A 134177-nucleotide genomic window follows, 5' to 3' on the forward strand; every position below is an offset into this window, starting at 1 on the left:
GTAATACGTCAATTCAACTTCTTTACTCTGGAAGCCTTACGGCTTATGGAATTCAGCAATGTACATTGAATTTTGTAATGTTCGAGTGATATCTATTCATTCTTTACACTTTAGCCTATGCGCAATCTTACACTCAGACACACACTCCGATACCTTAGCAAACTCAACCAATCATACTCAGTATTTCAGTGGCATCATTATCATGTGAATGTCCTGAACGTAAACAATTTATTTTCGTAATCAATTACTAAAATTATATTAAAATAGGTTAGTAGAATACGTTGTTGTTTACCAATTAAGTATATATATTTGTTTGACCTACTTGCGATACTGACCGAGAAAATAAATAACGAATCATTTTAAACAAACAAACAAAGGACTGTCATTATCTACTACAAGATTAGGATGTTACTTGTGTTCTTATTTCATATCAAATCTATTAAACGAATTAACGTATACTAAGCTAAACGATCCTCTAACGAAAAAACAAGATTCACTGCATTTCTGAAATAAGATGTCAATTTTATACAAAAGTGTTTTTCACTCTAATTCATGACGTAATTTCCGCTCTATATCAATTGCCTGAACTATGGAGTCATACCATAGCTCGCACGTGGATGAGGTCATTTAATAGTCAAGTGAGCCACTGAATAGAATGACAACCACTTGCATGTGAGAATCACCAACAGTAACACTAAGTATTATCAGAACTATCACAACAGTCGTGACGTTTAACATAAGAAAGGCTGTGATTAGACAAGAAAATCTCAAAATCAGCTTCTTCTCTAGGAATGAATTGCGTATTGTCACGGTATGAGTCGAGAACTCTGGTAGAGATTTAGCTGATATTTCAATTATTTCACAACGAACAAAGCAAAGACTTAAACGATTGAAAATATACAAAGGGAAAGGTGTTCCGGGAGGGTAAGCCGGCATCTTCTGCATATATATCAAACTATGAAAGATCATGTTTTCAATTGAGAGTGAAGTTTATAATGACATATCTAATTTGATATCGCACAAGGACACAGAATACATTTGTACTATCAATGAAAATCATGATCGTGACTATAAACGAGCATCATAATCGTCACCAACCTACATCCGTCGGTAAAAAGCACCAAATGTCGCCTACCTTCATTGTACAGACTTGCCTTACATGGAGAATTTATACATGTACCTGTTTCAAATACACTGCACGTTCTTTCCTAAGTTTGATATGTCTCAAACTCCTTTTCCGTGTTTTCTCTGTACTCCTGACCTCCATCCTGACATCCACATATTCTGCTAATGATAGAATCTTCACATATGAAGGAATTAGGAAGTCATATTTGCACTAATCCTTAGTACAGCGTTAGAAAATATGCTGAATTCGGCAGATATTAAGAATAAGTTTAACTACACACACTAACAATTGTTTAAATAGTTTCTTAAAGAAATCTTAATGCGACCTTCGAAGACAGCCACAAATGAAGACTGTCCGATCACTTGCTGCAATAACTTAACGGCTAATCTATATAACACAGGAGTAGCGGCACCCAAAATTGTTCACTTCTTTGTGCACACATCTTCAATAGGAACACCTGCTAAGGTCGGTTAGTTTAAGTGGTCCACAGTGCCGATCTAGTGAAGAGAATTATGTAAGTGCTTTTAAATAATTGGTTGTGATAAATTAATTGGTCTAACTATTGGGATGTTCAGACGAACCATTACAAAAGAACTCGAGCCTGTTGCAACCTCACTGGCAAAATAGCTGAGCATATTCTCGCTGCTAGTAAGAATCTTGCAGTCCGTAAAGAAAACACATCGTCAGAGTATCATGAAACGGCATGAGACAGGGACGCTAGCTAAATGTCCGTAACTATGGCACCAAACGGAGAGTTCTGATAAAGTATTCTGATGACGTAAATAACACTGGCAACATCATGAACTGATCAATCGATGACGCTGATGTGCTGCTGGTCCTGCTTGTGGATAAAATTCTAAAATTGCTAAAAAAAATCTTGTTCTTGCAAATTAATGATTGTCACTGAAAAATTGCATAGTCGCATTTGTTAGCTTATGTCATGTGAGATACCCTGTGCACATTTCCGATGAAACAAATTCGTCTGATTGCTTCTTTTGTCACTTAAAGTATAAACAGTATTAACTAAAGTACAGATCATCATAAAGACACTTAATGATTAGATTACCACTAAATCTACCACTATAGCTCTGTCTGCTGTAGACTTTTGATGCCATCTAATTGATCTTCAAAAGCAATCACCAGCATCATTATACTAAATACGACCCAGTGCCAAAACCGACTGTTATAATGCTAAACTATGATTTGTTTTTGTGTGTTCAAAGAAACGAGCATATCACGCCTGAATACAAATCAACGACAGTCATTTCAGTAAACGGGGAATCAGCCGTCAACGGATAAGTGGTAAGTTAAAGCGTTTAAAAAAACTCGTTTAGTATTCGCCCTAAATCATATATAAAATGCGTATAAATTGATATAAGTGGTGTTAGATTTCCTATAAAACAATATTAGAATATACATATTAATTTACTGTCGGGGAACCACACAACGTCCCGTGGAGATGAAATGACCTTATATTAGGCCACCGCTGTGTTGTATCTAGTGGTACGTTATCTAATGTCAACATTTACCAATCCCAGCAGGATAGAAGCTGATTTCGATTACATAATATCAATTATTCTTTGACTAAAACGAGCAAAAATGCCCTTTGATGAACTAAGAAAACGTTTATATGAAAACGTCTGCATCCAAATATCACAGCATAACCTTCATCAATTGATTAAAAATTAGACCTTATCCAGATCGAGACTTACTATCACGCTGCCAAAACCCTCTATTTTAGATCCTCCTGTGTATTAAAAAATCGTCAACTTAATACAGTCTGGTGATTATTAATGCATATGTAGGCAATCTGTGTCAAAACGCGAAAGATTTTTTCAATTATAGGAATCCCCGGATTTGGAAAAAATGGAATACTTCGGTCTATTAAGTTTGAAAAAGCAGGACATTATGGAGAATTAGCAAGAACTCCTTGAAGGATTATTTACATAAAACATGTTTTGTTTAGTCGGTTCTACTGGCTTTAGAGACAACCAGACACATTTCCGCCAAATAGGTAGCTTTCAAAATTTCATAGTTAAATATATCAATACATCAGTGTTTGATTGCTGGGTTTATCGCCCGTCAACAACCAGGTTTAATTTAAAGCAGGCCTCCTAGTGAGAGCTGATGCCTACCTCACTGAATAGCATACAGAAAGCCCGTCGCATACCATCCAGAGCCATAGGGCTAGGGGTACTTGTCCAAGGAATGATACAACCACGTCAGCAAAGACCGGTCCGTTTATCAGCTTCATGAGAAACACCAACCGCCATGGGTAGAGAGTGTCGAACCACACACCTCGGATCTTCATCCGAGGTTAGGAATGTCAACGCGCTATCAACTGGACTATCGCGAGTATCATAGTATATAAGTTTTATTCATGATATCAATTAAGTATACACATTGGGATCTAGACTTGAGGGAGAGAAAATGTTTAAATGGTATCCATATCGTGTAAAAGCCCTAAAAGCATTTTATTACTGTTATTTATATATATATCATGTATAGGATCTGGCTATTGCATTGAGATACTGAGCGAGAAAATAAATAAAAATTATACAAACAGCAGAATATCGTTATTGAATGCTGTAAGATAAGGGCGTTATGTGAGTTTTAATTTCATATCAGATTCATCAAAATATTTTTTTTAAGATGAACGATTTGCGAACAAAAAAAATTAAAAATGATATGTTGTGTTTCTTAAATATATACCACATAACCTATCCCGAACGAATTTGTTGTTTTACTGTCGTTCTATACGTAATCTTCGGTCAATATCAATTGTCAGAACTAAGATGTCGTAACTTAATTCGTAATTTGACGAAGGCATTTGATATTTGATTAAACACTTAAAGCTGAGTAATAGGTACGAGAATCAAACATATTGATATCATTGCAGTTATTTAGACATTAATACAGAAGACATGACAGTAGTAATGACGTCATATATAACAAGGGCGATAATCAGACAAAAATAAAAGAATTCAAAACTAAAGTCGATGACTGAAGGACAAAATATGAAGAAAGCAAAGATTTACACAGAGGCACTTACAGATATAGAAAAAGGAATAAGACCATGTGTTCCGGAAGGGAAGGCGTTTCTGCATTAGTGCAATTCATGTACGGTCATGTTTTCAAATGAGAACTAAGCTTATAATCATAGTAACGGTCATCGAACACATATAATATCATAGCCCATTAGGCAATAGAATATATTAAGGACATAAATAGATTGATAAAACAAAATGAATGTGTCGCTTAGCAACATCTCGTTAAATGCTAAATAAAATAGTTGTATCGAATTAGCGAGATATTCCTCTAACCTCAGTTATAGGCAGCGCTACAGGCTTGGTCGATAAAGAAGATAGCGGATATGCCAAAACAGTCCAAATCTTCCCCACTAGAAATTATATCAATAGTTTGTAAGAAAATAATAGCTGATTGTGGACAGGGCCGCTTATGGTGTCGATTATCATTTCAACTACCATGTTATGAATTATGTGGAATAGTGTTAATTCATATCAGATAACTGACACCGGATTTAGGTTACATGTATCGTTAATTGTGTGGCTTTTCAGACTTCAGTAAATTACAGGTGGTAGACACCATTGGTGGACTTTTAGTCCCGTTGTTGGTTAACCTGCATGCAACGTTTAAATTCATTCGGATAGTGGTAGCGTTCAGTATACACATATATCTATACTTCATGTTCGTGTAAAATTATCAGACATACGAAAATTATGAAACTTACTTAATTATAATGTAACTCCCCATCAAGATTTTGACATTCCTTTTGAATGCGTTAGATTTCCTCAGTCACCACTTAGGCTTCAAACTTTATTGACGTCATTGACGAGTCCTTTTATGACATAGTTTTGTTTTAAAAGTACTATTCACTTGTGTGTCATTTGTTCTAAATAAACGGAATAAGATCCTATTTATGAATGCGGTAGTTTTGCAGAATTCCACGACAGAATAATACCATTTGTATACTGATAAGTAGTGGCGAAAGCAACATGTAGGTGCCTCAATGTATAACGCACGTACGCTTTCTACAGGACAGGGTTCAACGGTATAATAGATCAAGAAACCCACAGTAGGCGCTGCTGGATCTAGCAAGGAGAGGAAATATCTTCTGACCAGGTGGTCAGATTATGACTGTAATCATCGGTCGTAATTATGTGATCAATCCGAATTTTTGAATATGGCGACAAACCGAGATTTTGGAAACAAGAAAATGATATCTGTAGCAAACTCTCCATAAAAGGTGTTCCTCAGAAGACAAACTGTATTACGAGTTTGTTAATCAGTTGACGACCTCTAGTAGCAATGTAATCATTGATCTATAAATACAGGTCAGCATTTATCTACCTCAATGTAATCATTGATCTATAAATACAGGTCAGCATTTATCTATCTCAGTGTTAGCATTGATCTATCAATACAGGTCAGCATTTATCTACCTCAATGTTAGCATTTATCTACCTCAATGTTAGCATTGATCAATAAATACAGGTCAGCATTTATCTACCTCAATGTTAGCATTGATCTATATATACAGGTCAGCATTTATCTACCTCAATGTTAGCATTTATCTACCTCAATGTCAGCATTAATCTATAAATACAGGTCAGCATTTATCTACCTCAATGTTAGCATTGATCTATAAATACAGGTCAGCATTTATCTACCTCAGTGTTAGCATTTATCTATAAATACAGGTCAGCATTTATCTACCTCAATGTTAGCATTTATCTACCTCAGTGTTAGCATTTATCTATAAATACAGGTCAGCATTTATCTACCTCAATGTTAGCATTGATCTATATATACAGGTCAGCATTTATCTACCTCAATGTTAGCATTAATCTATAAATACAGGTCAGCATTTATCTACCTCAATGTTAGCATTTATCTACCTCAATGTTAGCATTGATCTATAAATACAGGTCAGCATTTATCTACCTCAATGTTAGCATTGATCTATAAATACAGGTCAGCATTTATCTACCTCAATGTTAGCATTAATCTATAAATACAGGTCAGCATTTATCTTCCTCAATGTTAGCATTAATCCACAAATACAGGTCAGCATTTATCTACCTCAATGTTAGCATTGATCTATAAATACAGGTCAGCATTTATCTACCTCAATGTCAGCATTAATCCACAAATACAGGTCAGCATTTATCTACCTCAATGTTAGCATTGATCCACAAATACAGGTCAGCATTTATCTACCTCAATGTTAGCATTAATCCATAAATACAGGTCAGCATTTATCTACCTCAATGTTAGCATTAATCCACAAATACAGGTCAGCATTTATCTACCTCAATGTCAGCATTAATCCACAAATACAGGTCAGCATTTATCTACCTCAATGTTAGCATTAATCTATAAATACAGGTCAGCATTTATCTACCTCAATGTTAGCATTGATCTATAAATACAGGTCAGCATTTATCTACCTCAATGTTAGCATTTATCTACCTCAATGTTAGCATTGATCTATAAATACAGGTCAGCATTTATCTACCTCAATGTTAGCATTGATCTATAAATACAGGTCAGCATTTATCTACCTCAATGTTAGCATTGATCTATAAATACAGGTCAGCATTTATCTACCTCAATGTTAGCATTTATCTACCTCAGTGTAGCGTTGATCTATAAATAAAGGTCAGCATTTATCTACCTCAATGTTAGCATTGATCTATAAATACAGGTCAGCATTTATCTACCTCAATGTAGCATTTATCTACAAATAGAGGTCAGCATTTATCTACCTCAGTGTTAGCATTTATCTATAAATACAGGTCAGCATTTATCTACCTCAATGTTAGCATTGATCTATAAATACAGGTCAGCATTTATCTACCTCAGTGTTAGCATTGATCTATATATACAGGTCAGCATTTATCTATCTCAGTGTTAGCATTGATCTATAAATACAGGTCAGCATTTATCTACCTCAATGTTAGCATTGATCTATAAATACAGGTCAGCATTTATCTACCTCAATGTAGCATTTATCTACAAATACAGGTCAGCATTTATCTACCTCAGTGTTAGCATTTATCTATAAATACAGGTCAGCATTTATCTACCTCAATGTAGCATTTATCTACAAATACAGGTCAGCATTTATCTACCTCAATGTTAGCATTTATCTACCTCAATGTTAGCATTTATCTACCTCAATGTAGCATTTATCTATAAATACAGGTCAGCATTTATCTACCTCAATGTTAGCATTTATCTACCTCAATGTTAGCATTAATCCATAAATACAGGTCAACATTTATCTACCTCAGTGTTAGCATTTATCTATAAATACAGGTCAGCATTTATCTACCTCAATGTTAGCATTTATCTACCTCAATGTTAGCATTTATCTACCTCAATGTCAGCATTAATCCATAAATAAAGGTCAGCATTTATCTACCTCAATGTTAGCATTGATCTATAAATACAGGTCAGCATTTATCTACCTCAATGTTAGCATTGATCTATAAATACAGGTCAGCATTTATCTACCTCAATGTTAGCATTTATCTACCTCAATGTTAGCATTAATCCATAAATAAAGGTCAGCATTTATCTACCTCAATGTTAGCATTGATCTATAAATACAGGTCAGCATTTATCTACCTCAATGTTAGCATAGATCTATAAATACAGGTCAGCATTTATCTACCTCAATGTTAGCATTTATCTACCTCAATGTCAGCATTAATCCATAAATACAGGTTAGCATTTATCTACCTCAATGTTAGCATTGATCTATAAATACAGGTCAGCATTTATCTATCTCAGGTCAGCATTTATCTACCTCAATGTTAGCATTGATCTATAAATACAGGTCAGCATTTATCTACCTCAATGTTAGCATTTATCTACCTCAATGTTAGCATTAATCCATAAATACAGGTCAGCATTTATCTATCTCAGTGTTAGCATTGATCTATAAATACAGGTCAGCATTTATCTACCTCAATGTTAGCATTGATCTATAAATGTTAGCATTTATCTACCTCAATGTTAGCATTGATCTATAAATACAGGTCAGCATTTATCTATCTCAGTGTTAGCATTGATCTATAAATACAGGTCAGCATTTATCTATCTCAGTGTTAGCATTAATCCATAAATACAGGTCAGCATTTATCTATCTCAGTGTTAGCATTGATCTATAAATACAGGTCAGCATTTATCTATCTCAGTGTTAGCATTGATCTATAAATACAGGTCAGCATTTATCTATCTCAGTGTTAGCATTGATCTATAAATACAGGTCAGCATTTATCTACCACAATGTTAGCATTTATCTACCTCAATGTTAGCATTGATCTATAAATACAGGTCAGCATTTATCTATCTCAGTGTTAGCATTGATCTATAAATACAGGTCAGCATTTATCTATCTCAGTGTTAGCATTGATCTATAAATTGATCTATAAATACAGGTCAGCATTTATCTACCTCAGTGTTAGCATTGATCTATAAATACAGGTCAGCATTTATCTACCTCAGTGTTAGCATTACAGGATCTATAAATACAGGTCAGCATTTATCTATCTCAGTGTTAGCATTAATCCATAAATACAGCATTTATCTACCTCAATGTTAGCATTAATCCATAAATACAGGTCAGCATTTATCTACCTCAATGTTAGCATTAATCTATAAATACAGGTCAGCATTTATCTATCTCAGTGTTAGCATTGATCTATAAATACAGGTCAGCATTTATCTACCTCAATGTTAGCATTGATCTATAAATACAGGTCAGCATTTATCTATCTCAGTGTTAGCATTGATCTATAAATACAGGTCAGCATTTATCTACCTCAATGTTAGCATTGATCTATAAATACAGGTCAGCATTTATCTATCTCAATGTTAGCATTAATCTATAAATACAGGTCAGCATTTATCTACCTCAATGTTAGCATTAATCTATAAATACAGGTCAGCATTTATCTATCTCAGTGTTAGCATTGATCTATAAATACAGGTCAGCATTTATCTACCTCAATGTTAGCATTAATCTATAAATACAGGTCAGCATTTATCTACCTCAATGTTAGCATTGATCTATAAATACAGGTCAGCATTTATCTACCTCAATGTTAGCATTAATCTATAAATACAGGTCAGCATTTATCTATCTCAGTGTTAGCATTGATCTATAAATACAGGTCAGCATTTATCTATCTCAGTGTTAGCATTGATCTATAAATACAGGTCAGCATTTATCTACCTCAATGTTAGCATTGATCTATAAATACAGGTCAGCATTTATCTACCTCAATGTTAGCATTGATCTATAAATACAGGTCAGCATTTATCTACCTCAATGTTAGCATTTATCTATAAATACAGGTCAGCATTTATCTACCTCAATGTTAGCATTGATCTATAAATACAGGTCAGCATTTATCTACCTCAATGTTAGCATTGATCTATAATTTATACAATGTTAGCATTCTATCTATAAATTAGCATTTATCTACCTCAGCATTTATCTACCTCAATGTTAGCATTGATCTATAAATACAGGTACCTCAATGTCTATAAATACAGCATTTATCTACCTCAATGTTAGCAGCATAAATACATCAGCATTTATCTACCTCAATGTTAGCATTGATCTATAAATACAGGTCAGCATTTATCTACCTCAATGTTAGCATTGATCTATAAATACAGGTCAGCATTTATCTACCTCAATGTTAGCATTTATCTACCTCAATGTTAGCATTGATCTATAAATACAGGTCAGCATTTATCTATCTCAGTGTTAGCATTGATCTATAAATACAGGTCAGCATTTATCTACCTCAATGTTAGCATTTACTCAATCTAGCATTGATCTAAATACAGGTCAGCATTTTCTATCTCTATAAATACAGGTTAGCATTTATCTACCTCAATGTAGCATTTATCTACCTCAATGTTAGCATTGATCTATAAATACAGGTCAGCATTTATCTACCTCAATGTTAGCATTGATCTATAAATACAGGATCTATAAATACAGGTCAGCATTTATCTACCTCAATGTTAGCATTGATCTATAAATACAGGTCAGCATTTATCTACCTCAATGTTAGCATTGATCTATAAATACAGGTCAGCATTTATCTACCTCAATGTTAGCATTGATCTATAAATACAGGTCAGCATTTATCTACCTCAATGTTAGCATTGATCTATAAATACAGGTCAGCATTTATCTACCTCAATGTTAGCATTGATAAATAAATACAGGTCAGCATTTATCTACCTCAATGTTAGCATTGATCTATAAATACAGGTCAGCATTTATCTACCTCAATGGTCAGCATTTATCTACCTCAATGATCTATAAATACAGGTCAGCATTTATCTACCTCAATGTTAGCATTGATCTATAAATACAGGTCAGCATTTATCTACCTCAATGTTAGCATTTATCTACCTCAATGTTAGCATTGATCTATAAATACAGGTCAGCATTTATCTACCTCAATGTTCTATAAATACAGTCAGCTTTATCTACCTCAATGTTAGCATTGATCTATAAATACAGGTCAGCATTTATCTACCTCAATGTTAGCATTGATCTATCTATCAATACAGGTCAGCATTTATCTACCACAATGTTAGCATTTATCTACCTCAATGTTAGCATTGATCTATAAATACAGGTCAGCATTTATCTACCTCAATGTTAGCATTTATCTACAAATAGAGGTCAGCATTACCTATGTTAGCTACCTCTAATGTTAGCATTGATCTATAAATTAGCATTTATCTACCTCATGTTAGCATTGATCTATCAATACAGGTCAGCATTTATCTACCTCAATGTTAGCATTTATCTACCTCAATGTTAGCATTGATCTATAAATACAGGTCAGCATTTATCTATCTCAGTGTTAGCATAGATCTATAAATACAGGTCAGCATTTATCTACCTCAATGTTAGCATTAATCTACCTCAATGTTAGCATTTATCTACCTCAATGTTAGCATTGATCTATAAATACAGGTCAGCATTTATCTACCTCAATGTTAGCATTGATCTATAAATACAGGTCAGCATTTATCTATCTCAGTGTTAGCATTGATCTATCAATACAGGTCAGCATTTATCTACCTCAATGTTAGCATTGATCAATAAATACAGGTCAGCATTTATCTATCTCAGTGTTAGCATAGATCTATAAATACAGGTCAGCATTTATCTATCTCAGTGTTAGCATTGATCTATATATACAGGTCAGCATTTATCTACCTCAATGTTAGCATTTATCTATCTCAGTGTTAGCATAGATCTATAAATACAGGTCAGCATTTATCTATCTCAGTGTTAGCATTAATCCATAAATACAGGTCAGCATTTATCTACCTCAGTGTTAGCATTTATCTATAAATACAGGTCAGCATTTATCTACCTCAATGTTAGCATTTATCTACCTCAATGTTAGCATTTATCTACCTCAATGTTAGCATTAATCTATAAATACAGGTCAGCATTTATCTACCTCAATGTTAGCATTAATCTATAAATACAGGTCAGCATTTATCTACCTCAATGTTAGCATTTATCTACCTCAATGTTAGCATTTATCTACCTCAATGTCAGCATTAATCTATAAATACAGGTCAGCATTTATCTACCTCAATGTTAGCATTTATCTACCTCAATGTTAGCATTTATCTACCTCAATGTTAGCATTAATCCACAAATACAGGTCAGCATTTATCTACCTCAATGTTAGCATTTATCTACCTCAATGTTAGCATTAATCCACAAATACAGGTCAGCATTTATCTACTTCAATGTTAGCATTTTCTATAAATACATGATACATGTTATTATTGTAGTTCCTTATCACAAGTTAGCACTGGTATACAACATGTCTGGTGTAAAATTTAATTCAATATTGAGAAATACCCATGAAAAACGGATTATTACCGAAACCTAACAATAAAATATAGGCCTAAACCTCATACAAAAGTGTTCATGGGTCGAAATGTCGGAAGAAATGGAAACCTTTCTGCAGCGTATATAACTGACACATTCCATTAAAAGACTAGAAGCAAAATATTATTCAAAATAACTGTATCATCCTCTGCCCCTCTTTATAACTCTCATAAAATCAAAATTAATGCAACATTTCATAGATTTTGATAAGATAATGTGCAAAATCTTTTGATTTTAATACATATTCAATTTATTTGACTCTTCAGTTTAAAGTGTCATGATGCACATATAACCTTTGTTTACTTTCCTGTAAATGGGAGCTTAAAGTTTGGATAACAGATTGATTGGGCAAGTAATAGAGAAGATTATATAATACATTGTTAATAAACTAGGGACATTTAGATTTTTGAATGCAATAGAAATGAATCATATCTATGGTTTTTCATTAGCAACTTAATTTTCTATTCCTAGATAGTAACATATCAGCTTCTCCAACCAATGGTGGTTGAATGTCGCAATTTGGGAAGTGCATTGTCATCACAATATCATTGAGATTGAACATTGAACATTGAATTGCATGTTGTTAACATTGTCCTCAGTTGAGAACATGACATCAGCTACTACAAGGATGCAAAACAAAAAAACAAAACACAAAAACAAAAAAATCTTCAAAATGCCAAATAGTTTTGTCATTCCAATGGTGTTGATATGCTTTTTAAATATAAGAGACAACTTTAAGTTTTGGAAAAGAAAAAAAAAACGCGGAACGGCAAGGGACTAATCATGTTATATCTGGCTTAGATGAAATACAAGAATTGGTCAGCTTGTTAAAGCATTGTATTGTGATTGTTGTTGATAAAGCAGATCATGACTCCTGAAGGCTGAACTTCTCTTTTTCATATCCACTGTCTATTGCTTACTGAATTTGTGGTGTTCACAGACGAATAAGACTCCTTCTATCATCTGTCTTTATCGCTCAGATTTCAGAAAAGGAAAGCAAAGAATATTTCCTCAACTGCCATCAGGAAACAGGACAAGTATGTTCTGTATAATAACAAAAAGTCTCACACAGTTTTCTCTCCTATTTATTAACCCTTCCAATTCCATACATATGACATTTTATATCTGTACATTTGTAATCCCAGACTTTACATACAGGTCAGCTATTCCAAAGAGACAGAAAACATGCCATCAACTTATACAGCAAAAACAAGAGGTACACAACAGGTTGATGACCGGTATAGCCAACACGTTGTACATTATTAGAGATACTGCATGTATAGCACTGCATATTACATAACCAGTGTGGATTACATAGAGAGAAATAGGTTTTAAAAGACCTATATAGTAAAACTTATTATATTGTTACATAGGGACCTATGAATTTGCTACATGTTACAGTACAAGTGAATATGTACCCACCCTAATCTGTTTTAATGGTTTCTAGAGGCTTTGTTGGGTAAGATCAGTATTCTGTGAAGAAATATCACTCTTTAGTGTTAAAAAACATGGGTGTCATTTTTATGGAATACAAATCTAATCCACAAAAACCTCTAAACTTAATAAACAGACAAGGGTAGATCCATATTCACCTGTAACAAATTCTCAGGTCCCTGTGTATTACAATGGTCAAATGACAGTTTATCTTTCAACTGTTAGTTTAGTAAAATTACTGAAATATTACTATACTTATCCTACAATAAACCCAGAGTTCCCACCATAAATAACACAAAGAAAATTTTTAAAGTTTGTTTCTTGAAAAATTGAAACAATTTTAGAATTTTTTGTATAATCTGTAGTCTCTACATTTAAATCTGAAAAAAAAAAATCCACAAAAATACTCATATTGATGTTTTGGTTATTACGTTATATCCAAAATATTCTCATAAACCATAAATGGTGATATCTCAGTCAGAAATTGATTTTCCTAATTCTACTATTGTAATGAAGCACAGAAAGGGCAAGAATAGAAGAAAACATGGATATTTAAAGAAATATATAGATGTGTAATGTAACAATGGATCCTGCTGTTTGTGGAAAGAAATTTGAGTAGTTGGCAAGAAATATAATGATCAGCGTTCATATGGTTTAGGAAGTGACACAATACAATAGGAAGTCAACAGATCAAAAAGCATCAAATTGTGGTGCAGATATGCTCTAAAATGGATAATAGCTACACTTATAAATATTGTAGAAACTGATTATTCACAATGATACTCTAATTAAAAAACGGAATTAAAAAAAAGATTCTGGTACCAATCTTCAGGCTACATCAAAGTTCTAGACCAAGATCACCCTAAATAATGTTATGTCTTCAGTATGTGGTAATTGTTGTAAAATCATGCTAATCATGCATAGGCAAAAATTCAGCTCAAGGTCAGGACTTGAATCCTGGTTAGTTATTTCCACAATGTCATTATCTGAAGCTTGTCTTGTACATCTCAGTAAGTTCTAACCTGAGCCTCAATCAAATCCTAATTTAGACCTTTATCAGTTCCTCTCTGTAAGTCCTTTAGTCAGCATGTCATGATTAGTCCTTATTTTGATTCTTGACAAGTACTCCACACAAAGTCCTTACTTTGACCTTAAACAAGCACTCCACACAAAGTCCTTACTTTGACCTTAAACAAGTACTATACACAAAGTCCTTACTTCGACCCTTGACCAGTACTCTACCAAAACTCCTTGCTGTGACCAGTAGTTCTTACAAAACATGACCTGGAACTAGGCAAATACTTGACATAATAACATGACCTTGAACTTGATTAGTATTTGATGCCGTACAACTCTTATTGGTACTTTGAACCATTATATAAATTTATCCCAACGGTGAAAAGTATTGCATAAAACATATCAAGCATTCTTTTTATAATCTACTGCTACATCAACAATCAGACAGCTAAAGAACTTAATATATGTCCTGTAAACAAATAATATTTAGGGAAATAAGGTTTACAGTAGAGTATAATATGTATAATTCAGATAGTTTAGAAATTTGGAATTTTAGATTACATAGTAGTGTGCAATTGTGTGAAAATAAAACTTTTATCATTAGTTTTTTTTTCCAAAATTTTGAGATAAAACTTGTCATAATCTTTTGACGTGCTTATTTGTGTTTATTACTTTTTTTTTTTTTTTTTTTTTGCTTTTTTAGGAACCGGGACAATCAAAATTTATTTCAATAGTCATCTACACAACAATACAATTTACACAAGTTTTCATGCTGATATTGAAAATTTAAATATAAGAAAATAATTGTATAGCTTCATATATAGGCAAAAGAAAACATGCAAAAAATTGACTATTCAACTGCCTAAAATAACAAAACCTGAATCTTTCAAATTTTAAACTTTCATCAAAAACACCTTTTCATGACTATTTGTTTTCTTTTCTAAACATGTACATTGTGTATAGCAATATGTGGATGTGGTATGTCAACATGTCCAAGTTAGAAATAGCAACAACTAATTTGGCAGTTCACAAAAAATTTACTCTGTTTTTTTGCCTTATAGGAATAAAATCCAATGGTACAATACATTTTATGAGAAAATAACAAGCGTGTTTTTCTGTATTCCTATCAAAACAAAGAATACTGAATCAACACAAAATTGTCAGACATAATAGAGGATGTTTCCAGTCAGCAGAATTCTACTCTTGTCTTGTTAATAATAATTAAGGATGTATGCTACCTTTACTATATATGTATCTCTTTTACAAAACATTTCACATAAGGAACAGGACATTACCTTTTTTATGGTAATTTGGATTATGTGAACCAGCTGATGACACCATTAACTGGTAAACAAAGTATGTACACTGATAACATTCATGTTACTACATGTATATCGAAAGTGTTAACCTCGTAACTCTTACAACATTCTTTGAGGAATGTGTGAGGTAGCATATCTCCTTAAGTGTTTTTAATCTTAATGATTGCTAATAACAACATTTACTCACTGAGATTCAATACTATTAATTGGTCCATAGTGTATAGGTTTTCCAACAACAGATGGATGACTTACATTGCATATAAACTAAATATTCACAAAAATTTAATTTTCTTTTTTCAATCATCGTAATAATGACCTTTCATGAAGATTATATCAACAAAACTTATGTTGATTTTACATGTTAAGTGGGTTTAATGTAATTCAAACCTGTAAAGAGTTTAAAGTATCTTTTAAAATTTTAAGCATTTTGTTAATTAATGCTCTAAGCACCTTAAAACTATCATTACTTATATTCTGTGCTATTTTTCCATGTATGGAATACTTCGGTGAAATATGGTAGCAATGGCAATTCAGCAATTTTTATATTCAATATCAAACATGCAAGTTGAGTGTAATATGTATTCATATGATCACAAATAAGTTAAGAAGGTTTTGTCATTAATGGTGTGTGCACAGAACATAAATTAACAAGATTTTAATTCAACAAAAAATAAAAGTGTGCTTCAATGAGCCATTCTGTTAAAACACATCTTAACTTTGGCATGTCAAAGATTTTTTTCTTTACTAACTCCCCCAGGAAAAAAATTCTAAATTCTCATAATTTTGAAATGGAAAAAACACCCAGTTCATACTTGTATGTCAATTTGTGCATCAGTTGAAGAATATGTAGTACAATTATATACAATTATATAGTAAACCCTTTATACAACCTAACAACCAAAAAGTGACAAACATCCATTTATAAAATTTCATACTTGATTGTAAAATCATTAATTTCTGTGGGGTTAATATTTTCACTGATTTTGTCCCACAATCCTGATGTACCAGAAATTAGCCACTTTTAATGTGTACTGAAGTCTATCTCGATTATTACATTTATTGATTTTTTTTTTTTTTTTTTTTTTGAAAAACACTGTTGTAGGCTTCATGAAAAATATGTAATGGATTAACATTCTTTTACTGTTGGCTGTTAGAGTTAATTATTGAAAGCAAAAACACACCACTATTGCATATATCTTAAGAAAGATGGAGCAGTTATCAGTCAGGATTAAACTTACTTACAATACAGGCTACCTTTCTGTAACAGTCATCACTCAGGACTAACCCTAGTGGTCACCAGTCTGTAACAGTCATCACTCAGGACTGACCCTACTGGTCACCAGTCTGTAACAGTCATCATTCAGGACTAACCCTACTGGTCACCAGTCTGTAACAGTCATCACTAAGGACTTACCCTACTGGTTACGAGTCTGTAACAGTCATCACTTAGGACTAACCCTAATGGTCACCAGTCTGTAACAGTCATCACTCAGGACTAACCCTACTGGTTACATGTCTGTAACAGTCATCACTCAGGACTGACCCTACTGGTCACCAGTCTGTAACAGTCATCACTCAGGACTAACCCTACTGGTTACCCGTCTGTAACAGTCATCACTCAGGACTGACCCTTGTGGTCACCAGTCTGTAACAGTCATCATTCAGGACTAAACCTACTGGTCACCAGACTGTAACAGTCATCACTAAGGACTAACCCTACTGGTCACCAGTCTGTAACAGTTATCACTCAGGACTGACCCTTGTGGTCACCAGTCTGTAACAGTCATCACTCAGGACTAACCCTACTGGTTACGAGTCTGTAACAGTCATCACTCAGGACTAACCCTACTGGTCACCAGTCTGTAACTGTCATCACTCAGGACTGACACTACTGGTCACCAGTCTGTTACAGTCATCATTCAGGACAAATCTTTGTGGTTACCAGTCTGCAGCAGTCATCACACAGGAATAATGTTATGGGTAACTGGATTTTTTTATATGAACCAACTGTTTAACAAACTTGTTCATTCATGCACACCATTTCACAAACTGAAATCTATGCCATACCAGGTCGGCATTGCCAAGTATTCCACAAAATCTGTCCAAAACATTTGTCATAATACATGCATACATATGTGCCTGACCAGACACCATTCATCCCAAGTCAAACAAAACCTATCTGTACCCCCCAAAAAATGCCCTGTCTGTAAAACATTTTACCACATCCTACCAAAACAGCAACTCCTTACTCATTGGATGGCAATAGTTTGATTTTCTACTATTTAAAGACTTAAGTTGTACAATACTCAGAGAAGGTGTCAATATAATGAGTCAACTAATTACATCACTGACATCAATTGATTCATAAAAAAATCTGTAAACTACAAGTTGTATACATAATGGATATATTTACAATTATCAAAATAAAATAAAAAGCATCATGGCAACTTTTTGTCAACCATGTCTCCATAAAATTATAATTCTTCTCTGAAAAATCAGCCAATGAGAAGCTTTGCAGCTACAATATGTCAGCTTTCCCACTTCTATGACATCCAAGAACTGGTGGATTTGTAAGAAATGCTGTGATTGGCCAGTCACACAAATACATCATCTATTAGGAACCCTCATCCTGAGAATTTAAGCGTGGCATTTTGGTTGAAGGAGAATTTGTAGCTTCAGACGAATCTAGACTGGCTTTACTGGAATCCCTTTTCTTACTGACATTCTGTAAAGTAGAAATATCATCATAAGACAAGCAATATGTATTGAATTGAATATTTTCAGCAATTGATAAAGATTGTATATTCTAACATTGAACATCTTTTGTTTAAGATGTTATGATTTTATCGTTTTTGTTTGTTTTCCTCAGTCGGCTCGAAAGTTTCGCGATTCTGGTCTTTAACATCACTGACAAGTCAACTTAGAAGGATGAAATAGGTGCATGATGTAACTTCATTCATTATTTGACTCCACTGTATCTAATTCCCTATTTGTATGGAAAGGTGCTAATTATCACTTGTATGTCTTATGTACAACCTTGTAAAGGTACTGAAAGTCAAACTGAATGCTTAACAAATTGTTCAGACTGTATTCTGGCTTCAGAATGATTGCTAATTGCAGAGATTAACTTACCTTCTTATTCCACTGTTGATGTAGATATCGAAGCAGGATATTGGTCTTTTCTGTGGTGATTACTGGAAACAAAAGCCAGCAATTTAATTTACCATTTATCAATATTTGCTGCCTAGGTACTTTAATTCATGAGTTCTGATGATTTATAGACATAATATATGTGTGCCATCTTTCCAAAACCGTATGTATATATGTATTTGATAAACTATTGCTGGACAGTTTATTGAATTATTGATTACTGCATGAAGAAACCACCTGATTTACCAGAGACACTAACTAGGTCTGTCCTTAGTTTATATCTGGATCTAACAGAGTTACTCCCCTTCATTTCACGGTCAGTGTTGTGTTAAGACTTGACATTCAAGCTAATTTGCCAGACACAAGAAACATCAGATTACTAACTAGGTCTGTCCTTAGTCTATATTCTGATCTAACAGGGTTACTTCCCTTCATTTCACTGTCATTGTCATGATAGACTTGACATTCTGCCATCTGATATGCCAGACACAAGAAACATCAGATTACTAACTAGGTCTGTCCTTAGTCTATATTCTGATCTAACAGGGCTACTTCCCTTCATTTCACTGTCATTGTCATGATAGACTTGACATTCTGCCATCTGATATGACAGAGACAAGAAGCATCAGATTACTACCTAGATCTGTCCTTTGATTGCATTCTGATTTATCAGATTTACTTCCCTTCATTTTACTGTCAAGTGTAATGATGACTTTACATTCAGCCACCAGACCTTACAGCGACCAGAATCATTAGATCCCTAACTAGGTTTGTATTTAGTCTACATTCTGATCTACAAAAGTCACTTCCCTTCATTTCACTATTGCAATAGATTAGAATTTTACTCCTTGAGAAACAACTCTAATCTGATCTTGCTACTACTTGAAACACATCAAAAGAAAGCAGCCATGCAGCATTAGGAAGGGGTTGGGGGAGTGATAAATATCTTTTTATGACAATTAGTGGAAGGCTTTCATGAGGTTGTGCATCACTCTAAATTTTTTTAAGATAATAATCAGAATATATGAATGATGGTTACATTAATGTATTTTTCTAAAATTAATCAGAGAAATTCACAGAATGTCATGCATGTACATGACACTGTATGAAGCAATACAATATAAAACACAGTAAGATTGCTTAATTGTCTTTGTATTGATCGCCTGGCGGAACTATAAAATGAAACAGCCATACAGGAAAAGCCTTAAAAGAAAAACAAAATATAAAACAATTGTTTTAGTTTACAATCTTTGTCTCCTTACCTTGATCTGATGGAAAATCTTTAGTGGAAATATACACCCCTGGCTTCCTAACCTGTCAACAAGAATGTCAGAATAAATGTGACTATTAACAGTGAGTAAACCAAGAAATGGTAAAAAATTCACATTATATAGATTTTGATCAATGAATGGTTGTCAGATTGCATCTTTTTTTCAGAATGAGTGCAATCTAGGTGAGAGATTAAAAGAATGACATACATTAGGACATCATGATTATTTTCTGTTTGTGTCATCTTAAAAATAAAATCTTACCACAATTCAAATATTTCTTTTAGTGAATTCTTGAGTCTATTTTATCACAATAAATTCCCTTTATGTTTATTTACTGGATACTTGGTCAACATAGTTTTGTACTTACTCCTACTTTACAGCTGGAGTCTGTGTGAAACTTGGTAAAATTATTTTCATCATGAGATGGCAAACCTTTTAGAAAGTCAGCCTGCAAGGAACAAAATCAAATGTTTTAGAAAGAAAATTTGCAAAGAAATAACCATTTACATCAATCATCAATCTCTTGTCAATAAAAAGGAATTCACAGCTTTTACACCATGTCTGCATTCGATGAACATTATTCTGTTGATATGTACATGATATAATCAAGTTCTACTTGTACTACTTCTAGCTTCTGATTTATGAATCAACCTTGAATCAACAATTTAGATTTAAAAAAACCACTTTGATAATGCATGCATAATATTGCGACCTTTGATCCTTTATAAGGTGATGAAGGGCAGGGAGATAACTCAGAATTATTTTAAAACTTATTTAATCATATAAATTGTCACAACATATAAAAGCTGCAGCGTTATATGTATTGTACTAAATGTTCAGCTGGATGTATGATCCACACCAGACATGTGTCCATCTAAGTATCTAGTCTGGTATAGGATTTAGATAAATTTTGATTTAAGTAGCTTAGCTCAAGCAAGGAGATACATAGGCATGCATGACTTACTATCAGTAATATATGTGGCCAGTAAAATGTTTTAGCACAGCTAGCCGGGGGATTAACCATATGCATAATGATTTTAAAATGTAGCACTTCGATGAAACCATGAGTGTAGAGTTATTAATCATATTTGACTCGATAACCACATATTACATATCCAGCATGTCCATTATCCAGCTACAACTGCCAATCTAAGAAACATATGCAGTCTAGCAATTTTGACATTTCATTCGTGAGGTAAGGCCCCATTGCCAAGTTAAAGTAAGACATCCCATCGTATTTTAAGAATGAGGTTTTGTTTTTTTGAAAAGATTACTCAATGAAAATGGTACTGTAGAGAGAAAAAATAATTTGTCCTTTTTTGGCAGATGTGTCAAGTGAAAATTCACTCAACGATTTTAGTGTTATCATATGCAAAAGTATGAAACTAAAAATGAAAATTCACACAACGCAATACTTCTTTCCGTAAAATTGTTACTATTGAATGGAGCCATTCTTGTAAGACAGGCAACAGGCTATGGTTTATAGAATTCTTCCAACTGTCACTTACCATCTTCACTGTCCGCCATTAATATGCACGTAATTTTAGACACGGAAAGGTAAACTAAATGTCCGGAAAACTAGAGAGTATTTTGTTTTGTTGTGTTGTGTTTGTGGTATATTTTAATTTAATTAGAAATACTCAACGAAATGATAATGATAATGTTTTTTTTCGGATTTGTTACAGTTCCTACTATACTGTCCTCTTGAAGATATTGAAAAATATAATACTCTATCATATTCACGTACCTGTTCATGTAACAGATTCAAGCATTTGAAATAGATGCATTAATACAGTTACTTTATATTCCTGTTGGACATAGTATATATATGTTAATAGTGATTTTATAAAAATGTCATTGTTTTTTTTTATCTTAAATAATAACCAACCACAACATTTCCGGAAATACCTTGACCGGTTTTTGGCTATAGCAATAAACGTTTATGTCCAAAATCCAACATGTCGGACGAAGATTGCATGTATGATGATGATGAAGAATATGATTTGGTAGGCCTGATATATAACAATACAACTTAAGAACTATCACTAACAACGCATATTATGTTTAATCTCATCTTCAGATCTATTTGACAAAGCTGACATTCCACAAAAAGTGCATATCGCCACTATTAGATTTTGAAACATTCAGAACTGACAGTTTATATACTGCAGACGCAGTAGAACGAACCGATTACCTGCGGGTACAATTCTTGCAGAGGTGAAGCATGTAGCTTAAAATCATGCTTATGAAAATGTGTATCCACTTGTGGATGGGAATCCTCTTAAATTTTGTCTTTTTGTTTCTTTAAAATTCATCTTCTATAGAAATATCAGGATTCTGTTCATTTGGTTCAAATGAAAGCAAGCATGATTGAAGGTGAATTGAATTTCAATTTTGAATAAACAGTAGGTGTTGGATTCCTGGGCAGGAGGGTGCCCATTATGGGAAACAGATTTCTTAAAATCCTATTCCATCTGTAGTTATGATTGGGTTTCCCCAAATTTTACCAGAATAATCCTTTGTTGAATGGGAGATAATAATTACATGTTTAAACAGTGGGTCTTTGGGCCCAGGGCCTAGTAGGGGAAATGGAGAAAAATCCTTATTTAGTAGAAATGATAGAATTCTGTTCGAATTTGGTCTGAAGCATACCTGGATGAAAGGGAATCATTTTTGTACAAAGTCAAACTGTTTGGTATTTCTTGTATATTGGAGTGGGAAGCTAAATCCCAAAAGGAGAAATAGAGAAATTCCTTTGAAATCCATTTTCTGTAGAAATATCATAATTCTGTCCCAATTTGCAATGGCTGGTCTCTGCCCTCTAGGGCATGAGCTCAAGGGGTAAGGCTAAATAGTGGAAATTGGGGGAGTACTCTAAAATCCATCTTTTGTGAAAGCCTTGATTCTGTTTGGATTTGGTCTGAAGCTTACATTGCTGAAAGGAACCTGATTTTGTATCAGCCAGGAGTGACAGAGATTTGGGAATCAGTTAGGGAAATGTATGTTCTTAAAAATCCTTTTTTTCATACAAGGATATTTTCCAAGCTGGTACTGAAGCATTTTCTTTAATGGTGAATCTGACTTCAGTTGACCAAAAGGCCAGGAGCCAGTAGTGAAATTATTTAAGAAATGATTTGTCATGTTTGAAATTCTTTGTTAAATGACTGTTTAGCTGAATAAGCCAGGTGAGTGATGCAGGCCCATTGGGCCTCTTGTTAATATTTCTATAACTTTGAGTACGTAATGATCCTTTTAATAAACCTAAGCCTCAAACATGTATTCTTCTTGTCTTACAGTCATGGAAGAAGTTGATCGAACAATATCTATATATATAAACCTCAATGAAACCTTTGATTTCATGACTTAAAAGACTTATTCATGAATGTGGACAAGAACATTGGTCTACATAAATTGATGAAAGAATATTCCTGAAAATACTTCTTTAGTCATAATTATATATTTCAAGGCACTGACATAATATTCTAATATAAAACATGTATCAAGTATTTATTCAATCATGTTTCTTATTGCCAAAAAAGAAAATCAACTGAAAGTTGAACTATATTTTTTTTGTAGCTACAGGTTTTATCATAGTTCACAGCTGAACCTATGATAAGTATGGAAATTTTAACCCAAATATGTTTTTTTCACCTATCAAATGATATCTTTCACTTCTGCATTTAAGATTTAAATGATTCCTATTAAATCTATATGAATTATTTCATTATGTACAGGAATACTCTGAAGAAAGTAATTCTGAACCAGATGTTGACTTGGAGAATCAGTACTACAATTCCAAGGCTCTGAAGGAAGATGACCCTAGAGCTGCATTGGAGAGCTTCCAAAAGGTGAGAAGATAGGTCAAAATGAGAACAAAACAACATCTTATTGCGGTAAAATAAATGATGTCCTGTTCAGGTATTTTAAGTGTATTCCATTTCCTCTCATGATAATTAGACCAAGGTATCTCCATATATTCATCAACCAAAGAGTGATTGATGGAATTTGAAATAATTTTTTTTTCACAATGGTTATAGAATAGATAAAACTGAGAAAAATGAAATGGGGTTGATCTGATTTAAATATATTGTTTTTCAGGTGTTGGAGTTGGAAGGCAAAGATAAAGGAGAATGGGGCTTCAAAGCTCTGAAACAGATGATCAAAATTAATTTCAAACTGGTAAGTTGATTTCTACTTTATAGCACTAAGATTTTATTACATTGAAGAAAGTATTCAGCTTATCATCAAACTAAAGTTTACTTATCAATGAGATTTTGTCTTAAAAAAGTGTTTCTTCAGTTACTAACTTGGGAATTAAATACAGTTATATGATTAATATACTTTTATTTGTCTAACTTACAATCAGTGATGACTGTAATAAATTAAGTAGATGTAAACCAACTCTCACTACTTTATTGTTCAATATTTCATATTAACAAATGCTGATTATTTTCCCTCTGGTTGGTTCCTGACAATGAAAGGTAAATGTTAAATTTGAATGTCTCTTGATAAATGTTTTTTCAGAGTAATTATGAACAGATGATGGTGAGGTATAAGACTCTACTGACTTACATTAAGTCAGCTGTAACGAGGAATTACTCAGAAAAGTCTATCAACTCCATCCTTGACTATATCTCCACATCAAAACAGGTATGTTTTAAACTACCGGGGGTAGATATGTATAACAATTCACTCCATCAACTCCATCCTTGACCCTATCTCCACATCAGTACAGGTACATTTTAAACTACCGGGGGTAGATATGTATAACAATTCACTCCATCAACTCCATCCTCGACCTTATCTCCACATCAAAACAGGTACGTTTTAAACTACCGGGGGCAGATATGTATAACATTTCACTCCATCAACTTCATCCTCAACTTTATCTCCACATCAAAACAGGTACATTTTAAACTAGATATGTATAACATTTCACTCTCTCAACTCAATCTTCGACCATATATCCACATCAGAAGGTTATATTTTAATCTAGATATGTATAACTACCCGCTTTACTGTACCCTGTACTGTGACATGTACGTTAAGGGTGCTTTTGTAGAATTTGAAAGTTTGCTCAATTGTTATCAAAGTATTGACATATCCAGTTGAACAAGAAACTTTGCCAAATCTTTAGATGTTAAAGTTCTGTTTGTAGATGGAGCTGCTACAAGACTTCTATGAAACAACACTGGATGCCTTGAAGGAAGCTAAAAATGAGAGATTATGGTTCAAAACTAACACCAAGCTTGGAAAGCTGTACTTTGATAGAGGAGACTATTCCAAACTGCAAAGAATTTTGAAACAGTTACATATATCCTGTCAGGTACAATTTTGTTTGTTTTGAAGACTAAAAACAATACGAAAAAGCCATTACATTGCAAACATTTGAATTTTGAAAACTCTCTACTGCCACAATCCATTGAAATAATCTTAAAGTGCTGTTGATGAAAAATCACAACTGTTTTGTATTACAGACTGACGAAGGTGAGGATGATCTGAAGAAAGGAACACAGTTGTTAGAAATATATGCCTTAGAAATCCAAATGTATACAGCACAGAAAAACAACAAAAAATTAAAGGTAAGACGTCTTATGTAAGAAAGATGGATGATCAAATATGTTATGGTAGTTAAAATTTTGATGTGAAGACTGATTTATATGATTGAAATTTAGTTATTTGTATGGTGTCAGCTAAAATTTTATATCATAAATATAATATTATCACTTCATAGACAAACTTAGTTGATACAAGATTTGATGCAGGTTTAAGTGTTTCAGTTCGTAAATGTCTTCATGTGGAAAGAGATATCTGCACTTTGGAAGCTATCTTGATAAATATGCATGATGTGAATTGAGTTTATGTTTTGACTTTGTTATTCCTCAGGCTCTGTATGAGCAGTCTCTCCACATCAAGTCAGCCATTCCCCACCCGCTCATCATGGGTGTCATCAGAGGTATGTATACTCAAGACAAAATCTATTTAATATTGTTTTGTTAAATTAGTAATCCAGTCTAAAAATCATATTAGACATTTACTTTCTGATAATTCATAAATTTAAAATGATTTTTGTCTCAGTTTATTTTTTTTTTTTGTCTTAAGTTTGTGTTTACCTGTATTGAAGTATACATATAGTTACCTGTATTGTAATATACATATATTTACCTGTTTTGTAGTATACATATAGTTACCTGTATTGTAGTATACATATAGTTACCTGTTTTGTAGTGTATACATATATTTACCTGTATTGTAGTATACATATAGTTACCTGTATTGTAGTATACATATATTTACCTGTATTGTAGTATACGTATATTTACCTGTTTTATAGTATACATATAGTTACCTGTATTGTAATATACATATATTTACCTGTTTTGTAGTATACATATAGTTACCTGTATTGTAGTATACATATAGTTACCTGTATTGTAGTAGTATACATATAGTTACCTGTATTGTAGTATACATATAGTTACCTGTATTGTAGTAGTATACATATAGTTACCTGTATTGTAGTATACATATAGTTACCTGTATTGTAGTATACGTATATTTACCTGTATTGTAGTAGTATACATATAGTTACCTGTATTGTAATATACATATATTTACCTGTATTGTAGTAGTATACATATAGTTACCTGTATTGTAGTAGTATACATATAGTTACCTGTATTGTAGTAGTATACATATAGTTACCTGTATTGTAGTAGTATACATATATTTACCTGTATTGTAATATACATATATTTACCTGTTTTGTAGTATACATATAGTTACCTGTTTTGTAGTATACATATATTTACCTGTTTTATAGTATACATATAGTTACCTGTATTGTAGTAGTATACATATAGTTACCTGTATTGTAGTATACATATAGTTACCTGTATTGTAGTGTATACATATAGTTACCTGTATTGTAATATACATATATTTACCTGTTTTATAGTATACATATAGTTACCTGTATTGTAGTATACATATAGTTACCTGTATTGTAGTATACATATATTTACCTGTATTGTAATATACATATATTTACCTGTTTTATAGTATACATATAGTTACCTGTATTGTAGTATACATATAGTTACCTGTATTGTAGTAGTATACATATAGTTACCTGTATTGTAATATACATATATTTACCTGTATTGTAATATACATATATTTACCTGTTTTGTAGTATACATATAGTTACCTGTATTGTAGTATACATATAGTTACCTGTATTGTAGTAGTATACATATAGTTACCTGTATTGTAATATACATATATTTACCTGTATTGTAATATACATATATTTACCTGTTTTATAGTATACATATTGTTACCTGTATTGTAGTAGTATACATATAGTTACCTGTATTGTAGTAGTATACATATAGTTACCTGTATTGTAGTAGTATACATATATTTACCTGTATTGTAATATACATATATTTACCTGTTTTGTAGTATACATATAGTTACCTGTTTTGTAGTATACATATATTTACCTGTTTTATAGTATACATATAGTTACCTGTATTGTAGTAGTATACATATAGTTACCTGTATTGTAGTATACATATAGTTACCTGTATTGTAGTGTATACATATAGTTACCTGTATTGTAATATACATATATTTACCTGTTTTATAGTATACATATAGTTACCTGTATTGTAGTATACATATAGTTACCTGTATTGTAGTGTATACATAGAGTTACCTGTATTGTAGTAGTATACATATAGTTACCTGTATTGTAGTGTATACATATATTTACCTGTATTGTAGTGTATACATATAGTTACCTGTATTGTAGTATACATATAGTTACCTGTATTGTAGTGTATACATATAGTTACCTGTATACATATAGTTACCTGTATTGTAGTATACATATAGTTACCTGTATTGTAGTATACATATAGTTACCTGTATTGTAGTAGTATACATATAGTTACCTGTACATATGTTACCTGTAGTATACATATAGTTACCTGTATTGTAGTGTATACATATAGTTACCTGTATTGTAGTGTATACATATAGTTACCTGTATTGTAGTGTATACATATAGTTACCTGTATTGTAGTAGTATACATATAGTTACCTGTATTGTAGTGTATACATATAGTTACCTGTATTGTAGTGTATACATATAGTTACCTGTATTGTAGTAGTATACATATAGTTACCTGTATTGTAGTGTATACATATAGTTACCTGTATTGTAGTGTATACATATAGTTACCTGTATTGTAGTGTATACATATAGTTACCTGTATTGTAGTGTATACATATAGTTACCTGTATTGTAGTAGTATACATATAGTTACCTGTATTGTAGTAGTATACATATAGTTACCTGTATTGTAGTGTATACATATAGTTACCTGTATTGTAGTGTATACATATAGTTACCTGTTTTAGTATACATATATTTACCTGTATTGTAATATACATATAGTTACCTGTATTGTAGTATACATATAGTTACCTGTATTGTAGTATACATATAGTTACCTGTATTGTAGTATACATATAGTTACCTGTATTGTAGTATACATATAGTTACCTGTATTGTAGTGTATACATATAGTTACCTGTATTGTAGTAGTATACATATAGTTACCTGTATTGTAGTGTATACATATAGTTACCTGTATTGTAGTGTATACATATATTTACCTGTTTTGTAGTATACATATAGTTACCTGTATTGTAGTATACATATAGTTACCTGTATTGTAGTATACATATAGTTACCTGTATTGTAGTATACATATAGTTACCTGTATTGTAGTATACATATAGTTACCTGTATTGTAGTATACATATAGTTACCTGTATTGTAGTATACATATAGTTACCTGTTTTATAGTATACATATAGTTACCTGTATTGTAGTGTATACATATATTTACCTGTTTTGTAGTATACATATAGTTACCTGTATTGTAGTATACATATAGTTACCTGTATTGTAGTATACATATAGTTACCTGTATTGTAGTATACATATAGTTAACTGTATTGTAGTATACATATAGTTACCTGTATTGTAGTATACATATAGTTACCTGTATTGTAGTATACATATAGTTACCTGTATTGTAGTATACATATAGTTACCTGTATTGTAGTATACATATAGTTACCTGTTTTATAGTATACATATAGTTACCTGTATTGTAGTGTATACATATATTTACCTGTTTTGTAGTATACATATAGTTACCTGTATTGTAGTATACATATAGTTACCTGTATTGTAGTATACATATAGTTACCTGTATTGTAGTATACATATATTTACCTGTATTGTAGTATACATATAGTTACCTGTATTGTAGTATACATATAGTTACCTGTATTGTAGTATACATATAGTTACCTGTATTGTAGTGTATACATATAGTTACCTGTATTGTAGTGTATACATATAGTTACCTGTATTGTAGTATACATATAGTTACCTGTATTGTAGTGTATACATATAGTTACCTGTTTTATAGTATACATATAGTTACCTGTATTGTAGTAGTATACATATAGTTACCTGTATTGTAGTAGTATACATATATTTACCTGTATTGTAGTGTATACATATAGTTACCTGTATTGTAGTAGTATACATATAGTTACCTGTATTGTAGTGTATACATATAGTTACCTGTATTGTAGTAGTATACATATATTTACCTGTATTGTAGTGTATACATATAGTTACCTGTATTGTAGTGTATACATATAGTTACCTGTATTGTAGTGTATACATATAGTTACCTGTATTGTAGTGTATACATATAGTTACCTGTTTTATAGTATACATATAGTTACCTGTATTGTAGTATACATATAGTTACCTGTTTTATAGTATACATATATTTACCTGTATTGTAATATACATATATTTACCTGTTTTATAGTATACATATAGTTACCTGTATTGTAGTATACATATAGTTACCTGTATTGTAGTATACATATAGTTACCTGTATTGTAGTATACATATAGTTACCTGTATTGTAGTGTATACATATAGTTACCTGTATTGTAGTGTATACATATAGTTACCTGTATTGTAGTAGTATACATATATTTACCTGTATTGTAGTGTATACATATAGTTACCTGTATTGTAGTATACATATAGTTACCTGTATTGTAGTGTATACATATAGTTACCTGTTTTATAGTATACATATAGTTACCTGTATTGTAGTGTATACATATAGTTACCTGTATTGTAGTGTATACATATAGTTACCTGTTTTATAGTATACATATAGTTACCTGTATTGTAGTGTATACATATATTTACCTGTTTTGTAGTATACATATAGTTACCTGTATTGTAGTATACATATAGTTACCTGTATTGTAGTATACATATAGTTACCTGTATTGTAGTATACATATAGTTACCTGTATTGTAGTATACATATAGTTACCTGTATTGTAGTATACATATAGTTACCTGTATTGTAGTATACATATAGTTACCTGTTTTATAGTATACATATAGTTACCTGTATTGTAGTGTATACATATATTTACCTGTTTTGTAGTATACATATAGTTACCTGTATTGTAGTATACATATAGTTACCTGTATTGTAGTATACATATAGTTACCTGTATTGTAGTATACATATATTTACCTGTATTGTAGTATACATATAGTTACCTGTATTGTAGTATACATATAGTTACCTGTATTGTAGTATACATATAGTTACCTGTATTGTAGTATACATATAGTTACCTGTATTGTAGTATACATATAGTTACCTGTTTTATAGTATACATATAGTTACCTGTATTGTAGTGTATACATATATTTACCTGTTTTGTAGTATACATATAGTTACCTGTATTGTAGTATACATATAGTTACCTGTATTGTAGTATACATATAGTTACCTGTATTGTAGTATACATATATTTACCTGTATTGTAGTATACATATAGTTACCTGTATTGTAGTATACATATAGTTACCTGTATTGTAGTATACATATAGTTACCTGTATTGTAGTGTATACATATAGTTACCTGTATTGTAGTGTATACATATAGTTACCTGTATTGTAGTAGTATACATATATTTACCTGTATTGTAGTGTATACATATAGTTACCTGTATTGTAGTATACATATAGTTACCTGTATTGTAGTGTATACATATAGTTACCTGTTTTATAGTATACACATAGTTACCTGTATTGTAGTAGTATACATATAGTTACCTGTATTGTAGTGTATACATATAGTTACCTGTATTGTATTAGTATACATATAGTTACCTGTATTGTAGTGTATACATATAGTTACCTGTATTGTAGTGTATACATATAGTTACCTGTTTTATAGTATACATATAGTTACCTGTATTGTAGTGTATACATATAGTTACCTGTTTTATAGTATACATATAGTTACCTGTATTGTAGTGTATACATATAGTTACCTGTATTGTAATATACATATATTTACCTGTATTGTAGTATACATATATTTACCTGTTTTGTAATATACATATATTTACCTGTTTTATAGTATACATATATTTACCTGTTTTATAGTATACATATATTTACCTGTATTGTAGTATACATATATTTACCTGTATTGTAATATACATATATTTACCTGTATTGTAGTATACATATATTTACCTGTATTGTGGTATACATATATTTACCTGTTTTGTAGTGTACATATACTTACCTATATTGTACAATATATTATTTCAGAATGTGGTGGGAAAATGCATCTACGCGAAGGAGAATATGAGAAAGCACACACAGATTTTTTTGAAGCATTTAAGAATTATGATGAATCTGGTAGCCCCAGGTGAGCAACAAGTGTCCAGCATTCCATTTAGTATTGGAAATCAACTGATATTTTTAATCAAAAGATTGAATTATGAAAGAATACATGGTGCTGTAAAAACACTGGAACAACTTATCTCTGTTTCACAGATTTTTTTAGACTGTATTTCTTCAAATCTGATTCTTTGAACCTTGAATGTGTGTCAAGGCTATTTTATTAGCCCTATGCAGATGAAACTGGAGGGGACCATAGTGTTTGTTTTCATCTGTCTCTATTATTTTCTGGTTTCTTCCTCTTTCCCATCAAGAAACTATTCGTGGAGAGAGGTCTTTCAGTTGTGAAAATGAGACACCTTTCCATTGGTATCAAGGTCTATGTTGCATAGAAAATTTAATAAACAGCAGGGGACAAGTGTTGCATACAAAGCTGACTGTAAAGCTTGTTTGTAAAAGAATATTTTAGAGAGAACAATAGCTGGTATATTGTAATGTAACGATGATCTGTTACCTGATATTCTGTTATTACAGACGTACGACCTGTCTGAAGTACCTGGTTCTGGCAAACATGTTGATGAAATCTGGCATCAACCCATTTGACTCTCAGGAGACCAAACCCTACAAAAATGATCCGGAGATTCTTGCTATGACCAATTTGGTCAGGTAGGTCATTGTAAGGAAATTTGCCCTGGCCAAGGGTGGCAGCAACTGAATAATCACAAAGCATATCTGAGGCAATATTTATAGCAAGTGGATAACCATCAAGGACTTTTTATGAAGTGTTGCTAAATCAATGAAGATTTATCATGTTGGGTTTGCGGATTGATGAATCATTATTAGAAATAAAAAATTGTAATTCATAACACATCTGGTGTTGACAAACCTTCAATGCTTACAAATTTTTCATAAATATTTCCTTTTATGGCAGTTTTAATTTTTCTCTAGTCAGATGAATTAACTGATATCTCAACATCTTTCTCTCAGATCTGTAAATGAAAAGTAAGTGTAAGTGAATATTTTAAGATAATAGTTCAATGATTCATTAGTAAAAAGTTGAAACACATGGAAGGTTGCATTGTATTGTATAACACACTTTTGTTAGTTTTAAAGAGTTGAAAAATACTGCTTCTTGTTATAATCATATTCAATGTAGCAGTAATATAAATTTTATTTGTTATTAGTGCTTATCAAAACAACGATATTAATGAATTTGAGAAGATTTTGAAAACAAACAGAAGAAATATAATGGAAGATCGATTCATCAGAGAACATATTGAAGGTTTGTAACCTGTATTTGTACAGGATATTAACATTATAGAGGTTGATATTTCCCAGTATATATTTGTAATTTCCAATGAAAAAGCCTTTTAATTTCAAACATCAATGTTAAAATTGGAAGTATTTATTGACTATCAAGGTTTGATTAATTCAGTACTATGGAGTTTCTCTAAATTGGCTATTCCTGGGACAGGAGTATATTGACAGATAAAGGAGATTTCTGTTATTAAACAAAAAGTAGATTTCTTACGATCTGGATATGTCATTTCTCTAATGTCATTTTGTACTTTATATGAAGCAAGAATCTTCGTGATTTATAAATGATAAAAAATATGTTGTTTACTAGTAAATAAATCAAATTGTGTGTTCATGCAAGTTATTGATAGCTTTAATTAACAGGAAAATAAATTGATCAGTAACATTAATACATCCATGAATTTATTTGAAAATTCTATAATGATTTGTTTTGTTGTATCTTTTGATCATGATCAAAGTAATGTTTCAGATTTTTATGTTCTTTATTTATAATATTGTTATACTTTACAGATTTACTAAGGAACATTCGAACACAAGTGCTTATCAAACTGATCAAACCCTATACCAGAATACACATACCATTTATCTCAAAGGTAAGTACTGATCAAACCCTATACCAGAATACACATACCATTTATCTCAAAGGTAAGTACTGATCAAACCCTATACCAGAATACACATACCATTTATCTCAAAGGTAAGTACTGATCAAAGCCTACACCAGAATACACATACCTTTTATCTCAAAGGTAAGTACTGATCAAAGCCTACACCAGAATACACATACCTTTTATCTCAAAGGTAAGTACTGATCAAACCCTATACCAGAATACACATACCATTTATCTCAAAGGTCAGTACTGATCAAACCCTATACCAGAATACACATACCTTTTATCTCAAAGGTCAGTACTGATCAAAGCCTACACCAGAATACACATACCTTTTATCTCAAAGGTAAGTACTGATCAAAGCCTACACCAGAATACACATACCTTTTATCTCAAAGGTCAGTACTGATCAAAGCCTACACCAGAATACACATACCTTTTATCTCCAAGGTAAGTACTGATCAAAGCCTACACCAGAATACACATACCTTTTATCTCCAAGGTAAGTACTGATCAAAGCCTACACCAGAATACACATACCTTTTATCTCAAAGGTCAGTCCTGATCAAAGCCTATACACCAGAATACACATACCTTTTACCTCCAAGGTAAGTACTGATCAAAGCCTACACCAGAATACACATACCTTTTACCTCCAAGGTAAGTACTGATCAAGGCCTACACCAGAATACACATACCTTTTATCTCAAAGGTCAGTCCTGATCAAAGCCTACACCAGAATACACATACCTTTTATCTCAAAGGTAAGTACTGATCAAAGCCTACACCAGAATACACATACCTTTTATCTCAAAGGTCAGTACTGATCAAAGCCTACACCAGAATACACATACCTTTTATCTCAAAGGTAAGTACTGATCAAAGCCTACACCAGAATACACATACCTTTTATCTCAAAGGTCAGTACTGATCAAAGCCTACACCAGAATACACAATACCTTTTATCTCCAAGGTAAGTACTGATCAAGGCCTACACCAGAATACACATACCTTTTATCTCAAAGGTCAGTCCTGATCAAAGCCTACACCAGAATACACATACCTTTTATCTCAAAGGTAAGTACTGATCAAAGCCTACACCAGAATACACATACCTTTTATCTCAAAGGTCAGTACTGATCAAAGCCTACACCAGAATACACATACCTTTTATCTCCAAGGTAAGTACTGATCAAAGCCTACACCAGAATACACATACCTTTTATCTCAAAGGTCAGTACTGATCAAAGCCTACACCAGAATACACAATACCTTTTATCTCCAAGGTAAGTACTGATCAAGGCCTACACCAGAATACACATACCTTTTATCTCAAAGGTCAGTCCTGATCAAAGCCTACACCAGAATACACATACCTTTTATCTCAAAGGTCAGTCCTGATCAAAGCCTACACCAGAATACACATACCTTTTATCTCAAAGGTCAGTACTGATCAAACCCTATACACCAGAATACACAATAGCTTTTTTATCTCCAAGGTAGGTAATGATCATACCCTATATAACAGAATGTACATACAATATCTATTATCTCAAATGTCATTAACAAGAGTGACAAATAAGTGTTCTGTTAATTAGTCTCCAGTAGGCAAATATTAGGTGTTTTATAGAAGAGGATATCAACCTTTAAGCCTCCGTTGTATAGGATTCCTGTAAAGTTAATTCATCATACAAGGTAGTTTAAAACCTGTTAGCAAATAGTCTCAACTATCATTTTATGCAGAGTTATGGTCCTTTTTCATCCTGCATAATAACAGTGAAAGATCATATAAGTGATTGCGATTGGTTAAACAGATCAGATGCTGTTTTGAAATACAGTATCTTGCTGAGAAAGTATTTAAAGTATGTGGTAACATCTTTTATTTCTTATTATCAAGTTTGAACCTATAATCACCATATATTTAGCTGTTATACTGCTGTATTTTCCCATCATTAAGCACATAACTGTTAATAAATCTGCTGATATTTTTAAGTCAGAGACTGTGTTAGCCATTTGGCTTATTGCTGAGTAAATATGATGTATCTTGGTACTTCTAGGAGCTCAACATAGATCCGATGGAGGTGGAGAATCTTCTAGTGTCCTGTATTCTTGACAAGTAAGTTTCTTGGGTATTAACTAAGATTCAAACAACAAGCAAATGATAATGTTGGACAGCTAATATTAATCAAAGATTTCCTCCTTGTTGTATTCATCTATTTTTAGGCTTTTGAATAAAAACATTTGCTGCAAACTATTTAAATTAGAGGAGGAAGTTAGGCCCCTAACAGTAAGAAAAAATTCATGTTTTTGTTATTCTGTGTGGTGCTTAGTCATTGAAATTTACAATGTCTTATGTCATCGATAGTTACAAACAGCTTCAGTATAGGAGAGGATGCTGAGTGTTCCTTAATAAGATTCTCTACCCATACTATAGACAGAGTTATGCACCTTTTCAATTTATAGCCTTTTCACACTACTTTGGGTGGTTTGGACTAAATCTAAACATACTGTAATGGACAAGTTAATTCAGTTAGTTAAACTTATATTCCTGTACTATTTTCTTCACATGTTAAGGGAAAATAGCAATATTATCTACGTGGTTGAGCTTCTTTAATTGTAAGAGTGGAAATAGTAACCAGTTTAAACTTTTGTCAGTAGGACAAAAATAAATGATTGGTCAAAGTATAATGTCAGAGGACCAATTTTGTACTGGGTAAAAACAGTTTTATGCAACAGTTGAAAATAACAACTGGGAGAAAATAGCCTTTCATATGCAGAATTAAATAATTATGTAATAAATATATACCATTGAAATACACATAGGGTTTTCAGTTATTTAAGAATGAATTGAGAAGATCTGGTTTTATAGAATGCTAAATTAACTTCTATGAGATCAATGTACTGGTGATCACAGTCCAACATCTTATTTCAGTGCCATACATGGGAGGATAGACCAAGTGAACTTAGTGTTGGAACTTGATCGGGAGGCAATGGGTACAGCCCGATACAATGCTCTGGATAAGTGGACTGCCCAGTTACAAACAGTGCACCTGGCTGTGGTGAACAAGACAGCATGACACCATGACCACCGACAAGCAACTGACCATTGGGTCTTTTGACTTATTGATGTCATTAATAATCAAGGGAAGTTAGATTATCCAGCAATCGTTACCGCATTTGACAGATGTGTAAACCTGTTATTGGTGTTACGACACAAAGTAAATGTGGCTGCAGTGCTTTAGGCTCTTTGAGGCCATTTAACTTTAAATTTGTCTTTTGACAAGTGTTAAGTCATTGCAATTTGAAACACCACAATTTCTGTTTAACAGAAGGAAAACATTTGATTGCTATCAGTATAGTAAGTTAAGACTTAAAAATTCTATTTAAAAAGTAGGATTTTTTTGTTAGACATAAACAAAGAAATGTTAGCTTCTTTGTTGAAAAGTCATTTGTGCTCAGTTGATGAGATTGTGATGGAATTTTCAATGATGATCTGTTCATACATCTTAAGATAGTGCATCTCCAGAAAATGTTTAATGACCTGTCATCTCTTTTACTACCTATTCACGATGTTTACAAGGATGGATCTTGTTATGTGGACCCAAACTCCTGGGAAAAAGTGCTTCTGAACTTTAACACTTTGGAGCAAAAAAAGTCAGACCTAATAGTGATCTGAGTGCTTATACAATTGAAAAGTTTCAGTTTGGAGAGAGAGAAATCAAAGTGTTTGAACAAGAAATGCAACACAAGATCATGATGTCAAACTACCAGATCATGTAAACATGTGCACAGATGTAATATTAAACTTTTTTTTAACAAAATTATATTTTTTCTTATCCTCTTTTACCACACAGAATTCATACATACAAAATTGAAAAGTTGAAAAACCAAATGAGACTTTTAATAAGAAAAATAAAAGCACATTCATACTCCAACAAGAGATCCCAGTGGGATCTTGGCGCCCACCATTTGAGGATCTGTTTTCAGTTCTTGAAGATCTGCTTATTTTTTTTTGTTTTTTTTGTTACAGGTGTTGTAAATGTTCATGAACTGGTCTTCATTGAATGTACTCAATGATTGCACAAGATATTTTCATTAAGCACCTATTAGCAAATATCATTTGAAAAAGGTCCCAAAGTATTATTAGATAGCAGTCAGTTACAGATGGATAATGGACATGGTCTTGAATCAATATGATAGAATGTCAAAGAAAATAAGCTTGTGCTGTATTACTGTCGACATCCAAGATGGCTGCCTGTGGGCCACCTTGATTTCAAATCAGTCCAAAAAAGGTACAATGCACAATTAGGGACCAAGGGAAACCAATATCTATCAAATATCAGAAGGATCCATCCAGTACTTCCTCAGAAACAGCAGTAACAAGATTTTACTCTCAAAATCCAAGATGGCTGCCTGTTAGCCATCTTGATTTTGGATCAATGGAAAAAAGGTAAAATGCACAATAAGGGACCAAGGGGAACCTGCATATGAAATTTGAGAAAGATCCATCAAGTATTTTCCCAGAAATAGCGATAACAAACTTTTATTTCAAAATCCAAGATGGCCGTCTGTGGGCCATCTTGAATTCGAATCAGTCCAAAAAAGGTACACTGCACAACAAGGGACCAAGGGGAAACTGCATATGAAATTTGAGAAAGATCCATCCAGTACTTTCCAAGAAATAGCGGTAACAAACTTTTACTTTCAAAATCTAAGACGGCCGCCTGTCGGCCATCTTGAATTCGAATCAGTCCAAAAAAGGTACAATGCACAACTAGGGACCAAGGGGAACCTGCATCTGAAATTTGACAAAGATCCATCCAGTACTTTCCAAGAAATAGCGGTAACAAACTTTTACTTCCAAAATCCAAGATGGCCGCCTTCTTTGAATTCGAATCAGTCCAAAAAAGGTACAATGCACAACAAGGGACCAAGGGGAAACTGCATATGAAATTTGAGAAAGATCCATCCAGTACTTTCTCAGAAATGGCGGTAACAAACTTTTCCTTTCAAACTCACAAGATTGCCGCCTGTAAGCAATCTAGAATGCGAATCAGTCCAAAAAAGGTACAATGCACAACTAGGGACCAAGGGGAAACTGCATATGAAATTTGAGAAATATCCATCCAGTCCTTTTCCAGAAATAGCGGTAACAAGAATTGTTTACGGACGGACCATGGATGCAGGGCGATTTGAATAACCCACCATCTGATGATGGTGAGCTAATAAAAACAAAACTGAAACAGTGAATGTAGTTATTTTATTTCAGTTTGTAAACAAAATGAAAATGATTATTCTTACAATAATTCTGTTAAAAATATGAGTTTAAAAATACAATACTGAGGCTAGGAATGATCCTTTATGTAATATCACAGTTAGTGTGGAGTGAATGTATCGGTTCTACATGTGCCGTTATAAATAGCATATCAAAATGTAGTATAAATACTAATCCCAATACAATTATGATCCATAGAATATTCCAAAATAATTTCTAGCTTTGTTCATTTATATCACACATACCGTACAATTGTGATGGTTACTTCAAACAAATGTGACAGAGGTTACAAAGTGACTGTTAGGAATCTTAACACTGACATCTCATTTATCACAATTCATCGCCTACTTGTAGCAAAACTCTCACATTTTTACATTGTACAACAAAGTGAAGAGAACTTGAGCCTCTGTGGATTATGGGTTTGTCTCCCTCTCCACTCTTGGCCGGGTGCCCTGTCCCCATGCTGCTAGACAATCTAGAAATTCTGGGATGTAATTGTAAGGAAGGATGAAGGCAGCTGCACATGAACATTGACTAAATTTCATTCAAAATCATAAACATAATCTTTGCTGACTTATTTATATGTTAATAAATTAAATGCAAATGAGATTTACCAGGTAATTGTGTTACTCGGCATCGTTGAAACAATCATGTGATAAAGAACACCACAATCTGAATTGCTAATTATGGAGTGATCAGTCATTATTTCAGTAAATAATAATCATTTTATTACAAAACAAGACCTGTGAAATTATTTATCAGGTTATATGACTATTGATGGGTCCTTTGATGGGTTCCACAGTATTGTGTACAACTCATTTCTATTGATCAGTTACTATTTAATGCAGAGAATAACAGGGATTTTTTCATTCCAAAATGTCAATAAAACCTCTGCTTTAAGTCCAGATATGATATCGTTTATGCTGGTGCCGACATTATCAACATTATTTGGCATTTAATTTCCATTGACCTTTCAGTTGCTGTTTTTCTCCCCAAAACTTAATTTACCAGACATGTTATTTGATTGAGTTTCTGTGGTTAGGAGCAATAACAATGGTGTACATTAATGGGTCAGGTGGATCTGAAATAGCAGCAATCAAGACTGACATTGAGGATAATTGACAAAACCCCAAAACTTTGCTCTAAGATTCACGCACTACATCACAAAAAACACCAATTCAAACGGCCACATCTAAGAGGTAGTCTGATAGGTTGCAATTAGTGACAAACAAAACTAAATCAGATTTTAACAAAGCTTTAACACAAAGACATGGACAGCACTACGTTAGTTTGTACACTTCAGTGATTTTTTTTCTAATAATGTATCTAGAACTTTTACTCTTAAATATTATGTTAGAAAAATAATATTCTAAATATTTCTGAAATGCTGGTTTCAATGACACTCTGAAGTTAAAGCTTATTTTGATATCAGTGTTGGACATTGTTATGTCCTGGCTGAGGATTTTTATTTTTGAAGTACATGTATCACCACATTTCATTAAGAATCACTGGGCAGGTCTTTTGAAATGATGTGATAATGAATTTCTACAACAGTCGAAACTTTAAATCCTCAATAATTCCTGCAGAACCACATCCCTTGGTGATGCACAGAGGAGTTTGTCCATAACAGAAACAGTGTGCTAAATGTCACCCAATATGCCAACGCTGTCCTAGCTAAGAACAGGCTGAGAGAGTGGTCGTAGAGGCGAGACACTTCTACTGCGTGACATACTGCGGTCCCTGGAGGCAGATCGACTACGTGCCTCTTTCCCCACTTCCACCAGGTTTTTTAACCTTCCTAGATGAACCATAGCTCTGAAAGATAATTCATATAAACACTTTAACAGTAAGTTGGTGTGTGTACTTTTCTTTAAATACAAGTTTACCAATTTATTGCATAGAATTAGGACAGATCAATTAAAATTCATTTAACACAAGAATGAAGCTTTTATGTACATGGGCCTTAACGGTCACCTAAGGTCTTCAGGTCTTTGGACATTTTAGAACCTGTTCATTAGTCCCAGATTTGGGGCAGACAGAACAGAATTGATTTATGCATACTTACAAAGTTTCATCGTTTCTAAGTTTAAAGGCTTAATTTTCAATTAAACATATCTGATAACATTGTCTGTTGTTATAGTTTAGCATATTGACCCCCGTGAACATGAATGAAACATGATAGCCCTTCATCCCAGCATGCTACTGGCCCAATAGGTCATTTGGTTATTGAGAAGAAATTGTTAAAATATTTTAACACATTTGACCCGTGACTTTGAAAATATGTCAAGGTCATTCATTTGAACACACTTGGTAGCCCTTCATCCAGCATGATAAATTTTCTACATAACTGCTTTGCACTCAATATGCTAGGATCTACACTACAAGTAAATCATGTTCTGCGAGTGAAAATTCAATGCAGAATAGGAAAATAAAGTGACTAACTTTTCCAAGGACTGGCCTCCAGGTTCGTCTTGATAATTGTAACCTTTAAGGGCAGGTATCTCCTCCTCAAGTTGTAGGGAGCTAGAACTTGCATTTAGTTCCTTCCTCTGTAACACACAAAGATATTAAGTTTGGGTAGGTTTCAGAAAAGGGTAAAGTATTATTAGCAAAAATTGTAGAAGAATTGCAATTAGAAGAAATATGCTTAAGTACCATTGCAATTATTCTTTATCAAATGTATGATTATTCAAATCTTAATGTGATGCCCAAGGGCCTTAAAGGTCACCTTTATTTGATCTAGACAGTTATCATAGCTGATGTGACACGACAGAAATAATTTCATGCACAAGGTTAGATATCTTTAACTTACAGTGATGTGAGGTAGAAAGTGCTTTTTATCATTACATGATAAAACAAGTGTCAAGGTATAAATAATGTTATTGAAATTTTAGCCAATAGGAACATTTTTAGTCTTAGACCTGGATGCTGGACCAATAAAATAAATCATGAAGGATGGGCCCGTTTTGATTGTGAATCATCCTTGAAGCAGGTTTTTTGTACTTACTGACTCGGCAATGATTTGAGCTATTTTTTCACGGTTAGACGTTTCCTCCGAGGCTTCAGCTTGTAACTTAAAAAGCATGTTCTTCAGTGTCTCAAGACTCCCTGGCTGTGGTCGACCCGTTAGGGTCTCACACTGTTATATAAACAGATAATTAGTTCCAATACATTTTTTTCTCAAAAAATATTAAATAATTTAGAAAAGAATAGGATTCTCAGAAACGAAATCACTCCAAAATAGCATTTATTTTAGATATTAGAAGTTTAGTAATTTACAGTCACAATCACTGAAGGTCATTTTCTTATAAACAATCAGTATGATCTTTAGTAATGTACAACTCAGATTAATATAATTTCTTTCTTAATATTGACAGAGTTGACTTTTTTATCATCACAACATATTCCTTGCTTTTGAGAAATCAATCAAATGCACTTATAGCAGTTTAAATTTAAAATTTAAAATTCTTCACGTCTATCAGAATTAGAACTTTCTCTTCAGTAATAGTTTAACATATTTCATAGCTATGTTAAAAAAATCTTTGCAGTAAATAGTTAACCTTTGCTGAAGAATCTCCTGGCTGGACTCCTGATTCTTCTTCAGACATATAAACTGGGGCCTTACTGTAAAAAAGAAAGACAAGATTACAACATGAATCAACAGGCCCAATTGGCCGAAATCACTTGCCTGTTTTACAGCTTTCACCAAAAAAAATTGTTAAGTCATTAAGTCTATTCCCCATACATACTACTACACTAATACCATGACCAAGGGCATATTGTTGACAAGAGGAAGAATTCTTTTATGTTATTCACACATTTGACCCTATGAACTCCTTCATTTGAACAAACTTGGAAGATCTTTATTCCAGCATGCTACAGCATAAAATGAACTTTCATCATGTTTATTGTGCTACATGTTCATTTTAATAACAGCTTATTAATGTTCCATACCAAGTCAAAACTTGATATTTTAAACCTGGGTCTCGGTCTGAATGTTACAGTTACAACCAAAAGAATTTTCACTTGTAACACCAAAGTCAAGACGAACAATATTTGACATACAATGATGCCAGTGGTTTTTCCCAGGGCCGATCACCATCTAACACCAGGTCTGTGTCCGGAGTTTGTGGTCTTGATCGAGATCGCCTTGGTCTGCTGGGGCTTCCCGCAGGAGATTTTCCTGTCATTATAAAACAATTCAATAACCCCAATTACATGTTAATTTAAAAGGAATTTGTTGATCTACATGTTCATTAAAGATTAGCTAAGTTTTCACAAATACCTAGAAATTTAATTGCTTTTTTTTGGGTATTTTTTCTCCCTTATTTCACTATTTTCAAAACTTTCCTTCGTTATTTTAGAAATTACAAAAAATATCCATTGCATTAAATTTTTTGTGATGCTGACTTGACTTAAAACACCAGGAGCCAGGTAACTATGTTTACTCATATATATCAATACTGTACAGAGTAACAGCTCAGATTTTGTGTTAAAACAAAAATTAAAAAAACAAAACCCATACACATCCCTGTACTGTGTATACTGCTTGATAGAGAAAGTGAATGATTCACCAAACTTGTATTATTATTCAATAGAAAGACTTACCATTCCGTGAAATAGGACTTGCCCCAGTAATATCACTCTTGGTAGGGGCAGACAACCCATTTAATAATGCTGTAGTATCTAGACTGGAACACCTTGGTGCATCATACTGGCTGTCTGACTGGATGCCAGTCACACCAGAAGAGGTTGAGGGCTTGGGTCCACAACCTAACCCCTCTAGATATCGGTCCAGTGCATCACTACTGTCTAGTTTAGTGTTTCCACTCTCTAATACTTCTCTAGGCAATTTACTAGCAATTTCAAACTTCTCTCCAGGTAATGTCCCTGTCGTGTAATTGTTTGAGGACAAATCAAAGTTCACCGTTTTACCCTTAGTGGGAGTCACCATCAGATCTTTAAATGAAAGACCGGGCGGATTTGACAACGTGGAGTTGCCGAGTCCTGACATGTCCATATTAGGAGCTAACAGATTATTGATGTCTGTCTGGTTATTGGACACACCTGATACCAAACTGTTGATGTCTGACCCATCAAGGCCTTGTACCCAACTAGGTGGAGGGCGACCTGCAATGAGGTCACGCTTTGACCATAAATTGTCACTAGGATTAGAAATATCCAAGGCCTCAATCCAACTGGGAGCTTTATGTTTGGATGTATTAGAGTCTAGTCTATTTTCAGGGGCACTTTTCAGATTACCAAAAAGACGGTCATGCTGTCTAAACGAGGACGGTGACACAGAGCGACTCCTCTCCTTCTGGCGACCACTCCCACTGACTGGCGGCCGATAACTAGAAGGAGGTCTATTTGTGTTCAAGTCCTTCTTAGTTTCAGGTTGAACTTCAGAACCTGTACTAGGCCTTTCTCTGCTTAGGGACCTTGAACGTGTGCGTGCAGTCCTGTACGAGTATACGTGGCCGTGCCTCTTGGGCTCTTCAGCCTCTGTAGCAGCAGCCAGTGCTGCTGTATATTCCTTGCTGTAACCACCCACTGGATTCATGGTCAACAGCACATCAGTGGACATGCTGCCGACATCACTGGCTGCAGCAACAGCTGGCTCCTTTTCATCCTTGGCTAGTCTATTCAAAAGCTTTCCAGACCGGTTCAAAGCATCCTCAGCTGTGATCAAGAAATGCAATATGTGTTTAGAAAACAGAAAATCATTATGAAAATAACAGAAACTTAATTATAATGACTGTTTTGAAAACTACAGGAAGTATAGTACAATCAAATTGAATTTAAAATTTACACAGCGAACAGAGTTTAATGGGTCCTTGTCAACCCCTGCCATTATCTAAAAAATAAAGTATCTCTTATACTGTAAAATTGTTCATTTTTGTGGGAGATTAAATTCCATTGATTTCGTTGGTACTTTCATTCCATAAATTCATGTGTCCAGGAATTGTTAAAATAAGTACACCTGATAAATATATTCATTGGGTAATATTTGTCCATGCAAAAGTGTTATGTGAAAAAACATGATAATTGAATCTCCCGAAACTAATTACTGTACTATTTGTCTAGCATCTTACAAGTATCTTTCTTTCAGATATACATGCAATGGTATGTAATAGAGTATATCAGCATATCATTAACGACAGAATCACAGATATACACGCAATGGTATGTAATAGAGTGTGTCAGCATATCATTAATGACAGAATCACAAATATACACACTATGGCATGTAATAAAGTGTATCAGCATATCATTAACGACAGAATAACAGATTTACACACAATGGTATGTAATTAAGGGTATCAGCATATCATTAATGACAGAATCACAGATTAAGTGTACCACATAGTAAATGACAAACCCTGGTCTAGTTTTAGAGTTTTTTCTTCTTCATTTTTTACTCCTTTTTTGTGGGTTTAAATGATTGACTCTGCTGCTTATAGTCAAATCTTTGAAATCAGAACATTAATCAGAAGATTAACACAGCATCAGTATAACAGATTGATTATCTTTTTAATATAGGAGCTTCAGTTTAAATTAGTTAAATAATATTTAATATAATTTAATTTATTTTACATAAAATATTATTTTTTTTACCTCACAAAACACTACAGTGAATTACAACATCTCAAAAAACATGTTGCTGTACATTTTGTGTTGATGATGACAAAACACTGGACAAAATGATTTGAAGAAATCTAACTACACACATTGAAGCTTAAAGTAAAAATAAGAAAAATGATTTATCAAAAGATGAATGAAATGTTGTCATTAATGTATTTGTGTAATAAGAGGTGATGATTATGACAAGACTGATATAGAGGGTTATAAGGATTAATCTAGTCCAATCCTGCTTACTGAAAAAATTATCAGACATGAAATTATAATGTATTCAAATATCTGAAAATGTGAGTGAAATACATAAAAATGTGCAAAACAGTGATGATTAAAAAAAAGAGATCACAGTGTTGAAGGTAATAATAAAAAAAAAAAAATGTGAGGAGTGATGATGAGAAATGATAAAGAAGTGCCCATCCGTGAGAAATAGTGAATATTATATGTATTTATCGTGAATCACATGGTACAATATCAAGAAATACAGATATTAATTTATCAGATAATCTGTAAACCAAAATACACATACCACAAGGTAATATGTAATTTACTAGGGTAATGTAATTATTAATCAAAACCTTTTCAGGCAACGAGATCTTTTACAATGAGTGTAATTAAGATGAATTGAATCATAGCCTGATGAAAATTGAAAAAATGAATTTGGTATTTGGTAAGATATAAGAAAAGTTACCAAAAGATTGACAATTTGGTTAGGTAATTGACAGAGAATAATTTATAGATATCAGATATGTAGCAATACAGAAAATATACATGTTGAAAATAATGTGAACTTAATGCTGTTCAAACACCCAGCCTAATTAATCATTTCTGTTCGAAATAGAATTGAAATAATGATCATGCATCACGTTTATCAAAGTTTTTTTCCCCTTTTTTCGTTTTTTTTCCCCTTTTTTCTAAAGAATAATCGTAGCCAGAAGTTAATGAACTGAGGGACTACTATATGGCCTTATTTATTCTATTAATTTATTTATCTATTTATTTATCTATCTATGTTATCTATTTATGTTATCTATTTATTTATCTATTTATTTATCTATTTATTTATCTATTTATGTTATCTATTTATTTAAACAGACTTATGTCTACTACTACAGCCTTCACTAGATGATTCTGAAAGATCCAAGTACATGCACACTTAACTTGTGGACTTAAAATGCCACTCACAATAATTATACCTGACGCAACATATAAAATAACACCATAATCATTTTAAGACAATGTAAAATAAGCTTAAAACTTCACATACCGTCACCACGCTTGCGGATAGCTTTAACCTTCCTCCCTAACAAGCCCAAAAACAACACACTTATACGTAATGAAGTTTTCCATATATAATGTAAGTTGAAATAACTAAGAAACATTTGTCTTCATTTCATTTTTAAAGTTATATGTATTCAATTGATTTGTGTACTGAATAGAAAAATAAAACCCTAAAAAAAATAATGAATAACAAAAATAAAAATAAGTTGTCAATAAGAAATTCTATTAATCATTTTACAAATAAATATAAATTGTGTTATATCATAAATCTGGATCATAATTAATCAAAACTATTTTGTATACTGTTTATAAAATCTACATGTATCATACAGTAACCAGTTAAATGATGACTGCATAACAATATTAGACAGAGTTCATTCCAAGTTTTGCCCAAGATTCTCTTCAGATCAAAGATTAAATTAGGAACGCAATTTTCTAGTTATGTACGTGTACGGTAAAGGTATAGGACCAGAGAAACATTTTAATAATGAGTACATTTTATACCCTTCTGTCATTTACTTACACAAACTTACACTAAATCGTTAATGAACTTTAATGCATCACTGACCATAAATTTAAATAGAAAAGATTGGAATGAACCTTGTAACATTAATTTAGCCTTTAATAAGTGGTTAAAGTCAGAAAAGTTCACAAAGCATTTTTATGTATTCTATCAACTCACACCATGTAAAATTGCAATATTTCACCTTTGTTTGTAATTCTGATCAAAGCTGAATATGTTGACTGAAAATTTCTCTTTTTTTTCAGTTGACATGTTTATATATATATTTAAATTGCCCTGAAAATTGCTATCTCTGTATTTCTGAATAGCTGTAACAAATTTATGACATAAAATAGATATTCAGTAAATTACCATAAAATGAGCTTTCAGGGACTTTAATGTACACATGGGAGCTAATCACTGATAAAAATGCTTTGTGTTTAGTATATATAATATCATCCCACAGACCCTGCTAAACTGTAAACCAACTTAGCTGTATCTCAAAACAAGGTGGCATTATGATGGGTATTTTAACCAAGATATCTAAATAGTAATAATATCTTTTTTACTGAGATTTGATATGACCAGCTGTAAGTTGGTTGACAGTATACTATATAATTACTGAATCACAATACACATCTTACCCCTTGAACGCTTCCCAGTGGGTCCTAGACATGCGGCGAGTAAATATAGGAATGGCTCATCAATGATACAGAGGGAGAATATAAATAGCTTACACCACCAAAACCATATCACTAAAACTTCACCTCTAAAGTGCATGTATTCTACATATATAGTAAAGTTGTCTATTCTTTTTCTATATTTTCCTTACACATGAATTAAAACAAATTTTACAACGTATACCAAGGAATTAAATACTGATTAAGACAGTACTGATAATAATAATGGCATACATGGTTTTTGGAGGGTTATTTCCTGTTACCTGATCACTAGATCTACAAAATGTCCATGCATTCTCTACTAAACACTAAATCTAAACCAAAGAATACAGATGAACAGAGCTTAGAGTACTTTAAATCACTATAGTGGACATACTGCCTGACCAATTAAGCCCTCAACTCTCTATATACGTACCTTCTGCCCTCAAGGCACTGGATTTGTTCATTCTGTCATAGGAGTTATTAATGGAGTCCTTTGATTGGGCTAGCTTGAGTTCTGTGGGTGTAGCTCGCACCCCAGTCTTGAGGGACCGTTCAGCTGTCAGGTGCAACACAGACTTGGGATCTAGTAAATCTGTCACGTTCATGTCATACTTATCTCCCTTGGGCTTCAGGCCAGTGTATTGGTCCATGTATGCCTGTAGGGCTTCTGAAGCAGAAATGAATTCCCGATCTCCAATTTGGATCCTGGATCCTTGGCAGCGAATCCGACAATTAGGTCGACAGCCATTGGTCAGTAGCCCTTCTGGTGTACCGTTGAAACTACTGAAATCCATGGTTTAACCATAAGGCAGTATCTTCTATAATGCTGGATAGACCTATCTACTCCAAATAGCCATCTACATTGTTATACGCTGTGTATGTGACAAGTTCTTCTTGCATCCAATCTTTAGCCAATCACACTGAAAAAGTAACAATAACATCAATCTTATAATCAAAGCTAGCCATCTGGCTGACAAACATATACATGTCATCTGAAAAAGATTAATTCAGTACTTTCTGAATAACAATAACAATATTTCCTATCTCCTAGTCAGCCTCCAAGTTGAACTTATATTAGTTATCAGTGACTATGGCTCATTCAGTCTTTATTTCTTGAAAAAATGTTAAAAGACCTCTTCAAGGGCCGACTATAAAAATCTGAGACTTTTAATTTGACACTAAAAATGAATATCAGTGTAAAAGAGCATGTTTCTTCAGCAAGTGTCAGCACACTCACTGGTCGTCTGGTCTTTACAGATGAACTACTGCTACTTTCTTGATTACACTCTTTATCAAGTACCTGTATTCAAAATCTAAAAATTGATCAAATACTTACCGAAGACTTCTGTACCCATCTTACCAAAGCTGGACTTGTTGACGCACTGAACTATGGTCACATCAGCAACTACCTGTAATAGTAAGGAATATTTAAATTCACATTCAAAAACAGACATGCCTTAATCTTGTAAGATTACAGTCATTCATACACAAATATGACTTTTATATAAAATCTTAAAAGTACATCTCACTTCTTTCTGCTATGACCCTGTCAACTGACATATGTAAATTTTCCCACCACAAAAGTGCAAGCATTTTGTTAAAATGAAGCTTCTGTGAATAACAACAGCATTGACGGATAGACTGAACCAGTCAAACTTATGAATTTTTGACACACAAACCTTGAGATGCACCCATGTGGACAATACCATTAGAAATCATGAATATACCTCTACAGATCTGGACTTGCCTCGCCGTGGAGTAACAAAACAAAATATGACTGTTCATATATAGATTAAATACAGGCCTCCTGACAGACACTCTTGGAATTTGACTTGAATGACAGGTAAAGAGAACACAGCCATAGTAAACATGCAGTATTGAACCAACAATACGTTTACACCTTTAATCTGAAAATTGGGCACAAGTCTATTAACTAGAGACGGTAATGGGTTTCAGAAAGCATTGTACTGTGTATATTTTGTAAGCCCCACTTACAATGAGGTATTTTAAAAATGACCCAAGCTTTTCTTATAACAAGACTTTTATTATCAAACAGCAGTTTATGTCAGCTCATGACTAGATATCATTGTTGAAGAATAAGACGTCAAGATCACAATTTCAAAAGGTTAAAATAGGTTAATCTTTTTGCATGTACAGTACTGTATAATTCTGATTAATTTTTCCTTTTAAATTTGGTACAAGAAATCAAAGAGATCCTGAAAGACAGGACAGAACAAATCTGAATGTTAGAAAATGAAAATGGTGTATGTGATTTAAATCTTACATTGTATCTAGTTTTACCAATATATCATTTCAGGAAAACTTTATAATATTGCTTTTAAGGTCAATAGACTGATCATAGAATGAAGCTGGACACAATCATACCTTGAACACATGGTTCAATGGAAAAATATCAATTTTTGCTTTATTAATAATTTCTCTTTAATTTTTTTTTTTTAATTTCATGTTGTATGATTGTTTGCTTGTTTATTGGACTTTTATTCTGTCACCAGGCATTATGAGCTAGAGTCTAGCTAGATTTCCTTTCTCATTCAACATCATGACGGGATGCCCCCTACATGCTATCCAAAGCAATCAGCAATAAGTGATTTGCATAAGGTCATGATCTCATCAGCTTCCTTAGAAACAGAGAGGGTTTTACATTTCAGAAATAATTGTCCTTACAATGTACATATTTAGAATAAGCTCTACCCTACAGATCCTAACCATTGAAAACACTGAAAATTTCCAGGTTCCCTGATAAATGATCTACTGAGCCCAAACATTACCTTTAAAACATATAATGTACATCAGTGTATTTTCAAAGTATCGTTACACTTTCCTGTAGTATTATAGAACAGTTAGCTGTTGTGTTTATATTAGCTGCATTCCACACCAATAATGATGTATTTGTAATAAAACCACTAAGGAATGTATAACTGTGAGAAGGACAGGTATATTTGAACCCATTTCCACAGAAGCTACCAGCTGGTATATATACATTTACTTCAAAATGCATAAACTAACTACATTATGTATTATATTCTACTGATCTAAAACTATAGTCAGTTGAATGCATCACTAAACACAATGTTTCTGTGTGTATTTATAACACTGTCTAGTATATATCCGGTCTGATCATAAGATTTACTGACTAGATAGATCAATATAGGTAGCTAGGTGGGTAAGTACAATAAAATTGACCTGACATTATGGTACCCTGAATTCTACCTCAAACAAAATAACCATATCTCTAATCTAGTCACTTGTTTCCTCCACAACCACACGCACAATGTAAAGACTTTCAGGTGAAGGGCACAGGTAAACATATCAATCAGGGTAACTTAATATTTAACGTAAATTTGGAGCCCATTTAAGATCCATCAGTAGATTTCTTGCCTTACAAGTTTGATCTGGACTAACACTCTCTAAGACAACCAAGGCCATTACTCAAATCAGGAAGATTCCCTCCTACTTAATACATTTATCAATAATAACTTTTTAAACAAGAAACACTATAATTATATAATACTGTTCTCCAACCAGGAAGATTAATTCAAAGTTAAACAATACTCTAAAATATACTGAAAAAAGGATTTCAATAAAATTAGTGAACAGATTTATCAAGAAAGTTGCAAACAAATTATTTCATGCGTAAAGTTTGAAAAAATGAGACATGCAGCCAGAATCAACTGCAGTGAACTTTTTATTCACAATATACAGGTAGATCACAATGATATACACTCTTTAAGTTTAATTTAAGGCAAAAATCGCAAAACATTCATCAATAAACATGCCTAAATATTGAATTACTTTAACCTTTAAACACATGTCATTCCTATTGATTTACTTTTAAACTTTAAATACATGTACCTGCATATACCATGTCATCAATAAATTGTATCCTGAATCATCTAGTGTACAGGTATACCACACACCTTGACCTTAAATGTGTCATAACTCCTTGAAAGAAATGGAGTCTTTCAGATTCAAGTTAAGTTTAATGTGATTCAAGAACTCGTAACAGATTTATGACTGACACAACCTAAGGTAACGCAACTTTACAAGTGCATGTAACGATCGCTACAAGGGTAGAACAGAGTTAGTGTGGTGATCAATTTTGCTTGGCACTGATCGATAATAAATGTTAAATTCACTTTAATTAATTTCCACTTACTACAAATGGAATAAATTTGATAAGTGAAGATTCCACTTTTTGAACAACAATGCACTTTCATACTTAGGTGAATCAAAATAAGTCTGAATACTATGTAAATCAAGCCTTTCTGACTACTTTTGTGATACATATGTATGAGCATGGTTGCCACTTAGTGCATTTAATTTATTAAATGCCATCTACTTCCCTGGTAGAATTACTTTATCAACATAAGAATACATACAAGGGCTAATAGGTTGTCAAACAAATAAGCAGTCATTAAATGTTAAAGTGACATCAAGATATTCTAACATAATAAAACAAACACAGATTTAAATGACATATGTCAGAGCACTTATCTATGAACAGTGCAGTAAAAATAAGAGCTTATAGTGACCACGATTAGCCAATTAACCAAACCTTACTGAGACATGTTGGAAATGAAGGACATATTTCTAAAAGCTCTATAGATAGTTTCATACAATCTACTTATGCAAGACTCCCTGCCCCCCTCCCCCACCCCCAAATTACAATAAGACAATGAAATTTAATTCTGTGTGAATGCTAGTAATTTATGTAATATGATAATAGTTTAACATCAAGGTGGGTGTTTTTAATTCCTCAGTGTTACCAACAGCAAAAGATGGGTGTCACTGAAATCATGATCATGCCAGTTGCAAGTTTCAATATTAAAAACACAAATAATCTACCATACTTAAAAGTACATGTATGTATATGAACATTCAAGTATATGGTTTAATAAAATTCATTCATAGATTCGTGAAATAATACTGGCCAGTAACACATTTCATTCATAAACCTGCATTGGAGTACACAGAAATAAACAGCACATATATATGTTTGTTTTTGTTGTATCACCTCATCAGGCAGTATCATTATGTTGACTTACCGAAATACACTATTGATAATGTAGCCTGGCAAATAAACCAAAGTAAACCTAAACACAGCCTTTTACACCCAGATGCTAAATCCTCTCGCTGAAAGTTATCTCAGATAACTTTAAACCTAACAACAGAATGCCTGTGACTTATCTTTTAGACAAGAGTAAGTTAAATGTAAATTTCTATCTAGAAAGTTATGTGTGCTGTCATACTGTATTAAAGTTGTGTCAATATCCAAAAATCTCCTAGACCTGGTACCTTAATACAATATTGCCCTTTATTGGGGCACTTGAAAGCTACTTTCATATGTTTATAACCTCCATCTTAGACTGACAGGTACACACATGGCAACTTATACCTTGTGCATTTTCTAGATTGAGGATTTTTTCCCAAAGCACCATTTACGTTTCACATTTACTAACCTGATATGATGTATCATCTGAGTGATCCCTTTTAAGGTTTTCACTTTACTCTTAAATCCTACCAGCCTTATCTATTTAATTTTCCATTAATATTTATGACATATAATGTCTATTATCTACTTCAGATTTCAAAGAGCGAAAAGCAAATCTGTGTTAGTTTGCTTTTAAACAAAATGAAATTATGCACATATATCTATGTAATGTAAACTGACTTTAATTGAATAAATACTGAAACAGACAGGAATAATAACAGATAGAAATTAATACATACTATAATTCTTATTTTCTCTTTTTTGTATACTACCTTGGATATCTGGTGTAAAGTGAAAATTAAAGTGTTCTCAAAATAAAGTAATTGCAAAAGCATCAATGACATACTTTACTTGCTTTAATCTTCTGTAATCAGAAGTTTCCATCACTTTCCAACAGTTGGATTTCACAAAAATAATCTATTTCAAATTCTTCTTATATGTTTAAATAAATCAATCAATCTACTTATAGATGAAGTGTAGAATCTGCTGGAATATATATCATAGTGCTATTTTAGTATACTATAAAAGTAACACACAATAAAAACTGAAGTAAAAATTGATGATAATCAGCTTGTTTTCACTTACAGATCTGTAGCAGAAAAGAAATTTAGAGCACCTACATTCTAAAAATTGGGCACTTGAAAATTTTACCATTTGATCGGTCTGCTTATGTTATACATAGCATCTTTTATCAATTTCCCATAAAAATCTAAAGCTGGGGCATCAGCAAAGACATATTTGAAGCCAATACAAGGAGATTATGTACAGATAAGTTTACAGAATTTTCTGAACATTTCTTTCAACATCAACATGACCATGCAGCACAGAGTAGCATAAATCTTCAGGTTAAATAAAACCATGCCTTATAAAATAAATATTATCATATGACACAAAAGTATCACACGTTACTCTGACCTAGAGTGTTTAGTGTTTGGACACAAGATTAAGATCACAAGCAATCAAGGCATAAACATGACTGCACAGTGAACTTATTTAATTTGCGAATCCTACTTCAGTAGCTTTGTTATTCAAAACAAGACATTCATATATTCAATCAATAACTTATTACAAAGCGCCAGAACAGAATGTTCATAAACGACCATATCTATAAATAATTGATAGTATAATTTGTACGGCAATTTGCCACGCGCGTCTGTTATAGATGTAGGGCCAATGGTGAATTACCTTAAAATATTGATTTTCTAAACGTTACACTCTCGATAATAATTATTTAAATTTACCTATCAGAAATGTCAGTTTAACACACTGACATGTTACAAATATTATAAGTTTCGGAAGCGTTAAACAAGCCGCCAATACATTGGGTAATTAGTTCTGAACGCGTATACATTAGCCTCAGGCCCAGGTAATGTTTTGACAGGAGTAGGAGGTCGTGCACCGACTTGTCACCAGCATCAAATTATGTGTTTTTGAAACGAATTACGACAGAAATAATTATCTTCTCACAAGTTTGGTAACATATTAATGTTTCTAAGTCTCTCACAGAACATACATCCTACAACATTCTGTTTTAAGTACTTACGAGTCATGTCTTGATGGAAACGGCGCACAATACAAACTTGCAGACAACCGGAAATATTTCAAAGATGCCGCATTGCGTTTGCGCTTTGACGGATTCAGGGGGGCTAATCCATGTACAAAATATTATAGGCCACACACCACCAAAATATCACATTCTGTATTCTGTGAAAGTGAACTCCTGTCCGTATATCTGCCCTTTTTATTCATGTACCAGGGTTACATTCATTATAAAAGTTTTTTCGCCGTTTGGTATTCTTAGCAGCAAAATCCCTGTATCTGCCAGGAAAAAAGGTTGTTTTTATCATCTTGATATACGTTGCTACTTAATTGTACATTAAATGTAAAATCAAACCTAGATTAACTCAGGATCCCGATGTTTTCTATCATGTGACTTTTGTTAGTTTTTGTAAGTTGAATGTTTTTCTTCTTATTTGTCCTTTTTGTTTCTAAAATCAACCCTAAAAATGCTAATGCACAACAAGAGGTTATATACTAGGGTCTATATCACTCACTTTGCCTTGTTTGACTGAAATTGCTTCATCTATGTCTGAACTAAAGAATTTCTATTGGTTAATATCTATTTCCCCTTTGACCCCAACCCCTCTTATGTAATGAGTTAATGAAACCATTAACATACAAAATGCCTCTTTCACCAAAAATTGCTTCAAATCAAATTGGGTATTCCTACAGAATGTAATGTATGACGTAATGTATGACTGGAACTCTCCGGTCTCGAGAGGCAATAATAAATTTTGGCTAGCAGTCAGCATGGCGTCACGTTTTGAATATACAACACAGAAGAGGGCTTTTAAAGAATTTGCTCGAAGACTCCTCTTGGACCCACCCCTCCTACTCCAGAGAGCAGAAACCCACCATACGTGTAAAATTCTTCTGACCGAATCCGTGGTCATTCAAGACTAGTAGTGTTTTCTTCTGATTGGGTGAGCTAACTAGAATATGCACCTAATATCTAATCGTTCCAAAATAAACAATGCATGAAAAGGACTGAAGGATTAAGAAACATACACATCTCTTGATAATGGTCCATCCAGTAGTTTTCAAGGAATGTCAATACCAAACTTTACTATCAAATTCAAAGATGGCCAACTGTCAGCCATTTTATTTGTATTATTGACAAGATAAAAGATATAGTGATAGGTGTACAGTCATGTATTTTCAAATTCATTCTGGCATGATTGTGATAAGCAGAGTTATATACTAGTATGTAATAATTATGTTGTTAAAAACACTGCCAGATATTTCCCCATTAACTTCCCAAGGTAATTAATGGGATATTAAAGTCAATGTAATTGTGTCTTACCAGTCAAGGACCTGGTCATGTAAATCCGTCAACAAGAAAGTACAGCACACTATATTGTCTCTATCAATCAGAGTAACAATAGCTAACTCGCCAAGAAAAACAATAATCACACTATTTTGAATTACAAAGGTTTCTTTTTATTCATGAAATGCCACCTGGTTCTTTCAAATGTTTACACAATTCATTCTGATTTCTTATGCACTATTTATAGCTCTTTTCTTCAAGCATTTACTCATTTCACACAACTATAAAACATAACCTGCTTTCATTTTGCAGAAAGGAAAAGCAAATAGCAAATATCACAGATAAATCAAACCTACTCAATCACATATTCAGATTTTTCATTATAAATACTTACAAATGGTCTCTGTCTGATTAACTATAAAATGAAACAGTATAATTTATGTATTCAGCGGATTCATGGAATGACAAATAAAAAAAACACAAAAAAATACACAGTGAGACTAGTTACTATTTAAGGCAGAAATTGAAATACTAACGATCATAAAACTGTGCACCATGTTATTAGACAAAAGCACTTTAAAACTTTCTCATTAAGGTACATTTACAATGATGAACTCAATATCCTCCACATTTTAAAATACCTTTCTAACAACACTATCAGGTGATCACATCCTGTTCAGCAGTGAAAGTTTTGCAATTAGCTCATAAAAAAACAAAGTGTACTCTAAACAAAAATGTGTCAAATGGAATGATAATTAGATCACAAAAAATGTATTTCATGCTTTAATGACCTAGATAATTAATATCTCATTTGGGAGCACCACAACGAGGTAAAATAATATTTATACTACCCCAAAAAATTGGTAAGAATAACTTTCGGAGGCTTAAGTCAATCATTTGGATTTCACATTAATCCTCTTCATTGGTTTCTGGTTCTCTGCATATTTCCAAAAGGTCCTCGATCTGTTTTTGTTCAATACATTAGTAGTGGGTCTGAAATGTCCCACAATATTTTTGTTCTGATTTCAATTGCATTGTGATTTTTTTTAAATGAAGAGAACTACATAAGTAATGTTCAAGCAAACTCTCACATCTGATATGTAGTTTATATAGCTAAATCTCATTTCTTTAAAGGTTGGCCTTGGATTGGAACAACTCTCCCAGTTTCTGAGCCAGCATCAGGTTACCCTGGATTTTCAGTAATCCTTTCATGAAGGCCTACAACAGACAGAAAATCAAATTTGTAATAACATATCAATATGTTACAGAAACACAACTCATATCCATTATTAACTAATGTACATTTGGTGGGTAGGTAATAATCACTGAATTTTCATTTCCATCGAAGATGGAGAAATCAATGAACAAACCTACATTGAAATATAAAAATGCAGAATTTTCATTGTAATTGCTTACAAAAATCAAGGACAGGCTCCTAAACTGTGTTTCTGGTCTCTCAATTAATTTTAATCCATTACAGCTTTTAAGTCAATATTACGAAAGCAGAGGAAAGCTTACATGATTTTTCTATATACATTTACAGGATGAAACTAGAAATACACAATAAAAGTTATCATTAGGAGTGTAACGATACACCGTTGTACCACAATATATGGATCTGCTATGTGTATCAGTTGTAAAAAATACAATCATTCATTTAGCATTCATTAAAAGCTTATGTACACATTGCAACAATTAAATTTTAAAATAATGTATTCATGTCTTTTGTTCTGTCATTCATATCAAATTTGGAAATCTTTTTTTGCGAGAGGTAAGAGAAATCATCAACCATTGTCACTGGTATGTCGTGCAAAAATGGCTGACACAGAAGTTTTGCTATCATCGGTGCCAGCATCACTCGAGTCTAGCACTTGGCCCAAGATTGGGTTCATAATAATGACAGAAAACAACAGATAGTATCAGGAGTTATTTTGGTATATAGAATAAGTCATATCACACTGGAGGGATGATAAATATGCCTTTTTATTTGACTCACAATGGGCATATGAGTTCCACTGCAACATTACAGTGATAAACACCCAAGGAAACAAGACATCATTGTGACTGTGTGCCCTTTATAATGTTTAGACATAGTAAACAAATCTAACAAATTGTAGCTCAGTGTATCGTTACACCTCTATCTATCACACCAATGATTCAACTTTCATGAAAACTAAATCAAGATTCTATAATTTTACACTAATTTTTACAAATATGTAGTAAAAATATAATTCAATATTGATCCCGACTTCCATAGAAAATAATGAAGCTCTTGTAGCAAATTCTACCAAATTAATACAAAAATATGCATTTCCAGATTTAATGTGATGGGAAAAAACCAACAAGATATGCACCAAAATATACCAGATATAGTGTAAATTGTATTATATTCCTGACAGAAACATTTGATTTCTTTCTCAATAACAGTATTTGTTTAATCTAAGTAATAAATATTGAGGTACATACATCCTGTCCATTGAGTTTGCCGCTGACCATATCACCAAAGTTATCGTCGGAGATGGTGAGGGTACAATCAGCCTTCCCTTGTTTAGGACTGCCCTTGTATACAGCACCACCAGGAGTCTTCATGTCAGTGGCTGCAACATAAGAGCTGGAATCTCAGACAGTTATCATCAAGATTAGTATTACATTCACCAATTTTGATATCATCAAAGTTCATCGGACTGGTGAATTTTGTTTTGATGAAATATGTCTGTACTTTGTTCCCATACTTGGTTCATTATTGCTTTACCTCCTATTAACAGCCATGGTCATTTAAGGATGTGCCAGCTTTGGATGGTGAAGTAGAAACAGAGTTTCTAGAGGAAAAACACCCAGAGGTGGAGGTCTAGTCGGTCACTCGACCACCGCTGACCAACTGTTCTTAGGTACATCCCTGGTTATCGAAGTTTGATATATTTCCATAAATAGTAACGGTGAAATTGGCCTTAGCCTTGGAACCTTGAAATATTATCCCATCTTAGGTAGTGTTGCCATTGGCATTAGTAAAAAGTTTTATCAAAACCCCTTTCAAAATGAAATTGCCAGAGTGACAACATTGATTATGGATAGGACTTGAGGCCTGCCACAAGATATACAGATCAATGACTTGCCTTAGAAGACAATCAGGTCAGCAAAATATTTTCCTATATCTTTGCTTCCTGCAAAGCACAAACCACCATAGGGAGAAAATTGTCCCAATACATACCTCTGATAATCACCTGAGGTTGCATGTTCCAATTCTCTACCGACAGGGCTATAGCAGTTCCATATGAAATGGAAACTAGTGTTATATTGTATAAATATCAAACAGATACAATCAAACTTTTGTATACAGAGTTTCATCCTCTTGGTGAACTGTGAGTGATGACATCACTGCTTTCCTCAATCACTCAACCAAAATCATGACAAAGGGATACAACCAGCCCCACACTTACTCCACACAGTTGCTGTCTTTCCATCCTTGGTAATGTTGAACTGGAACACACTGTTTATCTTCTTCACCATCCCTGGCTCATCTTTGGCACGGCGACCAATCTCCTCAAATATCATGTCACTCTTCAATCCCGAGACCTACACAGATAGCAGAAGAAAGACAACTTCCCATCATCATGCATCAGAGATATTGAAGGTAAATTTACGCAATAAATGCTGGTAATATTTCATCTTTTCTAATAACTAGAAAAATGGCCGTAAATGTTCAAAATAGTTGCTTTACTACATTTACAAAAAAGAAATATACTAAATAATTCTTCTCACTCAACCTATTACGCAACAGAAATGTAATGTTATCAAATGCCAACTTGCCAACACTTTACCTGGGGAGGGACTGCTGAGGCAGAAGCTGCAGATGCTGCATGGAAATCCATATATCCTCCAGATAGACAAATATCTCCCGACTCTGCTACCTGTAATAATGGTTACAAGAAACAAGTTGACATCCTCGGTTCATGCATACCTCATATACTGTATACAAGGAAACTAACTTTGGCCCATTTCCCTCTTTCACTGGTATTGCAAAAAGTTGTTAAGTTAAAGACATACTGTATGTTCTTATGATCTAAAGCGATTTTACACAAGTCAAAGACATATATACTGATGTGAGGGCAAAAATAGTTCTGAGCTAATGCATTGTCATATACAAAATATGTCTAGATTTGTGAAAGACATTTTTAGTTCAGTTTGAATATCACTAACAGACACTAACCTTACACTGACCAATATCCTATATACAGACAACAGACACCTTACACTGACCAATATCCTACATATAGACAACAGACACCTTTAACTGACCAATATCCTATATACAGACAACAAGCACCTTACACTGACCAATATCCTACATACAAACAACAGGCACCTTACACTGACCAATATCCTACATACAGACAACAGACACCTTACACTGACCAATATTATACATACAGGCAACAAACACCTTACACTGACCAATATCATACATACAGGCAACAGACACCTTACACTGACCAATATCCTACATACAGACAACAGACACCTTACACTGACCAATATCCTACATACACACAACAGGCACCTTACACTGACCAATATCCTACATACAGACAACAGACACCTTACACTGACCGATATCCTACATACAGACAACAGACACCTTACACTGACCAATATCATACATACAGACAACAGACACCTTACACTGACCAATATCATACATACAGGCAACAGACACCTTACACTGACCGATATCCTACATACAGGCAACAGACACCTTACACTGACCAATATCATACATACAGGCAACAGACACCTTAGACTGACCAATATCCTACATACAGACAACAGACACCTTACACTGACCAATATCATACATACAGGCAACAGACACCTTACACTGACCGATATCCTACATACAGGCAACAGACACCTTACACTGACCAATATCATACATACAGGCAACAGACACCTTAGACTGACCAATATCCTACATACAGACAACAGGCACCTTACACTGACCAATATCCTACATACAGACAACAGACACCTTACACTGACCAATATCCTACATACAGACACCTTACACTGACCAATATCCTACATACAGACAACAGGCACCTTACACTGATCAATATCCTACATACAGGCAACAGACACCTTACACTGACCAATATCATACATACAGGCAACAGACACCTTAGACTGACCAATATCCTACATACAGACAACAGACACCTTACACTGACCAATATCCTACATACAGACAACAGGCACCTTACACTGACCGATATCCTACATACAGACAACAGACACCTTACACTGACCGATATCCTACATACAGACAACAGACACCTTACACTGACCGATATCCTACATACAGACAACAGACACCTTACACTGACCGATATCCTACATACAGACAACAGGCACCTTACACTGACCAATATCCTATATACAGACAACAGACACCTTACACTGACCAATATCATACATACAGGCAACAGACACCTTACACTGACCGATATCCTACATACAGGCAACAGACACCTTACACTGACCAATATCATACATACAGGCAACAGACACCTTAGACTGACCAATATCCTACATACAGACAACAGACACCTTACACTGACCAATATCATACATACAGGCAACAGACACCTTACACTGACCGATATCCTACATACAGGCAACAGACACCTTACACTGACCAATATCATACATACAGGCAACAGACACCTTAGACTGACCAATATCCTACATACAGACAACAGGCACCTTACACTGACCAATATCCTACATACAGACAACAGACACCTTACACTGACCAATATCCTACATACAGACACCTTACACTGACCAATATCCTACATACAGACAACAGGCACCTTACACTGATCAATATCCTACATACAGGCAACAGACACCTTACACTGACCAATATCATACATACAGGCAACAGACACCTTAGACTGACCAATATCCTACATACAGACAACAGACACCTTACACTGACCAATATCCTACATACAGACAACAGGCACCTTACACTGACCGATATCCTACATACAGACAACAGACACCTTACACTGACCGATATCCTACATACAGACAACAGACACCTTACACTGACCGATATCCTACATACAGACAACAGACACCTTACACTGACCGATATCCTACATACAGACAACAGGCACCTTACACTGACCAATATCCTATATACAGACAACAGACACCTTACACTGACCAATATCCTACATACAGACACCTTACACTGACCAATATCCTACATACAGACAACAGACACTTACCTTACACTGGAACATGACTCTGTTACCCTCCTTCCACATGTCTGTGTGAATTGTTTGGCCTGGAAGCACTGGTTTGGCAAATCTCGCCTATAATGTAACATTTAGAACCATTTCTCATAAATTATTTTATCTTTTACAAAATTGTATGATTATATTTGGACTTATTTGGTATTGGGAAGGAAAGCATTTACCTTACAAGCTGTGACGTCATAGTGCCACTGTTTTCAGATTAAAACATGGAACTGACATAGATGGACATCATCATTTTCTTTCTCCGAGAATCACAAAACAGCTATGAAATTTAAATTGATGACAGACACATTAGAATAACTTTCCGTCATGAAATTTTTTAGGTGAGTATACACTACTTAACGATAACAATTCAAATGTGACCTTCACCTTAATAGCCTTGACTGTAGTCACATCATTGTTGCCGTATTTTTTTAGCACGTGGCGAGTTGCATGGCCAAAGCTACACAGACCATGCAGAATTGGTTTGTCAAATCCTGAAATTCAAAACTTAACCTATTAAAACTCCAACATCATCCATTAAAATATTCAGTGAAACATTTTAAAACACTCTATATGACATGAAGTACTAAGTAGTAAAGGGTGTTGGAGAGCAGAACAGTTCACCTCTAATTCCAATACTGAAATTACTTCTTATTAAGAGACCTGTGGCAACACTTTTCAAAACAAGTTTACAATCTTCCCAGACATTAATTACTAGCTACCTTACATACATACTAGCTCATTCTTCTTCAATGAATTGATTTAAAACCCAAATCATAAATAAAACTACTTGTTTAAGTGTTTTTTCCAAGACAGAAGTCCAATGAGTTTCCCATATTTCTTTGTGAATTTATATTTTCTTTACTGATAGCTTAAAAGTTTGGTTAGAAGAATTACCTCCCATTGCAGCAAAGCTTGGATCAATGTGAAGAGGGTTCCTGTCTCCACACAGTCGGTACAGGGCTGCCTGAAAATAAGCCAAACATGTTCTTTCATTCAAAAGAATAATTATCTGACAGGCAATTTTTTTTCAATATTCAATTCAAATTTCTATTTATTTGTATATAATTATATAATTGTTAATTACCTTCACTTGTTCAATTTAAACACTACACATTAGAAATAACATGAAGTGCTAATAAAAATCACAAAATGACTTTTGAGCAAAATGGAGCTTACTGATAAAGAAATTAAGGTTTTTTGAAAATATATCCATCATTATTACAGTTTCTGATTATTCCATGGGAAATTAGAAAAAAAACCTCTTGAATTTGAATAGGAACTAATTCCTTCATTTTAATGATGTAAATGTATCTGATCTGATATAATCAAATTTTAGCACATAATCACTTTAAGGCAAATTAGCACATTGTTAGCTTAGCACATCTACAATTATTGCAACCTTATCTTAAATTCATTGCAAAGTGTGCTAAAATTAAAATAAACAAAACAGTCTCAAACAGACGAGAATTTTTACTTATTACTGATAAAAAAATGATTTCCATTTTGTTTTTCATGCTTCTACCTGAGAAAATAAATGTGAATATTTCAAAATTCTAACAGCTGTTGAAGTTATCAGACATACATTGTTAAGTCTGTTTTTGAGGTCGTTTCAATTTCCAAGTGGCTGCCTGGAGCAAAATAGATGTATTTCATAAATGTCATGAAACTACTTATGGTTTTCTCTATTCATTTTATTTTGAAGGTATCTTTATTTAGCAAATTTGAAAACAGGGAAAATGAAAACCTCTTGAAAATGACAACCTTTACACTCTGACAATGTACCTGATCCACACTGGTCGTCTCCACCATAAAAGAATCTGGTTTACGAGACGGCATTTTGCCAGGAGCCTTAGCAGCCTCGGAGTTTCTGTTTCCACCGAACTTTCCATATCCAACAGCAAATATGTTAAACTGGTTGAAGCATACTTTTTCCTTCTTCTCATCAAAGGTTGTAACTGTAAATAAGTAGTGATTAGTATTAGTACAAGCTATATGCAATGTATTACTAAAGTCTGATACAACAGAAAACTAGAATAATGACACATACACCAGCAACAGCCCCATAATGACTTTGTGAAAAATATAGGAGTAGTAATGTCTGTTCAGCTCCAAAATACTTACGTTTCCCATGGTTTAGATATAGGCTAAGCCTTTTATGACACCACAATTTCAACTGATGTTTGACAGAACTTTAATAATCTTCTAAATATGAAATATATATATTGCGCATATTGCTGATGAAAATGACAGACACAGAATCTTATCACGTAGTAGAGAGCTTCAGATCCTTTGTCTGGGTTGCCATGGATACTTACTGATGAGGATGACAGTTCTTAATCCTTTGTTCAGGTTGTCATGAATACTTATTATTGATTAAGATGAAAGCTCCAGATTGTTTGTCTAGGTCGTCATGGATACTTACTGTTGATGAGGATGACAGCCCCAGATCCTTTGTCCAGGACATCTGCAATGCTGACTTGTGAGGTCAGGGTTCCACTTGTAGGTAAAGGTTTGTACAACTCAACATACTGCTCACCATGTAGGATCTACATACAAAGATTAACACATCTTAGTCATCACAAACTCAAGGTCACAAATTCGGATATGTTTGGTCTTATAATACAAGATTGTCATTGTCTTTGTTCAGTTTATTTTATTGATAAATCTTCAACACATTCTCAGCTTAATTCTATTCAAATGAACTTTAACTGTTTTTTGTTCGTTTATTTAATTATAACTTAGTTACATTTGATTATAGTTATTATACATTTTAAAACAGGTTGAAGCCAAAAGATATGGCACCAACCACAGATAGAAACAATAAAGCTTAGTGCCAGTGGCACAGACCACAGAGAGAAACATTAAAGCTTAGTGCCAGTGGCACAGACCACAGAGAGAAACATTAAAGCTTAGTGCCAGTGCGCCAGACCACAGATAGAAACATTAAAGCTTAGTGCCAGTGGCACAGACCACAGAGAGAAACATTAAAGCTTAGTGCCAGTGGACCAGACCACAGAGAGAAACATTAAAGCTTAGTGCCAGTGGCACAGACCACAGATAGAAACATTAAAGCTTAGTGCCAGTGGCGCAGACTACAGATAGAAACATTAAAGCTTAGTGCCAGTGGTACAGACTACAGATAGAAACATTAAAGCTTAGTGCCAGTGGGCCAGACCACAGATAGAAGCATTAAAGCTTAGTGCCAGTGGCACAGACCACAGATAGAAACATTAAAGCTTAGTGCCAGTGGTACAGACTACAGATAGAAACATTAAAGCTTAGTGCCAGTAGGCCAGACCACAGATGGAAGCATTAAAGCTTAGTGCCAGTGGCACAGACCACAGATAGAAACATTAAAGCTTAGTGCCAGTGGCACAGACCACAGATAGAAACATTAAAGCTTAGTGCCAGTGGGCCAGACCACAGATAGAAGCATTAAAGCTTAGTGCCAGTGCGCCAGACCACAGAGAGAAACATTAAAGCTTAGTGCCAGTGGTACAGACTACAGATAGAAACATTAAAGCTTAGTGCCAGTGGGCCAGACCACAGAGAGAAACATTAAAGCTTAGTGCCAGTGGGCCAGACCACAGAGAGAAACATTAAAGCTTAGTGCCAGTGGGCCAGACCACAGAGAGAAACATTAAAGCTTAGTGCCAGTGGCACAGACCACAGATAGAAACATTAAAGCTTAGTGCCAGTGGGCCAGACCACAGAGAGAAACATTAAAGCTTAGTGCCAGTGGGCCAGACCACAGAGAGAAACATTAAAGCTTAGTGCCAGTGGCACAGACCACAGAGAGAAACATTAAAGCTTAGTGCCAGTGGCACAGACCACAGATAGAAACATTAAAGCTTAGTGCCAGTGGCACAGACCACAGAGAGAAACATTAAAGCTTAGTGCCAGTGGCACAGACCACAGATAGAAACATTAAAGCTTAGTGCCAGTGGCACAGACCACAGAGAGAAACAATAAAGCTTAGTGCCAGTGGCGCAGACCAAAGATAGAAACATTAAAGCTTAGTGCCAGTGGCACAGACCACAGATAGAAACATTAAAGCTTAGTGCCAGTGCGCCAGACCACAGATAGAAACATTAAAGCTTAGTGCCAGTGGTACAGACTACAGATAGAAACATTAAAGCTTAGTGCCAGTGGCACAGACCACAGATAGAAACATTAAAGCTTAGTGCCAGTGGGCCAGACCACAGAGAGAAACATTAAAGCTTAGTGCCAGTGGGCCAGACCACAGAGAGAAACATTAAAGCTTAGTGCCAGTGGCACAGACCACAGAGAGAAACATTAAAGCTTAGTGCCAGTGGCACAGACCACAGATAGAAACATTAAAGCTTAGTGCCAGTGGCACAGACCACAGAGAGAAACATTAAAGCTTAGTGCCAGTGGCACAGACCACAGATAGAAACATTAAAGCTTAGTGCCAGTGGCACAGACCACAGAGAGAAACAATAAAGCTTAGTGCCAGTGGCGCAGACCACAGATAGAAACATTAAAGCTTAGTGCCAGTGGCATAGACCACAGAGAGAAACATTAAAGCTTAGTGCCAGTGGCACAGACCACAGATAGAAACATTAAAGCTTAGTGCCAGTGGGCCAGACCACAGATAGAAACATTAAAGCTTAGTGCCAGTGGCACAGACCACAGAGAGAAACATTAAAGCTTAGTGCCAGTGCGCCAGACCACAGATAGAAACATTAAAGCTTAGTGCCAGTGGCACAGACCACAGAGAGAAACATTAAAGCTTAGTGCCAGTGGCGCAGACCACAGATAGAAACATTAAAGCTTAGTGCCAGTGGCACAGACCACAGAGAGAAACATTAAAGCTTAGTGCCAGTGGCACAGACCACAGAGAGAAACATTAAAGCTTAGTGCCAGTGGCGCAGACCACAGATAGAAACATTAAAGCTTAGTGCCAGTGGCACAGACCACAGAGAGAAACATTAAAGCTTAGTGCCAGTGGCACAGACTACAGATAGAAACATTAAAGCTTAGTGCCAGTGGTACAGACCACAGATAGAAACATTAAAGCTTAGTGCCAGTGGGCCAGACCACAGAGAGAAACATTAAAGCTTAGTGCCAGTGGGCCAGACCACAGAGAGAAACATTAAAGCTTAGTGCCAGTGGGCCAGACCACAGAGAGAAACATTAAAGCTTAGTGCCAGTGGGCCAGACCACAGATAGAAGCATTAAAGCTTAGTGCCAGTGGCACAGACCACAGAGAGAAACAATAAAGCTTAGTGCCAGTGGGCCAGACCACAGAGAGAAACATTAAAGCTTAGTGCCAGTGCGCCAGACCACAGAGAGAAACATTAAAGCTTAGTGCCAGTGCGCCAGACCACAGAGAGAAACATTAAAGCTTAGTGCCAGTGCGCCAGACCACAGAGAGAAACATTAAAGCTTAGTGCCAGTGCGCCAGACCACAGATAGAAACATTAAAGCTTAGTGCCAGTAGCACAGACCACAGATAGAAACATTAAAGCTTAGTGCCAGTGCGCCAGACCACAGAGAGAAACATTAAAGCTTAGTGCCAGTGGGCCAGACCACAGAGAGAAACATTAAAGCTTAGTGCCAGTGCGCCAGACCACAGATAGAAACATTAAAGCTTAGTGCCAGTAGCACAGACCACAGATAGAAACATTAAAGCTTAGTGCCAGTAGCACAGACCACAGATAGAAACATTAAAGCTTAGTGCCAGTGGCACCAACCACAGATAGAAACATTAAAGCTTAGTGCCAGTGGCACAGACCACAGAGAGAAACAATAAAGCTTAGTGCCAGTGGGCCAGACCACAGATAGAAACATTAAAGCTTAGTGCCAGTAGCACATAGAGAGGAGGAAGTCTAATGCTATATAATCAACCATAGAAAAGTAAGTTGAAACCTTGTCCTAAGGGACAGGCCTGCGATAGACAGACTAAAGCATAGTGTTATGGGCCAGATCATAGATAGATCGGATGAAGACTTGTGCAATAGGACAGACCACAGATAGATAGGTTGAAACCTTGTCCTATAGGGCAGGCTAGAGATAGATGGACTGAAGTATAATGTTAAGGACAGATCATAGATCACATGAAGCCTAGTACTGTGAGAAAGACTAAAGATAGATAGGCTAAAGGTTAGTGTTATGGGACAGATCACGGTTAGATAGGCTAAAGGTTAGTGTTATGGGACAGATCACGGTTAGATAGGCTAAAGGTTAGTGTTATGGGACAGATCACGGTGAGATAGGCTAAAGGTAAGTGTTATAGGACATATCACGGTGAGATAGGCTAAAGGTTAGTGTTATGGGACAGATCACGGTGAGATAGGCTAAAGGTTAGTGTTATAGGACATATCACGGTGAGATAGGCTAAAGGTTAGTGTTATGGGACAGATCACAGTTAGATAGGCTAAAGGTTAGTGTTATGGGACAGATTACGGTTAGATAGGCTAAAGGTTAGTGTTATGGGACAGATCACGGTGAGATAGGCTAAAGGTTAGTGTTATAGGACAGATCACGGTGAGATAGGCTAAAGGTTAGTGTTATGGGACAGATCACAGTTAGATAGGCTAAAGGTTAGTGTTATGGGACAGATCACAGTTAGATAGGCTAAAGGTTAGTGTTATGGGACAGATCATGGTTAGATAGGCTAAAGGTTAGTGTTATGGGACAGATCACAGTTAGATAGGCTAAAGGTAAGTGTTATGGGACAGATCACGGTTAGATAGGCTAAAGGTTAGTGTTATGGGACAGATCACGGTTAGATAGGCTAAAGGTTAGTGTTATGGGACAGATCACGGTTAGATAGGCTAAAGGTTAGTGTTATGGGACAGATCACGGTTAGATAGGCTAAAGGTTAGTGTTATGGGACAGATCACGGTTAGATAGGCTAAAGGTTAGTGTTATGGGACAGATCACAGTTAGATAGGCTAAAGGTTAGTGTTATGGGACAGATCACGGTTAGATAGGCTAAAGGTTAGTGTTATGGGACAGATCACGGTTAGATAGGCTAAAGGTTAGTGTTATGGGACAGAGGTTAGATAGGCTAAAGGTTAGTGTTATGGGACAGATCACGGTTAGATAGGCTACAGATAGGCTAAAGGTTAGTGTTAGATCACGGTTAGATAGGCTAAAGGTTAGTGTTATGGGACAGATAGGCTAAAGGTTAGTGTTATGACAGATCACGGTTAGATAGGCTAAAGGTTAGTGTTATGGGACAGATCACGGTTAGATAGGCTAAAGGTTAGTGTTATGGGACAGATCACGGTTAGATAGGCTAAAGGTTAGTGTTATGGGACAGATCACGGTTAGATAGGCTAAAGGTTAGTGTTATGGGACAGATCACGGTTAGATAGGCTAAAGGTTAGTGTTATGGGACAGATCACGGTTAGATAGGCTAAAGGTTAGTGTTATGGGACAGATCACGGTTAGATAGGCTAAAGGTTAGTGTTATGGGACAGATCACGGTTAGATAGGCTAAAGGTTAGTGTTATGGGACAGATCACGGTTAGATAGGCTAAAGGTTAGTGTTATGGGACAGATCAGTAGATAGGCTAAAGGTTAGTGTTATGGGACAGATCACGGTTAGATTGGCTAAAGGTTAGTGTTATGGGACAGATCACGGTTAGATAGGCTAAAGGTATGGGACAGAGTAGGCTAAAGGTCAGATCAGGTTAGTGTTAGATAGGCTAAAGGTTAGTGTTATGGGACAGATCACGGTTAGATAGGCTAAAGGTTAGTGTTATGGGACAGATCACGGTTAGATAGGCTAAAGGTTAGTGTTATGGGACAGATCACGGTTAGATAGGCTAAAGGTTAGTGTCATGGGACAGATCACGGTTAGATAGGCTAAAGGTTAGTGTTATAGACAGATCACAGTTAGATAGGCTGGGACAGATCACGGTTAGATAGGCTAAAGGTTAGTGTTATGGGACAGATCACGGTTAGATAGGCTAAAGGTTAGTGTCATGGGACAGATCACGGTTAGATAGGCTAAAGGTTAGTGTTATGGGACAGATCACGGTTAGATAGGCTAAAGGTAAGTGTTATTATGGGACAATCACGGTTAGATAGGCTAAAGGACAGATCATATCACGTTAGATGAGATAGGCTAAAGGTAAGTGTTATGGGACAGATCACGGTTAGATAGGCTAAAGGTTAGTGTTATGGGACAGATCACGGTCAGATAGGCTACAGGTTAGTGTTATGGGACAGATCACACTTAGATAGGCTAAAGGTTAGTGTTATGGGACAGATCACGGTTAGATAGGCTAAAGGTTAGTATTATGGGACATGGGACAGATCACGGTTAGATAGGCTAAAGGTTAGTGTCATGGGACAGATCACAGTTAGATAGGCTAAAGGTTAGTGTCATGGGACAGATCACGGTTAGATAGGCTAAAGTTTAGTGTTATGGGACAGATCACGGTTAGATAGGCTAAAGGTTAGTGTCATGGGACAGATCACGGTTAGATAGGCTATAGGTTAGTGTCATGGGACAGATCACAGTTAGATAGGCTAAAGGTAAGTGTTATAGGACATATCACGGTGAGATAGGCTAAAGGTAAGTGTTATGGGACAGATCACGATTAGATAGGCTAAAGGCTAGTGTTATGGGACAGATCACGGTTAGATAGGCTACAGGTTAGTGTTATGGGACAGATCACGCTTAGATAGGCTAAAGGTTAGTGTTATGGGACAGATCACGGTTAGATAGGCTAAAGGTTAGTATTATGGGAAAGATCACGGTTAGATAGGCTAAAGGTTAGTATTATGGAACAGATCACGGTTAGATAGGCTAAAGGTAAGTGTTATGGGACAGATCACGGTTAGATAGGCTAAAGGTAAGTGTTATAGGACATATCACGGTGAGATAGGCTAAAGGTAAGTGTTATGGGACAGATCACGATTAGATAGGCTAAAGGCTAGTGTTATGGGACAGATCACGGTTAGATAGGCTAAAGGTTAGTGTTATGGGACAGATTACGGTTAGATAGGCTAAAGTTTAGTGTTATGGGACAGATCACGGTTAGATAGGCTAAAGGTTAGTGTCATGGGACAGATCACGGTTAGATAGGCTAAAGGTTAGTGTCATGGGACAGATCACAGTTAGATAGGCTAAAGGTTAGTGTCATGGGACAGATCACGGTTAGATAGGCTAAAGGTTAGTGTTATGGGACAGATCACGCTTATATAGACTAAAGTTTAGCGTTATGGGACAGATCACGGTTAGATAGGCTAAAGGTAAGTGTTATGGGACAGATCACAGTTAGATAGGCTAAAGGTTAGTGTTATAGGACAGATCACGGTTAGATAGGCTAAAGGTTAGTGTTATAGACAGATCACGGTTAGATAGGCTAAAGGTTAGTGTCATGGGACAGATCACAGTTAGATAGGCTAAAGGTTAGTGTTATAGGACAGATCATGGTTAGATAGGCTAAAGGTTAGTGTTATAGACAGATCACGGTTAGATAGGCTAAAGGTTAGTATTATGGAACAGATCACGGTTAGATAGGCTAAAGGTAAGTGTTATGGGACATATCACGGTGAGATAGGCTAAAGGTTAGTGTTATAGACAGATCACGGTTAGATAGGCTAAAGGCTAGTGTTATGGGACAGATCACGGTTAGATAGGCTAAAGGTTAGTGTTATTGGACAGATTACGGTTAGATAGGCTAAAGTTTAGTGTTATGGGACAGATCACGGTTAGATAGGCTAAAGGTTAGTGTCATGGGATAGATCACGGTTAGATAGGCTATAGGTTAGTGTCATGGGACAGATCACAGTTAGATAGGCTAAAGGTTAGTGTCATGGGACAGATCACGGTTAGATAGGCTAAAGGTTAGTGTTATGGGACAGATCACCGTTAGATAGGCTAAAGGTTAGTGTTATGGGACAGATCACGGTTAGATAGACTAAAGTTTAGTGTTATGGGACAGATTACGGTTAGATAGGCTACAGGTTAGTGTTATAGGACAGATCACGGTTAGATAGGCTAAAGGTTAGTGTTATGGACAGATCATGGTTAGATAGGCTAAAGGTTAGTGTTATAGACAGATCACAGTTAGATAGGCTAAAGGTTAGTGTTATGGGACAGATCACGGTTAGATAGGCTAAAGGTTAGTGTCATGGGACATATCACGGTTAGATAGGCTAAAGGTTAGTCTTATGGACAGATTAAAGTGTAATTCTATGGGGCAGACCACAAATAGTAAGGCTGAAGCGTAGGGATATGGAACCAACCACAGACTGTAAGGCTAAAGGTTAGTGTTATGGGACAGATCATGGTTAGATAGGCTAAAGGTTAGTGTTATGTACAGATCATGGTTAGATAGGCTAAAGTGTAATTCTATGGGGCAGACCACAAATAGTAAGGCTGAAGCGTAGGGATATGGAACAGACCACAGACAGTAAGGCTAAACCCGAAAGATATAGGTCTGACCATATGAAGCAAGGCTAAAGCCTAGAGATAAGGAACAGACCACAGACCTTGGCTGGGTTTATAGTCATGCCAGGGATGCCCTCAGTTACAATATTCTGCATTCCCATCTGTGCTGGGATTACAGCAAAGCTGGGAAGCACTCCAAAGTCTTCTGATCCCTCATACAAAAACTTAAGGTAATCCGGTGCACGAGTAGAGGAGCCAACTACAAGGAAAAGTAAAGGTCAACACAATAATTAAATCCAATGGCAATAAGAGGTTTAATAGAAATCAGGAAAATACCAGACATCCCTTTTAATACCTTTGCTGACTGGATATGATAACAGAATGTAAGCTCCCATAGATCCATATCACTTCAGAAACCAGTTGGAGTTATGTGCATTATTACTGCAGTTTTACAACAGTTGTAGATTATAATTTCAGGAAAACTGACACCATACAAAATTTCCACATCATTATGATAAGATTGAACAGCATAAGTGTGGACATTTCTAAATACAATATCTACAATTTACATCAGTTTTCTTAATTCAAAATGATGTCATCTGTATTATTGATGCTGAATCTGCACATTTTCCCCCTGAGTAGTACAAAGCACTTCAGTACAATCAGGAAAAGATTGTGATTACAAGAAGCAAAATCGTGAAATCTTTCATTTCCCATAATTACTTTTCGCCTTTTTTATTCAACACTAGGGTTTTTCACAAAATTTGGAATGAAGCAAAATTCTGACACTACAAGCAGAATTCTGACACCACAAAACAATAGTCCTGTGTATACATATATGATAACAAAAACATTCCAAGTCATAACTGCATTATTTATCTCACATAGCAATATTTTGAAAGTTTATTAATGTTATGGTATCAAATTTGTTATTGTAATCTGAAAAGTGGATTATTACAAGTTTTAACAAGTATTCTGTCATCAATATATACTGCATAAAATTATTTTTTAAAGTTTGTGACAACCCTGTTTAATGTATAAATATCTAATTCATTAAAGTGCAACCTCAAGATTTTAAATGACATTAAACTACATGTAGGATTAAGGTATTTTTTAGTGATTAAAACCATATTACCTTTTAATTTATTATAAGTAATCAAATGTTACTCACCTCCGAGAGCATACAGCATTACATCCCGAGCCGAGTATGTAAACTTAATTGGTTTGGGTTTGTATGCTTTAGCTGCCTCCTGGGGAAAAAAGGAATAGAAGATGGGTTTACGTAGGTCAATATTAATGTAAGCTTAAGCTGATCTTTGATTAAAACTAAACAAATTAACAATATCAATAATCATTTTACTCTGATATACTGTATTGTTATATCATGATATGTTTGTATGCACTTTCTTTCGTGGTTTGAAGCTTTCAAATTATTTCATGGATACAAACTTTTATGGTAAGCCCATTAAAAAAATGTATCAATTTTCATGTTTAGTCATGCAGAATGAAGCATATTAATTTTCACAGAGCAATAACAAGTTTATTTCACTGCATAGAAAATTAGTTTGAAGATTTGATTCAAAGAACTTGAAATGAATGCAAATTTTAACAAAACATATCATACTTACAATGTCTGGTCCACTGCCTGAGGATGCTGATCGCCGTGAAGGCTTTGCTGGGCCACTATCTACATTTCTGAGTGTTTCCATCATTATAGCGGATGAATCTGTTCCAACAATATTTAAGGTAAATTTACTGATATTATATGACATAATATTCCTTCCTTCAGCTGTAACACCGAGAAGAAAAAAATTGTACTTATTACAATCTTTATGAAAATCCTTAATTACCTTATCTTAATTTTGATACAGGACATGGGTTTCCAGTACTGACTGATTGGAGGAGGACATGGGTCTCCAGTATTGACTGATTGGAGGAGGACATGGGTTTCCAGTATTGATTGGAGGGCATGGGTCTCCAGTAATGACTGATTGGAAGAGGACATGGGTCTCCAGTACTGACTGATTGGAAGAGGACATGGGTCTCCAGTATTGACTGATTGGAGGAGGACATGGGTCTCCAGTATTGACTGATTGGAAGAGGACATGGGTCTCCAGTATTGACTGATTGGAAGAGGACATGGGTCTCCAGTATTGAGGAGGGCATGGGTCTCCAGTACTGACTGATTGGAAGAGAACATGGGTCTCCAGTATTGACTGATTGGAGGAGGACATGGGTCTCCAGTATTGACTGAATGGAGGAGGACATGGGTCTCCAGTATTGACTGATTGGAAGAGGACATGGGTCTCCAGTATTGACTGATTGGAGGAGGACATGGGTCTCCAGTATTGAGGAGGGCATGGGTCTCCAGTAATGACTGATTGGAAGAGGACATGGGTCTCCAGTATTGACTGATTGGAGGAGGACATGGGTCTCCAGTATTGACTGATTGGAGGAGGACATGGGTCTCCAGTATTGACTGATTGGAAGAGGACATGGGTCTCCAGTATTGAGGAGGGCATGGGTCTCCAGTACTGACTGATTGGAAGAGGACATGGGTCTCCAGTATTGACTGATTGGAGGAGGACATGGGTCTCCAGTATTGACTGATTGGAAGAGGACATGGGCCTCCAGTATTGACTGAATGGAGGAGGACATGGGTCTCCAGTATTGACTGATTGGAAGAGGACATGGGTCTCCATTATTGACTGATTGGAGGAGGACATGGGTCTCCAGTATTGAGGAGGGCATGGGTCTCCAGTAATGACTGATTGGAAGAGGACATGGGCCTCCAGTATTGACTGATTGGAGGAGGACATGGGTCTCCAGTATTGACTGATTGGAAGAGGACATGGGTCTCCAGTATTGACTGATTGGAGGAGGACATGGGTCTCCAGTATTGAGGAGGGCATGGGTCTCCAGTAATGACTGATTGGAAGAGGACATGGGTCTCCAGTATTGACTGATTGGAGGAGGACATGGGCCTCCAGTATTGACTGATTGGAGGAGTACATGGGTCTCCAGTATTGACTGATTGGAAGAGGACATGGGTCTCCAGTATTGACTGATTGGAGGAGGACATGGGTCTCCAGTATTGAGGAGGGCATGGATCTCCAGTAATGACTGATTGGAAGAGGACATGGGTCTCCAGTATTGACTGATTGGAGGAGGACATGGGTCTCCAGTATTGACTGATTGGAAGAGGACATGGGTCTCCAGTATTGACTGATTGGAAGAGGACATGGGTCTCCAGTATTGAGGAGGGCATGGGTCTCCAGTACTGACTGATTGGAAGAGGACATGGGTCTCCAGTATTGACTGATTGGAGGAGGACATGGGTCTCCAGTATTGACTGATTGGAGGAGGACATGGGTCTCCAGTATTGACTGATTGGAAGAGGACATGGGCCTCCAGTATTGACTGATTGGAAGAGGACATGGGTCTCCAGTATTGACTGATTGGAGGAGGACATGGGTCTCCAGTATTGAGGAGGGCATGGGTCTCCAGTAATGACTGATTGGAAGAGGACATGGGTCTCCAGTATTGACTGATTGGAGGAGGACATGGGTCTCCAGTATTGACTGATTGGAGGAGGAAATGGGCCTCCAGTATTGACTGATTGGAAGAGGACATGGGCCTCCAGTATTGACTGATTGGAAGAGGACATGGGTCTCCAGTATTGACTGATTGGAGGAGGACATGGGTCTCCAGTATTGACTGATTGGAGGAGGACATGGGTCTCCAGTATTGACTGATTGTAAGAGGACATGGGTTTCCAGTATTGACTGATTGGAAGAGGACATGGGTTTCCAGTATTGACTGATTGTAAGAGGACATGGGTCTCCAGTATTGACTGATTGGAGGAGGACATGGGTCTGTAGTATTGACTGATTGGAAGAGGACATGGGTCTCCAGTATTGACTGATTGGAAGAGGACATGGGTTTCCAGTATTGACTGATTGGAGGAGGACATGGGTCTCCAGTATTGACTGATTGGAGAAGGACATGGGTCTCCAGTATTGACTGATTGGAGAAGGACATGGGTTTCCAGTATTGACTGATTGTAAGAGGACATGGGTTTCCAGTATTGACTGATTGTAAGAGGACATGAGTCTGTAGTATTGACTGATTGGAAGAGGACATGGGTTTCCAGTATTGACTGATTGGAAGAGGACATGGGTCTCCAGTATTGACTGATTGTAAGAGGACATGGGTCTCCAGTACTGACAGATTGGAGGAGGACATGGTTTACCAGTATTGATTGATTGGAGGAGAACATGTGTTTCCAGTACTGACTGATTGGAAGAGGACATGGGTTTCCAGTATTGACTGATTGTAAGAGGACATGAGTCTGTAGTATTGACTGATTGGAAGAGGACATGGGTTTCCAGTATTGACTGATTGTAAGAGGACATGGGTTTCCAGTATTGACTGATTGGAAGAGGACATGGGTTTCCAGTATTGACTGATTGTAAGAGGACATGGGTCTCCAGTATTGACTGATTGGAAGAGGACATGGGTCTCCAGTATTGACTGATTGTAAGAGGACATGGGTCTCCAGTACTGACAGATTGGAGGAGGACATGGTTTACCAGTATTGATTGATTGGAGGAGAACATGTGTTTCCAGTACTGACTGATTGGAAGAGGACATGTGCTTCTAGTTTGCTCTGAGTTCATCAGACTATAATTTCTTACTTTACACTGATTTCTGCAGAAGATATATTACTATATAAACAGGACATGAGTTACTTCAGTAGTTAACATCAATTCCAGCACATGAACTGTAGGTTTGTCTGTCTTGATTAGCACCTTACCTTGAGTGGAGGTGGGTATTTGAGAACCAGTGAAATCTGCAATAGCATCCCAGTTGTCTCGCACTAGAACACAATTACATGGACAGAATTAATCTGACACTCCCAATCAATCCAATTTTCTCAATCAAAAAAAAACAAAAATAGAAATTGAACTAATAATACAATCATCTCTCTGTTTCCATAGACCACGAATACTTTCAAGTTAATAGGTTCATCATATCATCAGGGAACAATGATTTTGATATCAACTCTGCGACTAATACATCAAAAACAAAAGGAATCTTTTCATGATGCAGGCATACCTGAAAAAGTTCAATGTACCTTTAAATTCATAACGGCATTGTTCCACGCAAAGTTATTGATTATCATTCAAATACTTACAAACCATGAGAGAAAACTTAAACTGAAAGCTTCAATGCACATATGATGAAAAAAATGGGTCCTAAGAGTTAATAAACCTGACAATGTCAATGTGAATCACCACTCATTACTTGTACAATTGTTATATGACTGTCAAAGAAATTTTAGATTTCTTCATTTATAACATTTTATTTTTGTAATCACATGGCCTCTTTTGTCACTCCTAACTACATGTAACTGTTTTAAATGCAATAAAGGCAATAATTTCTCATTGCCATTTTCTTTGTAGAATGTAAAATGTAGATTAAAAATTGGTCAAAATAAAAACAAAAGTTGTTATTTGCCCAATTTTGTTTCCATATTTATCGGCAAATATTTGTCTAGTAATTCTATTTCTAGTATACTGGAGATAAGGAGTAGAAAATGAATCATTTTCTAGCTTAAGGGTATGACAAAGAAATTTGTACCCTTGGAGGAGATACCTGACAGTCTAACCCTGGATACAACAAAGAAATATGTACCCTTGGAGGAGATACCTGACAGTCTAACCCTGGTATGACAAAGAAATATGTACCCTTCGAGGAGATACCTGACAGTCTAACCCTGGTACGACAAAGAAATATGTACCCTTGGAGGAGATACCTGACAGTCTAACCCTGGTACGACAAAGAAATATTTAACCTTGGAGGAGATACCTGATAGTCTAACCCTGGTACGACAAAGAAATATGTAACCTTGGAGCAGATACCTGACAGTCTAACCCTGGTACGACAAAGAAATATGTAACCATGGAGGAGATACCTGACAGTCTAACCCTGGTACGACAAAGAAATATGTAACCTTGGAGCAGATACCTGACAGTCTAACCCTGGGCAAGACTTTGGGATAGTCATGAATCTCCTCCTCAGATAGAGATTTCTCTGGCCTAACCTCAAGGAAGGAAAAGATTCTATGAACCTTTTTTCCCCAAAAATCCCAGCATACACTAGTGAAATATGGGAGAAATAGCAATCACTATGCCATTATTCACCATAAAAGTGATAATGTCAAAAAATTTGACTGTACCAAATTGAATATATTGACAGTATATATACATTTTTATTAAAAATAGATAATACAAATAAGACTGCAGTCTTACCAGCTTCCGGTGACATGGATGTGTTCTTTGATCTACAAACCACACCCTTTGTTCTTTCCCATCGTACTGAAACATAATGAGTACTACAGTCAAAACAATGTAGGCCTGATTTTATGGGTAGTAATGACCATTAAAACTCATTTAATACACACCAAATTCACAAACTTCTTTTACAATTTATAAGTAAATTTTTTGACACAAGATTCTCAACATTTTAACATATTTAGAACACCAACTTGAAAGGACACTACTGTTGAATATGTAGAGCTAATGAATTTCTGTTCACTGTACCTGTCTGTAACATTTGTTTTCACTGTGACAGGCCTACTATAGAGTTATATCTTTTCATGAGAACAGAATTTCATGTTTTTGTCAGAATGTCAATAGAAGCAATTGATTTTGTGGATAAGCAGTATTCGCAAAATCCATTGATACCAAAAATTTGTGTCAATTTTAACTGTTCATGGGTTAAGTGTATCAACAAATTCAATGAAAATATAACCCAGGGAAAATTAATGACTTTACAGTACATAACGAGTCATGCTCAATGTTTCATGTTGTACAATACAGAATTTGAACTTTTTATCGGAGAACTTTCTGATTATAAAGTTCAGAATTCACCCATGACAATAACTCTTTGATATCTAACTTTTCAGAGAACAATTCTGTTTAACTAGTAATTAACTGTACTTACAAATATACCACACATTTTGTTACTTCTGTCCACATTAATAATACATAATAAATTGTAAAACTGTAAACAGTTTGGTGATGTGTCTTACATTTTCCTATCCATCCAGCTCCAACTTCAAAGAGGGAACCACTGTCCTCACAATCCTCATGGGCCAGAAACAAAACCAGTGGGGACACAAACTCTGGTTTAAGAGCATCCACCAATTCTGTACAACACCGACCATGCATCAATACAACATACCAAAGTGAACTATCAATTAAGGATACTTTACACAGGGAACCACCAACCTTGATTAACTTTTTGCTTGTTTCACACTTTTGTCAAAAAGGTGAAAACTGAAGTGGGATATAGTTTGATAATGATTCTAAAATCAACTTTTTGTGTATTTTAGGGTTAATCTAAGACTGGACAAAAATGAAAAGCTTTCTTGGATTAAAATAAACCAGAATTAATTTTGCACTATTGAAACAAGTGAGTAGTAGCAACCAAATGACTATGAATTCATTTTATATGGTTATCTCCCTTATGAATACTCTTCAATTATTTTTATTCCAGCAAGTTAATTCTCAATTTTACAACAATGATTTTTCATTCCACTTTTCAATCTTACCAATAGTTTTAAGCATAAATAGTTATTTCAATGAATCCATGATATTAATTATGATTTTTCAAGGTGTATGATTTATGTGATTACGTTTCATCATTGAAAATAGCAAAATATCAAACCCTTAAAAATAACAATCTTGTCAGTACTCGGCGATCTTTTTCAAAGTGAATATTTCAATAAATTATCATTTGTACCTTAAGAATGAAATATCACTGATAAAATGCATTTCCACTCCACTGATAATAAATTGACACCTTTTTTATATTACAACATTATAACTCTAGATAGACACATTACCTGGGGGCATGACAGTCTCTGTCATACGAGAGCCTGCCATCGGTGCGATGATGTTACATTTGATGTTGTTCTTTCTTCCTTCTATAGCTAGGGTGTTACTCAGACCCACCACTCCAAGTTTAGCTGCAAAATCATAAAACTGACACATCAAACATGTTCTTACACTAAATCTTATCTATCATGTATCATACTTCACACAGCCAAGCATATATATATATATATCATAAATAACCTATCACAATATTACAGACACAGATATCAATAAACAAGAGATCCTAGAGGGATCTTGGCACCAACTATTGTTTGATATTTATATGCTTTTTGAAAGTTGGACCTTTCCCGTCTTTCTCTTCTCTATTTTAGCTCCCAAAATCAAATGGGCACAACTGATGACCAAGAGGATCCTACATATGTAATTTGAGAAAGATCCAGCCAGTTCTTCTCAAGAAATAGCAATAACAAAATTTGTTATGGAATGACCATGGATGCAGAGCAATTTGAAAAAACAAAATAAGCAATGAAAAGTATTAAAAACATAAGTCCTTCCTGTTGTTAGAAGAATAAGCTATTTGCAGAGAAAATCTAGCAACTGTGAGACACAGAGCAATCTATATAATGCCTGGATGAAGTGGCGTTCTGTTTTATTCAAATAACTCAATTACTCTAGATTAGAAAAAAAAGAATACTCTAGATTAGAAAAAAAGAAAAGGAGAAAAATCTATTTTATTTCTCCATAAGACATGCAAATTAAAACTAGTGTAAGAACAGAAGTATCCTTCTTCTTTTAATACTGATTTTAACAATTATACTAAATTTTCATTATTTTCCATCTGAAGTATTTATTCAATAATTGTGAGACATATATATATATGGAGATGTGTTTTTGATGAAACTATCATTGGTGATAGTAAGTACAGCTCTGTCATGTGTTAGAATATACCTACCAGCATTGTAGTTAGCATGTGTTAGAATGTACCTACCAACACTATAGTTGGCCTGTGTTGGAATGTACCTACCAACACTATAGTTGACCTGTGTTAGAATGTACCTACCAACACTATAGTTGGCCTGTGTTAGAATGTACCTACAAACACTGTAGTTGGCCTGTGTTGGAATGTACCTACCAACACTATAGTTGACCTGTGTTAGAATGTACCTACCAACACTATAGTTGGCCTGTGTTAGAATGTACCTACAAACACTATAGTTGGCCTGTGTTAGAATGTACCTACCACCACTGTAGTTGGCCTGTGTTAGAATGTACCTACCAGCACTGTAGTTGACCTGTGTTAGAATGTACCTACCAGCACTGTAGTTGACCTGTGTTAGAATGTACCTACCAGCACTGTAGTTGACCTGTGTTAGAATGTACCTATTAACACTGTAGTTGGCCTGTGTTAGAATGTACCTACCAGCACTGTAGTTGGCCTGTCCAAAGTTTCCATAGATACCAGCAGCTGAGGTCACATTGATTATTCTACAAAATCACAACAAAAGAATTTCAAAAATCTTAATTCATTTCAGTGGCCATCATCAGCCAATCTTAACATAATTTTGTTTCTTAAAACAGGTTTTCAAATTAAAAGTAAAATCATATCAAAGTTCCCTTCAAGTTATCATACATCACAAGCCGTGATAATTGAGACATCTGTATATCTTAAAATTATGAATTATATCAATATTTTCAAACATGAATAAACTGAAACTAAAGTCAGAAATTATTTCAAAATCTGGTGGGCAAAATAGTTCATTTATTACATACAGTCAGAACCTACCTGCCATAATTCTGTTTCTTCATGTGTGGCCATGCTGCTCTGCTGACCTGGAATGCACCTCTCAAGTGAACTTTCTGGATAAGGTCTGAAATAAAACAGTCAAATTCAAATATTCCTTTCACATGTACCGATACTTCACAGTATACATCTATATATGATGCGATTCGAATTTAGAAATGTTAATTTACTATATTCAAACAAAAGAAAATTTAAATAAAACATTAACATTGGTCAATATGCAAGAAACAAAAGTATCCAATGTTAACTTTATAAGAAGGGTAGGTTTCTCTTTTTATATCAAATCATGAAAACAAGGGGTTTTGTTTGCTGGGTTGATCATCCCATAGATAGCCAGGGTCATTTTAAGTGTTTGCTGGGTTGATCATCCCATAGATAGCCTGGGTCATTTTAAGTGTTTGCTGGGTTTAACATCCCATAGATAGCCAGGGTCATTTTAAGTGTTTGCTGGGTTGATCATCCCACAGATAGCCTGGGTCATTTTAAGTGTTTGCTGGGTCGATCATCCCATAGACAGCCCGGGTCATTTTAAGTGTTTGCTGGGTTGATCATCCCACAGATAACCCGGGTCATTTTAAGCATTTGCTGGGTTGATCATCCCATAGATAACCAGGGTCATTTTAAGTGTTTGCTGGGTTGATCATCCCATAGATAGCCTGGGTCATTTTAAGTGTTTGCTGGGTTGATCATCCCATAGATAGCCTGGGTCATTTTAAGTGTTTGCTGGGTTGATCATCCTATAGATAGCCTGGGTCATTTTAAATGTTTGCTGGGTTGATCATCCCATAGATACCCAGGGTCATTTTAAGTGTTTGCTGGGTTGATCATCCTATAGACAGCCAGGGTCATTTTAAGCGTTTGCTGGGTTGATCATACTATAGATAGCCCGGGTCATTTTAAGTGTTTGCTGGGTTGATCATCCCACAGATAGCCAGGGTCATTTTAAGTGTTTGCTGGGTTGATCATCCCATAGATAGCCTGGGTCATTTTATGGTGGGCTGCCTTGTAGAGGTTGGTAGCTTTCTCACTGGACAACATACAAGAAGCTTTGTGTATGCCTCCACAGCAATAAGGGTGAAGTACCTTGCACAAAGAAATTTCTAAACTTAGTGAGAAACACAAACTGTCACAGGCAGATGGCGTCAAACGACATAACATGGATTTTCATCCAACATTCTGAAGGCCAATACTTTAATCAAATGAGTTATCATGGCCCCTCTCGGAAAAAAGGGTGAGCAGTCCTAATAGCTGATTGTGTATTAACCACAGCATCACAGTTACTCAATTTCTCAGTCTGTATCAAGACAGTCATGTTGATAATGACAGCCACTTTTTGTCAGTATACGCTGTATACCAAACTCACCCCAGTCAGTGTCGCTGATCCTGGCGAAGGATCTGTCTCGCAGGATACCAGCATTATTGACGATAACATCTGAAACATAATACCATTAATGATACCTCACAATTCATGTAAGCTCAATTTCATCAAGTTTTCTCATAAATCATGAACAAAGAACATGGGATCTATCTTTGTTGTATAAATAGATCATTCATTGTACACTGGAATTCAGGATCTCCCCTCTCTGCAAATTTAAGTAACAACATGACCACCTAGGTATATTCATCTACAAAATGTCTTCCTCTGATTTCAGAAGAAGTTATTTTAGAAATAATAAAACAAAATTAAACAAGGGTGCACATAGATCCCCCTCCTGATTCCAATCTTGTACATCAATGTATTATCCGTGAAGGTGACCTTTGACCCTTATCCAAATTGGGACCACCGCAATCTATCTGGTGAATGATGCTATGTGCATGTGAACCAAATCTGGTTATGGATTTATGAGATATCTAATGCATGGTGATATCCTGGACACATGCACTCTCACTTAAACAAGTGATTACTACATGTGTATACTTTCCTACCTAACTGACAGAGATGTAAACCAAATACACCTATTACTAATGTAAAAGCTTTGTTTGTCATTATCCTTACAAGAAATCATTATTCTAAACAGATAGTTTTTCTATCTGTACTATTACTACAATTTGCTGTTGATTTCTATGGCCAAATTAAAACCTGAAAGCTGTAACACTACTTGTAAAACAAAAATTTTGGTAACTTGGTACAGAGCATTAAAATATCACAGCAGTAATAATCTGTAGAAATTATTGTACCTTAACAGTAATGTACCAAAACACAACAATGGCCAGACTTCAATGCTGAAAGTAGAATGATTTCTACACATCATTTTTAAAAGTGATTTAAACAAGCAAAGCAGGGGAAAATTCTGTTTATTTCTACTTACCTATCTTTCCAAAGTTTTCAAGAGCTGTCTGCACTAATTTCTCTCCCTCTTCAACAGAATCTATGAAAAATTTATCAATATATTAAATTACAATATTACAATAAACTAAAGCATTCACATGATAACAAAGTTTATAAAAAAGAATAAAGAGAAGAAATTAAAAAGCAAAAACCTTAATTTGCTCAAAGGATGATATAACATAAAAAATAATAAAATAAAAGATAATTGCCCCAATCTAAACTCTTCAAGTTCTTATGAATACTTTATTACTGGAAATCCAGCATCCAATTGCTGAGAGAGTGTGAGTGAAAGATATTTGAAATTGATAGATGAACCACAAACGAAGTGTGATTTAAAAGCACCTGACGAGGATGCATATTCCTCACTATTTTACAGTGTGAATATTAGTGTACGGGACATAAAAATTGAAAACAGAGAATTACTGTAGTTAGCGACAGCCTTTCCACCCTTAGCCTTGATTTCATTGACAACAACATCAGCAGCTCTGGTCCCTGAACCTTCACCCTTGAAGTTTCCACCAAGGTCATTCACTAAAACATAAAGGTGAAGATTTCAAAAGAACAGTCTTGAAAATTATGTCATTCATACAGGTGGATTTACGGACTTTCCTTAAAACACAGATCATTTCTATACATTGTGACTGAAATCTTTTTTTTTTTTTTCATGACAAACAGCAAAATCACTAACCATTTATGCATCTCCTTAAATGTGGTATTAACAAACACCATCCCCTACTTACTGTTCTTCTTAACCAAAACACAGAATTCTTCCATGCCAAGTTTGGGGAAAATGGTTTGCAATTTACCAGACTTCAATTGTGTTATGAATATGTTAAGTCACAAAAATGATTAATCTGATTTATTGTTCTAATGTTATTTACATATTATCAACAAAATACATGTACTGTTGTATCATATTTTGGTGACTATAAACCAACTGACATATCACATTGAATTTTATACAGAACTTATACATCTGACAATCAAATATACATTATATTTTTTCATGTCTCAAGTTTATTATCATAGACAGGCAAAATTTCTTGGGCTCAATTTTCCAAGGTGGTTGCATTTTGAAAAAAAAAATTGTCATACATCCTGCCCAGGCTGTTGTATTTGTATCTGCACACAGTCTAACACTGAGTCTGGTAGATAAATATACCAGATAACTAATATTCCATGAATTGTATGAAAAAGAATTTTTCAAAATTACAAAACATTTTTTTGTAAGACACATCTTGTGCAAGCCAAGTGATTCAGGATATGTGTTCAACCTTGGGCCCTGTCTAGTCAGTAAATCAGTATAAAAAAACAGCACTTTTAATAATATTTCTTGTTAAATGTTATTTTATATAATAACAAATCTTTTACCGACAACTGAAGCACCGCGTTGCGCAAAGTCCAATGCATACTGTTTCCCGAGACCTGTAAATAAAGTTAGTGCTCATTAACATAGTACATTGCACTTCAGTATCTCGTCTGTGATAAAGTCTTGATAACAGCCAACATCAAGCTTGTACCAACATAAAGTCTGCATAACAAGTAAAACTATTGCCCAAAAATGATAAAGGTGTCCTTTTAATTGCTTTCATATTTAAAGTTTAGACACTGCTGGTTGTAGTTAGAATTTGATGACATGAAAGCCTGGATATATGCATGCATGTCTACTACTTTTTTGTCTGCAATGCAGTCATGATAAAAAAATGTCTTTTCTGTACATACTACCACAGACTCTATAATTTACAATTTTCTATCATTGAACATTATCGTACATAAATAACCAAAATGATTTAGATATATCAATAGATGTTGATGATTATGAATGAGACTTTATATGCAGGCCTATTGCTGATATCTCGTCCTATTTTGTGACCTGATCTAATCTCAACAGCTTTAACTGTTAACTTGAAAAATGCATACATGAATTGTATATCTCGTCCTATTTTGTGACCTGATCCAATTTCAACAGCTTTAACTGTTAACTTGAACAATGCATACATGAATTGTATATCTCGTCCTATTTTGTGACCTGATCCAATTTCAACAGCTTTAACTGCTAACTTGAACAATGCATACATGAATTGTATGAAAAAAGCAGACAGTAAGTCAGACATGTAATATTAAACATACATTTTCTGAAAGGGAATTGTTTAAATGCGTTTAAAAACATGTCACTATCGTTGATTTCTGCCAGGGGCCAAGATGGACTTTGGTCAAATCGTCCAGCTCAGTTTGACGGTCCGACGTATATGTAGCCTAAATCGAAAGTATCATATCCTCAAGGATGCACATCGATCACTAGATTCACTTCAAACGGTATTAAATCGCCGAGGTTAAAATTAATAAAACTATGAAGAAAAGAAGCAAACAAATTCTTCTCATTTACACATTGGACAGTGGACTGACTTCTTGTCACTTGACTGATAAAAAAAAGACAGCTTCGAGGCAATAGCCTAGATTTCGGTGGACTAAAGTCCATTAGAAGTTATAACAATTTTTTAAAATGAGTATGTATTTTGTGTATGATTTGAACATCATGTATTACACTTTAATCCAAGATTTTAAAGGAAATCTTACCATTTCCTGCACCTGTCACCAGAACCACTTTCCCGTCAAACCGTATGGGCGCTGCCATCTTGAAAAGTGACTGAACTATGAACTTTGCCCATGATAGTTAGAAAACTCTGATTGGTTGCTAATTTTCATGATCCCACGACCTATGACCTTTGAACCATAAAATACAGCTGTTTGATTGGTCCGTGTTGCGAACTTCTATTGGACTAAAACATATAACCACGTTTAGCTGTATTGCTTGACATTTACACTGTACGGTATGGCAATGAACTGCCTAATTTATTTATTCATCTTTATTTCCTCGGCATTTTGCAGCGATGAGAAACTTGTGGCCTCAAGACGGTTCAATATTAGACCCGATCCTGCACCGAAATCAATAACAGTAGATTGGGTAAGAAAAAACGTAGGCTTAGGGCAATCAGTTGAGGTGTCCGGTGTCGCCTCAAATTAAACCCCGTATACTTGTCAATGACCGTGAATGGCTACTGGCCAATGCTTTGAACGTGCATTGTTATGTTTTACGAATGATCACTTTTGGAAATGTTACTAATTACCACAAGCATATTATTCATTCCTACGTTCACTACAAATATCTGTTCTATCCTCTTTGACAACCCCTAGCTCTTTCCAGAGACGTTATATACGTGTCTGCTCTTTCTAATGTCTAAACTAAAGATCCATTTTTTTCTGTGTAGCTCAATGTTGATGTCCTCAACACTCAAACTTTATAATCACTCCCATTTATAACCCCTCCTTTGGCAATAATCATCACTCCGATATAATCATAGCCATGTATATGTATCGTTCCTCCAGTTAAAACCACCCCTACTGTAATTAGAGTAAGGCTATCACCCCACCTGTTATAGGCCTAATCACCTCTCCTGTTCAAATCGCCACCCTCCTGTAATAGTTAAATCCAATAATATTAAATCATTTCTCCTGTAATAATCACCCTTCCTGTAAGAGGCCTAATCATCCTCTTTTTGACATGCCACCTCTCCTGTAATATAAAAATCTGCCCCTGCTGTAAAAAATTGACCCCACCCTTTGTTGTAATCATCTCCTTTAATAATATGTCTTTGAATTTATGTTCCTCGTGTAATATTCACCCCTTCTGTTGAAATTGACACCCCTCCTGTAATAATCATTTCCTTTAATAATCCGTCCTCTCGATTTCTAATATACTCTTCTTGTGCAATAAACATGTTGCTACTATTAAGGATCTAGAGATTATACAAAATCTTCCATGTTTTTACATCTGTATTGATATTGTCTGTATCAAAAGATGAAAGTGTCAAATTCCTAACTTGTACTTCTCAGATCCATGTTAATGGTTATGTACAGTCATGATTAAATAAAAAGGGAACTCATAGTAATTAAGCAGTGTTAATATTTTTCAGTGAATTAATTTTCCATCTACATATGTCTGAGAATATCTTAAAGTGTTCCATTGTGTTTGATAGGGTAACATCCAGTATACATTTACCTACCAAGCCATGGGAGGAACCAATGAGGTACGTATAATTCCTCCGTGAAATTCGGAACCTGGAAATAACATGTTAATAAAACTTTTCATACTGCCAGCATTTGTTCTTAAGATAAAGAGATTTGACTATGTGTTTTTTTTTTGTACTGTTAAAAAATCTTCAGAGAGTCCACTTACTTGTGACTTTGTTCCTCTTTCTGTTTGCCCTTTTCATACCTGTACATAATTTTGACAACATTTAAGCAAGGATCATAAGTGAAATATACAGATCTATCCTTGGGATTTCGTTCCCTTCGACATAAAACATCTAATCTGCAAGTTTACTCATCACATCTCAAACAAATGGACAAATTATATAAATGGAATAAATACAATGAATATCTATGGCTATTGTTCCATAAAACTCATCTTCAGAAACCTTGCTGGGCAGGCAACACACCAACTTCTGTGGAATTCTTGTTTAGATAGAAGTTGAGACTTGATGTGTGTGATTACTTGAGGGTACGTGCCCTGTCTATAAAGCAATTAGCCCAAGCAGCTAACAATTTCTAACTTTAGAGATGGATAAAACATCAGCATGATGTCTCTCCTCAACTACAGGAAGTTCTGCTTAGGCTTATCTCTGGGCATGGATATTTGGCTGGTATCGAGGTAGATGATACAACTTTTCAATAAAATAATGTATGAATGGAATCTGTGGTAATTATTGTTATAAAGAATATTGACAGTGTCTTCCTATCGACAATGTGTTTCAGGACTGGGAAATCGGCATTTTTCATGCTAGTGAAAATCAGGTGTCCTGCATGGTCAACAGAGCAGATGGTATGACAACTTACTTCATCTTCCAAAGCTTCTCCCTCGAGGTCAAAGGTGCAACCTATGCTGTTGGACAACCATATGTAAGTTATATTATCGTTTAGTCTTAAATGGATGATCTGGACAAGTTAGATTTTATTAGAAGCTATGTCATAAAAATTTTACAAATCTACATAGATCTAGCTATACTAATTTTCAAGTTGTCCTGATTGGACCCAAACATGTTTACACCTGTGCAGTTAAGTATCTTTTAGCTGTATCATATGTAGGATACCGTAAATTTCCGCGTATAGAGCACACTTTTTCAAGCTAAAACTGACATGTCAAAAAGGGGGGATGCACATTATATGCAGGAACATGCCATTCTTGGGGTTATCATTCCCGAGTTCTGCATCCGCCATATTGGATTACCTCCCTTCACATAGTTATATGTAAAAGTCGTCGGTCATATATGATAGTTTGGAGATAAAAACAACAACAAAAAATAAAAATTTCGAATGTTTTAACCATTGACCATACACGCTAGCATTACAGTGAATCTATTTATTTTTTTCATCTTTATCCGTCATTCGAATAGTCATGTTCTCCTCCAGATACTCAGCATGTATGTGTTCTAGATAACTCATACAGAAGAAATTGATCTCTTCACAGTTTAATTGTACTGTCGCTTGGATTCAACACTTCTAGCTTCATTTTCAAAATGTTCATTTGATAAATGTGCTATATTTAAGCAGTCCAATTTTTAATTTGGCAAGAGAATTTCTGTCAATTTTGTCTGCCCCATTGACCACAGGAAAGCTATCCTTGTGCTGAAGATACAATGAAAATTCATTAGAAATGGTTCTTAAAGAAGAACAAAACATGCTATATCTAGAATTTGCATATTGTCCTGAGTATCCCTTTAAATGTTTTTAGATCAAGCAAGATTTATTAACAGCATAATTTCAAACTTTGTCTCAAAGAATTAATGTATTTAAAACAAACCCTTATCCTTTAAATTGAAATTAAGCATACATGTATACATGTTATACATGTGATCTAGCCAGCATCTCGTGTGGAGTTTGCACTTCCCATGTGTTTTAAAGTTGGGTAGAGGAAGTCTGCTTGTAACAATTATTGTTAACTTCATTTAGTTATGAAATGTTTGACTTTGCATTTAACAAATACTTATTTCTACTTTCAGGACTCCAAAAATAAGGATCTTTCGCCGGCGGAGTTTGATGAACTGCCAAAGAAAAATATGGGTAATGAAGATGTTATCTCCCTTCCCTTGTCTCCTATCAGTAATTTCAATACCCTCTTAAGTCCCTGTTGTTGAGATCTTGTTTATATAGGCCGATAGTCTCTCTGATCTGATCCTCATTCAATTTCAATTTTATTATTTGTTTTGATTTCAATTTTTCACAATCCCTTCCAAAAAAATCCTGGAAAAGCCGGTATTTATTTGATATGAAAAACTTAACATGAAACAGCAGCTGTCATTCAAGTTAGCCATTTCCGGAGTCGGTTTCATGATTAGTTTCAACCTTTGCAAAATTTTGTTATCCTGACCTACTTCCAGTTCCGGGAATCATGTGTTTACAAGATTATTACAGTATTTTTACATTTCAAAAATAGTTTCAGCTTATTCTGTATAGAGATTTTAAAACAATTCTCAAGTAATAAAACCATGTCACATAGTTATTTAACTGAAACTTGGCTGGATGAACCTCTGTTGTAACACTACCAAATGTTCTGAATAAACCTTTGTGGTAACACTACCAAATGTTCGGAGTACCTCAGTAAACCTCTGTTGTAACACTACCAAATATTCTGAGTAAACCTCTGTGGTAACACTACCAAATGTTCGGAGTACCTCAGTAAACCTCTGTTGTAACACTACCAAATGTTCTGAGAAAACCTCTGTTGTAACACTAACAAATGTTCTGAGAAAACCTCTGTGGTAACACTAACAAATGTTCTGAGAAAACCTCTGTGGTAACACTACTAAATGTTCTGAGTAAACCTCTGTGGTAACACTACCAAATGTTCTGAGAAAACCTCTGTGGTAACACTACCAAATGTTCTGAGTAAACCTCTGTGGTAACACTACCAAATGTTCTGAGAAAACCTCTGTGGTAACACTACCAAATGTTCTGAGAAAACCTCTGTGGTAACACTACCAAATGTTCTGAGAAAACCTCTGTGGTAACACTACCAAATGTTCTGAGTAAACCTCTGTGGTAACACTACCAAATGTTCTGAGAAAACCTCTGTGGTAACACTACCAAATGTTCTGAGAAAACCTCTGTGGTAACACTACCAAATGTTCTGAGAAAACCTCTGTGGTAACACTACCAAATGTTCTGAGAAAACCTCTGTGGTAACACTACCAAATGTTCTGAGAAAACCTCTGTGGTAACACTACCAAATGTTCTGAGTAAACCTCTGTGGTAACACTACCAAATGTTCTGAGTAAACCTCTGTGGTAACACTACCAAATGTTCTGAGTAAACCTCTGTGGTAACACTACCAAATGTTCTGAGTAAACCTCTGTGGTAACACTACCAAATGTTCTGAGTAAACCTCTGTGGTAACACTACCAAATGTTCTGAGAAAACCTCTGTGGTAACACTACCAAATGTTCTGAGAAAACCTCTGTGGTAACACTACTAAATGTTCTGAGTAAACCTCTGTGGTAACACTACTAAATGTTCTGAGTAAACCTCTGTGGTAACACTACCAAATGTTCTGAGTAAACCTCTGTGGTAACACTACCAAATGTTCAGAGTACCTCAGTAAACCTCTGTGGTAACACTACCAAATGTTCTGAGTAAACCTCTGTGGTAACACTACCAAATGTTCTGAGTAAACCTCTGTAGTAACTCTACCAAATGTTCTGAGTAAACCTCTGTGGTAACACTACCAAATGTTCTGAGTAAACCTCTGTAGTAACTCTACCAAATGTTCTGAGTAAACCTCTGTGGTAACACTACCAAATGTTCTGAGTAAACCTCTGTGGTAACACTACCAAATGTTCTGAGTAAACCTCTGTGGTAACACTACCAAATGTTCGGAGTAAACCTCTGTGGTAACTCTACCAAATGTTCTGAGTAAACCTTTGTGGTAACACTACCAAATGTTCTGAGTAAACCTCTGTGGTAACACTACCAAATGTTCTGAGTAAACCTCTGTGGTAACTCTACCAAATGTTCTGAGTAAACCTCTGTGGTAACTCTACCAAATGTTCTGAGTACCTCAGTAAACCTCTGTGGTAACTCTACCAAATGTTCTGAGTAAACCTCTGTGGTAACTCTACCAAATGTTCTGAGTAAACCTCTGTGGTAACTCTACCAAATGTTCTGAGTACCTCAGTAAACCTCTGTGGTAACACTACCAAATGTTCTGAGTAAACCTCTGTGGTAACTCTACCAAATGTTCTGAGTAAACCTCTGTGGTAACACTACTAAATGTTCCGATAAAGTTTTTATTTAACCTTAGATTATTAGGGATTTGAAATGGAAAAAATAACTCACTTTTGATATTTGATTTCTTCTTTTCAATTTATTGTCTTGATTACATGATCACTGCAGAATAATTCATTGATACTTGAAATTTCCCCACTTGTAACTACCGGTATCAATTGACAGGCCGGAATGCTAAGGGCTAACGGAGTTGTAAAATTACTTGACTAGAGTGTCTGGAATTAAGAAAACTTCAATTTTGGATCTAACTCGAAAGGCTTCATTTTCAAGAAGATGAAATTTATACATTATGTATCATTTCTCTACTAAATAATCTTATTTTCTTTTCTACGAGATGAACATATTAAAGAATTAATGTTTCCTTTTGCAGTGAAAAACAGCAAGAATTTCAAGAACTCAATCGGAAAGGTTATATTATGGGCTAAATTCGATGTAAAAGAAGAATTATAATGAACAGCTACAGCCATGGACAGCATTACTTAGCAGCTAATAACAAGAGAGTGTACACATTATAACTAGCTTCCATATGTATGTGTTATTGAGTTCAGACACAACCAACAACCTCTCCAAGGTTGTGACCTGGGGGTGACAATGCACTAACGGGTATGTTAATGGTATATGATGGAAGTATTTGGTGTAAGACGTGTGGTTAGGTGCAAGTGTGAGAAATGTGGTGTTACGTGCCAGAAATGTGGTGACAGATGTGAAAAATATGGTGTCACATGCCGCAAATGTTGTGTTAGGTGTGAGAATGGTGGCATTATGTGCCAGACATGTGGTGTTATGTGTGAAAAATATGGTGTTAGGTGTGAGCATTTTAGTGTCACATGCCACAAATGTTGTGTGAGAATGGTGGCATTATGTGCCAGAAATTTGGTGTTAGGTGTGAGAATTTTGTTGTGTGCCAGAAATGTGGTGTTAGTGGTGAGATTTGTGGTGTTACATGCCAAAAATGTGGTGTTGGGAGTGAGAAATATACATGTAGTATTAGGTGCTGGAAATGTGGGATTAGATGTGATAAAGTAATTTTTACGAGTCGTTGGTATATTCTCAAACAATTTTCACCAAAAATATTTTTTTTTCACAAATAATTGTTCAAAGTTTTGCATATTTGGTTTTGATTATTTCATATCACTGCAAAAAAAAAACTGTGACATTTCTGACCTGATGATGTAGTATATGTAGTAAAGTGAGAAATCACGCAGATGAAATGAACAGCTTCACACACATGTATCTATAACATAGCTGTATGTCAAGTAGATACAGGATCTTAAATTAGATTTTATTTCATATGAAATTTTAGGATACAAGTCTTTGAAGTTAATTAGTTTTGAGAGTCTTAATGAGCAAAAGTAAAAATTAAGACTTTTTGCATAAAATATGAGCTGATAATAAACTTAAGATATTTTTTCTCATATAACTCCGAGAAGTTGTGTCTTAAAGTCAAGTTTTGAGGAAGGGATCAAACAGAGACAGCAATTTGGATGTGTCATGTTCAATTTGTGACATGATGTCATTGTCTTTATCATGACACCACAATCAATTTCTGATTGGTACAGCCAATGAAAAATGTTCTGAGGTATATAACATGTGTGGTTGCATATGCAAAAAGCTTACATGGGCAAATTCACTGGATAACAGTCAGATTATGTGATAAATAAGGATGCTGGTCGATGTATTTCATAAGATAGGGTAAGATTAAGAACATATTATTTCATACACAATACACTATAAATACTGGTAATACGTGGTAAGTCTATACAATCAAAATCACGTGCTGTTATATCTGTTCCTATAGTTAGAGTAGTAAATGTTCAATCTTTAGGGAGAAATTTGGTGTAAATTTCAGAAATTGTGAACTGACAAATTACATGGTTACTTGCTCATTTCTTACAAAATGTATTTTGCAAAGGTGTCATAATAAATAGGATTTTTTCCTGATATTCTGATGCCCACTAAACTTATTCTGATAGAAAGTCAAGCTAGATAAACCTGTATATAATGTATTACACTGTTTTTAGCTATAACATAGCCCTTTAAGATGATTACCAGATTAGCATTGAAGAGTGAGTGTGGTGATGGTAAATTTTCTATTTATTGAATAAATAAAAAGTGGCTATAAACTGTCGAGTTTGTGTCATTTATATCTTCATGATTGTCGTATGGCCCTCTATATAAATATAAATATTTCTCTTCTGATCTTTAACTTTTTAATCCTTTTAAAAAAAAAATGTTTTGGTTGAAAATGTTATTTTTTACTATCTTCCGAACAATACTGTGTCCTTATAGGCCTGTATTGGTCATCTGGCAAATTCAGTTATTATTTAATAACAAATTTCAAATATGACAAATTATTTCTGAAATAATTTTTTATTGGGTCCCAACTTTGTGGTCAAACAGAAGTCACATTAACTGTTCAATTGCTTCAGACAAAACTTTGACACTATACTTGTACAAAAGGAGGTTTTTAGGTCACCTGAGACAAAGTCTGATGGTGATCTATCCTAATACCCTTCATCTGGCGCTGTGCGTCAATAAACAGTTTTAACACTTTCGACTTCTCAAAAGCCCCTGATCCAATTTCAATGAAATTTTGCAGAAATTTTCTCTGGCCTAAGATGAAAGAAAATGTGAATTATACAGTCCCCATTCCCAAGGGGCCAAAAGGGGTCAAATTGAATCCTCATGAATGCAAGCATCTTAAGATGCTTGCCAAATTTGTGAATTTCATGGCCTAAGGGTCTAACATATTTGCTATTAGGGCCAGATGGGCTACAACAGATACATGTAGTTTTATTTTTGATACCTATTAGGCTTAGAGATATCTGTAGGTGTTTTATAATTTGTACCTATTAGGCTTAGTGATATCTGTAGGTGTTTTATAATTTGTACCTATTACGCTTAGTGATATCTGTAGGTGTTTTATAATTTGTACCTATTAGGCTAAGAGATAGCTGTAGGTATTTTATAATTTGTAACTATTAGGCTAAGAAATATCTGAAGGTGTTTTATAATTTGTACCAATTAGGCTAAGAGATATCTGAAGGTGTTTTATAATTTGTACCTATTAGGCTAAGAGATATCTGTAGGTGTTTTATAATTTGTAACTATTAGGATAAGAAATATCTGAAGGTGTTTTATAATTTGTACCTATTAGGCTTAGTGATATCTGTAGGTGTTTTATAATTTGTACCTATTAGGCTAAGAAATATCTGAAGGTGTTTTATAATTTGTACCTATTAGGCTAAGAAATATCTGAAGGTGTTTTATAATTTGTACCTATTAGGCTAAGAAATATCTGTAGGTGTTTTATAATTTGTATTAGGCTAAGAAATATCTTAGGTGTTTTATAATTTGCTATTAGGCTAAGAAATATCTATATAATTTGGCTAAGAGATATCTGAAGGTGTTTCATAATTTGTACCTATTAGGCTACGAGATATCTGAAGGTGTTTTATAATTTATACCTATTAGGCTTAGTGATATCTGTAGGTGTTTTATAATTTGTACCTATTAGGCTAAGAAATATCTGAAGGTGTTTTATAATTTGTACCTATTAGGCTAAGAGATATCTGTAGGTGTTTTATAATTTGTAACTATTAGGCTAAGAAATATCTGAAGGTGTTTTATAATTTGTACCTATTAGGCTAAGAAATATCTGAAGGTGTTTTATAATTTGTAACTATTAGGCTAAGAGATATCTGTAGGTGTTTTATAATTTGTACCTATTAGGCTAAGAAATATCTGAAGGTGTTTTATAATTTGTACCTATTAGGCTAAGAAATATCTGAAGGTGTTTCATAATTTGTACCTATTAGGCTAAGAAATAGAAGGTGTTTTATATAGGCTAAGAAAAGGTGTTTCATAATTTGTACCTATTAGGCTAAGAGATATCTGTAGGTGTTTTATAATTTGTAACTATTAGGCTACGAGATATCTGAAGGTGTTTTATAATTTGTACCTATTAGGCTAAGAAATATCTGAAGGTGTTTTATAATTTGTACCTATTAGGCTAAGAAATATCTGAAGGTGTTTTATAATTTGTACCTAGGTGTTTTATAAATACCTATTAGGCTAGGTGTTTTATAATTTGTACCTATTAGGCTCTAGGTGTTTTATAATTTGTAACTATTAGGCTAAGAAATATCTGAAGGTGTTTTATAATTTGTACCAATTAGGCTAAGAGATATCTGTAGGTGTTTTATAATTTGTACCTATTAGGCTAAGAAATATCTGAAGGTGTTTTATAATTTGTACCTATTAGGCTAAGAAATATCTGAAGGTGTTTTATAATTTGTACCTATTAGGCTAAGAAATATCTGGTGTTTTATAATTTGTACCTATTAGGCTAAGAGATATCTGTAGGTGTTTTATAATCTATACCTATAAGGCTAAGATATGATATGTCTAACAAGAAAATCTGAAGGTGTTTTATAATTTGTACCTATTAGGCTAAGAGATATCTTCAAAATGTGTTTTATAATTTGTAACTATTAGGCTAAGAATATCTCAAGGTGTTTTATAATTTGTACACTATTAGGCTAAGAGATATCTGAAGGTGTTTTATAATTTGTACCTATTAGGCTAAGAGAAATATCTAATAGGTGTTTTATGATATTATAAAGGTGTTTTATCATCATGTTGTCTGTATTTGTACCTATTAGGCTAATAGAATCAGTTCATGGAAGGATTCACAAAATTGTTTTCTTTATCAAAATTTCTAAGTCTGGACAAGGTTTGGTTAACCATAAATTATGAAGTCTATCACACCCTAGGGTAGGATTCTCTGTCACCCACTAGGGTATGATTCTATGTCACCCACTAGGGTATGATTCTCTGTCACCCACTAGGGTATGATTCTCTGTCACCCACTAGGGCATGATTCTATGTCACCCACTAGGGTATGATTCTCTGTCACCCACTAGGGTATGATTCTATGTCACCCACTAGGGTATGATTCTATGTCACCCACTAGGGTATGATTCTATGTCACCCACTAGGGTATGATTCTATGTCACCCACTAGGGTATGATTCTATGTCACCCACTAGGGTATGATTCTATGTCACCCACTAGGGTATGATTCTATGTCACCCACTAGGGTATGATTCTATGTCACCCACTAGGGTATGATTCTATGTCACCCACTAGGGTATGATTCTCTGTCACCCACTAGGGTATGATTCTCTGTCACCCACTAGGGTATGATTCTATGCCACCCACTAGGGTATGATTCTCTGTCACCCACTAGGGTATGATTCTCTGTCACCCACTAGGGTATGATTCTCTGTCACCCACTAGGGTATGATTCTCTGTCACCCACTAGGGTATGATTCTCTGTCACCCACTAGGGTACGATTCTCTGTCACCCACTAATGTGAGATTCTCTTGTCACCCACTAGGGTATGATTCTGTCACCCACTAGGGTATGATTCTCTGTCACCCACTAGGGTATGATTCTCTGTCACCCACTAGGGTATGATTCTCTGTCACCCACTAGGGTATGATTCTATGTCACCCACTAGGGTATGATTCTCTGTCACCCACTAGGGTATGATTCTCTGTCACCCACTAGGGTATGATTCTCTGTCACCCACTAGGGTATGATTCTCTATCACCCACTAGGGTATGATTCTATGCCACCCACTAGGGTATGATTCTCTGTCACCCACTAGGGTATGATTCTATGCCACCCACTAGGGTATGATTCTCTGTCACCCACTAGGGTATGATTCTCTGTCACCCACTAGGGTATGATTCTCTGTCACCCACTAGGGTATGATTCTCTGTCACCCACTAGGGTATGATTCTCTGTCACCCACTAGGGTATGATTCTCTGTCACCCACTAGTGTATGATTCTCTGTCACCCACTAGGGTATGATTCTCTGTCACCCACTAGGGTATGATTCTCTGTCACCCACTAGGGTATGATTCTCTGTCACCCACTATGATTCTCTGTCACCCACTAGGGTATGATTCTCTGTCACCCTCTATTGTATGATTCTCTGTCACCCACTAGGGTATGATTCTCTGTCACCCACTAGGGTATGATTCTCTGTCACCCACTAGGGTATGATTCTCTGTCACCCACTAGGGTATGATTCTCTGTCACCCACTAGGGTATGATTCTCTGTCACCCACAAGTGTGAGATTTTGTCACCCACTAGGGTATGATTCTCTGTCACCCACTAGGGTATGATTCTCTGTCACCCACTAGGGTATGATTCTCTGTCACCCACTAGGGTATGATTCTTTGTCACCCACTAGGGTATGATTCTCTGTCACCCACTAGGGTATGATTCTCGGTCACCCACGAGGGTATGATTCTAAGTCACCCACTAGGGTATGATTCTATGTCACCCACTAGGGTATGATTCTAGGGTATATGTCACCCACTAGGGTATGATTCTCTGTCACCCACTAGGGTATGATTCTCTGTCACCCACTAGGGTATGATTCTCTGTCACCCACTAGGGTATGATTCTCTGTCACCCACTAGGGTATGATTCTCTGTCACCCACTAGGGTATGATTCTCTGTCACCCACTAGGGTATGATTCTCTGTCACCCACTAGGGTATGATTCTATGTCACCCACTAGGGTATGATTCTCCGTCACCCACTAGGGTATGATTTTCTGTCACCCACAAGGGTATTATTCTCTGTCACCCACATGATTATGATTCTCTGTCACCCACTATGGTATGATTCTATGTCACCCACTAGGGTATGATTCTCTGTCACCCACTAGGGTATGATTCTCTGTCACCCACTAGGGTATGATTCTATGTCACCCACTAGGGTATGATTCTCTGTCACCCACTAGGGTATGATTCTATGTCACCCACTAGGGTATGATTCTCTGTCACCCACTAGGGTATGATTCTCCGTCACCCACTAGGGTATGATTCTCTGTCACCCACTAGGGTATGATTCTCTGTCACCCACTAGGGTATGATTCTCTGTCACCCACTAGGGTATGATTCTCTGTCACCCACTAGGGTATGATTCTCTGTCACCCACTAGGGTATGATTCTATGTCACCCACTAGGGTATGATTCTCTGTCACTCACTAGGGTATGGTTCTCTGTCACCCACTAGGGTATGATTCTCTGTCACCCACTAGGGTATGATTCTATGTCACCCACTAGGGTATGATTCTCTGTCACCCACTAGGGTATGATTCTCTGTCACCCACTAGGGTATGATTCTATGTCACCCACTAGGGTATGATTCTCTGTCACCCACTAGGGTATGATTCTCTGTCACCCACTAGGGTATGATTCTCTGTCACCCACTAGGGTATGATTCTCTAGGGTATGTCACCCACTAGGGTATGATTCTCTGTCACCCACTAGGGTATGATTCTCTGTCACCCACTAGGGTATGATTCTCTGTCACCCACTAGGGTATGATTCTCTGTCACCCACTAGGGTATGATTCTCTGTCACCCACTAGGGTATGATTCTCTGTCACCCACTAGGGTATGATTCTCTGTCACCCACTAGGGTATGATTCTCTGTCACCCACTAGGGTATGATTCTCTGTCACCCACTAGGGTATGATTCTCTATGTCACCCACTAGGGTATGATTCTCTGTCACCCACTAGGGTATGATTCTCTGTCACCCACTAGGGTATGATTCTCTGTCACCCACTAGGGTATGATTCTCTGTCACCCACTAGGGTATGATTCTCTGTCACCCACTAGGGTATGATTCTCCGTCACCCACTAGGGTATGATTCTCTGTCACCCACTAGGGTATGATTCTCTGTCACCCACTAGGGTATGATTCTATGTCACCCACTAGGGTATGATTCTCCGTCACCCACTAGGGTATGATTCTCCGTCACCCACTAGGGTATGATTCTCCGTCACCCACTAGGGTATGATTCTCTGTCACCCACTAGGGTATGATTCTATGTCACCCACTAGGGTATGATTCTCTGTCACCCACTAGGGTATGATTCTCTGTCACCCACTAGGGTATGATTCTCTGTCACCCACTAGGGTATGATTCTCTGTCACCCACTAGGGTATGATTCTATGCCACCCACTAGGGTATGATTCTATGTCACCCACTAGGGTATGATTCTCTGTCACCCACTAGGGTATGATTCTCTGTCACCCACTAGGGTATGATTCTCTGTCACCCACTAGGGTATGATTCTCTGTCACCCACTAGGGTATGATTCTCTGTCACCCACTAGTGTGAGATTCTCTGTCACCCACTAGGGTATGATTCTCTGTCACTCACAAGTGTGAGATTCTCTGTCACCCACTAGGGTATGATTCTCTGTCACCCACTAGGGTATGATTCTATGTCACCCACTAGGGTATGATTCTCTGTCACCCACTAGGGTATGATTCTCTGTCACCCACTAGGGTATGATTCTCTGTCACCCACTAGGGTATGATTCTCTGTCACCCACTAGTGTGAGATTCTCTGTCACCCACTAGGGTATGATTCTCTGTCACCCACTAGGGTATGATTCTCTGTCACCCACTAGGGTATGATTCTCTGTCACCCACTAGGGTATGATTCTCTGTCACCCACTAGGGTATGATTCTCTGTCACCCACTAGGGTATGATTCTCTGTCACCCACTAGGGTATGATTCTCTGTCACCCACTAGTGTGAGATTCTCTGTCACACCCTAGTGTATGATTCTATGTCACCCACTAGGGTATGATTCTATGTCACCCACTAGGGTATGATTCTCTGTAACCCACTAGGGCATGATTTTCCATCACACCCTTCGGTATGGCTCTTTGTCACTCCTAGTGTGGGATATTTCTGAAATTTCTCATGTTGGTTACCTTTCTTTAGTAGATTTGCCAGAATTAAAAATAAAAATAAAGAAAAATGTCATAATCTACAAATCTTAATGTAAATATTCTAAAAATATCTCAACCCTTAGAATGGAATTGTCCTTTACTTTCTCTGAAATATAACACTTTATATGGATTTATAACTTCTGTTCCCTAATGTTATACAAGATGAGTTTGTTATCTATTACAGTTAACATCAGTTAACATCAGTTTATTAACTTAAGTTGGTGACCTATCAATTATTCAATGCCATCATATGTTTTTAATTCATGATACATACAAATTTGTACACAGTTGAACGTATATGTTTTGATGATGAAACTCAGTTCTGCAGCAGGTATATTTTATCCACTGGACTATATATCTGGTCCCTTAACAACCAAGCTCTCTATCCTTTGGGATAGTTCATGGCTGTATTTATCAGGTCTGACGATGTGTACCGTAATTAACTTCCTGGTCACATGACATGCCAGATTAAATTATCCACCAGACATAACTTATCATTATAGATGATATCAGCATCACTATAAATTACAGCATTTTACAGTACCATCACAGCTAGGTCCCAGCTCTACCGATGCATTAATGTTTACATTAATTTCGATTACTTCCAAGCCCTGGCTGAATTAAACAAGTCTTCTTCTTTGGACAGTAACAGCAGGCCCTACAAAATCCAGACATCACACTTCAGTTGAATCAAACTGTTCTACTGCAAAATCATCAATTTTTAAGTGGAGGTTTACTTTGTGGTGACCTTTTTAATCAATGAATTAATATTTGTCCCCTAAATTATAAATAGATCGGAATTGAAATAGATTTTAGTATTTATGGATGTTTTAAGATTTATCCTCAAAATCTAGACAGAAGTCCCATCGAAAATGCAGTTTTCTTGTAAATGGCCTATGGGCTTGCAGTGCTAACCTGGTATATATGTACCAGCCAAATATATGCCTCTAGGCATTTTAGTTAATGAGAATAAGTTAAATGTTTTAACAAATTTTACCCCTATGAATATGAGTCAAGGTCATCTGTTTTCCCACACTTTGTTGGGTTTCAACCTAAAAACATATCATCCAAATACCATGCCTCTAGGACTTTTAGTTCATGAGAAGAAGCCATTTAAAGGTTTTAACAAATATGACCCCTATGACCTTGAAGATTGGTCACAGCCATTTATTTTCACAAAATCAGTCGGCCTTCATCCAAAGAACAGCCAAATACTTGGTTCAATGGTTATTGAGTATTTCTTGTAAATTATACAGAATAGTGGTTATAGGGTGGGCTTATACCAGACATGGGCATATTGCCTTAACATGATAGTTGTTTGGTGAAATATAGAGATTGAACAATGTAGTCTTACCATGCTGGCTGATGATTCATAATGTAAGGCACTGTCTCATGGCCTAAAAAAATTAGGATCATCACATCAGATTTGCAAGTAAAAGCTAGTCAATAACTTAGCTTAAGTGTTATTCTTTAGAGAGTTGGAGAAAACTTTATTTCATTTTCTGAGAGAGCCAAACTGGACAATATTTCATTTCCATCATGAAATCATAGGACACCATTTTTTCTGACAGTATCAAGCCATGTTGGATTACATGGCTGAACAGGAAGTTATATGATAAATGCAGTTAATGTAATGACTCAGATGGAACAACACTGACGTTCGTTGGTGAGATAACGCCCAGCCACAGAAATAGTCGTGGAGTCAAAAAACTTGTAGCGAACCAGCAAATCAGGTTTGACCATAAGACAATATACAGAATTTAGAAAATGTCAACATAAACACCAAGTATTTAAGAAATTAAACGTACCTTGGTGGCAAACTTCCATACATGATCTGCATATCCCTGAAACATTCAATCACACAGTTGGATGATAAGTATATGTTTAAATATATAACTGAAAGACCTATATATGAAAGAGGCCAAATAGGCCTAAAATTAATTGCTCAACTACTCCAAAGCTTACAAAGAAGACACTTTTGGTTCATAAAACATTTTCTCCAAACTTAAAATCATATTCTCAATACATGCTACTACACAAATCAATACATGCTACTACACAACTCAATACAAGCTACTACACAATAACTCCAGACCTTATGCTAGTTGAAAAAGAAATTGTAAAATCTCAACTCACTTAATCCAAGAGATATTGTTATATTATTTGAACAAATTGGTAACCCTTCATCCCCTGTGACCTTGAAAGCAGGTCAAGGTCATTCATATTGACAAACTTAGTAGTCATACATTCCAGAATGCTACAGGCCTACTATCAGCACCCTGGGCCTTTTGGTTATTTATTGAGAAGATGTTGTTCAAAGATTTTGACAAATTTGACCCCTGTGACCTTGAAAGCCAGTCAATGTCATTCATATGGACAAACAGCCCTACATACTTGAATGCTACAGGCCCAATATCAGTACGGTGGGCCTTTTGCTTATTGAGAAGAAGTCATTAAAAAATTTTTTTTAAATATTTGACCCCTGTGACCTTGAAAGCAGGTCAAGGATATTCATACTAACAATGGTAGTGCGTCATCCTATCATGCTACAGGCAAAATATCAGATCCTTGAAAAGAAGTAATTTAAATGAAAAGTTTACACACGGCGCATGACGGACAACAATGGAGGACCTTCTAATTTACATTTTAAGCAAACGGTACATATAATACTTCTTCACTTTGTTATTTTCACAGCAAGATAATTTGAACTTGCTTGAAAATTTTTCATTAGTTCTGGTATTTTCTTTAAATTTCAGAACTAAATGAAACAAAAAATATTACCAAAACTGTTTTAGATTTTCTGAATTGTGAAATGTTATTTTTTTTAAATTCAGATTGAAACCACTTTAAATGATTGACACTCACACTGAAATCCACATCGTTTGCAGCAAAAATAGTCAACAGATTGGGGTTTGCCTTCCTGAAAAGTTTGTCGGAAACATTGCTTAGGCATATCACTTTCCAGGACTATCTTACCATAAATGGCAATCTCACTTCCTGGTTTCTACAATTGGAAAAAGATCAGTGATTAAATGATGAAAGAAATTGTTCTATGAACAGATGATTATAATACCCACATAATAAAAGATAATAATAACAATATCTGTTTATATAAAGAAATTTCAATCCAGAAATTTAAAACATTGTTTGAGGCTTTGCTAAGACAGAAACTACAATACACTTATTCTGGGGATTGAGATTTGTCCACATCACAATGTGGTGATTGTTTTTTCTTTTTTTTCTTTCAAAGTTTCATGCTGTGTCTGTATTCTTTACCAGGAACCCCACACTACCAATAATGGCATGTGATAAAATGAACAATGCTAATGTATTTAACGACACTACATCTATTTTGAAATATTTTGATGCTGAATAGAAGTTTCTTGGAGACATTTGCTCATAACAGAAAAACCAGTATAAAGTTTCTGTCCTGTAAATTTATGTGTACAACAGTAAAATTGTACTAAAAAATATCTATTGTCACTTTTATCAAATCTTAAATCATATGAAGTTTTAGTTACCATGGAATGTTCAAGGACAGGACGACTGTGTTTGTCTATCACTGTGATGTCACAGTATACCTTCCCATCATGCAGTATTTCTCTCACTATCTGCTGCATTTCAAAATGGCTACACTTTACAAAAGGCCTAAAATACAAAATTCAAGCAAAACTGATTTGGTAAAATACATAAAAACATTCTCATCAACCCAACACATTTGTTGTCTGTTTTTTGGTTGTACCTGGTAAATTGCAAAGTGTTCAGTTAAACAAGCTACCAAGTACTTGAGTTTGTACATGTATATGACATGTACTTTCATGTGCTCTGTACAAAAGGCAGTGGAACAGTTTCAGGTTTAAAAATATTGATCACAAAAGTTTATAAATGCAGTAATATCAATCAAATTTGAACTTCAAGTTTCCTTTTATCATTTTTGCTCCTCGAAGAACTTTTATATATGTAACAAATAAAAACAGGTTATCAAGATTTGTATTGGTGACAGCTATGTTGGGCTAAAGTGAAATATGGTAAATGTGTGTTTAGTAGGATGTCATGAACATTTAAATGCCAAACCAAAATCCGTTACGGTTTGTTGATTTTTTGTGATGCACCAGACATATTGTAGTCATGTCTCTAAGAACCCTGTTAGTAACAGATGGACCATCATTGGCTAGGATCACAGCATTACAACCCAGTGTATAGAGCCCGTTTATCATCAAATAGTGTGAGACAGGATGGCATTCACTTCCTCATTCAATGCCTGCACAAGTTCCTATAAGACGGAAGGTGGATTCAACCGGCACTAGCCTCGTCTTCCAAGAACATCCCAGATGTGCTCTATTGGGTTCAGATCGGTGGATTTTGTGGGTTTATCCAAACTTTGGACATTGCTCTAGTCACCTGATGGGTGTGGGATGTCGCATTATCAAAATGGACCCTAGATCCTTGATGCTGAAAAAACAGGAAGACAAGGGATGCTGAAATTTCATCCCCATGCTACCTCTATCAAATCTGTCAAGCTTTCACAGCAGGCTGTGAAGCATTACTCCCAACATCACCATACTTGCTGGCATCCATCATTGTACACGAAACAAAATCTCGACTTATCAGTGAACAAAACACTGTAAGAATCATTGTTGGTGTCGCCGAGCCAAATCAAAGCAACTGGTGAAATCTTAGAGCAGGGCCTGTGTAAGACCTCCCTGCACACATTCGGTGACATTTCAGTCTGTTACGGATGGTCTGGCTGCTTACTGTCGATCAAGCAAAGTCCTTGCTAGATGCAAGAAGAAACCAATTCTGTAGACGCTGCAGCAGTATTAGACAGTCTTCAGGAGGGGTGAATACTATTTGTTGACCACTCCTTGAATTAGAGTTGGATGTTGGAGCGGTTACATTCAAACAATGCCATAAACAACATGCTGTCTTTTGGTAAACTATCTTTCAACCTCACATTGCAATGATAGCCTTTTCTGTCTCTTCTCTCAACAGAGACAGAATTGCATTAATATATACAATTTTCATACCAAATGATTTTCAAGTGATAAAGGTTTTTAGGCAATCCATGAAGTTTTTGAGGAAGTGCATGAATTTTTTGAGTTAGTCCATGATTTTGAGATAGTCCATGAAGTTTTTGAGATAGTCCATGAAGGTTTTGCAACAGTCCATGAAGTTTCTGAGGTAGTGCATGAAGGTTTTGCGATAGTCCATGAAGGTTTTGCGATAGTCCATGAAGGTTTTGAGGTAGTACATGAAGTTTTATGAATTTCAACTAAACAAATTTCTATTAAAGGGAAAAAAAATGTTATGTTCTTTGAAATAATCTTCAAATTTACACTTGACTGATTTCAGTAAATGTCGACGACTAATCCAGAGATTCCCAAAAAACACATTAGTAACTGAAAAATATCTATATAATCAACCAATGTTTGGTGTATAGCAAGATAACTTCATAAATTTTTTATTTGTTCAGTATATATTAAGAAATCCTATCAATAAACACATTCCCAAGGCCATTAAATATCGTTGGCAACAAAAAGCCTTCAAGCTTGTTTGACAGGAACTCTTTATCAGAATACAGAACAAGATATCATTTATTACTGATGAATTTCATTGTGGTGAAAGATAACTTACCCAAACAACACAAGATGAAGCTCCTCTGGCCATTCACCCACTGGATCATTTCTGGCTGCCATGGTAGCTTCTACAGAGGCTTTCACTTTGTCCCCAATCCTTCAACACAACATGCATATATTTGTGTAATATTATCTTCCAGTAAAATGGACTAACAAAGTAGGAATTGAAAATTTTGATTGTTTATTTACTGGGCCTTTCACCCCATGAACAGCAAGGGTCATTTTGAGGCAGTGACTCCTTGTGGTAGCTAGTGGGTCCCTCAGTGAACAACATACAGGAGGCCCATTAAATGTCTCAAAAATGTGGCTCCTTAAATGAAATGGAATATTATTAAACCAATAACATCATTTACATTTATTTTATTTAGTTATTTTTTATCTTTTAATCTTTTATTTATTTTTTTGTGGGAGGGCAGGGCATTTGAAAGTACATCAGGGGCACATCATTTAATGAGGATGCAACAGTAGTATCTATATGTAGTATCACACAAATTCATCCTACACCTCTTGGTCAGACGGACATGCTGGAATTAGCAACCTCAACGCTCACCTGGTATGCATATACCAGCCAAATATCAAGCCTCTCAGCCTTTTAGATCATGTGAAGAAGTCATTTAAATGTTTTGAAAAATATTATCCCTGTGACCTTGAACATAGGTCAAGGTCATTTCTTTTCGTAAACTTTGTCAGGCTTCATCCTAGGAACATATCAGCTAAATATCAAAACATTTGGTCCATTGGTTATTGAGAAGAAGTTGTTGCCCTTTGAGCCAGGTGAGCTAAAAACTGGGAAGAGAGTACACTTACCTGTCAGTTGGTTTGAAAACAACATCAGACACTTTCATGTTTTTGTCCAGTATGGTGATGCCCACCTTGACAGGGAGCACATCTAACTGAGGAATGTGGGTCGTCAGGTATCTGTGGGAAAGGAAAAACTCATCTTTTTAACAAACGTTACCATAGTCGTGATCTTGGATATGATACAAGTGTCTATGTGACCTGCCATTGTTGATATGATACAAGTGTCTGTGTGACCTGCTATTGTTGATATGATACAAGTGTCTGTGTGACCTGCTATTGTTGATATGATACAAGTGTCTATGTGACCTGCCATTGTTGATATGATACAAATGTCTATGTGACCTGCTATTGGTGATTTGATACAAGTGTCTGTGTGACCTGCTAATGTTGATATGATACAAGTGTCTGTGTGACCTGCTATTGTTGATATGATACAAGTGTCTATGTGACCTGCTATTGTTGATTTGATACAAGTGTCTATTTGACCTGCCATCGCAAGTATCTGTGTGACCTGCTGTTGTTGATATGATACATGAGTCTGTGTGGCCTGCTATTGTTGATTTGATACAAGTGTCTGTGTGACCTGCCATTGTTGATATGATACAAGTGTCTATGTGACCTGCCATCGCAAGTATCTGTGTGACCTGCTGTTGTTGATATGATACATGAGTCTGTGTGGCCTGCTATTGTTGATTTGATACAAGTGTCTGTGTGACCTGCTATTGATGATTTGATACAAGTGTCTATGTGACCTGCTATTGGTGATTTGATACAAGTGTCTATGTGACCTGCCATCGCAAGTATCTGTGTGACCTGCTGTTGTTGATATGATACAAGTGTCTGTGTGACCTGCCATCGCAAGTATCTGTGTGACCTCCTATTGTTGATTTGATACAAGTGTCTATGTGACCTATTGTTGATTTGATACAAGTGTCTGTGTTGATTTGATACAAGTGTCTATGTGACCTGCTATTGGTGATTTGATACAAGTGTCTATGTGACCTGCTATTGGTGATTTGATACAAGTGTCTATGTGACCTATTGTTGATTTGATACAAGTGTCTGTGTGACCTGCTATTGCTGATATGATACAAGTGTCTATGTGACCTGCTATTGCTGATATGATACAAGTGTCTATGTGACCTGCTATTGGTGATTTGATACAAGTGTCTATGTGACCTGCTATTGGTGATTTGATACAAGTGTCTATGTGACCTGTTATCACTCATTCAATGTTTGTACTTATCTATATGACATACCTATTGTAGGACTCAGCCACCAGTTTTGTACACAATTTTAGTTCTTCTTGTAGTGCCTCCTTCTGATGTGACAGTCGATTCTGCAGGTCTGTTGTCTGCTTTGTTATCTCTGATAAAATTAAGAAGCCTTGATATGTTGTCTGCACATTTAACATTACAATTTTTGCAGAAAAAGGATGATTTTATTGACATAAAAAAATTCAGAAATATGACAAAATGTGCTTTGATGTGACAAAAAAACAATGGTTTATTTTTTTACAATAAACTTTCAGGCAAAAATTTATTTGATGTGAAAATGTTTAGCTTTATCTGATAGTATTTGAACCTGTGTCGATGTTTACCTTGGTCGGACAGAGTTTACCTTGATTCAAAGATTGACTTGTTTTGACATTTAACATAACTATGACAACAGTTTACCAATGCAACTGCTTTGAAAGTTTTCCTTATTCTCACAGAGTTTACCTTGTTCTGACAAAATTGACCTTATTCTGACAAAGTTTACCTTGTTTTGAAACAGTTTTCCTTGTTCTAACAGACTTTACCTTGTTCTCACAAGAGTTTACCTTGTTCTGACAAAGTTTACCTTATTCTGACAAAGTTTACTCGTTTTGAAACAGTTTTCCTTGTTCTAACAGACTTTACCTTGTTCTCACAGAATTTACCTTGTTCTGACAAAGTTTACCTTATTCAGACAAAGTTTACCTTGTTTTGACACAGTTTACCTTGTTTTGAAACAGTTTTCCTTGTTCTAACAGACTTTACCTTGTTCTCACAAGAGTTTACCTTGTTCTGACAAAGTTTACCTTATTCTGACAAAGTTTACTCGTTTTGAAACAGTTTTCCTTGTTCTAACAGACTTTACCTTGTTCTCACAGAATTTACCTTGTTCTGACAAAGTTTACCTTATTCAGACAAAGTTTACCTTGTTTTGACACAGTTTACCTTGTTCTCACAGAGTTTACCTTGTTCTGACAAAGTTTACCTTGTTTTGACACAGTTTACCTTGTTCTCACAGAGTTTACCTTGTTCTGACAATCCATGTGACGTTAGATCATTGACAGCTTTTACACATGATAACTCCAATCTCTTCTCTTGTTCAGATAATTCTTTTTCCAGCTTCTGGAACATGTACGTTTAATATCATTATTGATAACATCCCTGTTTGTGAACAGTTCATTTTATTGAATTGTGTAGATCAAAAGCAATGTTACTTTAACATATCATATATTTCTCTTTCACTTTTATTTCAACACAGTAAGTATCTCTAGCTTGAGTGCAGTTTTAATCTGATTTCCTAAAATTTCGCTAAGTCACTGTTACAGCTAAAGTACAAAATTCCTGAACAAACCTGGAAATACCTCTCATGGGCAGCCAAACTCTCTTTCAGATGGTCTGCAAGTAGACAGATATAAATACATTTCATTCTACTGGTTTTCAAATCTTGAAGTTTATATCACTCAGCATCTCTCACCATGTTCCATTAATACATGTAAAAGATGTTTTACTTAAAACTACATTGTAATCTATTTCAAAATCTCTGCAATGAGAAAGTTAATGAATGACTAAACAATAGTTTTTCTTTCAATTCATATTTGCATTCTATTGTAGCAGCAAACAATGTTACACATTATATACATTTTTATATATAATCAAGCCACTCAAACAAAACAACTAGTGTACAGAATGTTAATATCAAATACCAAAACATCAGAGGTTCATTAATTGAGATTAGGTAATGTTATATACCTTTTAGAACAGTTTCTATTGGAGACAGTTGCACTGAGGCTTGTGACTCACTCACAGCTACAACGAAGAAAGTATTATATATGTAATAAATACAATAAATTTACATCAAGATCAGGGACCAACTGTGATTATATATATAAATATTTTAAAATTTGATCCTAATTTGTTACATATGTAAGCCTATCAATGCTTTACTTTTGAAGCCTAGCTGTGTGGATGACCCACGCTGTGACATCACTGAACATGAGACAACATATAATAGCTATCTAAGAAAGGTAGTTTTGTAATTTGATTTTTATTCATATCCACACTACTAACTAAAAAAAGGCTAAAATAATTTCTCATGATGTAAATTCCAAGTAATTTGTTTTAACTTGTTGAACTTTCCATAAGAAAGAAAAGTCATTATCCCAACAGATCAAGAAAATGCAGTATAAATCTTATATATCTAATATCAGTATATTACTAATACTTTGTTCATGTTTTTGATTTTATCTAAAGAACTTTACATCTTCTGTAGGTAAATGTACATATACAATAAGACTGGTATATATCTCGATTGGATTCTTTTTCCCAAACCTACCTGAATTAATTAAGGACTCAAAGTATTTGGCTTCTGAGTTCGCCTTCTCATTGCTGATGGCGTCTGATGAGAAAAACAGTATTTATATCAGTTAAAATCATATTCTATGTTTTTTTCAATAAAGGGGCATATTTTAGCAGCATCATATCAGTAGTAGTGCTGTCTAGATTCTGATGTGACAGAATTTAGCAAAAAACCAAAATCTTTGCCACGACCTTTTAAAAATGCCCCAGCGTCTTTGCAAATCAGGATCTGATCAGAAGTAAAGCTTGATGGTATAATACAATGAGAATAAATATGAACCAAATCTGATGAAAGGTTCCCAAACTATAATACATGATTCAGAATTGGACCCAAGATGGACATTAATTTCGACACAAGTTTGTATTAAGAGTTTATTTTGTCTCCTGCTATTCAACATAGTCTTCCTCAACTCTCAAGGACACATACAACAAGACTTGTCATTCAGGCTACAGTTTGTACACAACATATCTAGCATATCCCTCCCAAATAACCATTTACAGCAGAGTAAAGTAACATGACAGTCAAACATGGTTCTTACCTACAAGACAGTCAAACATAGTTCTTACCTACAAAACAGTCAAACATGGTTCTTACCTACAAGACAGTCAAACATGGTTCTTACCTATAAGACAGTCAAACATGGTTCTTACCTACAAAACAGTCAAACATGGTTCTTACCTATAAGACAGTCAAACATGGTTCTTACCTACAAGACAGTCAAACATGGTTCTTACCTACAAGACAGTCAAACATGGTTCTTACCTACAAGACAGTCATTGTTCTTACCTACAAGACAGTCAAACATGGTTCTTACCTATAAGACAGTCAAACATGGTTCTTACCTACAAGACAGTCAAACATGGTTCTTACCTACAAGACAGTCAAACATGGTTCTTACCTATAAGACAGTCAAACATGGTTCTTACCTACAAGACAGTCAAACATGGTTCTTACCTACAAGACAGTCAAACATGGTTCTTACCTACAAGACAGTCAAACATGGTTCTTACCTACAAGACAGTCAAACATGGTTCTTACCTACAAAACAGTCAAACATGGTTCTTACCTACAAAACAGTCAAACATGGTTCTTACCTACAAGACAGTCAAACATGGTTCTTACCTACAAGACAGTCAAACATGGTTCTTACCTACAAGACAGTCAAACATGGTTCTTACCTACAAGACAGTCAAACATGGTTCTTACCTACAACACAGTCAAACATGTGTCTTACATACAAGACAGTCAAACATGGTTCTTACCTTCAAACATGGTTCTACAAAGACAGTCAAACTGATGGTTCTACAAGACAGTCAAACATGGTTCTTACCTACAAGACAGTCAAACATGGTTCTTACCTATAAGACAGTCAAACATGGTTCTTACCTACAAGACAGTCAAACATGGTTCTTACCTATAAGACAGTCAAACATGGTTCTTACCTACAAGACAGTCAAACATAGTTCTTACCTACAAAACAGTCAAACATGGTTCTTACCTACAAAACAGTCAAACATGGTTCTTACCTACAAGACAGTCAAACATGGTTCTTACCTATAAGACAGTTAAACATGGTTCTTACCTACAAGACAGTCAAACATGGTTCTTACCTACAAAACAGTCAAACATGGTTCTTACCTATAAGACAGTCAAACATGGTTCTTACCTATAAGACAGTCAAACATAGTCAAACAGAAGGTTCTTACCTATAAGACAGTCAAACTGATGATCCTTGAACACCTCGGTCATGTTAAGGGCTTTATTACAGCATGGACACTTGTGGTTACGGTCGACCCATTCCTTGATACAACCACTGCAGTAGCGATGGCCACAGCAGGTCATCACCGTCTCCTTCATCACATTCATACATATTGAGCAGCACAGGTAATCAGAGAGTGCAGATACCTAGGGTTGAATAATACAACCAATTGATAATACCATTACACAAGTGACTGCTGTACATTTTTTGAATGCAATGGTGTCACCATCCCTTCTTTGATCCAGTGAAATTCCATGATTTAAATTTCTTTAGAAAAAATATACAGTTTAATTTATGTGATGGTATTTTTATAGCTGTGAATATAATCTGTAGCTTCATTAAATTGTTATGTTAGTTATCAAAACAATAATTAAGATATTTTCTGGTGCATCAAGCTACAGACACATGAGAATATATCATATTTTTGTAAAAAATAGTTGTGTTTATGATACTAATTATGGAGACCAACATTTGGTAAAAACGTCATCCTGGTTGGCCTTTTCGGTGACATTTTCCATCATTTACTAAATTTGCACCTCATATAGGGATTCCCTTTGTACAGAATTTTGATCTAACATCCCAAAACGTGTGATAAAAAGGATGAAGCACGTCCCCTTCATCTGTTACATGTTAACATGTCCCAATGCGTATTTTCCAGGATTGGTGGCTTCTCGTGAGATGTAGTGGCGCTGTTTTGACCACATTTTCTTCGTAAGAAAACACGTTTAGTGATCGTGTAAAATTATTTATCATTTGATTTCCTACATGTTATTCGAATTACTTTGTTATTCTACCATTACAGTACTGTAAGATATTAGAACAATCGATGCATATATGTCATACAGGCTTAATATCATACAAACCGAAACCAGCAGAGGTAGATCGTCCTCCATGTTGTTTTGGTATAATCTGTCAGATGACGTCACTCGATATCCTCATTCATATCTATTTTTAGCACTGGGAGCCTCTATTTTTAAATGTGACGAATGAGGTAACCCAGATAATGTTATAGTTAATGATGCTGAGTTGATGATTAAAACGAGGTTAACAAATATTGGAATGCATCAAATGAAAAATATTAAAATATTAAAACTCACGAGATTGATATATTCACGAATGACTGACCGGTCATGTGAATTCACTGATTCAGATAAAAATCGAGATTTCATGGTTTACCTAGCATGTTCCCAAAGATAAAGGAACGTTTTTTCTTCTTTCGATCAGAATTGCACTTAAACATATCTTTTACATATACCTGGAAAATGTATTTAAAAAAATAATTTAAAAAAAAGATAATAAAAAAAAACTGCAGGGATTTGTCAAATTAAACTGGGTATATGCAATCTGTCGTTGGTATAATACATTTCGCGAACAAAATCCCCCGATTAAAAATAATGGCTTGAAATGTTGTAAACATACATACAATAACAGATGAAGGTACACACTTATTTGATACTTACCATCCATGATGTACATCTGTAGGATCTCGTTATATCTGTGTAATAAATATATCCAGTTCTTGGTCTTATTTCTCAGTTCTATTTTGTTATTGTTCACATTGTCAATGACACCAAAATCTACTGCTTCCGGTCCGTGTTCAATTGTTTACGGTATTTTTTTAAATGTCTTTTGAAAATATGTGGCTATCAAATGTAAATATCAGCATTGTTTCTTCACGTTATCATTTTCTTTCTTCTCCTTCTTCTTCTTCTTCTTCTATTATTTCGCTGTGTATCTTAGAAGGGTTGACCAAGGGCGTAGATACATTTAGATACCTGTTCCAGAGTCGGCTTACCAAGTATTCTAACTAAACGCAGAGACATAATATATAACACGTATACGTCTCTGCTAAACGGGACAACTTTTTTTCAATGGACAGCATAATATCTAATTACCTGTCAGATACTGGAAATCCTTATCACTGGATAGTTGTTTTCATCACGCCCGTGTTTTAGGGAAGACGAGATAGTAAGGAAGATTTGAACGGAAGTGTCACCATTCTGAAAATTTGATTCTGAAAGTCTTCATGGCAATAGGTCGGGTTGTCAGTGAATCTTTAGACCACACGCGTACGGTTGTCATATTGTAAGTCGTTCACTATCCTATATATATTCTGCTACCTCTCAACAATGCAAAAGTCGTCAATTTTCCAACGAGTCTTCGGTCGGAGAAATCGAGCAAATATAGTTATATGGCTGGTATATTAACCATTGATAAGACATTCTACCATGTCTCCAACACTATCAGGTAGGACTCATCGGCTGAATTAAGGTTTTCGTCAGTTAAATGGTTCTCGACAAAAGGCTAAGGTTATCAAGATGAGTATTGAAAAAGATTAATATTATGGTGGAACAATCTACTCCATGATAATTCCACTCACGTGGGAGTAACGTCTTACCGTCTGTACTATAGACACTGATGTAGGACTAACACATGAGTGCCGTCTTACCGTCTGTACTATAGACACTGATGTAGGACTTACGTCTTACCGTCTGTACTATAGACTCTGATGTAGGACTAACACGGGAGTAACGTCTTACCGTCTGTACTATAGACACTGATGTAGGACTAACACGGGAGTAACGTCTTACCGTCTGTACTATAGACACTGATGTAGGACTAACACGGGAGTAACGTCTTACCGTCTGTACTATAGACACTGATGTAGGACTAACACGGGAGTAACGTCTTACCGTCTGTACTATAGACACTGATGTAGGACTAACACGGGAGTAACGTCGTACCGTCTGTACTATAGACACTGATGTAGGACTAACACGGGAGTAACGTCTTACCGTCTGTACTATAGACACTGATGTAGGACTAACACAGGAGTTACATTTTACCGTCTGTACTATAGACACTGATGTAGGACTAACACGGGAGTAACGTCTTACCGTCTGTACTATAGACACTGATGTAGGACTAACACGGGAGTAACGTCTTACCGTCTGTACTATAGACACTGATGTAGGACTAACACGGGAGTAACGTCTTACCGTCTGTACTATAGATACTGATGTAGGACTAACACAGGAGTAACGTCTTACCGTCTGTACTATAGATACTGATGTAGGACTAACACAGGAGTAACGTCTTACCGTCTGTACTATAGATACTGATGTAGGACTAACACATGAGTAACGTCTTACCGTCTGTACTATAGATACTGATGACGGACTAACACAGGAGTAACGTCTTACCGTCTGTACTATAGATACTGATGTAGGACTAACACAGGAGTAACGTCTTACCGTCTGTACTATAGACACTGATGTAGGACTAACACAGGAGTAACGTCTTACCGTCTGTACTATAGATACTGATGTAGGACTAACACAGGAGTAACGTCTTACCGTCTGTACTATAGACACTGATGACGGACTAACACACGGGAGTAACGTAACTTACCGTCTGTACTATAGACACTGATGTAGGACTAACACAGGAGTAACGTCTTACCGTCTGTACTATAGACACTGATGTAGGACTAACACAGGAGTAACGTCTTACCGTCTGTACTATAGATACTGATGTAGGACTAACACAGGAGTAACGTCTTACCGTCTGTACTATAGACACTGATGTAGGACTAACACAGGAGTAACGTCTTACCGTCTGTACTATAGACACTGATGTAGGACTAACACAGGAGTAACGTCTTACCGTCTGTACTATAGACACTGATGTAGGACTAACACGGGAGTAACGTCTTACCGTCTGTACTATAGATACTGATGTAGGACTAACACAGGAGTAACGTCTTACCGTCTGTACTGATAGACTAACACAGGAGTAACGATGTACTATACTGATGTACGGACTAACACGGGAGTAACGTCTTACCGTCTGTACTATAGACACCGATGTAAGACTAACACGGGAGTAACGTCTTACCGTCTGTACTATAGACACTGATGTAGGACTAACACAGGAGTTACATTTTACCGTCTTTACTATAGACACTGATGTGACTAACACTATAGAACATTGAGTAACGTCTTACCGTCTGTACTAGAACTGATGTACAGACTAACACATGAGTAACGTCTTACCGTCTGTACTATAGATACTGATGTAGGACTAACACAGGAGTAACGTCTTACCGTCTGTACTATAGACACTGATGTAGGACTAACACATGAGTAACGTCTTACCGTCTGTACTATAGACACTGATGTAAGACTGACACGGGAGTAACGTCTTACCGTCTGTACTATAGACACTGATGTAGGACTAACACGGGAGTAACGTCTTACCGTCTGTACTATAGACACTGATGTAGGACTAACACGGGAGTAACGTCTTACCGTCTGTACTATAGACACTGATGTAGGACTAACACGGGAGTAACGTCTTACCGTCTGTACTATAGACACTGATGTAGGACTAACACGGGAGTAACGTCTTACCGTCTGTACTATAGACACTGATGTAAGACTAACACGGGAGTAACGTCTTACCGTCTGTACTATAGACACTGATGTAGGACTAACACGGGAGTAACATTTTACCGTCTGTACTATAGACACTGATGTAAGACTAACACGGGAGTGCCGTCTTACCGTCTGTACTATAGACACTGATGTAGGACTTACGTCTTACCGTCTGTACTATAGACTCTGATGTAGGACTAACACGGGAGTAACGTCGATTTAGGCATAACGGTAAGACGGTAATCCTTGACATTTCAATCTTAAATGCAATGTTGAAAGCACAAGAGTTTAACATTTTCGTCCGTGGTTAGGATTGAAGTTACATCTGATCACACTGGATTAGATACAAGTTGGCACACATGTGTGCGATGCGTCAAAATTGCATCGTGAGGTCGAGGTAACCCTGTGTTTTAGAGTATATTACTTCAGGTAGCAACTTTGATGATCTGTAGAAAACATGTGACATATTTTTATCCAATATAATTCTCCGTCATGATACTTGGTATTTTGATACAGCTAATGAGATTACCTATCCAAATTAATTGAAAAAGAACATTCATTTTTCCACTTTACCGTTGGCCATATTTAAATTGAATCAGGTGGGTAGCAAACCATACGTCTTTCCCAACGAGTTTTCGGTATGAGAAATGGACCGAATATAGGACAAGTTGTATGGTATCTATAGACGTGGATTCGACAGTGGCCCGTCAACCAGAATAGCCGACCCGCCACTAATGGGAACTCGTTATCATTTTTGTCTGTAGCACTGTTGATACATTGACAAGATTCTCCAACTAATAAGATACAAGAAGTGTGTGGAAAATCTGGATATTTAATATGAATATGGGGGGTGTGTGTGTTAAGCATTTCCCCTACATTCTAATGTTTGTTCCAGGCCAATAACGAACTCAAATTCTCCTTATCAAAATTGTATTTAAGCATTTAAGCCTTTTATGTCTAATACTTGAAGCATCACCAGGTTGACAGTTAATCATTTGATTTTGGGTTAGGACTTGTAGTCAATGTACATTTCACGCTGTTGGTACGGGTTTTTCAAAGTTAAACTTTTGTTTACTTATCACAATATATTTATTGATTTTCAACTGACACGAAATCTGCGTTCACGTATGGCTGAATATATTTTGATCATAATCAAAAAACGTATAAAAAGCCTGTTGAGCCTGAATCGCTCACCTGTGGTGCTAACTTGAAAGAACTTTCCCTAAGGATATACTACACAAATGTACAAGCATATTTAACCCCTGTGCCCTTGAAAGTGAATCTATGTTATGAATTTGAGAAAAAAAAAAAACAATAAAAAAAATTGTGACCTTGAAAATGAGCCAAGATGATTCATTTGAAACAAGCTGGTAGCCGTTCATCACAGCATGCGACAGAACCTGGATTTTTCAGCAATGGTGAAGTTGAATGGCAATTTTAGCATATTTGACCCTTGTAACCTTGAAAGTTGGTCAAGGTAATTCACTTGAACAAGTTTGGTCGCCCTTCACATAGCATACTTCAGACTTAATATCGGTACTTAGAGCCTTTCGGTTATGGAGAAGAAGTGATATGAAGGGAAAAATGAAGCGACAGACAGATGACGGACGCTGAAAATGAAGAATTAAGTGTTTTCTTGGCAGTATTCATAATTAATAGGGACATTTTAGAAATAATGTTTTACGGTCAAAATTGACAGGTTCGAGTTTTTCTGCTGGTATTCATACTAATATCCCCGAAGCCTGTGGACCCAACAATAACGATGACGAAAGTTTAGAGTTTTCATAGTAAATTTCGACATACCGTACATTTAAATGTTTGCAAACCAGTTTTCGCTTTAAAATTACAGGTAAGATGTGTTCCTTTCTTTAGGGGTGTCTATCTTAAGTTACACCGGGCTGTCGCGGTCACGGTTGATGTGTTAATAAGGACAAATGTTATGTTATTGAGCAGCCACATGTGTTACCCTCCAGTCTATCCTCCATTTACGGTACATCATACTGACTCAACAGAACACGCCACATGTCACCAAATCAATACAAAAAAGACACACTCGGCTATCGGTACACGTTACCAACCATTTCAAGATGAAGACTCTGAATTTCTTTGGGGCGTGTTTTCTTGGCTGTTTGTTTTTCATGACTTTCGTTCGGTGTGAAGATACAGTTGAAATACCCGAATCTAACACACAGACAGAACCCGTGCTGGATTCTACACCAAAGGGAGAGAATCAGCCCCTGGTACCAGACATTGCAGCGAAGCAGGACTGTCGTTTGAACTCTCTTCAGCTCCAGACTGACTTTAACCTGGCACGATTTGAAGGATACTGGTATACTATATCCACTAACCGGTACTGGCTGGCTATCCCTAGCTGGCTTCGTGTCCGTCAAGCAAATGTCCAGGTCAACTACCGATTGCTGTCCGACGGAAGTCTGGAACTCAAAACAGGTTTGTAGACCCGTATAGTTCGTAAGTCTATTTCATGTTACATAACTTCAACTTATTTTGCTGCCGCACACATTCAGAAATGTTGTCACAATTTAAGATATATATCGCACAAAACACAAATAAAATTTTGGAAAGAATATTTGGAAAGTATTTTGAATAGACAGTCGAAATATGCGAGTTATCGCTCTTTGACTACGTGATTTTTATGAAAAGCCTTCTATCGTGTTGTAACCTAAACGAAACCATACATAATATTGCCTATGCTGGAATAATCTTCTCCTGGTTGTAGGTGGCGAGTTCGTGTTTCCGTTCTGTGACTACATGAAAGGGAAAGGTTCTATCCCTGACAAAACTCATCCCGAGAAGCTTGAGGTCCAGTTTGACACACTGATGACGAGGGCTTCGAGGAAGAACCCTTACTGGATAGCGAGCACAGACTACGACGGGTTTGCCGTCATTTATTCGTGTTGGAAAGAGCGGGAAGATGGCACGTGTCACCCTGACTACACATACATGTGGACACTGAACCGGAAACGAGGTGGACACACTCCGGAACAAGAGGAGGAAATCAAACTTACAGCGGAACGCATGTGTGTTCCTATTGATAATTTTCAAACATTTAATCAGGACGGAAGTTGTAAATTTGATCCTGAAAAATTTCCCTCGGGAGGGTTGGGATTAATTCCATTTCTAGTCATAGTAGCGATTTTGTTTACATTCCTTGGAGTTTTGTTGTGCTGTTGTAGTTCTAAAACTGATCCTGTAACTGAGGCCAAGAAAAAACAATAAGTCATAAAAGTAACATCTTCTCCTCTCCATAAGCAGTGTACGAGTAAAATATGTTGACCTCACTAAGTATTGCGTGTTCGAGGGGTGGTGGAACGCGCGGGTCTACAGACACTGGTGTTATGATCTTCAAAAGTGTGGTACTTTCTGTAGGGAGGGGGGTTCTGCCTGTAAGATACATTTCTAGGTTTTGAGCGTAAACCGGTGACACTGCTTTAGAAAGAGAGAGGATATATATTTTTTAAGGTATTAGATAGACAGGTGGGAGAGTACCAGAAGTTACCTGGAAATCCATTTTAAGATAACAAAAAAATATTTCAATAAACTTGTTTCCATATAATTGTTGAGCGTAAGTTTATCCTCCGACAATGAGTTTCGCGCCAGCTTTTTTAAATACATGTACATGCATGCTTAACAGATCCGCTATAAAAACTATTGTTCGCATTGCTTCTGTGCTTTCAGATATATACTGCATTACAACACTTGTGTAGTACGTGTTTATGATCTCTGATTAGAATAAGTCAATGGATGTGTATGATACTGTATGTTAAGGTATTGCATTAATACATGGCCGCGGAAGCTACGACGTGGTTCAAAGGTCGTCTTCCAGCTGTTGTCAATATTTTGATGTCGTTGCACGTGTGACGAAACGGTAACAACGTTGATATAGGGAAACGTCTTGTTACTATAAAAAACTATTTTTCTTATTTCATTTTGATCATTTTGCATTAGATTGTAAAATTATGACAAAATAAAGGTGTTTTTTTTGTCTAGAAATCATTATTTTTATGTATGTACAACTTGCTGGCAAGGTACATAGCTCTGATTTTACAGGTTAGAGACGATACGTGCGTACGACTACAATTGCCGATACAAGTACGATTAAACGTTACACGTGTACACTGCTACTGGAAGACAATATGAGATGATACACGTATACACTGAAATAAGTGTTTACTGAAACATTAGGACGAGACGATGTAACTGTAGACTGCTTATCAAAGATAACAGGACGAAGCGATACACGTGTATACTGTTAATGAAAGGCCGTATAATAAGGCGATATACGTGTATACTGTAAAAATGAAAGGCCGTGTAATAAGGCGATACACGTGTATACTGTTAATGAAAGGCCGTGTAATAAGGCGATACACGTGTATAATGTGAATGAAAGGCCGTGTAATAAGGCGATACACGTGTATACTCTTAATGAAAGGCCGTGTAATAAGGCGATACACGTGTATCCTGTTAATGAAAGGCTGTGTAATAAGGCGATACACGTGTATACTCATAATGAAAGACCGTGTAATAAGGCGATACACGTGTATACTGTTAATGAAAGGCAGTGTAATAAGGCGGTACACGTGTATCCTGTTAATGAAAGGCCGTGTAATAAGGCGATACACGTGTATACTGTTAATGAAAGGCAGTGTAATAAGGCGATACACGTGTATACTGTTAATGAAAGGCCGTGTAATAAGGCGATACATGTGTATACTGTTAATGAAAGGCAGTGTAATAAGGCGATACACGTGTATACTCTTAATGAAAGGCAGTGTAATAAGGCGATACACGTGTATACTGTTAATGAAAGGCAGTGTAATAAGGCGATACACGTGTATACTAGTAATGAAAGGCAGTATAATCAGGCGATACACGTATAAATTGTTAATGGAAGCTAACACGACGAGACAATACACAACGTGTATACCGCTCAAAGAAGATAATACAACGACATGATACAAATCCTGTACACTGCTCATAGAAGATGAGACGATACACGTGTACAACGACATGATACGCATAATGTACAATGACAATGAAAGACAATATGACGAGACGATATATCCATTTGTATGAAGTGCACTTCTAATCGAAGATACTGCAAGGAGACGATACACGCCATGTTCACTGCTAATGAAAGATAACACGAGACGGAACACATCGTGTACACTGATAATGAAAGATAAGACTAAGAGACGATATACACCGTGTACACTGGTAATGGGAGATAAGACTTAGAGACGATATACACCGTGTACACTGGTAATGGAAGATAAGATAAGACTAGGAGACGATATACACCGTGTACACTGGTAATGGAAGATAAGATAAGACTAAGAGACGTTATACACCGTGTACACTGGTAATGGAAGATAAGATAAGCCTAGGAGACTTTATACACCGTGTACACTGGTAATGGAAGATAGGACTAAGAGACGATATACACCGTGTACACTGGTAATGGGAGATAAGATAAGAGACGATATACACCGTGTACACTGGTAATGGCAGATAAGACTAAGAGACGATATACACCGTGTACACTGGTAATGGGAGATAAGACTAAGAGACGATATACACCGTGTACACTGGTAATGGGAGATAAGACTAAGAGACGATATACACCGTGTACACTGGTAATGGAAGATAAGACTAAGAGACGATATACACCGTGTACACTGGTAATGGAAGATAAGACTAGGAGACGATATACACCGTGTACACTGGTAATGGAAGATAAGACTAGGAGACGATATACACCGTGTACACTGGTAATGGAAGATAAGACTAGGAGACGATATACACCGTGTACACTGGTAATGGGAGATAAGACTAAGAGACGATATACACCGTGTACACTGGTAATGGGAGATAAGACTAAGAGACGATATACACCGTGTACACTGGTAATGGAAGATAAGACTAAGAGACGATATACACCGTGTACACTGGTAATGGAAGATAAGACTAGGAGACGATATACACCGTGTACACTGGTAATGGAAGATAAGACTAAGAGACGATATACACCGTGTACACTGGTAATGGAAGATAAGATAAGACTAGGAGACGATATACACCGTGTACACTGGTAATGGAAGATAAGACTAGGAGACGATATACACCGTGTACACTGGTAATGGGAGATAAGATAAGACTAGGAGACGTTATACACCGTGTACACTGGTAATGGAAGATAAGACTAAGAGACGATATACACCGTGTACACTGGTAATGGAAGATAAGACTAAGAGACGATATACACCGTGTACACTGGTAATGGGAGATAAGACTAAGAGACGATATACACCGTGTACACTGGTAATGGGAGATAAGACTAAGAGACGATATACACCGTGTACACTGGCAATGGAAGATAAGATAAGACTAGGAGACGATATACACCGTGTACACTGGTAATGGAAGATAAGACTAAGAGACGATATACACCGTGTACACTGGTAATGAGATAAGACTAGGAGACGATATACACCGTGTACACTGGTAATGGGAGATAAGACTAAGAGACGATATACACCGTGTACACTGGTAATGGGAGATAAGACTAAGAGACGATATACACCGTGTACACTGGTAATGGAAGATAAGACTAGGAGACGATATACACCGTGTACACTGGTAATGGGAGATAAGACTAAGAGACGATATACACCGTGTACACTGGTAATGGGAGATAAGACTAAGAGACGATATACACCGTGTACACTGGTAATGGAAGATAAGACTAGGAGACGATATACACCGTGTACACTGGTAATGGAAGATAAGACTAGGAGACGATATACACCGTGTACACTGGTAATGAAGATAAATGTACACTGGTAATGGAGAGATATACACCGTGTACACTGGTAATGGAAGATAAGACTAGGAGACGATATACACCGTGTACACTGGTAATGGAAGATAAGACTAGGAGACGATATACACCGTGTACACTGGTAATGGGAGATAAGACTAGGAGACGATATACACCGTGTACACTGGTAATGGGAGATAAGACTAAGAGACGATATACACCGTGTACACTGGTAATGGAAGATAAGATAAGACTAGGAGACGATATACACCGTGTACACTGGTAATGGAAGATAAGATAAGACTAGGAGACGTTATACACCGTGTACACTGGTAATGGAAGATAAGACTAGGAGACGTTATACACCGTGTACACTGGTAATGGGAGATAAGACTTAGAGACGATATACACCGTGTACACTGGTAATGGAAGATAAGACTAAGAGACGATATACACCGTGTTCACTGGTAATGGAAGATAAGACTAAGAGACGATATACACCGTTTACACCGCTAAAGGAAGATAAAACAACGACAAAAAACACATAGTGTTTATATATAAAATATTCAAGATGATATGTCGAAACGATACACGTCACGAGCTAACTTTGGTCCGACTAAGTCCTTTATCACAGGTACTAATTTCTGAGCCATGGTCCATATTTATGTATTATAATGTCGAAATTTGGGCCAAGTCCCCGTGTCATCTAGTGACATCTAGAGTGAGAAAGACGAAATAAATTGATGTCAGAACTTTAGTCTCATAAATTCTCTAACTACCCGAAACGGCATAACTCAACAAATTGTAATGTAGGAAAATTAACATCACTCCTCATCCCTTCCTCAGTCTGTCGATCAAAAGTGTGCGAGGTGGAAACTACAGTTCGAGATCAGTCTAATACTATAAGAAAATTGGTGGCAACTGAAAATACTCGTATTTCATGAGGTGTTTCCTAACCAATAATGTTCCAGAAGGATTCATTTTCAGGTTCAAAGGTCAAAACTTAAGATCGATATTTCTATGAATCGAAAATCGGTTTCTGCGCAATACTTCGAGTTCTGGGTTATTGATGTCAACGAATATTTCTATGCATTTAAAAAATCATAATTTATTATCTTTGCTACTTCATGAAGACTTTCTTTTCTAATCTTTCCAATATAAAAGAATAAAGTGTTGCGTCCTTCAAGAGGTCCCTACGTCAACACCGACTGAAAAGCTGTATTACTTTATTAAGTAAGGTACCCTTGAAAGGGACATTCCAATTTTGATTTCAAATAAAAATGATATGATTTTAAAATAAATCTGCTTATTTCTCAAAATATACCAACTGAACAAGATAATTCGATTTCTAGGGGACGAAGCTATTTGACCAAGGCTTAAAGTGATCAGAAATAAGCTGCTGTCGTTTACATTTGTACTTAAGCGGTTCCATCAAAGACAGAAATCTCTCATGAGGACCGTAACATTAAATTATGTATGTCAATACAATAAATGTACTAAATGACCATTGTTTGATTGAGTGGTCAGTCATAATTAATTGTAAGTCGTAGGAAGTTACTGTCCCATTAGTGTCACCTGTCCGCCGCAGTCTGGACTGTCCACTTAACGGTCAGCTGTGAGTAATAGGTCAACTGGACCCATCACATTAAGTACATGTTGCTTCTTCTGTTACACAGTAATGACGGATGATTTTTATTAATAGTCAAACATAATAGTAACTATCTAAATGAACGAAACTATTATAGGCAAGTTTAATTATTATGTAAAAAATATACAATAAAAATTAAAATGATAATTAAAAAAAAGTCCCCCTTAATAAATATATACAAACATGTAAACAAACGAAAAAAAACCCAAAAAACAAAAAACAAAAAACAAAAATAGCAAAAACAAAATCAAACAAACAAAAACAAATCGGGTGGGAAAAGAAATAAACAATTTAATTAGAATTACAACATGGTATTTTATTAGTTTTTGAATGTGTTGGATATCTTTCAATATGTTAAGTATATCGAAATACGAAAATCATCAAATAAACAGTTACTAGGAATGAACTATCATAACATTATCCAGGAAATGAAATAAGACACCACAAGGGTCATCATGTGTCCTTGATCTTCTCCATAATGATATCAAAATCAGAACGATAAGATAGATAGATGCTGTGTCATTGAAAATGAAACATTTAAGCTCCCAAAATGAAGAGGTATTGAAAACAAGGGTAATTTGCAATCTGCGGGAAGTGCAAATTGACCTGCTTTCCAAGACCCTCTGATTGACCATTTGGACTTTACAGCTTTGACCATCAACGAAGACGTCTAGTCTACGTTATGACGTGATGAATTGTTTACACGTAAACAAAGCCATTATCATATGTTTTCCCATCATAATGTCCTCACGTCAAACGGGAATTGCGCATGTCAGAGGCGTTATAACTAGTCTGTGTGTGGTTCCCTAGTCACCAGTTAGAGGTCAGTCGGGAACGGGTCAACTACCGAGAGGAACTGATTTTAGAATGCTGTTTTTTGTGGCCATCGTACTTGCAGTATGCGGCCTGGGCTATGGTCAGCCGTCATGCAAGACGTTCGACTTTCAGATGCAGTCTGATTTCAATATGACGGCGTTCGAAGGTTATTGGTATGTGATTTCGTCGAAAAGACCTGGTTCCGTGTTCTGGAACGCCATCGCTGGAGAAACAATGAACATGCAGCTCCACTTCACCATGTTGCCGTTCGGCAGACTCGAGGTCATGGCCAGTAAGTACTCGAAAAAAACATATTCACGAGACAAAGTCAAATCTATTTTAAAAATCCTTAAAGACAGCTATCAATAAGTTAACATTATATGTACATTTTTCAAGCTACATACTTCGTAATACTAACTTTAACAAAGAAATTTTTATGTAAACGGAGTACATATTGGGTATGGCTTCGTTCACCCTTAAATAATTTTGATTTTGTCAGAACGTTAGGATTTCTAAGATATAAATGATTTCTGTAAATCGGCCCTCGTTCCGATCACGGAAAAGTCCCCTCATTTGCAGAAAAAAAAATCATATTTTCGTGGAGCTGTATTTTCACGGATTTGTAAAAAAAAACTTGTGTGGACATTTGATGTGGTGGGTTTAGAGAGCTCAATAACAATGTGCTGACATGAACTTGTGGGGAAAGAACATCCACGAAAATTAATGAAAATACAGAACCTCCACGGGAATTAATGATTTTACTGTACTTGTTATGTATCTTAAGACGAAATAGAATTTTAGCGATTCGTGTGTAGGGTTGCGCAGTGGTACACACTTGTCCTTCACCTAAACATATGGTGCCACGTGGGTTTCCCTTAGGCATTTCGGTTTTCTCTCATAGTCTCTACGTGCGCTTCCATCAGGGCCAACAACAGTGATTAATTCAAGTTGATTTCGCAAGTGTTGTTTATATCTGTATTTATAACAAACAATCAAATAAAGTAAATTTACTCAAACTAATCGCTACATCAAGGCCAAAATATCCCGAAACTGGATAAGTTCGTCGAGCGAAGGAAATGACATTTTACTTGTTCTTTTGGCCCCCGTCCTCCCCAAAACATATACTACCCCACCTCTTCACACACTCTCAAATCTGAACATGCCAAAACAAGATAATTTTGCTTTATAACGGACTTAGCTCAACTCTCAACACCACAAAATACCTAATTATTTTTGTTTCCGTTTACAGGTCGCAGTTCTGCTCCCTATGGCTGTTTCTACAGTATCCATTCGGCAGTGCCTGTACCAGATTCCAATCTGACCAAATTTGACTATCTACACACGCAGTACAAACTGCCCGGGGATTCCATGTGGGTGGTGAGCACGGACTACGACGGATTCGCAGTCACCTATGGTTGCGACGAGGTCCTTCCCGAGTCCGGATATTGTGATCCGAGTGGGGAGGCAGTTTATTCTTTAAGTAGAAAACCGACTGAGCATACTCCAGAGCAGCTCATCAAAATTGAAAACGCCCTAAATTCTGTGTGTGTTTCAGCAAGAACACTTAAACCAATGAAACAACTGGGGGAATGTACATTTGACCCGGAACACTTCCCCCCTCCTCCATCTACAACACCTACACCACCACCACAAGACGCCAACGGAGGTCATGCAAATGTTTGGGCAAATTTGGTAAGAAACATGTTAGCACCAAACAACGGGACCCGACGACATGGAAACTTCATGCCCAACATGGGAATGGGGTTTCCCTTCAACACGACCACATTCAACGCTCCTCCAGTGAACAATGACTTGGCTAGCCACATGAGACAATGGATGAATCTGTTTGGAAAATAAAGGAGAAACAAAGAAAATCCCACACGGTGTACATAGACTATTAAATACAAAATCAATACAAATGTTAATTTTTTATATATAAATATTGTGTTGTGTTAGTATTTTCGTACCAGTCATCTGATTTAACATGGACCTGTCCTTGTTCCGGTTTTTTCGTAATATTCCAAACATATACCTCCAAATATTAATACATGCCTTAAAAAACTTACCTGAGACTCGCCATAATGCAAAATAAGGTTATTAGGTCCGTCTTTAAAAAAAGAGATGCTGAAAAGACAAACAAGAACAACCAATTTCGTTCTTTTTTCTCTCAATGTTCAATCGATATTTCGGAGTGTAATTATTCTATCTTGATTCCCTTGCTATTTACTAGAAGAAAACCAGACACAGCAGGTGTTCAGATCAATCCATAAACAAGGGGCACTGGACACTGATGTACATCGTGCATTATAGCAGTTTTATGCGTGTCAGCCTCGGGCGAAAACCAGACGTGTTTGTTACTTATATCAACAACTGTACACGACGTGACAACAAAGTACCAGGATGACGTATTGCTTATCATAACCTAAGTAGATGACGTAGTTAATTTGTCGGGGGCAAAGTATTTTACAGCTCTTCGGTATTTTTTTTCGATATATTGTCAGTTCTATATAAGACACGATATAGCGAAAGTCGTGTTAAATACTTTTAAACCGTTCGGAGAAGAGATACCGCTTTACCCAGTCTAGTCCCATTCCGCCAATCAGTCCTTTAATCTATCGATTTTTTAATTGATCTGTTTCGTCGTAAGATATGATATAGATTTTTTCCAGAATTGTGTCCTTTTTCAACTTAAAATCTATTTTTTTTCTTTGAGTTGTGCCCCTTGTTAACTTTATCTCGGTTTATGTGTACATACAATGCAATTAAGAAATAGTCACATTGTAACATACTGTATATACATGTAAATACTGTTTCGGCTACCAGTTGAGGATGCTTAAATATCATTACACAAAATGAAATTTTAAACGAATTTGAGGAAGAAAGTATGAGAAATTCTGTCGCACAAATTAGTTAACTAGTCGCTAATATCACAGTGACCATCAACTCTAAAACACTGCCGACGTGATAGTTCATCCCGGGTTTCCCGCTTAATTTTTTTTCTCAAGGTTCTGATACTATAATAACTTCAAACACATACTTTTCTTAAGTGAAGAGGAGAAATCACAATGTTTATCTGAAGACAAATTATAGAGTAAATATTATCACAGGGAGAAGTATCTCTACTTGAGATCTGTCACCACTTTCTTTTGTAACTTCATGAGTTGGGTGACTGACGACCTCTCTACCCTCTCTATATATACCTTTACCGACCATAACGACGGAAATTTTCCAGCTGACGTTCGAGAATACCCCATTTAGTGGTTAATTATAATGATATTAATTGCTATTTTTGAAATATATTCATTCAAAGTTGTCATTTTCATTAAAAAATTAATTAATCCAGGGACGTTTGATAGAAACTTGATTAATCTCACATTGAAAAAGGATTAATTTCAATATTTACAAAACACCTTTATTTCACAGAATATAACGATTATTTGTGTATTTGTCGAAAGGGGGAATGAGAAATTACGAGTTATCTCCCGTTGTCCAGTGCGTATAGAGTGTCACACCATCGTTGGCGGGTGACGCGTTGTTTCAATTTAAACAAAAAGGTAAGTTTATGAATGACCGTGCTATTTTTGCTTTGTCGACCTTAAGAAAACTCGTTGTTTCACAATTTTTTTTCTACTTTTTAAAACAAGCGCATTAAAGCTGGCTTGTTGTTGTTTTGATGAATAATAACAGCAGAATATACTCACAAGAGACCATGTTGTTAAAATGATATATACCATAGAGAAACTGCTTTAGAATAAGAACATTTTGATTTTTTTTAGATAAAGTATTATATCAGTTGTGTTTTATTACCGTTCAACTTATAACTAAAATATATGATATTATTTCGGGGTGGAGGAGGTGGAGGTGAAACGATGTTGATCCCTTGTGTAATATATAATTTCTGTTTAAAGGTGTATTTGGGTCAGGATTTCGTACGGTGTTTTAGGTCTAAAAACACAGAAGGATCTACAAAACAAACATGCGATATTTGATTTGTGGAAGATCTACATAGATCTCGCTTTATTTAACGTTAGCTCCAGCACGCTTTATCTAAAACAAGGTTGGTTTTTTCAGCCGACCAGATATTTATATGTATTTTAAAGTCGATAAAGAAATGGAGTTCTTATTCCAACAAAATTATAAGTTAACAGTGTACAGACCTGTGTATTTACCCAATACTTCGCGTAAAACCTGTGATCCAGTTAGTGACCGAGTTCCGGATTTTGAGTTTTACACTGTCATAAGGAAAAGTTCGAAAAGTTGCAAAACAGTCAGAATTTACCAACTTGTGCTGAATATCCTTTTCAATCAAATGGAAATCAATATTCCAAGGGTATAGGGACGAAAAGCTTTAGTGAGCATATTACAATACCGTGAATCAACCGAGTTATTGATACAGTATACTGTAGCCAAATACTTTCGAAACAAAAGTTATATATAGAATATATATATCAGTAATGAAGAAAGCTGTATTTTACAGGAAATACATATGTCAACAGGAAGGGCTGACAACTTAATTTCATCAAAATAAACTGCATTTTCGCTACGATAATGTGGAAAATCGCACAACACGTTTTGGCAATTAAAAAAATTATTGGAGACCGTTATGATGACAAAGTCTTTTTATAAAATTGTGTCCAAAAATTAAAAGTTGTTTAAAGTACTTCCGTCTCCCAATATGTCGAGACAAAATGATAATGAAACCCAAGATGGTACTAGTCTAGAAAATAGACACACGCAAATATTCTTTAAACTTCCGGATGCGCAACAAGTATTAAGACTTGTTCCAGTCTATGACCGGAGGCTAAAGGCGAGATTGCTGACATTAACCAAATGTCTGTTAGATCCGAGATTCGAGATTCTCAATTGACACTTGGCGTCGACAGCTTCTACATGTCTGAACGTCCTTAAGTCACTGTTAATGATTGACGCAGGACGTATTACCACCAATTACTGTGGACATACGGTACAACGATTTGATCACTAAGGCCGACCTTGGTGTGATTAGGCCCTGCAGCACCATTTTTTAAACATTTCAGTTCGTGCAGCATCGATTTCTGTTGGTTAATTTGTACAGAGTACGGTCTTCATATAACTCCTTGTGTTGAATATTTTCCGGCCCTAATAGCATATGTCCTGATTATGTGGCGAAAAGGACATTTGCACTGTAGCTGTATCTACAGTTGCCTAATCATATTATGAAGAATGCATAGTCAGCTTTGTTTTGTGGTTTTGACTCCAACGACAAACGTATTTAGATCGACCTGGGAATATATATAAACAAAAAAAAAAAAAAAACGTAAACATTTATTCTCATTGACGTTCTAATTCACACAAGAGACCTAAAAGTTTGGATAAGCAGCATCAAGAAGAGACACCACTGCTGGACTCGAAAACAAACGGGACGACCGGACTGGACATTAACAGTACACTGATATACTGGTCTATATACATGGTTTCCTACCTTCATGCTTTATGGCACGTATCCAGATCCGTCTTTCATTTTCCGAATACGGGTCTTTATCAATTTCACTAATATAGCTGTCTCCTTGACAATAACGTACTCAATACGTCGTATCATATTTAGTATTTGCGCCATTTACATACGTCGATCATATTCTACAAGGAATCATTATACATGTGTACATTGAACTGCTAAGTCCAGGTGTAACCTGCTGACTAACATCATTTTAGTAGACTTATGGTTCTATGTATTTTTGAGTTTTTTTAATATGTGGAATTGGACTTAATTAATGTAGATATACATGTATGTAATTTACAATAACGATGAGCATATATGTATCTTAACACAAAGTCTAAATTCACGCAAACGTGGTATAAACCGATCACGACGCTACGTGGTTTACACGAATCACGGTACCACGTTGTATAGACCAAACACAGCGCCATGTGATATTAACCGATAACGCCGCTGCGTGATGTACATTTATGACGGTGCCGTGTGATATAAACCAATCACAACGCC

General features: G+C 35.5%; 8 protein-coding genes across 8 annotated transcripts; 4 read left to right on the forward strand and 4 right to left on the reverse strand.

Annotated features, from left to right (window-relative positions):
* Nucleotides 1-13173: 13173 nt before the first annotated feature.
* Nucleotides 13174-21319, reverse strand: LOC132543306 (DET1- and DDB1-associated protein 1-like). The gene is made up of 5 exons (XM_060206795.1): nt 21260-21319; nt 20663-20743; nt 20287-20338; nt 19007-19068; nt 13174-18599 (listed from the first exon to the last, which is right to left on the reverse strand). The coding sequence occupies exons 1-5, from the start codon at nt 21317-21319 to the stop codon at nt 18489-18491; spliced, it is 366 nt and encodes a 121-aa protein (XP_060062778.1). The 3' UTR covers nt 13174-18488.
* A 922-nt stretch (nt 21320-22241) lies between these two features.
* LOC132543277 (COP9 signalosome complex subunit 2) lies at nt 22242-37876 on the forward strand. Its single transcript, XM_060206760.1, has 13 exons — nt 22242-22301; nt 24030-24143; nt 24394-24474; nt 24820-24945; nt 25454-25621; nt 25773-25877; nt 26182-26251; nt 32056-32155; nt 32662-32793; nt 33312-33409; nt 33955-34037; nt 36113-36171; nt 36988-37876. Exons 1-13 carry the CDS (start codon nt 22254-22256, stop codon nt 37130-37132), a joined length of 1329 nt encoding a protein of 442 aa, XP_060062743.1. The 5' UTR covers nt 22242-22253; the 3' UTR covers nt 37133-37876.
* Nucleotides 37877-39381: 1505 nt separating this feature from the next.
* LOC132543307 (uncharacterized) lies at nt 39382-49163 on the reverse strand (the record flags this gene model as incomplete). Its single annotated transcript, XM_060206796.1, has 7 exons — nt 39382-41145; nt 41773-41879; nt 42338-42469; nt 42891-42954; nt 43396-43513; nt 43939-45012; nt 48845-49163. Coding segments are annotated over 7 exons (1959 nt in total), but the record flags the coding sequence as incomplete, so codon positions are not given.
* A 7737-nt stretch (nt 49164-56900) lies between these two features.
* Nucleotides 56901-88123, reverse strand: LOC132543279 (peroxisomal multifunctional enzyme type 2-like). Its single transcript, XM_060206762.1, has 23 exons — nt 88051-88123; nt 86845-86898; nt 85897-86004; nt 85454-85513; nt 84508-84576; nt 83127-83211; nt 82764-82828; nt 81352-81474; nt 80536-80652; nt 79754-79819; nt 78256-78318; nt 75068-75165; nt 74611-74689; nt 73541-73698; nt 65484-65607; nt 64844-65016; nt 63956-64025; nt 63446-63552; nt 63047-63133; nt 60569-60658; nt 60188-60323; nt 59217-59347; nt 56901-57968 (listed from the first exon to the last, which is right to left on the reverse strand). The coding sequence occupies exons 1-23, from the start codon at nt 88106-88108 to the stop codon at nt 57879-57881; spliced, it is 2211 nt and encodes a 736-aa protein (XP_060062745.1). The 5' UTR covers nt 88109-88123; the 3' UTR covers nt 56901-57878.
* A 169-nt stretch (nt 88124-88292) lies between these two features.
* LOC132543328 (myeloid-derived growth factor-like) lies at nt 88293-94851 on the forward strand. Its single transcript, XM_060206817.1, has 5 exons — nt 88293-88438; nt 89511-89561; nt 90289-90432; nt 91533-91593; nt 94184-94851. Exons 1-5 carry the CDS (start codon nt 88307-88309, stop codon nt 94261-94263), a joined length of 468 nt encoding a protein of 155 aa, XP_060062800.1. The 5' UTR covers nt 88293-88306; the 3' UTR covers nt 94264-94851.
* Nucleotides 94852-102873: 8022 nt separating this feature from the next.
* LOC132543308 (uncharacterized) lies at nt 102874-115349 on the reverse strand. Its single transcript, XM_060206797.1, has 14 exons — nt 115320-115349; nt 114404-114602; nt 112674-112736; nt 112091-112147; nt 111693-111736; nt 111367-111463; nt 110345-110453; nt 109092-109202; nt 108283-108381; nt 106170-106296; nt 105514-105652; nt 104457-104492; nt 104003-104045; nt 102874-103306 (listed from the first exon to the last, which is right to left on the reverse strand). The coding sequence occupies exons 1-14, from the start codon at nt 115347-115349 to the stop codon at nt 103237-103239; spliced, it is 1224 nt and encodes a 407-aa protein (XP_060062780.1). The 3' UTR covers nt 102874-103236.
* Nucleotides 115350-120979: 5630 nt separating this feature from the next.
* LOC132543337 (purpurin-like) lies at nt 120980-122186 on the forward strand. The gene is made up of 2 exons (XM_060206828.1): nt 120980-121340; nt 121630-122186. The coding sequence occupies exons 1-2, from the start codon at nt 120980-120982 to the stop codon at nt 122127-122129; spliced, it is 861 nt and encodes a 286-aa protein (XP_060062811.1). The 3' UTR covers nt 122130-122186.
* Nucleotides 122187-128245: 6059 nt separating this feature from the next.
* On the forward strand, nt 128246-130051 carry LOC132543310 (retinol-binding protein 4-like). Its single transcript, XM_060206798.1, has 2 exons — nt 128246-128486; nt 129444-130051. The coding sequence occupies exons 1-2, from the start codon at nt 128246-128248 to the stop codon at nt 130049-130051; spliced, it is 849 nt and encodes a 282-aa protein (XP_060062781.1).
* The last annotated feature ends 4126 nt before the right edge of the window (nt 130052-134177 follow it).

This window comes from Ylistrum balloti, unplaced genomic scaffold, assembly GCF_031769215.1.
Source record: "Ylistrum balloti isolate Yb309-2 unplaced genomic scaffold, AGI_CSIRO_Ybal_v1 Utg369752, whole genome shotgun sequence".
Classification (NCBI taxonomy): Eukaryota; Metazoa; Mollusca; class Bivalvia; order Pectinida; family Pectinidae; genus Ylistrum; species Ylistrum balloti.

Bases quoted from the DNA above. Each gene is read 5' to 3' on its own strand.
- LOC132543306 (XM_060206795.1), bottom strand. From the start codon at position 21,319: ATGGTTAATCCCCCGGCTAGCTGTGCTAAAACATTTTACTGGCCACAT. The intron at 20,744-21,259 runs GTAAGTCATGCA...TGTTCCTTGCAG, and splicing joins GGCCACATATATTACTGATA to GCTGACTTTCTAAAAGGTTT. The intron at 20,339-20,662 runs GTAAGTACAAAA...TCTTGTTGACAG, and splicing joins ACTCCAGCTGTAAAGTAGGA to GTTAGGAAGCCAGGGGTGTA.
- LOC132543277 (XM_060206760.1), top strand. From the start codon at position 22,254: ATGTCGGACGAAGATTGCATGTATGATGATGATGAAGAATATGATTTG. The intron at 24,475-24,819 runs GTAAGTTGATTT...ATGTTTTTTCAG, and splicing joins TCAAAATTAATTTCAAACTG to AGTAATTATGAACAGATGAT. The intron at 25,622-25,772 runs GTACAATTTTGT...TTTGTATTACAG, and splicing joins AGTTACATATATCCTGTCAG to ACTGACGAAGGTGAGGATGA.
- LOC132543279 (XM_060206762.1), bottom strand. From the start codon at position 88,108: ATGGCAGCGCCCATACGGTTTGACGGGAAAGTGGTTCTGGTGACAGGT. The intron at 79,820-80,535 runs GTAAGACACATC...ATTATGTTTCAG, and splicing joins AGCTGGATGGATAGGAAAAT to TACGATGGGAAAGAACAAAG. The intron at 60,324-60,568 runs GTAAAGTGTTGG...CTATCTGTGTAG, and splicing joins CCTCAGCAGTCCCTCCCCAG to GTCTCGGGATTGAAGAGTGA.
- LOC132543328 (XM_060206817.1), top strand. From the start codon at position 88,307: ATGGCAATGAACTGCCTAATTTATTTATTCATCTTTATTTCCTCGGCA. The intron at 88,439-89,510 runs GTAAGAAAAAAC...TGTGTTTGATAG, and splicing joins AATCAATAACAGTAGATTGG to GGTAACATCCAGTATACATT. The intron at 89,562-90,288 runs GTACGTATAATT...AATGTGTTTCAG, and splicing joins CCATGGGAGGAACCAATGAG to GACTGGGAAATCGGCATTTT.
- LOC132543308 (XM_060206797.1), bottom strand. From the start codon at position 115,349: ATGGAGGACGATCTACCTCTGCTGGTTTCG. The intron at 112,737-114,403 runs GTAAGAACCTTC...TTTTCTCATCAG, and splicing joins TCAGTTTGACTGTCTTATAG to ACGCCATCAGCAATGAGAAG. The intron at 108,382-109,091 runs GTAAGTGTACTC...GTTGTGTTGAAG, and splicing joins GTTTTCAAACCAACTGACAG to GATTGGGGACAAAGTGAAAG.
- LOC132543337 (XM_060206828.1), top strand. From the start codon at position 120,980: ATGAAGACTCTGAATTTCTTTGGGGCGTGTTTTCTTGGCTGTTTGTTT. The intron at 121,341-121,629 runs GTTTGTAGACCC...TCCTGGTTGTAG, and splicing joins AAGTCTGGAACTCAAAACAG to GTGGCGAGTTCGTGTTTCCG.
- LOC132543310 (XM_060206798.1), top strand. From the start codon at position 128,246: ATGCTGTTTTTTGTGGCCATCGTACTTGCAGTATGCGGCCTGGGCTAT. The intron at 128,487-129,443 runs GTAAGTACTCGA...TTCCGTTTACAG, and splicing joins CAGACTCGAGGTCATGGCCA to GTCGCAGTTCTGCTCCCTAT.